This window comes from Erythrolamprus reginae, chromosome 6, assembly GCF_031021105.1.
Source record: "Erythrolamprus reginae isolate rEryReg1 chromosome 6, rEryReg1.hap1, whole genome shotgun sequence".
Classification (NCBI taxonomy): Eukaryota; Metazoa; Chordata; class Lepidosauria; order Squamata; family Dipsadidae; genus Erythrolamprus; species Erythrolamprus reginae.
The window spans coordinates 86,654,747-86,778,573 of NC_091955.1; the positions used below are offsets into that span (position 1 = coordinate 86,654,747).

At 42.0% G+C, this 123,827-nt stretch overlaps 1 protein-coding gene across 1 annotated transcript; it reads right to left on the reverse strand.

Annotated features, from left to right (window-relative positions):
• Positions 1-11,218: 11,218 nt before the first annotated feature.
• Positions 11,219-120,825, reverse strand: LMO3 (LIM domain only 3). Its single transcript, XM_070754870.1, has 4 exons — positions 120,538-120,825; positions 96,936-97,149; positions 30,398-30,523; positions 11,219-13,170 (listed from the first exon to the last, which is right to left on the reverse strand). The coding sequence occupies exons 2-4, from the start codon at positions 97,139-97,141 to the stop codon at positions 13,065-13,067; spliced, it is 438 nt and encodes a 145-aa protein (XP_070610971.1). The 5' UTR covers positions 97,142-97,149; positions 120,538-120,825; the 3' UTR covers positions 11,219-13,064.
• Between the last annotated feature and the right edge of the window lie 3,002 nt (positions 120,826-123,827).

The following is a 123,827-nucleotide window of genomic DNA, read 5'->3' on the forward strand; positions in this document are numbered from 1 at the left end:
GCTTTGCGGAATGGCATTTAACCAAGGTAGTATAGAAATTTTAGGCAGGGACTTTGGGTTCTTTTATTAGATTTTTCCTCTTGGGAGTTGAGGGAGAAAATGTCGGGTTCACAAGGAACTCTACAAAAAAAATCTGGTCTTATCAGTCATATTTCACAATCTGTGGCTTTAAATACGGCCTCAGAACATGGAGACGCATGCACCAGGGGGCAGTGTGGTGGGTTGTGCGCATTTGTGGGGGGGGCAGTGGTGCATGCACAGGGGGAGGGCATTGCTTTATGTGTGTGGGCAGGCACATGGATGCTATCACGTGTGCTCACACCCTTTTGTACCCTAAATATAAAACAATCCGAAGTGGAAAACCAGATCCACACATGAAAGTCCAATTAAAATGATTGATTGCTAAAAAGAGTATACAGTATGCAGAAATCTTCTTAGCTAGTGGTCAGCATCTGCATAGAATTAGATAAGGGTCAACAGAATTGGAGATTGGACATTGCTCATTTGTGGAAATTTATTTATTTATTTTATTTTATTGATTTATTTTGTCCAAAACATAATGTATTTATTTACTTATTTATTTGTTGATTTTTTATGCCACCCTTCTCCTTAGACTCAGTGCGGCTTACAACATGTTAGCAATAGCACTTTTTAACAGAGCCAGCCTATTGCCCCCACAATCTGGGTCCTAATTTTACCCACCTCTGAAGGATGGAAGGCTGAGTCAACCTTGAGCCAGTGATGAGATCTGAATCGCTGACCTACCGATCTACAGTCAGCTTCAGTGGCCTGCAGTACAGCACTCTACCTGCTGCGCCACCCTATAGTGAAGGTTACAGAGGATATACTCATAGAAAAATATATCAATGAAAGAATATGAGAAAAGTTATAGGAATAAAATAAATCAATGAAAGAGCAGAGGAAAAGTTATAGGAGTTGAGAGAAAGATATATAAAGAAATTTAGGAGAGACAATAGGACAGAGGATTCTAACCAGATCCTTTTGTTAACGCCATCCTTAGGTTCTGCCACTCGGAATAACACAGTGGGAAGGGACCTTGGAGGTCTTCTAGTCCAATCCTCTGCTTAAGTAGGAGACCATATTATTATTATTATTATTATTATTATTATTATTATTATTATTATTATTATTATTTATTAAACTTGTATGCCACCTGATTTTGTCCATTGCACAATGAGAGTTATATTGGGTATACATATAGTAAATATATAATGACGGTTATAGAGGATATACTCATAGTAAAATATATCTAAGAAAGAAGAGAAGAGAAGATATAGGAATAAAACATATCAATGAAATCATAGAATAAATATAGGTTAAGAAGAATGGTATAGGAGAGCAATAGGATGGGGGACGGAAGGCACTCTAGTGCACTTATGCACACCCCTTACTGACCTCTTAGGAATCTAACTAACCCTAGTTAGATTGTGCTGGATCACTGGGTATTATTTGCTTTTGTATGTGGTGCAGCTACTGCTTCTATTTTTCTTGGTTTTTAATGCATTATTTTACAATAATCCTGAAATATATTTCCAGCTATTTCTCCACCGTAGATGTCCTGTTGGGGCTTTGTTATCAAGCTTTTAGATGTCTTTCCTGACTTGCTGGAATCCTGCTGAGTCCTGTAATTGATCTAATAGCTTTAAAATGCATTTTGCACTTTACTTTTGACTTTACTAAAGAGCTAGAGTTGGCAGATCAAGTCTGCACCATCTGGGCTGCGGTGGCGGTACCCTCTGCGGAAAGAACTTACTGTAGAGATGAGCATTATTTTTAGCTTTGTTCACCATATCACAACCCCACAAGTAATACTTTTTAATTTAATATCCCAGGTTGTGACTTCAATTGAAGTTTGTCGCGGTCAAAGGAGTGGCCACCAGAGAATGTCCTTTTTTTAAAAAAATATTTTTATTTTTATTTTTAAAATTATTTTTATTTTTTTTAAAAAAAATATTTTTATTTTTTTTAAAAAATATATTTTTATTTTTTAATATATATATAATATATATATATATATATATATATATATATATATTTTAAAAAAATATTTTTATTGATTTTTATAATACCAATGAAACATGCACACGACATATGTCAAAAAGAGGGCGGTGAAAATATTTACTGACCCCTCACATCCTGGACACAAATTGTTTCAACTCCTACCCTCAAAATGTCACTACAGAGCTCTGCACACCAAGACAACTAGACACAAGAACAGTTTTTCCCCCGAATGCCATCACTCTGCTAAACAAATAATTCCCTCAACACTGTCAAACTTTTTATTAAGTCTGCGCTTCTATTTCTACTAGTTTTTTTTATCATCATTCCTATCACCCATTTCCTCCCCTTTAGGACTGTATGACTGTAACTTGTTGCTTGTATCCTAAGATTTTTTATTAATATTGATTGTTTCTTCGTTGCTTATTTGACCCCTACGACAATCATTAAATGTTGTACCTCATTGTTCTCTCGGGCTCTCTGGTAGACTCCTCCCAAAAATTCACAGGTACAAATTTCAGACACACACACATTTGAAAATTCAAAACAATGTTCTTTATAATGAAAATTCACTTAACCTAAGCCCTCTTTTGGTATAGCAAAGAGCACTGGTCTCCAAACAAACTGGTAATTTGTACAAGTCCCTTATCAGTTCTGTGATACTTAGCTTGCAGCTGTGGGGCAATTCACAGTCCTTCTTCTTTCACAAAGCGAAACACACTTTGCTCTGGTTTAGTTTCAAAGCAGGGAAAAATCAGCACACAAAAGGTCAAAGTCAGTAAAGCAGTCACGAAACACAACGATCAGATAATCCTCCACAATGGCAAAACCCACAGGCTGCTTTTTATAGCAGCCTCACTAATTACCACAGCCCCACCCAACCACAGGTGGCCTCATTTTCTTTGATAATAATCTCTCAGTTGTTGTTGCCTATGCATCGCTCTCCGCATGCGTGGCTGTATCATTAACTCTTGTTCTGAATCCAAGGAGGAGCTAGATAATTGATCTCCTTCTGAGCTGTCTGCCACACTCTCCTCCTCCCTGTCACTCATGTCTTCTTAGTGAGAGGAGCCTTCATCAGCAGATTCCACCGGGGGCAAAACAGGCATGCAGCATGTGGATGTCTCCCCCACATCCACAGTCCTTGAGGCAGGAGCAGGGCCAGAGCTAAACACAACACTCATGATTCTCGACAAATGTACATTTCCTTTTATGTACCCTGAGAGCATATGCAGCAAGACAAATTCCTTGTGTGTCCAATCACACTTGGGCAAAGAAGAATTCTATTCTATTCTGAAAAAAAAAGTTGAAATAGAACTAGTAAGCATTTAATGTTTAATTTGTAACTTTGGAGACTACCCTTCTAGTAATTTGAAACATGGAAGCCATGAAGGGGAAAGATAATTCCCTCCCCTCCTATTTTAGCCGTATAGAAAATCTCTCCTCTAAATTTAATATTTGCTTTAAAGGGGGGGGGGGGAATTGGGCACTAATCAAGTACTAATTGGGTGACATTCCACTTTTGTGCCAGTTGTGATGTCAATAACTGTTAGTTTCTTCCCCGTTGATTTGCATTTTTCCCACCAAATGTTGCACATTAATTTGTTTATAAATATCAAAAGTAATTTCTACTTTGATTGTGATACCCTTTCTTTTTAATGAGTGGAATGAAATGTCAGTTAGCTTCTGCACATAATGTGTATGATCTTCACTGGGTTTGTAACACACCCACACAAACACGCACACAGACATGGTATTGTCTCTTAGACCTAGTGGAGAACAACCTAATTAAGAGAGGAGGGAAAGCTACTCACATATCACTCCTTCGGCTTATTTGAGGACAAGCAGGTGTCCCCTTTATAGCATCCTCTCTCCATCCAGTAACATAGATGGGGGAAAAGCTACTTGCATAACTGTTTAATTAGAAATCAATAACCTGCTAAAGCCTTTGGCTTTTAGTTATCTGTAAAATGGGAATAACAGTGACAAAGATACTTTTAAAAGAAAATAAGGATAATATTGTTGAGCTCCTGAACAGAATAATAGAGTTGGAAGGGACCTTGGAGATCTTCTCGTCCAGGGATATCAAACTCGATTTCATTGAGGGCTGCAACAGGGTTGTGTTCCTTCCTTCCTTCCTCCCTCCCTCCCTCCCTCCCTCCCTCCCTCCCTCCCGTCCGTCCTCCCTCCCGTCCGTCCTTCCTTGCTTCCTCCCTCCCTCCCTCCCATCCTTCCTTCCTTCCTCCCTCCCTCCCGTCCGTCCTTCCATCCTTCCTTGCTTCCTTCCTTCCTCCCTCCCTCCCTCCTGTCCTTCCTTGCTTCCTTCCTTGCTTCCTTCCTTTCTCCCACCCTCCCTCCCGTCCGTCCTTCCTTGCTTCCTTCCTTCCTCCCTCCCTCTCTCCCGTCCTTCCTTCCTTCCTTCTTTCCTTCCTTGCTTCCTCCCTCCCGTCCTTCCTTCCTTGCTTCCTTCCTTCCTTCCTTTCTCCCTCCCTCCCACCCTCGCTTCCTTCCTTCCTTCCTCCTTCCTTCCATTCCTTTTTCCTTACCTCTTCATTCTCCTTTCTTCTCTGTTCCCTCTTTCCTTCTTTTTCTTTCTTTGCTCTCTTCCCATCTTTTCCTTTTTTTCTTTCCTCTTTCCCTTTCTCTTTTCTGTCCCTTTTTGAATGCTCAAACGCAACAGAGAAAAACATTTCTCCTTTTGTTTTGTTTTTTGTTTGTTTTTCTAGCCCTCTGCCAGTGAAAACAGAACCTGGTGGCACACAATGGCCCTCCTGAGCTTCGTTTTCACTGGCAGAGGAACCGCAGGCTGGTCCTTTGCTGTTTCCAGGGTGTTCCCACCAGTGGATTGCCATTACCACTGCTACTGGTGCACTGTGTGTGTAGCTTCAGTTCTCTTGCGTGAGTGCTACATTTTTGATTTTGCACATGTGTAGGAAGAAAAACACACTGAAAATGTGCGTGCGCGGAAGCAAAAAAAAATCAAAATCTCACACGCGTGCATCCCCTCCCCCATTCTACATGTACACGAAGCAAAAATACAAAAAATGGAAGAAAAAAGATGGCGGCGCCCATAGGACTCACACTGTAATGGCCACATGCAAATTGAGCAATCTGGCAGCTGCTACCGGTGCCCCGTCCCCTACCATACCGGTAACAATCCACTACTGGTCCCCACGGGCCAGAGTTTGACACCAATCCTCCTGTTCAAGCAGGAAATCCTATACCAGTGATGGTGAGCCTATGGCACGGGTGCCACAGGTGGCACGCGGAGCCATATCTGCTGGCACGCGAGCCATTGCTCTAGCTCAGCTCCAAAGTCCATTTTGGCAGCCAGATGATTTTTGAATCGCACAGAGGCTCTGGGATGGTGTTTTTGGCTTTCAAAGAGTCTCCGGGGAGAGGAGGGGGGCATTTTCACTTCCCCCCCCCGGCTCCAGGGAAGCCTTTGGAGCCTGGGGAGGGTGAAATACAAGCCTACTGGGCCCACCAGAAGTTGGGAAACAAGCTGTTTCTGGCCTCCAGAGGGCCTCCGGGGGGCAGGGGAAGCTGTTTTACGCCCTCTCCAGGCATTGAATTATGGGTTGGGCACTTGTGCATGTGCGATAGCCCTCATCACCTTGAGGTTCGACTACTATAACGCTCTCTACATGGGGCTACCTTTGAAAAGTGTTCGGAAACTTCAGATCGTGCAGAATGCAGCTGCGAGAGCAATCATGGGCTTCCCAAGTTATGCCCATGTTACATCAACACTCCGCAGTCTGCATTGGTTGCTGATCAATTTCCGGTCACAATTCAAAGTGTTGGTTTTGACCTATAAAGCCCTTCATGGCATCGGACCAGAATATCTCCGGGACCGCCTTCTGCTGCACGAATCCCTTCTCCGGGTCCCATCGACTAAACAATGTCATCTGGCGGGTCCCAAGGGAAGAGCCTTCTCTGTGGGGGGCCTGACCCTCTGGAACGAGCTCCCCCCTGAGATTAAAATTGCCCCCACCCTCCTTGCCTTTTGTAAACTCTTTAAAACCCACCTCTGCCGTCAGGCATGGGGAAACTGAAATAACTTCCCCAGGCCTATATTGTTTATGTATGGTGTGTTGTGTGCATGTTTTTAAATTATGGGTTTTTAGTTTAAATTATTAGATTTGTATTACATATTGTTTTGCTACTATTGTTGTGAGTCGGAGAGGGGTGGCATACAAATTTAATAAATAATAACATTAATAATAATGTGCGTGCTCTTTCAGCACCCAAGGAAAAATAATAATTTATTAGATTTGTATGCCGCCCCTCTCCGAAGACTTCTTCATCATTGGCCTATAGCTTCTGAAGGCAAGTCATTTCAATAATTAAGATTTCTCCTTAATTCTAGGTTGCTTAATTGGTTAATTTCTATCCGTTGTTTCTTGTCCTGCCTTCTGGTGCTTTGGAGAAAAGGCTGACCTCCTTGTCAGATTGTATCTAGTCATTGTTTGAGGATCTATAGGACACATGTCGTTCCCTTCTTTATGAAGCTAATCTTCCGATTGCCAATTGTAGGCATGGGTTAAAATACCGCACTGGCTATGGTGAGATGATTTTATACACACGCACACACACGCACCCCTATACAAAGAGGCAGCATAATTTATAACTGCCATCTCTACAAGCCGAGTTGTAATCAAAGTGATCCAAGGGTGACTCATTAATTAATTGTCTTTTATTATGATGTGCTATTGAGTTAATGAGCAATTTGTATCAGATGATGTTCTGAACACATTGATTACATAAAATTTCTCAGAAAGCTTCAATCCAACGGCACTGCAAAGAAAGGGAAAGATGTCTGGGATGCTTTTGCTAAGTCTTCTTTGCAAAGAATTTGTGAGATCATCATTTGGGTTGCCTCCCAGTGGGAAAACCCACAAGACAAATCTACTTTGGTTTGTAACATCCTTCACCTCCAGAAGTCCCACCTTGCTTTGAAATGGTTCTTGGGGAATGTTGTTGCCCTGATTTTTTTTTGTCCTCTTATTTCTAGGTTGCTTCTGTTGTGTCCTGTTCGCGTCCTGCACAGCTGGTCACAGATCCCGAGGATTGAGTTGTGGTAGTGGTCTGGTACCCTAGACCTGTGTACCTTGCACCCGAGACTGATAGCAAGGAGGTTGGAGAGGATGTGGTGTCAGAGGCTGAAAGCCAACCAGGGCCTCTGTATCTTCCAAGGTGCACGAGTGACTCAGGAGAAGAGGAGGAGCCTCTTCTTGATGCTAGGGTACACAGAGTTGCCAGAAGGCACGAGTGGCTAAGCAAGAGGAGGTTCCTGCATGAACAGATCTCTAGAAAAATTGGCCACGCCCTTAGGCTATTTAAGGGTGAGCCACACGACACTTCAGTTTGGAAGTCAACTTTTGTTATGTTCCAGATGTCTGCTCAGATTCCTCTCTTGAGATATTATTATTATTTCAGTGATGAATTACGATCTGGGGAGTTGGCTTCCTGCCAAGTCAGAGTGAGTCAGTTAATAAGAGCTGTGTGATCAAAGAAGATCTCTGTGAGCTTTGGTTTCTGTTTTGGATTCTAATTAGCAGTTGGCACCAGACTTATTCCTTGCTTTTTTTGCTGCATTTCTAAATCCTGCCAACTCGTTTCTTTTCATTAAACTCGCCATACCCAGTTCTTGCAGCAGTTCTTTGTATGTTTTATCCTCCCGTCCCTTCATAATCATTGTTGCTCTTTCCAGATCTTAACCTTTTTTTTTCTTGAAATGAGGTGACCAAAGCTGGATGCAATATTCCAAGTATGGCCATCAGAGCTGCCATGAAAAAGATTAGCCTTGATCAAGCCAAAGGACCCAATCAACCATCAATTCGTTATTGTGTTATTTCGTTGAATTTGCAAGCAACAATATTGAGCTGCACCCTGGAATTTTTTCTTTTTCAGTTGCTTGGTCTCCTCTAGTTTGTTTGTTTGTTTGTTTGTTTGTTTGTTTATTCATTGCATTTCATTGCATTGCATTGCATTTCATTGCATTGCATTGCATTGCATTGCATTTGTATGCCGCCTCTCTCCGTAGACTCGGGTCGGCTAACAACAATGATAAAATCAGCATCCAATCCAATACTAAAATAACTAAAAAAAAACCCTTATTATAAAAACCATACATACAAACATACCATGCATAAATTGTAGAGGCCTAGGGGGAAAAAAATCTCAGTTCCCCCATGCCTGACGGCAGAGGTGGGTTTTAAGGAGCTTACGAAAGGCGAGGAGGGTGGGGGCAATTCTAATCTCTGGGGGGAGTTGGTTCCAGAGGGTCGGGGCCGCCACAGAGAAGGCTCTTCCCCTGGATCCTGCCAAACGACATTGTTTAGTTGACGGGACCCGGAGAAGGCCAACTCTGTGGGACCTGACTGGTCGCTGGGATTCGTGCAGCAGAAGGCGGTCTCGTAGATACCTTGGTCCGGTGCCATGAAGAGCTTTATAGGTGATGACCAACACTTTGAATTGTGACCAGAAACTGATCGGCAACCAATGCAGACTGCGGAGTGTTGGTGTAACATGGTTGTCTGAATTGGTTGGCAATAAATAAATAAATAAATCCCCAAACGAGAGGAAAACAACCTATTAGGAAATGAGTTCAGGCACCCTTGTTATAATGAAAACAAGTGAGCGAGCAAGCAAGCAATATTATCTTAACAGCTTATCATCCAGAACTCGTGTGCCATCTCAAATTCAATTTAGCACGAGGCTAATAGTCATCTTTTTGTTTTCATTTCACCTGAGATCATCATCTGTGTTCTTGCACCTCTACGCATCCATCAGCTTGCTGCTGCGTGCTAAATAATGTGATCTTATTTTTTCCTCCTGAGCTTCGCATTTTTTCTGACATGCACGCATTCCACTCTACGTCTGTGAAACTCGTAGCTTTTCAACGCGTCTGTCGTGTCATAATGAGAGGAAGATTCACATAAACAGGGCTTAGGCACAAAGGTAAGATGGCATAGCTCAGTGATGGCGAACCTTTTTTGGTTTTCATGGCAAAAGGGTGCGTGTGTGCATGTGCTAGCACATGTTGTGGTTAGCTCTGGCCCAGCTTCTGCCCCAGGGAATGTGGAGGTGGATGCAGGGGAAACTTCAACATGTCACAGGCCTGTGTTATTGCCGACAGAGTCAGTTCAGAATTTAGTTTCCTCGGACGAAGAAGAAGGTGGGAGTAACTTAGAAGGGGGGGCTTGGCACACAGCCCAGGCAGTCAATCTCCCTTATCTTTCATTGATTCGGATGAAGACGTCTTGGACCCATGTGGGTTTGGCCGTTGTGAAAGAGTATCTGATCTCAGTTCTTCAGGAATTGTGTGTTGCTGTTTTCTGGACTTCGTTTGTTTGTTTTTCACGCCTTTGAAACCAAAGCAAAGTGTGTGTGTATCTCACTTCGTTGGAAGAAGAAGGGGTGTGAAGTTTCTTCACAGCTGCTAGCTAAGTACTTAATGACTGCTTAAGGGAAATGCTTACATATTAGGGAATGCAGAATGCAGCTGAGAGAGCAATCATGGGTTTCCCCAGGTATGCCCATGTTATACCAAAACTCCGCAGTCTGCATTGGTTGCCGATCAGTTTCCAGTCACAATTCAAAGTGTTGGTTATGACCTATAAAGCCCTTCATGGCATCGGACCAGGATATCTGCGAGACCGCCTTCTGCTGCATGAATCCCAGCGACCAGTTAGGTCCCACAGAGTTGGCCTTCTCCGGGTCCCGTCGATGAAACAATGTTGTTTCAGAGCCTTCTCTGTGGCAGCCCTGACCCTCTGGAATCAACTCCCCCCGGAGATTAGGATTGCCCCCACCCTCCTTGCCTTTCGCAAACTCCTTAAAACTCACCTCTGTTGTCAGGCATGGGGAAATTGATTCCCCTGGGCTGTTTCCGTTTTATGTATGGTTTGTATGAGATGTATGATTGCTTTTATATTAATGGGTTTTAAATTGTTTTAATTTTGGATTTGTATTGTTTCTGTTGTTGTGAGCCGCCGCAAGTCTTCGGAGAAGGGTGGCATCTAATAAATAAATAATAAATAAATGTTTGTGCACTATTTATTTTTAAAATGGATCACAGCATTCCACCTTCTAAAGGAAAAATAATTGTGTTTCACTATGCCTATTAATGTGGAAGGTGCAACCTAGATCAGTTCATATAACACTGTGAATGAAATGAGCTTGGCCCTCATTTGTGGGCATCAAAGCCTTTGTGTAAATGATAAACTTGGATATAGGAATTGCATAAAGAAACCATAAAATATTTTCTCTGGACTGCAGTACCAAAAGGGAATATAGTTGTTGTCTTCCCAGTACGGACAGAATGAAGCATCACTTTGTTTGGCAGACCAGAATGATGGATGAACTGGTGCCAAGCCCCCTTAATTGGAAGACTGTGCTTAGAGCAATGGATCATGAAATTGGGAAACCAGGAAGCTGCTCAACTTCTATTTGGGGGCTCCAAATGGTGGCCAGCAGGCTGGAGAAGTAGTAGTCCTAGTGTTACCATTCCAGGGAAATTGTGCAAGCACAGAAGTTGTGAATCTCCCCATTTTGGTTGGTGTTTTTCCCCCCCCCTGAATATTTTTTTTATTTTTTTTATTTATTCTTTGTCCAATATACAATACATATGGAAGAGAATAGACATTAAGTAATATATATATAATGATAGAAAGTAAAAAGAAGAGAAGTAGGTGGGAGGGAGAGAATATATATGATATAAGAGATAAGGAGAGAATATATATGATATAAGAGATAAGGAGAGAATATATATGATATATATATAGATAAATAAGGAGAGAATATATATGATATATGAGATAAGGAAAGACAATTGGACAGGGGACGATAGGCACATCAGTGCATTTATATACGCCCCTTACTGGCCTCTTAGGAACCTGGAGAGGTCAATCGTGGAGAGTCTAAGGGAGAAGTGTTGGGAGTTGACACTATTGAGTCTGGTAATGAGTTCCACGCTTCGACAACTCGATTGTTAAAGTCATATTTTTTACAGTCAAGTTTGGAGCGGTTAATATTAAGTTTGAATCTGTTGTGTGCTCTTGTGTTGTTGCGGTTGAAGCTGAAGTAGTCGTTGACCGGAAGATGTTGTGTACAATGAGAATGGCACCTTTATCAGGCAACTAGCAGTTGGCCAACAAGAAGGCGATGGGAGATGGAAAAGCACCAGTTTCAAATGTTGCCATCCAATCCTTAGATTTTATTTCTTTTCAGAAGTTCCCACCCCAACAATTTGGAATGGATAACAATAAATTAAGAAACAAACAAACGAACAAAAAGAAAATACAATATCCAGTTAAGTTTTGAGCAAACACATCTACAAAAGAACAGATGCTAAAAACCTTAGGGCTCTACGCCAGGCGTTTCATTTCTGTTTCCACAAATGGCAGGCCAAAGCAAAACAGAGGATCGTGCTTCTGAACGATGAAATAGGGTTTTTGGTCAGTGTCCGGCACGAAAGCCATGCCACCGTGGTGGGACAGACACCATGGAAGTGCCTCTGACCGGTCCAGTTGTCTTGCATTAGCATATCGCTCAAGAGTCCCCAAACTTGGCAACTTTAAGACTTGTGGATTTTAACTCCCAGAATTCTCCAGCCATTGTAGCTGGCTGGAGAATTCTAGGAGTTGAAGTCCGCAAGTCTTAAAGTAGCCAAGTCTGAAGACCTCTGACATAGATAGTAACCTCAAGAGGGCACTCGTGATCAATATTGCAAGTTGGGATTGACCGCACAATCTCTTAAATCCACCGGACAAGATGAAATTTAGGAAAGACACTGAGGGTGTTTTTCTTCTTAAATAATATGTTCCTGTACAGGAGCAGAAATCATTATGCTACATTAAAATAACTTCAGAAATATTTATATATACACATATAAAATATTTTACATGACACCCAAAGGCACTGAGTTGCATTGGGGCTCAGCTCCTCATTCCCAGTTGTATTGGGAATGGAGAATATTATATTTTCTTAGGGAGGGTGTGGAGCACAGCAGCCCCCAAAAGAATGAAAGACCTGCTCAGCGAAAGTTGAAAATTCCTGTCTGTTAAAGATTGTTGTTGGTAAGGTGACAACATAGCCATGTCCGGATAATTACGGCAAAACAGGAAATAATTTTCAATATGCAGAGTGAACAAAAAGAGCTAACATTCCTTTTCTGTTCTTTTTTTAAAGGAAAAAGCAGCAGCAGGTTTCCAATGATCTTCCAAAATATCTCAGACCGCAGCAATTTCAGCACTGTCTGTTGCTAGCATTATAATCTATATAATAATCTAGTAAAAAGTTAAGCAATTCTAAAGCCCACTGATTTAAACGGAAGAGTTAAGCCTGCACTTAAATACGTCCTATCCATTTCAATGGAAGTAGGTACTTAACATTGGCCCGATCTCATCTGTTGTTTTTAATTTGAATAGTTCAAGGGTCAATGTTGCACAGTTGTAGAGCTTCCGATATAGAGAAGACTACAGTGGGATTGGCTCTTAAAATCTCTCCCCCTCCCCTTGCTTGTTGGTTTTACTAGAAAGATATAGCTTTTTTCAAAATAGCTGGTAGATACAGAAAGCATAAATGTATCATAAAGTTTAGACACCGATTGTACTAAATGCAACAATACAAAGAAGCCAACGGGAACACAAATAGTAACACAATAAAACTGTATTACATTTGTGCTTCAAATCTTACAATATATTATGTACATTAGTCCAAAATAAGCATCTCATGCCAAAGGACACAAAAGGGGAAGGGGAAAAAAAACCCTCCCAAAACCAGCAAGCCAAAATCAAAACTGAACTTTTAGCAGTATGTACAATATTTTTGATGGACATCCAGCCGTGAACAGGTGCAATTTTTACTACAAGATAAGTGCAGTTGTCTTTTTATTCCACAGGATCATTTTATCTCCCTATCTCTATGCTTATTTAGTAGGTTCTGGTGTCATTTCTTATATACATGTTAAAAAGAGACGGAAAGAAAAAAAAGAAACGAATGATGAGCTTTCATAATTGGAGAAGTTTGGAGGGACTGAGTCAGCGGACCTGGGGTGCGTAGCCCTCTTTCATTAAACCTTCTTCATAGTCCGTCTGGCAGAGAATCATGTTGTTTTTCAGGAAAAATTTGTCTCCCACGCAAAATCTGGAAATACAAAAGGGAAAGAGAGGATTCAGTTGGCATTGGATCTTATGGTAATGCTTCAAACCAGGAGGGGAACCTTTAAGATGGCCAACCACAGATCTTGGTATTTTTCTAGGGTCTCTTATTTATTCATTCATTCATTCATTCATTCATTCATTCATTCATTCATTCATTCATTCATTCATTAGATTTGTATGCCGCCCCTTTCCGTAGACTTGGGGCAGCTCACAACATAATAAAACAATTCATAAGAAATCTAATAATTTACAATTTAAAATTTAAAGTAGTTAAGAAAACCCCATTTTTAAGCAGACATACCTACAAACATACCATACATAAATTATATAGGCCCGGGGGAGATATCTCAATTCCCCCATGCCTGACGACAAAGGTGGGTTTTGAGGAGTTCACGAAAGGCAAGGAGGGTAGAGGCAGTTCTAATCTCTGGGGGGAGCTGGTTCCAGAGAGTCGGGGCTGCCACAGAGAAGGCTCTTCCCCTGGGGCCCGCCAACCGACATTGTTTAGTTGACGGGACCCGGAGAAGGCCGACTCTGTGGGACCTAATCGGTCGCTGGGATTCGTGCAGCAGAAGACGGTCCTGGAGATATTCTGGTCCGATGCCATGAAGGGCTTTATAGGTCATAACCAACACTTTGAATTGTGACCGGAAATTGATCAGCAACCAATGCAGACTGCGGAGTGTTGGTGTAACATGGGCATTTTTGGGAAAGCCCATGACTGCTCTCTTAATCTACACCCAGCCCTTCCGCCTCGCAATGTCATCTTAGCAAGACTTAGAAAGTTGACTTTTTTTTTAAAAAAAAATAATCTTTATTGAATTTTATTGAGAATAAGACAAAAACAAAGACAAAGGGAGATCGATAGTACATAGTGATTAACATTCAAATCACTTAACATCATAGTCATATTGATATTTTTTTTAAAAGAAGGAAAGAACAGAAGAAGAAAAATATAGTAAACGATAGAAAAGGAGAGAATGAGAGCAGGTTAGAAAGAGAATAAGCAAAATAAGCAGAAGTAAAATTGCAGGAGGGGACACGCACACAAGGTGAACGTGAGAATAGAGCTGGAGTGGCGCAGCAGGTAGAGTGCTGTACTGCAGGCCAGTGAAGCTGACTGTTTATTTATTTATTTTATTTGTCATACAAATATGGTATTGTACTGTAATATGTTTAACATAATATAAGTATAAAGTAGACATAGAAAAGATAAAAAAGACATTAGGACAGGAATGGTAGGCACAAAGGTGCACTGATGCACACTAATAATTAAAAAAGTATGAAAAAATATTTAAAAATTATGCAACAATTAAAAATTATTATTAAAAAAAAGCAACAAAAGCTTTATAGGGTTTCTTCTATCCCCATTTTTTAAATCCAAAATTGGGGCTTGAAAGAGGTAAAAACCAACTTTTTTTTACAGAAACCCAAACTGTCTAACACAGAGGCATGAGTAGATGGTTTCTACAATGGGCCTTCTTCTTTTTTTCCTTCCCAAAAGAATGATCTCTTTAAATGCAGTCTGGAGAAGAGAATGGACCACCCTTCCAGACACAGCCAGAGGTCCTTCAGTCTATAGAAGAATTTAGCTAATGAATGATGCGCTTGGGGATTGGTGGTATCATAATCGGTTTGTTACAAGAGCTCCATCCATAAAAAACATCTTTGGAGGAGCTGCCTGCTGCAGTTCAATTAAATAATAATAATAATAAAAAGAATCACTCAAATGAAATCTTTTTTTTTTTGCATTGATGTAGACAAATGAAAACGTCTTTGCTTCAGCTAATTACCCACCTTGGACTAGAAAAACGTTTTTTTTAATTTGGCCTTAGATTACAATGTCCTTTCTCTCTTCTCACCCACCCCTCAAAATAATCTTCCAAACGGCAACATTTTGGCCCCAATTAAGAGCTGAAATAAATGCATGCATTGTTTACAATACACTGAACTGCAGAGTAGCTATGGGAATAGGCTGTATATGTACTTAATTGCAACAATTTAACCTTCAAATAGCTGGGTCTGGTGTAGCTGACCCGGAGAAAATACACAGAATTATACGCGTTGACCTGCCCAACCTTTGATAGCGGCTCCCTCGTATTTTATTAGTCAGTCACTCTCTAATGACGCTGGAAGCCGAAATCTAAGGGAATTGTCACCGAGTAAATTGTATACTGAAAAGGGGCCTTTAATGCTTTGTGAAGTTGTGAGGTTTTAAATGGAACAGCAGTTGGACTGATTTACATTTGTAAAGATTGGAATGCTAGACAAACAGCGAAGCCCATTTATTTTCCAACTGGGTAGCTTTGGAAATTTATCCTTATGCTTGCTAAATAGAGAGAAGGGGAGAAAATAGTGTAATAAAAAAAAAAAGTGAATTGAAAAGAATTAGCTGGGCTCCCGAAGGAAAATTGGACTGTTTTATTTGTGAACTCTCTCTCTCTCCTGCCCCCCCCCAAAAGACCCCCTCCAAACTTCAACTCACATTCCTCTCTCTTTCTTTCTTCCATCCGTGGATTTAAACGCATTCTCTATAAACATAGATTATAAAATGATCCTGAAAATGCTGGAGTTATTTATGGACAAATCAGTTTCACCAAACGGGTCCTTATTTCCCAATTTGCGCTCTCCTGCAGCATATTTTTATATTTCATTATATTTCTTATAGAACAAAGCTAAGAGGTAGCAAATCTTCTTTTATAGCTTTTTTTCCTTTGGTGTCTGGGTGGGCATTGCTTCTCCTTGGCCAGAAAACAATCCAGTTCTTTGGGCCCTTTGAGGAAACATACGTCCCACCCTTGTGTAATTAGATAAAAGTGATCTATGCAAAAACACCAAGATGCACAAACCGTCATTTAAATATAAAACATGGAAGGGAAGTGTGAAATCCCATTCTTTCTACTGATTTCATCGCTCGTGCTAGAAAAAAACAGAGAGCTTGAGTAATTCTTTCACATCGTTCATTGGATAAAAACACAACAGCATTGGTTGCCGATCGGTTTCCGGTCACAATTCAAAGTGTTGGTTATGACCTATAAAGCCATTCATGGCATCAGACCAGAATATCTTCGGGACCGCCTTCTGCCACATGAATCCCAGCGACCAGTTAGGTCCCACAGAGTTGGCCTTCTCCAGGTCCCGTCGACTAAACAATGTCGTCTGGCGGGACCCAGGGGAAGAGCCTTCTCTGTGGTGGCCCCAACTCTCTGGAAACAACTCCCCCCAGATATCAGAGTTGCCCCCACCCTCCTTGCCTTTTGCAAGCTCCTTAAAACCCACCTCTGTCGTCAGGCATGGGGGAATTGAAATTTTTCCCTTCCCCCTAGGCTTATAGAATTTATACATGGTATGCTTGTATGTATGATTAGTTCTTCGAATTGGGGTTTTTTAGATTATTTTTAATATTAGATTTGTTTACATTGTCTTTTTTATTGTTGTTAGCCGCCCCGAGTCTTCGGGGAAGGGTGGCATACAAATCTAATAAATAGATAGATAGATAGATAGATAGATAGATAGATAGATAGATAGATAGATAGATAAATAAATAAATAAATAAATAAATAAATAAAAAGGGATTCCATCTCTCCTTTGACAATCACTATGGCGGGAGATAGCACAAGATGCCATTTTTCTGTAAAATCCACTGATGAAGCCCGTTATGTACATACAAATATCAAAAATGTATCAAAAATGTAAATAAGACATATAAATAGAATATGTAAATAAGCCTAAATCGTATCCGCTGCGGATTGGGAAAATCCGCAGGTGGGAAAATTAAACGGCTGTCTAAGCCACGCCTCTTCCAAGGAACAAGTATAAAGAGGCAGCCCGCGCGGGGGGTTTTCAATTTTTTTGCTGTTATCCATTCATCTACAACCGTTGCTATCATGGTTCCGTTTGTTCTGAATAAAAATAAGGAAAAAACCACGAAGAATCTAGCCTACTACTTATACAGTGATACCTCGTCTTACGAACTTAATTGGTTCCGGGAGGAGGTTTGTAAGGTGAAAAGTTTGTAAGATGAAATAATCTTTCCCATAGGAATCAATGGAAAAGCGATTAATGCGTGCAAGCCCAAAACTCACCCCTTTTGCCAGCCAAAGCGCCCATTTTTGTGCTGCTGGGATTCCCCTGAGGCTCCCCTCCATGGGAAACCCCACCTCTGGACTTCTGTGTTTTTATGATGCTGCAATTTTGCTGAGGCTCCCCTCGCTGGGAAACCCCACCTCTGGACTTCCTTTGCCAGCAAAGCGCCCATTTTTGCACTGCTGGGATTCCCCTGCAGCATCGCAAAAACACAGAAGTCCGGAGGTGGTGTTTCCCATGGAGGGGAGCCTCAGGGAAATCCCAGCAGCGCAAAAATGGGCACTTCGCTGGAAACGGAAGTCCGGAGGCGGGGCATCCCAGTGGTGGCGGCTTGGGTTTGTAAGGTGAAAATAGTTTGGAAGAAGAGGCAAAAAAATCTTAAACCCCGGGTTTGTATCTTGAAAAGTTTGTATGACGAGGGGTTTGTAAGATGAGGTATCACTGTACTTAACACTGGCAATGAGAAACTAAAACGAACACACTCAAAATAAGCATGGAAGCCTCTTTGGTCGCGAAAGAGCCAGAATTCTTCGACTCAGAGAAGGGCAGCTGACAAACATACATGGCCAAATTTGACATATTTCTAAAGGCACCCAGTCTACAAGGAGCCGAAAACAACAGGAAAAGGGCTATTTTTCTCAACCACTGCGGATCCCATAGCTACTGTTTGATGCAAACACTAAACCATACAGTGGTACCTCTACTTAAGAACTTAATTTATTCCGTGACCAGGTTCTTAAGTAGAAAAGTTTGTAAGCAGAAGTAATTTTTCCCTTAGGAATCAATGTAAAAGCAAATAATGCGTACAAACTCATTAGGAAAGAAATAAAAGTTTGGAATTTGGGTGGGAGGAGGAGGAAGAAGAGGAGGAGGAGAGTCGCTGCCCAGAGCGAAGGGAGTGTTTCTTTTCTCTGTGCGCTGGCAGAGGTTTATTCCCTCTCCAAGTGCCCAGAGAAAGGAAAATGCTTTCTTCGCTCTGGACTGCCAAAGCCTCCTTAAGCGCCACCGAAAGGCTCCTCTGGCAGCCCAGAAAAGCTTGAGATGGCCAGGATTAAAGGGGGAATGGCAGAAAACTGACCAGGCGTTCGCGCCACTCTCAAATTTTCTGGAAGATTTCTCCAGGCTCGGGTTCTTAAGTAGAAAATGGTTCTTAAGAAGAGGCAAAAAAATCTTGAACACCCGGTTCTTATCTAGAAAAGTTCTTAAGTAGAGGCGTTCTTAAGTAGAGGTACCACTGTATTTATCCCACTTGTTAGCCGCTCTGAGTCCGTTTCAGAAGGAGCGGCATATAAATACAATAAAATAAATAAATACTGAGCCCATCAGATCCCAGGGCTGAAGTAGCAGAATCTGTACGGCAGCTCTCTCTCCCACAATTCTAATTAAATTTTCTACCCATGCAAGTTCAGAGGGGAGAATGGGAGAAACAGCTAAAAACAGCCAAGCAAGTCTTGACTGATTTATATTGAGGAGACAGCTAAGAAATCCCAGAGGAGTAGTCTAGACTGAGAAGCAAAAGGAGTACCCCAGAAGAAGTCTAGGGCAAGCCATGATCCTAATGTTGCCGGCATAATAAAGGTTCGCCTGGTGCACCAGTTGCGGCCCTCTTTGGACAGGGAGTCATTGCTCACAGTTGCTCATGCCCTCATCACCCCGAGGTTCGATAACTGCAATGCTCTCTATATGGGGCTACCTTTGAAGAGTGTTAGGAAACTTCAGATCATGCAGAACGCAGCCGCGAGAGCCATCCTGGGGCTTCCAAGATTCGCCCACGTTTCTTCAACACTCCGTGGCTTGCATTGGCTGCCGATCAGTTTCTGGTCACAATTCAAAGTGTTGGTCATGACCTTTAAAGCCCTACATGGCATTGGACCAGAGTACCTCCGGAACAGCCTGCTACCACACGAATCCCAGCGACCGATAATGTTTTTGTTTTTTTAAAAAATAATGATAGGGTTTTATATGTTTTTTAATATTAGATTTGTTCCACTACTATATTGTTTTTATTACTGTTGTGAGCCACCCCGAGTATTTGGAGAGGGACGGCATACAAATCTAATAAATAATAATAATAATAATAATAATAATAATAATAATAATAATCAGTAGAAACAGGGCCAGTGTTCCCTCTAATTTTTTTTTGGGGTGGGCGGAAAAGTATAGCGTCTGAGCGGCAGTCCCTTTGGGACTGGGTGGCACAAAAATAATAAACAAACAAACAAACAAATAAATAAAAAAACCACCCTGTTTTGCCTCAGAGAATTTCAAAATAAAATACTGTACTGTGTGTCTATAACAGTGAGCTCATAATAGGGCAACTCTATCAATATCAAAATGCCACTTAAATAGTTGAGCTAGTTTCAAATTAGATTTTGATTTTCTTTCTCTCTTCCTTACTCCCATTCTTTTTCTTTCTCTTTTCCTTCCTCTCTTTTTTCTGTTTCTCTCTCTTCCTCTCTTCCTCTCTCTCTCCTTCCCTCTCACTCTTTCCCTCTCGGCTTCTGGGCAGGTTTGGAAAACTCTGAGTTGATGATGATTTTTAAGTGAGCGATTGCTCACTGCTCAGCTTAGAGGGAACTATGAACAGGGCACAACTCATGGAAGCACAAATTTCCCCATGCTTGCAAATCTATTTCAAAATCATATCTAAAAGGGAGTGTGTGCAGTGTTCTCTTTTGACTTCATGTCCTATCAACTGGAGCAATGGAGCAATGTTAGCAATTCCGGCAACTGGAACAGTGCTAGCGCCTAATAGGAAATGCTACCGCTGTGTATGTTGAATGAGAAATTCTGGGCCGTTTATGCAGCCCTTCCCATTTTAAAACCAAAGAAGACGACGATTTGGCATTCCGATCACAATGGGCAGAAGTCACAAGCAGAAGTCTGGCGAGAGAATCATAGGCCAGAGGTCTTCAAACTTGGCAACCTGGAAGACTGGTGGACTTCAACTCCCAGAATTCTCCAGCCGTGCCTGGAGAATTCTGGGAGTTGAAGTCCACAAGTCTTAAAGTTGCCAAGTTTGGGGACCCCTGATATAGGTTCTCTAGGTCAAAGGGCAAATGAAAGGTCAAAGAAAGTGTCTTTTCAGCCATTTGAACAATGGGTTTCTAATCTTCAGAAAACTCGTTCTATGTGGAGAAGACAACATAAAGTTCCTTTTTAGTAAATCAGTTAGTAAATATTATTATTATTATTATTATTATTATTATTATTATTATTATTATTTATTTATTAGATTTGTATGCCGCCCTTCTCCGAAAACTCGGGGCGGCTCACAGGATACAATGTAAAACAAAGCGTACAATAAGTTAAAAAACCACAACTAAAAACCCAATCAATCAATCAATTCAATCACACCATGCATCACATTTATTGGTCAAGGGGTCTGGATCTAATTGCCCCAGGCCTGGCGACATAGGTAAGTCTTGAGACTCTTGCGGACGGCAAGGAGGGTGGGGGCAGTGCGAATCTCCGGGGGGAGCTGATTCCAGATGGCTGGGCCCCACACAGAGAAGGCTCTTCCCCTAAGCCCCGCCAAACAGCATTGTGTGGATGATGGGACTTGGAGAAGGCCCACTGTGGGACCTAACCGGCCGCTGGGATTTATGTGGCAGAATATAGTTGCCTAGTAAACAGTTTTTAAACTAGTTTCCTGGTCTGAATCTCATGAGAAACTTAATTTGACAGGCAAGTTGTGAAGGTTGCAGGTAAGAGAAATAAGGTGTGTGTGTGTGCAGAAATAAGGTGTGTGTCTGTAGAATAAATAAGGTGTGTGTGTGTGTGTTATTGCCATCTTATAACCCTTGTCTTAATTAGACTACCATCACCGACAAGTAAATGTGCAAGAGATGAAAAATATAGTGGAGAATATAAGGAAAATTAAGAGTACAAGGGTTAGGGAAATGAGAAGAAAAATATTACATAAGTGGTATTACACACCCGTTCAAATTGCATATTTTCAGCAGAATGTTAAAGGTATCTGTTGGCATGGGTGCCAAGATAAAGGAGTGTTTATGCACATGCTTTGGGAATGCCCACTAGTGCAGAATTTTTGGCAAAAAGTGCAAGAGGATATTAATAGGATGTTAAATATACGATGGACAATTACCAAGGAAATTGCAGTATTAGCTAAAAGCAATGTAATGGGAGAATTTAGAGAAATAAAACAAGCAGCGATAGAAAGCGCTCAGGCGGTAATAGGCTTGGGTTGGAAGGATGCGACAAAATGGACAATGCAAAATTAGTACCGGTACGTGGTGGACCATATTCAAATTGAGATTATGGATAAAAGGATGAATTCGGTTAATGAAACTGACTTGCGACAACTGATGGGACGGTGGGACAAGGTAAGATGATATATGGTGAGTAGAATCCGAGATCAAGCTACAAGAAACAAATTGGAGTCACTTTATAATATGTAAACAGATATTTTGCTCTTCAGTTAAATGGTATATTTATTTATTTATTTATTTATTTATTATTTGTTTGTTTGTTTGTTTGTTTGTTAGATTTGTATGCTGCCCCTCTCCGTAGACTCATATACAAGAAAGACTATAGACTATGTACAAGAAACACTCCCGATTTGGTGGTGGGGTGTGAATGCTTGTCTGATGGTGGGCACTACTCACAAAGCACCTGTTTTATGTTGTGTGTGTGTTCATATTTTTAAAAAATCAATAAAATATTATTATTATTTTTTAAAAAATAGACTACCATCACCTATCTAGCAGTGATGGGTTGCTCCCACTTTGGACTGGTTCTTAGAACTGATAGTGCTGGTGGTGGGAGGCTCTACTAACTGTCCAGAATGTTTTTCCTAATTTTGCTTTTCATCTGAAGTTAGTTGGGGGAAAGATCAAAAGCAACGTGAGAAAATATTATTTTACTGAAAGAGTAGTAGATCCTTGGAACAAACTCCCAGCAGACGTGGTTGGTAAATCCACAGTCACTGAATTTAAACATGCCTGGGATAAACATAGATCCATCCTAAGATAAAAATACAGGAAATAGTATAAGGGCAGACTAGATGGACCATGAGGTCTTTTTCTGCCGTCAGTCTTCTATGTTTCTACGTTTCTATCCAAGAAGTTTCTTCAGTTCTGATTGAACTGAACTGAACTCACTGAACTGAAGAAACTTCTTGGGTGAGAAGCGAAATGTCTTCAAGGAAAAAACAAAGTCCAGTTATCTTTTGAAAGAGCACCTTTGGGATTAGCCATGACCTGGATGACTGAGAATCTCCATAAACATTTTATTCTGAGGGTATTAAAGATTACCTGCCTTGCTTGACTGCTAAAGATTAGTTGTCTTCTCCCGGTAAAGAGCTTTTATCTTACAGAAGCGAGAAGACAATAACTAAGTGCTAATTGTGCATAACCAATGCTAAAGATATGCAGCCAAGGCATGGAATAAATGAAGCAAACAAGTAGGAGTACTTATTAAGCACATTTAATAAAAGACCCTGGAAGAGCCGTTGGAGGAATGACAATGGGAACGACTTTCGAATCTCAATTCAAAAAGAGGCTGCAATTACTTCTTCCTTGAGTAGATCCTCCTCCTGGTAGAGTAGGATGATTGATTGTGCCATACAGGGTTTTTTATCTTTTAAACTCTTCTAATTATTCATAATTAATTATTTTTATTGTTAGATTGAATTTTGCTCTTGTAAGCTGCCCTGAGTTTGGGAGGAGAAGGGTGGCCTATAAATCAAGAAAGAAAGGAAGGAAGGAAGGAAGGAAGGGAGGATGGAAGAAAAAAGAAGGGAAGGAAGGAAGGAAGGGAAGGAAAAAGAAAGAAAGAAGGAAGGAAAGAGGGAATGAAGGAAGGGAAGGATGAAAGAAAAAAGAAAGAAGGAAGGAAGGAAAGAAGGGAAGGAGGGAAAAAGAAAGAAAAAGAAAGAAAGAAAGAAGGAAGGAAGGAAGGAAAGAAGGAAGGAAGGAAGGAGGGGAAGGGAAGGAAGGAGGGGAAGGGAAGGAAGGAGGGGAAGGGAAGGAAGGAAAAAGAAAGAAGGAAGGAAGGAAGGGAAGGAAGGAAAAAGAAAGAAAGAAGGAAGGGAGGAAGGAAGGAAGAAAAAAAGAAAGAAAGAAAGAAAGAAAGAAAGAAAGACCAGCGGTGAAATGCTACTGGTTCAGATGTATTGGTAGCAGCAGGCACTGGTGGTTTACCAGTAGTGATGGCAACGTGAGGCTCTGCCCAGCACTATTGTCTTTTTCTCAACCTCTGCGCATGCACAAAGCATTCTGCACATGCGCAGAGGGTGAAAAAGCGTGTACAAGAGCTGAGCGAAGGTGAAAAAAGCTCACGCTTCCAAAACAACAGGAAAGGAAAGTAGATGTCACCACTGGTAATAACTGACCTTACATTGAATGCAGACTCTTTAGTTCTGCACCAAAACAAGCTTGATGTATAGGAACTGTAAACGGCCCTGTAGCTTCTAATTGCTTAGCATTATTACATTGTTTAAACAGTGGTTATTACTTGTCTGATATTTTAATTTTCTGCACAACGTGATGAGAAAGGTCAATTTAGCTTTGTTTTAGAATGTAATTGTGGAAAGCTGTAATTATGGCAGCTGCACAATTCACGCTGCATGGGGGAGGGGGGAAGTTACTACAGTTGCGGGTGGTGGTGGTGGAAGAACTTACTACAACACTATCAAAGAGAGCTTGGGCTGATTCTCCCATTGCTTTTCTGTCCCACGCTAATTGCTTCTGGTTACTGTTCCTTTTTTGCAGGCTCACAAATCAGTTCTTTTCCCCAAGCAAAGCTGCACGCCAACATGGATGTGTGCACCAGATAGACATACATGCACTCACTCTTGAAACAGAATTTAGATGTTCAGCATTGCAGTATTCATTCATTCATTCATTCATTCATTCATTCATTCATTCATTCATTCATTCATTCATTCGAGAGAGTGAGTGAGTGAGTGAGTCTAACACACAATTATACACAGAGAGGTCCCCTAAGGCACCTTCCAGGGCGTGTACCGGTCTTGGCAGAGTTGCTGGAAAAAATGTGTAGAGGCCCAAGGACAGTTCCTAATTGGTTCTGGAAGGAGGTTCGTAAGGCGAAAAGTTCGTAACACGAAATAATGTTTCCCATAGGAAACAATGTAAAAACGATTAATGCGTGCAAGGGGGGAAAAAATTGCAAAATGGTACTCTGCTGGGCGCCGCCACCCGGCTGTCACCTTTTAAAACAGCCGGGGGGCTTCTCGGCGGTCTCCCGAACCCGAACTTTTCGGGTTCGGGTTCAGGAGGCCGCCGAGAAGCGCTGCCGCCCAGCTGTCACCTTCTGAAACAGCCAGGGGGCTTCTCGGCGTTCTCCTGAACGCCAAACCCGGAAGTTCGGCAAACAGGTTCCGTAGGCTGCCGAGAAGCGCCCAGCTGTTTCAGAAGGTTACAGCCAGGCGGCGCCGGGCGGCGGAGTGCCGTTTTTGCGATCGGCAGCAGCGTTTTCGGCCGATCTGGAGGCTGAAACGGAGGTGGGGAATCCCAATAGGGAATTCCATGGGCGGAGCTTTGACGTCACGAAGATGTCCTTTCTGGAGGCCACGTTTGGTCATCTAGTGTTTGGCTTTAAAATAATTCTCAACATCCATGGTTAGGGCAGGGATCTTAGCCAGGCTATCTGAAGAATTTTGGGAATTGAAGTCTATAAGTCTTAAAGTTGTCTAGTTTGCAGACACCTGGATTAGTGAACCTGCTCCCTGAACCCTTTTCCTTTTTAAAATCTCAACTGATCAGTTCTCTTGCAAGAACAGTATTTCTGAAACTTGGAATGACTAGTTCCAAGCACACGTAAAAAGTGTGTTTCTCTTCATTGCCCTCTTTCAGGCCACCAGGTTTGTTTTCACTGCCGTAAACAAGAAGAGGTTTTATTTATGTATTTATTTATTTTGTTCAATACATAATACACATTGAAGAGAAAGATATGCAATAATATAAGTAAAGAATAGAATAGAAGAAAAGATATAAAAGTATAGGTGAATATATTAGAAAGGAAGAAAAGATAAATGAGATAAGGAGAGGCAATTGGACAGGGGACGGAAGGCACACTAGTGCACTTTTGTACGCCCCTTACTGACCTCTAAGGAACCTGGAGAGGTCAATCGTGGATAGTCTAAGGGAAAAATGTTGGGGGTTAGGGGTTGACACTACTGAGTCCGGTAATGAGTTCCAGGCTTCGACAACTCAGTTGCTGAAATCATATTTTTTTACAGTCAAGTTTGGAGCGGTTAATATTAAGTTTGAATCTGTTGCGTGCTCTTGTGTTGTTGCGGTTGAAGCTGAAGTAGTCATTGACAGGTAGAACATTGCAGCATATGATCTTGTGGGCAATACTTAGATCATGTTTTAGGCGACGTAGTTCTAAGGTTTCTAGACCTAGGATTGACAGTCTGCTTTCGTAGGGTATTTCGTAGGGTATTCTGTTTCAGGTGATCCAAAGTGGTTCCAATCTGCCACACCTCTCTAAAAACCTTATCAGATCTCTACTGTAAAGTAGACTGTGGAGAAAGCAAATTTCTTTTCGGGGTATGGAAATGTGGTGGTTCCTAGACTTTGCAGCAAGGTAAAAGAGGTCCACTCTGGCAGAATTTTAATTGCATAAATTGGATTGAATTCAAACCAATGTTTCTACTATTACTATCTTCTTTAATTTAAGCTGTGCACATATACATGTGAGGGCGGGGGAGAGAGAGAAAGAGAGAAAGCGAGAACCTCTGGTAAGGTTTAGAGCTTTATTCATTATTTTGTATCAATTTAAAATATACTTTTCATCATTAAAATCAAATCTCAAAGCAGTTGGGTGTGTGTGTGAGAGAGCTCAACATTAGACTACTGGGACTATTTCTTCCTATGGAAGGCAATTTCTCTAGGAATATGGTTGGGGAAATTAAGATATAAATATGATTATGCCTGACACTTTCACTCCCAAAGAACCTCTAGTCCCTACTCCCACCATTTTTTTTTCTTTTAAAAAGAAGAATAACTCCTTTGAGTTGATTTTGACTCTGGTGATCTCCTTGTCTTTATCCATCTAATTTTCTCAGAAAAAAAATATGGAAATTATTTGCCATTAACACATTTCAGAATAACTTTTCACCTTTCTACTCCAGAGTCCTGAGTTTTCCTGCCAGCTTCCCTTCCCAGAAGTAGTAAGGTCTACCTCTGCTTAGCTTTTAAAGATCAGTCAAGGTTGGGCAGATATTACTACCTTATGTTCTTGAAGAGCATTCCATTCTCTTATAGCACTGGGGAATAATTTGTAACACAATTTCTGTTGAGCTTTTTTATATTTAATTAGGCATGCTGGTTAACTGTACTTAGTTTTCTTCTACCATGTCAACTTTTTTCTCTACACTTTATGAGAATTATAAGGTTATGAGTAGTGTTGGGCGAACCCAACGAAGTTCAGGTTCGGCACCCGAATTTTTTTAAAAGTTCGGGTTTGGCACCCGAATCCGAACCCCAAACCTTTGCCGAACTTTTGAGTTCGGCACTCGGGGAAGCGCCAGGAAGTGTCGCCAGCCAGCTGTCACCTTCCAGAACAGTCGGGGTGCTTCCCGGTGCTCTCCTGAACTCGAACCCAAACTTTTGCCGAACTTCTGGGTTCGGTGTTCGGGAGACTGCCGAGAAGCACCCCGGCTGTTTCTCAAGGTGACAGCTGGGCAGCGGTGCTTCCCAGAACAGCTGGGGAGCTGTCGGCCGGTCGGGAGGTGCAAAAGGAGGTGGGGAATCCCACGAGGAGATTCCAGGGACAGAGCTTTGATATCACTGAGACGTCCTTCCTGGAGTCCCCGTTTCAGTTGGCCAGGAAGGATGTCTCAGTGAAGTCAAAGCTCTGCCCCTGGAATCTCCTCGTGGGATTCCCCACCTCCTTTTTCACCTCCCAACCAGCCGACAGCTCCCCGGCTGTTGTGGGAAGCGCCACCGCCCAGCTGTCACCTTCAGAAACAGCCAGGGCGCTTCTCGGCGGTCTTGCGAACACCGAACCAGGAAGTTTGGCAAAAGCTCGGGTTCGGGAGAGCGCAGGGAAGTGCCCCGGCTGTTTCGGAAAGTGACAGCTGGGCGGCGGTGCTTCCTGGCGCTCTCCCGAACCCAAACCCTTTGCCGAACTTTTGAAAAAATTCGGGTTCAGTATACCGAACCTTGCAAAGTTTGGTACAAGCCCGAACTTTGCAGGTTCGGTTCGCCCAACACTAGTTATGAGGTTGCAACATGAGCATCAAATTGCATTTTTTACATAGCCATCTTGCTAACTTCCCAGAAAATCTTGTTGCAGTCAGTGATGAGCAGGGTAAGCGATTCCACCAAGATTCGAAGGCCATGGATGCATGGTATCAAGGTAGATAGGATGTACATATGATGGCTGACTATTGTTGGAGCATCAAGCGAGAATGTCCACAGATTAAACACTCCAGAAAAAGCTATAAGCGAAAACTTTAACCTTAATATGTATAATAACCATTCAATAAAAAACCAACTATTTGTATGAACACAATTTAACTTGCAGTAACTATTACAGCCTTTGTATGAATAAAATTATTCTTTGTAAACAGTATATATGGTAAGTTTTTACTTTCCTTTCCTTTATATGCCCAATTTGTATGACTTTTGAGGGTACCCTGTAGCTTAAAAAGTTGATGTGATAAGACAAAAACTCTGGTTATTTCTGTATTTAGAGGCCAAAAGTTAGTTCAAAACAAGTCACAGATTTAAGACAACCAATCTTGTTCCTCAGTGATAATTGATAAAGGCAAAACAAATGGTTTTTTAAAAATGATTTACAGCTTCAACCACATTGCTTGATTGACTGATTACATGCCATCAAGTCATTGCTGGCTCTTAGCAACCACAAAGATTTTTTCCATGATTTAAAGCATAGCTCCACTAATATTATTATCTGAACATTACATGCTGATTTTCTAAAGAGCCATATACTAATCCCTCTCCAAGTTTCACGACGAGTAATAATCTCCTGCTATAAATTAGAGCTTAATTCTCTATTGCGGCTACTGGAGTGTCACCGTGTAAGATAATGCTTTCCATATATGTAGAATTAAGCCTTGTCTTTTTCAGCATTTCCTTTGGTCTTGCGCCCTAAGACAGCAGCTCACTTTTACCCACGAATTACATGCCATTTCTTAGACGAAACTTCCTGAACCTGGCATTCTCCAGATGTCTTAGATCCGACTGAGACTATATGAGAGTTAAAAAATCCAATATAACTGGTACTGAGAGAATGCTGTCCTAGGCAAATGTGGTTAAGTACAACCTAGACATAATTAGAGAAATGGACGAGGCTTCCCGGGAATGAAGTTTAACCGATATCTCTGCACCCTATTGGAAAGAACAAATATGTCCCCATTGTGCTGGAAGTGTAAAAAAGAAATAGGTTCATATTATCATCAATGGTGGAGCTGTAGCAAAGTCAAGACATACTGGAAAATGATAGAAAGAATAATAAAAGAAATAATAAAAGCAAGAGATAGAAAAAACTCCGGAATTTTACTTACTAGGTATAAACAAACAGAAATATAAGAAAGATATTTTACATTTAGTTATTCATATAACAACAGTGGCCAGGATAGTATATGCGCAAAATTGGAAGGGGGAAGATATTCCCAAAGAGGAGGAGGTTATTAAGAAAATATTAGATTGCGCTGAAATGGATATGAAGACAAGACGGTTAAATAACCAAGAAGAATCTGAATTTTATGTGATTTGGAATAAACTGTATACATAGATAGACAAAAAGAAGAATTAAAAATGCATATTAGTAGTATGGTGAGGATTTAATTTTTGTGTTTGTAATTTGCTTAGATATGAAGTTTATGTTTTGTTTTGTTTTGTTTTTCATAATAAGGTAATATAAAATTTCTTCTTTTCACATAAAGTAATAGGTTGACTTAACATATTAATAATGTATTCTTTTTTCTGTAATGCAATTTGACTTCTTGAACAAGCGGGGTATCTGCAACCCCAATTTTATGTTAAATGTGTGTTTGTATGTTTGTCAATTTTAAGAAAATCAATAAAGTTTATTTTTTTTTAAAAGGAAAGAACTAATTTTGTTACAGGAAACTGGAGTTGTTTTCAAGAAATCTGAATTCTTGAATGCGTCCATTGTACATTTTAGCTCAGCCTAACATTGAACTAAAAAAGAGTAAAAGACTAAAAATGCATTGACAAGTCTGTTAAGGCAGTGTTTCCCAACCTTGGCCTCTTGAAGATACCTGGACTTCAACTCCCAGAATTCCCCAGCCAGCGAATGCTGGCTGGGGAATTCTGGGAGTTGAAGTCCAGATATCTTCAAGTGGCCAAGGTTGGGAAACACTGTGTTAAGGTATTTAAATTTACTAGCTGGAGCATGGAGGTTGTGCAGTGAACCAGAATACACAGTTGTGATAGGTAGGAAGGTAGGTAGGTTGATTGATTGGTTGCTAGGTGTGCGGACTCTTGCGTGAGGCAATCTGTGCTGTGATTGGTTGCTGTGGGTGTAGAGAGGGAGTTCCCCCTTCCCCCCTGCCTTTTTTCTCCTGAACGCTCTGTTATTTATTTATTTATTTATTTATTCATTCATTCATTCATTCATTCATTCATTCATTTATTATGCCGCCCCTTTCCGTAGACTCGGGGCGGCTCTCAACAGTAATAGAAAACAATATATAATACAAATCTAATAATCAAAACTAAAAACCCATAATTTAAAAAACATGCACACAACATACCAAACATAAACAGTATAGGCCTGGGGAAGTTATCTCAGTTCCCCCATGCCTGACAGCAAAGGCAAGGAGGGTGGGGGCAGTTCTAATCTCAGGGGGGAGTTGGTTCCAGAGGGCCGGGGCTGCCATAGAGAAGGCTCTTCCCCTGGGACCCGCCAAATGACATTGTTTAGTCAACAGGACCCGGAGAAGGCCAACTCTGTGGGACCTAATCGGTCGCTGGAATTCGTGTGGCAGAAGGCGAATTTACCTTACGATGCTCCTCTTTGCCTGACTATCTTGCTTTCTATATATAGAGAGGTCAAATATATTTATTTATATCACAGTACAAGTTTATGTTTCTGGCGTCATTTGGGCACTGGCTGCACGATTCCCTGACCAAGCCTCTTACCTCTGATTACACAGCTGACACGCGAAACAGTCCAAGTGGTAGACGTTGTCCTTGGCTCTCATCACCATCTCAAACGCGGGGATAAGCTTGCTGCAGGCCGCACAGTTTCCAGTCACGCCAAATAACCTGCAAATGGTGGGGACAGAAAAAGAAACAAAGATTGGCTGAGCGAATAAACAAGGCACTCAAAAAAACCAATCAGAAAAGAGCTAGAAGGGACCTTGGAGGTCTTCTAGTCCAACCCTCTGCTCAAACAGGAAACCCTGCACCATTTCAGACAGGTGGCTGTCCATGTCAGGATTAGCAATCCTGGATGATATTTCATTGTACAGTAGGACCTCTAGATACGAGTTTAATTCATTCCAGAACTGAGCTCATATGTTGATCAACTCGCATCTTGAACGAATGCCTTTAGGCGTTGTTTTTCCCCGCCGAGATAACCAGAAGCAAGGATTCTTACGCCACTTAGTGGAAGCTCGGCTCGTATCCCGAATTTGAGCTCAGGTGTCGAACAGAAATGTAGCTCCCGTCGTGGCCCGTAACTTGGAATACTCGCATGTGGAGCAGCTCGTATCTAGAGGTACTACCGTATTACCATATAAAGTAAAAGGTAGAATGTAAGCATGGTGATGCTGAGTCATAGGGTGTGAAGTACAATCTGATTGGGCCAGAGCAATGTAAGATGCAAATCAACTTCACCAGATCTTTCTGTCTGCTTTTTTTTTTTGGCTGTTATTGTGGTGGTTGTTAGTTGGCTGGCTGGAACAGTTTGAACGTGAGTTAAATATTGAGTAGAGTAGTAATAGTGATATGAAGCAACCTGGATTGGTTTAGTATCTACTTGTAACCTGGATTGGTTGAGAGTCTACTTGTAAGTAAGCTGAATATAGCTAATGTAAAGTTCCTGTATATAGAAGACTGAAGTAGAAGATATTTTGTACTGAAGAGTAAAACTGTTTTCTACAAACGTGTCTTCATCATTTATCTGGTTCATTAATTGCCACAATATATTCTGATATCTTATCTGGTCCTCCTGCATTACTCTGCACATACAGTGGTACCTCTACCTAAGAACGCCTCTACTTACTAACTTTCCTAGATAAGAACTGGGTGTTCAATATTTTTTTGCCTCTTCTCAAGAACCAATTTCTTCTTACAAACCTGAGCCTCCGAAATTGTAACTGAAAAAGGTGGGGAAAAGTCTCTGTGGGGCCTCTCTAGGAATCTCCTGGGAGGAAACAGGGCCAGAAAAAGGTGGGGAGAAACCTCCGTGGGGCCTCTCTAGGAATCTCCTGGGAGGAAACAGGGCCGCCACCCTCCCTGTGGTTTCCCCAATCGCATGCATTATTTGCTTTTTCATTGATTCCTATGGGAAAAATTGCTTCTTCTTACAAACATTTCTGCTTATGGTCACAGAATGAATTAAGTTTGTAAGTAGAGGTACCAATGTATCTGGACAGTGATAAAACCTCCAGTGACGGAGCACCCACAACCTTTGAAGGCAAGCCGTTCCACTGGCTAATTGTTTGCAAATAATGTTTACCACTTGTCTCCAGAAGAACGGTTACTAATCTGAAGTGCATTAAAGTCTTACCACTTCAAGATGGGAGGGGGAAAAAAAAGAAAGTTAAAAAAAATAATCAACATTAGTGAGCAGTATACACACAGCAGTACACACACTTGGTTTGAAAGTGCAGCATGAAACAAGCTGACTATCTGAAGGCAGCCATGGGACCATGTTGTAAAAAAAACCATGGCCTTGGTGCTGTTTATTTATAATATGCATGCACTTGAGCATAAGAAGAAATAATACTTTGGGCCTGGTGGGGAGAAGCTAGTCTCCCAGTCATTTTTGACATCTAGTTGCTAAAAGCTTTACCATTATTAAAGAACGTTTTATGAAGAAGTCATTTAAATTGTCAGAAAGCATTAGTGGTTCATGCACCTTCCAACCCTAAGCAATGCTTATAGCTATGATTATGTTATAGAAGGAGCCTATTAAAGTAAATGAGGCAGTCAACTATATATAGACACATTAGAAATGCTGGTATATTATACGGTGGGAGCAATTTTAAAACTCTATTGAAATGCTTTAACTTGAAGCTCTGCCATGCTACTCCAAGTCACTGAAAGGAGAAGATTGGACCCAATCTTCCTAGTTATTTGTTTTTATTTATTTTTTTCAATTTTTGAACCGTCCATCTCCCTTAGATCAGAGGTCTTCAAACTTGGCAGCTTTAAGACTTGTGGACTTCGACCCCCAGAATTCTGGGAGTTGAAATCCACAAGTCTTAAAAGTTGCCGAGTTTGGGGACCCCTGCCTTAGGTGTTACTGTTCTAGGAAACCCCAATGATGTGATTCTGTCAGTGGGGCAGACAACCCCAGGCTAACACGGAGGCAATCACATGGCAAGTGTGACTGTTATCTGTTGCCAACATTGTCATTTATATAGAGTATGATGAGTGTTGGTCCTAGTACGCTGCCTTGGGGTCACCCCTGTTACGTATTCACGTCTAAATGCTAAATGCTACTAACAGGAGCAGGATTAGATAGGGCACTCCCTATTTTGACCACTTATTGTCTGATTGATAGGAACAAAGTTATCCAGTCATGTAGGGGTCCACAGATGCCATAGGATTTCAGTTTTGGAAGTAGTTTATCATGAACCACTGAGTCGAAGACTTTATAGAAGTCTATTCAAATTGCATCTATTGATTTGTCCTGATCAAGAGGTGTAGTCCATATGTTTTTGCAGTGTAGGAGTTGCCGATCAATTTCTGGTCACAATTCAAAGTGTTGGTTATGACCTATAAAGCCCTTCATGGCATTGGACGAGAATATCTCCGGGACCGCCTTCTGCCGCACGAATCCCAGCGACCGATTAGGTCCCACAGAGTGGGCCTTCTCCGGGTCCCGTCAACTAAGCAATGTCGGTTGGCGGGCCCCAGGGGAAGAGCCTTCTCTGTGGCAGCCCCGACTCTCTGGAACCAGCTCCCCCCAGAGATTAGAATTGTCTCTACCCTCCTTGCCTTTTGTAAACTCCTTTAAACCCACCTTTGTTGTCAGGCATGGGGGAACTGAGATATTTCCCCCGGGCCTATATAATTTATGTATGGTATGCTTGTATGTATGTCTGCTTAATAATGGGGTTTTTAAAATATTTTAATTTTAAATTGTAAATTATTAGATTTGTCATGAACTGTTTTATTGTGTTGTGAGCCGCCCCGAGTCTACGGAGAGGGGTGGCATACAAACCTAATAAATAAATAAATGAATGAATGAATGAATGAATAAATAAACAAACAATTAAATAAATAAATAAACAAACAAACAAACAAACAAAATAAATAAATAAATAAGTAAATAAACAGTTGCTAGTTACAGGATATATATATTTTTAAAAACAAATTGTTAGAGAGTAGGTTGTTAGTTTCTAGGTGGAGGGTAATGGATTGGTTTATGATTGATTCCATGACTTTGTATGTGATGCAGCATAGAGAGATGGGTCTGTAGTTTTCTACTAGACTAGAATCTCTTTTTTTTAAGATGGGATGACCATGGTTAGTGACCATAGGTTTGTTAAGGAACTGGTCATGAAGGATTTTTCAAAGATTATGCTTTGTGGTTCAGCTATGTCTATGGACAGCTTTTTTAGGAAGTATGCACATAGTCTGTCATGCTTGATTGATAGATAAAGTTTTAGGCTGCGTAGTGCTGCTTCAACATTGTCTTCGGTGAAGTCTATTTTGTTAAAGTGAGTATTTGTGGGACTGTACCCATGCAGTTACTAAGCCTGCTTCACTAGCAAACCTACACTGCGTATACAGGCAGTGTAATTATCATCACAGCGTTATGTGTTTCTATCAAGCATTGCGTAGTGAGTTAGCCTAGAGGGGAGGTGTCAGGTCAAACAGGCAGACAAGCCATCCGATGAAAATAAAGTAAGAAAAATGCACATTCCTTCAACATTCATCTATCTCCGAAGCAGGGAGAAGAAGGAGCAACAAATCTAGATTTAAGACAGCAACGAGAAAGCAGATTGATGGAGATACTGTTGCTTTGATGCTAGTGTCATGTAGTCTAGGGATATGTTAGATAATAAAGGGACAGAAGAAAACAGAATAACAGAGTTGGAAAGACCATGGAGGTGTTCTAGACGGACAAAACCCTATACCAGTGATGGCGAATCTATAGCATGGGTGCCACAGGTGGCATGTGGAGCCATATCTGCTGGCACGCGAACCATTGCCTTAGCTCAGCTTCAACCTGCATGAGTGTGATGGCCAGCTGATTTTTGGCTTGCACAGACCTCTGGGAAGGCGTCTTTGGCTTCCAGAGACCCTCTAGGGGATGGGGGAGGGCTTTGGAGCCTGGGGAGGACGAAACACTAGCCTACTGGGCCCACCAGAAGTTGGGAAACAGGATGTCTCCAGCCTCCAGAGGGCCTCCAAGGGGTGGGAGAAGCTGTTTTCACCCTCCCCAGGCATTGAATTATGGGTGTGGGCACTAGCACACGCATGGTTTTTAAATGATGGGGGATTTTCCTTCCTTCCTTCTTTGCTTCCTTCCTTCCTTCCTTCTTCCCTCCCTCCCTCCCTCATTCATTTCTATCTGTGCTGCCCTTCTCTACAAACTCAATGCGGCTCACAACAGAGGTAGATTATCCTTGTTATCAACTTTTTAAATATATATTTTATATATTGCGGTGACCCAACCTGATGCAGTAGTCCAAATGTGGTATTACCAAGGAATTAGAAAGCAGTGCTAAGATAACTGGGTGACTAGGAGTCTGTTAACCCTTTGCAAAATAGATGTGTGTGGGTATGCCAGCAACTTAAGTCTCAAGACACTTGAATGCATCTTTCAAAACTGTGTAATGGGTATTTCCCCCCCAAAACTAATATTATAAGAAATAAATTAAACTCCCCACACATGCAGGAAGAATAGTTATTTTGGAATGCGGCATTATAAATCTTGGGTTTGGACTTGTTTGTTATCAATGCCAATGTGAAGCTACTTAATACATCTAGATAGACTTTATTTTTTTCTGGAAAAAAGAAATGCTATTCCTTGAGCACAACCTGCTAATGCCATTTGCAAGTATGATAGAAAATAGATGAAAATGCCACATCCGCCTCTTTGCTTTTTTGCTCTTCAATATCAGGCTGACAGCAGAAAAATATAATGGCTCTCCAGGGAAATTCCAAATTAAAAACAGTTTTAAGGTAATGAATTTAAAGGTGCTACATGAGGAATCTTGGGACTGAACACAGGCAATGAATATGAAACCTGTTTTGTAAACCTGCACCAATGAGTTCTGACTCAGTAATAATTCCTTGCTACACACAATTTGAATAACATCCCAGCATATCTGCATATATCCACACACACCTGCAAACAATTTTTACTACATGCAACACACACCTAGATGTGTTGGGCTGCAACTCCTGGTATTCATGGCCAAATCCTATTGTGTTGAGAATTGCTATCCAGAATGAAGGATCAAATGCTCCATTTGGTGATGACCAAGGGATTACCTAGTCCAGCTCATAATAGTATGAAATGGGGCCTTCTTGGTGATTGCGCCATTGTTTTTATTTATTTAGTTATTTATTTTGTCCAATACACAATGAGGATTTTAGTGGGTATATATCAATATACACATAGTAAAATACATGATGAAGGTTATAGAGGAGATACTCATAGTAAAATATATCTAAGAAATAATAGAAAAGAAGATATAGGAATAGAATATATCAATGAAAGAATAGAAGAAGAGATATAGGAATAGAGGAAAGGTATAGGAGATATAGGAGAGCAATAGGACAGGGGATGGAAGGCACTCTAGTGCACTTGTACTCGCCCCTTGTTGTGAAACAGCTCCTTTGTTTTTCTGGTTATTATTATTATTTTAAAATGAACTTTTGTTATGTAAATGGTTATCAGCAGAGTGTCTATGTGCATGCATCAATTTATTTATTTTATTTATTAATCAAATTATATGGCTGCCCATCTCAGGAAAAGTAATTCGGGGGGGGGGGGGTGTACAACACAATCAATTTTCTCAAAATAGTAAAAGTGACTAAGTAAATGAGTCTTGTTCCTTTTTAACGGGTGCATGATACATGTTAAAAGGAATAGTATAAGCTTTGATTGCCCTAGTCAGATCCCCTATTTTGGTGTTGTTAGCCCCTCCTATAGGCACTCCTGTATGAAAAGCTGAGCTCTGTTACAATTCTGCCTTTCTTGGCTTTTAAAATGTGGTTTAATTCTACTCGGCTTTATTCAATGTATTTTCATTTTATGATGTTGTGATTTTACAGCTTTGGTCAGGCACAAATAGTACCATAAAATCTTTATTACAGCCAAAGGCCATTTAAAAAAAACTTTTGATAAACAATGATTAAAGACAATAGTTATAAAAAAAACCCTAATAAAATTCCCATGAGTTATCCTAAATATAAAATAAAATTAATCTATAATCTTGCAAATCTGTAGTGAGGGTATGAAGGTGATATTATTGAAAACTTGCAATGTCATCCCACTATCTGGCTATTTTATTTTTTCTGAAATAGCGTAGTAATGCCCAAAGCTTGAAAAATCGCTGATCCTTGGTTTTTATAGTGTTGTGAGTGATAATACACTAAAAAACAGGGCCTGAGTAGAAGCTTAAAATAAAAATAAAGGCAGCCAAAAATTCAGCCAATTAGTAGCAGTCCTCAATGTACAGCCACAACTGAGCCAAAATTTCTGTTAAGTGAGTTTTGCCTCATTTTACGACCATTCTTGCCTTAAATGAATGAATCTATAGTTTTTTTAGTTGATACCATGGTTGTTATGTGAATCTGGCTCCCCTGCTGACTTTGCTTGTTGGAAGGTCACCAAAGGAGATCACAAGAGCACAGGACACTGCAACCATCGTAAGTATGAGTCAGTTGCCAAACATCCAAATTTTGATCATGTGACCATGGGGATGGTCATTATGGTATAAAACAGGGGTAGGCAAAGTTGGCTCGTCTATGACTTGTGGACTTCAACTCCCAGAATTCCTGAGCCAGTCATGTCCCCATGTCATAGACTTTCCACAGCACACTATGTCCAAAAAATACCCTAACTCATGTTATGGTTACCCTCACAACTAATTTGCATAATTGTTAAATCAATCTTCCTCTTTATCTACTAACTCACGGATTGCCCAATGCAAATTTAGCCTATTCCTAACACACTGTGTACATCAAATTCATATGATACCACTAGAATATAATTGAGGGCAGAGGTGGGTTCCTACTGGTTTGGACCAGTTTGCCCGAACAGGTAGCAACCCGCTGATGATGTCACAGAACCAGCCCGTTGATGCGCCATCATTTTTTGCATTTTTAATTTTTTTAAAAAAAGTTTTTTTCCCATTTTGAGCATGCACAAAAGCCTAATGCACTGTGCATGTATTGCCATGTTTTCGGCTTTAAAAAAATTTCAGTACTGCACATACGCGCATGTCCACAAGGAGCAGCCACACAGCGTGGGAAGAAGCAAACCAACAGCGAGGTGAGTTCAAACCCACCTCTCATTGAGAGTAACTGCATTGATATCTCTTGAGAAACATCTTGTTCCTTTTAAAGAATGTTTGATTATTAATGCCTCCGAGAGACTCACACAGGATATGGGGACAAATGGCTCTGAGATAACTTTAAAAAAACAAAAAAACAAAAACGAACTAGGGTCCCACTGGATTAAATTCAACCCCTATAGCTTTGTTAGTTACAACAGGAATAAGGAAGATCTATAAGCAAAAAGAAATAGAAAGAAAATCCAGAGTTATGATGGAAAACCTGTGTAGGTACACTATAAATACAGGCAAACCTCGATTTACAAGCACAGTAGAGTCCATTGCTAAGTGAGGCAGTTGTTAAATGAGTCATGCCCCATTTTATGACCTTTTTTACCATGGTTGTTAAATGAATCACTAGAGTTCTTAGGTCTTCGGAGAGGGGCGGCATACAAATCTAAATAATAAATAAACAAACAAACAAACAAACAAACAAATAAATCATGCATTCATTAAGGGAAGTTTGTTCCCCCACTGACTTTGGATGTTAGAAACACCCAGGAGTGGGCTACCATTCCTGGCTCTATGGGAATGGGCCAGGAGTGTGCCCCCGCTTCCCTCCCTCACACACGCATGATTTCCGGGATTGCCCCCCCCCCACATGCTTACCACTGTTCGTCTCACTCGCCTCTTGCTCTTGGGGTGAACGGCAGCGTGGACGGTGGGGTAAGCAGGCGGAGAGGCAAGCAAGGTGAACAGTGGCAAGCGGGCGGTGGTGGGCGCATATATATATGTTTTTGTAGATTTTCACAGGTATATGTATGTAGATTGTTCTTGTTGTGATTCAGCCTGAGGCTGCTCAGGGACCAGCTGTGTCTCTGCTGGCTCCATGCCTGGAGGAGGAGGACAGCGAAGAGGAGGGGGCTGAACAGTCGGACAGGGGAGAGGAAAGTCAGGAATGGGACGAAGGAGAACAGCATGAGAGCCCCGGGGGGGGGGGGCTTTCCCCAGCCAGTAGCTTGGAGTCATTAGGTGATGACGCACAAGCCATCATTGACATACGACAGAGACGTTCAGATCAAAGAAAGGAGCAATTAAAGAAGTATTACCAGCACTGAATTAGGAACAGCTGGGCTTGGGTGTGGTCCTCCTTAGCAGGGTTTAAAAGGCAGGCAAGCCCTTGAAGCCATGTGGAGTGTTATCAATTGGAGTTACGGTGTCCTGCTTTGTTCTTGACGTCTATGTTCCTGGCTTGTGGCCCAGTAGTTTGGAAGACCCGTGGGAGGTGTAGGTCTGCTATCTACAGCCTCTTCTTGGCAGCAAGAATCCTGTATTGCTGCATGGACTTTTGTCTTCGTGGATATATATGAAGATACAGCGTTTTCCTGTTTGTAAGGACATTTTCTGTTACCTGTGTTTTTCTTGAATTTTATAAACTGCCTTTGCCTTTTACCGGTGTGTCTGGCTTCTCTTTTTGGGTTGGTCTTGGCTTCTGGAGTGACCCAGACAGAACAGTTCTGAGTTCGGGTTTTACCCCGTGTAATATTTTGCATGTCTATGCGACGTTTCGGTGAAATCACATTCACCACCATCAGGCTGGAGTTATAAGCTTCGTGCTGCTGTAAATATAGTTTGTTTGCAACTGTCATTTGTTCCTTATAAATAGTGGTGTGTGTGTGGAGATTTGGTTTGAATGTAGCAAATATATTGGGTGGCTATGTTTTAATGATTTGATTGGTTGGTAGAATCACATTTAGTTGAAGGGATTGACATGGTGATGATTATGATATGTTTTTTTTGTTTAGGGCTGGTTTCCAAATCTCTGATAGGCGGGACGTGTCATCTCGTTTGTTCATGCTAAGGGGGTGTTTTTCTATCTCTATGGCTTCCATGATAATTCTTTTGTATACATTTTCTGTTTTGGAAAGTAATTTAGTTTTTATATATGTGTGTGTGTGTGTGTGTGTGTGTGTTTGTGTGTGTGTGTGTACATACATACATACATACATATATACATTTCAAGCAAAAATCACACCAAGCCACAGCTTATCTTAACTTAAAAAGCAATAACAATCTAGATATATTGTCCAATAATGTTGCATCTTGCGGTTTTTAGATATTAAAATCCCCGTCCCAAAACTCTCTTTTTAAAGCCCATGCAAGATATTCTTTGTAGCTCTCTTCCAATGCAGAAGGTAACCTTAGCAAGGGGTAATTCTGAACATAGCTATTTATTTAGACGATTTCCCTACCCCACCCCTGTTATTGTTGATCTTCTACTTTTTCTTCTTGTTTTGCAGTTATTATCATATAACTCTGGAGTCCTATGTTGAAATTCTGGACTTAGTTCTTTCTATTCTGCTGTCCTCGATTTCAATTGCTTTCTTTCCCCGAGCATTTATCAGCTACCTGATTAGAATTTGTTTCCACACAAACCATTGATCATCAGCCTATTACTAGGCAAATGACAGTTAATTACCCACTACATTAACCACTGGGACCCGAGACCTGATTCTCCTGCCATCAGTCAACATGATAAATGTGGCAAGTTCAGTAATGCATGGCCAGCCCCAAGCTTCCTGCTATAGTGTGAACAACCCTCAATCTCACTTCCAGGCCCAGGAAAATCTATGGCAATCTGCATAATTACAAGCTCTAGGTTAATAACAGACAAATGATTTGTTGCATCTAAACAAAGTCCTTGGAACAGGGCTGGTCTCCTGTGGTTTTCCTAGGCTGGTTATGTGCTCTGCCATCAGTGAATTTTTGACTATAATGCGCCTTTAAAAGAAAAGAGAGGAAGGGAAACAAAAGAAAGAACGGCATCTCCAAACGCTATACCTCTCCTCAATTTGTTGCTCGCCAATTTATGGATCCTACATATGTGATTTTTAATCATTAAAGAACTCTTGGAGCAATATTATCTTAATTATTCTCTGCTGTAAGCAGGGAATTAGACTTCAGATAAAATTTTCTTCTTCCGCTGACTTTCCCTGCCTCACTGGAGGCTCCATCAGTTTTCATCTGCACCTGGACTCTGAAATCCTAATGATGAATTATTGCCCTTTTTCCTAAGAGGGCGAACCCTACAAGGGAACATTTTACCGAACTGTCAAGCTCGCAAACTGAGTGCGGAGATGCGGAAATCTGATCTAATTTACTGCAAAACGATGCACTTGTTAGACTTTCCTCCCTCGGTTTCGCTCCCAAGGATCAAGAGATCAGTCAGTAGCCAGCCAAGGCGGCCTCTTCGTGCGCTGAAGAAAAAGAATGAGTAGGGGTTGGCATCCGTTAGCTCCTCAAAGGAGGTGCGCGGTAATGAGAACTGAAACCGAGTTTGTTGATGCTGTGTAGAAAGAACAAATCAACTTACCACCAGCAATAGCTTTTCTTCTGATGTTAGTCCTAACCCATTGTTTCTCACTCCTCTGCTGGGTTCTTTAAATGTCTCCGCACCCATTGTTAGTTTAGCTTCTAGCTTTTTGATTTTGCAAATCAAAGACCCGGTTCAGAATGACAGTAACCAGTGATTGGGGATAGACGTTGCTGCATGTCGTGGGTAGGCTTTGAACAAAGTTTGGGGAGGAAGAGGCAGACTCTGCTATTGAAGACAAAACTAATAGGATGCTAGGGGCCCTGGGGAAATGAGGATATGAGCTGTTCAGACCCCATTATCATTATTCAATCAACCAGTGTTAACCAGTTTGAAAACATGGAATTCTACCACACGTCTAATTCATAGAGTACTATGAATGAGGCTCTGGATACATCTAGTCTGTACAGCTACATGCAGCACACAAAGTAAGTACAGTGGTACCTCTACCTAAGAATGCCTCTACTTAAGAACATTTCTAGATAAGAACCGGGTTGTTGCAGTATAGCATAAAATGTTAGAATAGGATTATAATTATAACTATAAATCTGGACCTCTAGCATAAGAATACTCTACTCACCCTGATTCTATAACCCAGGACAAGGAAGGGCACTAAACTCGCCTAATCTGCATTCCTGGCAATTACAATAGGGAAACAAAAGGGCTCAAATAAAACATCTCACAATAAAAAAAAGTTTTCACCACTCCGGACAGGATAGGATCAAAGGGGGGAATTTAAAGCATAATACAGCACGACAGGGTGATTAAGGAAGATTAGCAAGATAAGGAAGAAGACTTCAGAGAAATTAGGTGTGAAAAACATCTGCTCTTAGGAAGTTTCTAGGAAACTGTTTCTTGATATCTATGGGAAAGGAAGAACTCAAAAGATACATTTGAAGTTGTGTTGTTGGATGTATCATTTGACATGTATATGTAATTATACCCCATTTCCTTATGTTCCCAAATAAAAAGGAGTACATGGCTCTACACTATATCACTTCACCCAGAGAGAGACAATGTGTCCAAGCTTTCTTTCTAGGCTTCGCGAACGTGAGTGACCCCACATGGCTGGGTTGCACTTAGCCCCTTTTGAGGACGTTGCCCTCACTAGGGACTTTGACAGCATCCACACCGGGTGTTCAATATTTTTTGCCTCTTCTAAAGAACCATTTTCCACTTACAAACCTGAGCCTCCAAAACTGTAACTGGAAAAGACAGGGAGAAGCCTCTTCTCTAGGAATCTCCTGGGAGGAAACAGGGCTGGAAAAGGCAGGGAGAAGCCTCCATGCGGCCTCTCTATGAATCTCCTGGGAGGAAACAGGTCCTCCACCCTCCTTGTGGTTTCTCGAGTCTTCGGAGAGGGGCGGCATACAAATCCAAATAATAAATAAAATAAATAAATTCTCCAATCGCATGCATTATTTGCTTTTACATTGATTCCTATGGGTTCTTGCTTCTTCTTACAAACTTTTCTACTTAAGAACCTGGTCATAGAACGAATTAAGTCCGTAAGTAGAGGTACCACTCTAATGTGGGTTTTGATCACTGTTATCTATTGAACTTCAAGGTTTAATGTATAAACTTTGCCTCTGAAGATGCCACCACAGTTCAACTTGCCTCTGAAGATGCCAGTCATAGCTGCATGAAACATCATGAGATTTGTTCCCAGAGCCCTAGATCATGGTTGTTTTCTCAGGAACCCCAAGAGTTATGTACATTCGCTTGAGAAGTTTTTTCTTCCTCTGTTATATCTAGACTACACTAACTTTAGGAACTTTAGCACACAACAGCAGTTCAATATCATTTTACTCAATATCTCCTAATTACATTCTGTGCATAATAGGAGGATATTCAATATCTCCCATCAGCGGCCCCCATGGGTTCTTGAATATTAAACAAGGAAGACCCTGAAAAGTTTAAAGCCACAGATAGGATCTAGAATTCTTCCCAAATTATTCAGATCTGCCTCTCTCTCGCTCGCTGTCTCTGTCTACACCCACCCACACCCACACCCACACACCCACACCCACACACACCCACACACATACACACATGCAGGGGTGGGCTACTGCCCGGAAAGGGGGGGGAGACAACCCAATGAGGTAGCAAAAATGGAGCTCCACCCCAGAGCACCCAATTTGCACTGAAAGATGTTGAAATAAAATGCAGGGTGTCCTGCACAAGCCATGCCCACAGTCTGGTAGTAAAATTTTTGGTAGCCCTTCACTGCATACATGTATTGTGTGTGTGTGTGCATGTGCCCGTATAAATGTAAAGTGGTACCTCTACCTAAGAACACTTCTTCTTATGAACTTTTCTAGATAAGAACCGGGTATTCAAGATTTTTCTGCCTCTTCTTAAGAACCATTTTTCATTTACAAACTAGAGGTATAGCTAGAGGTATAACAAGCAGGAAGAGGGAGATTATGATCCCGGTATATAGAGTGCTGGTGAGACCACATTTGGAATACTGTGTTCAGTTCTGGAGACCTCACCTACAAAAAGATATTGACAAAATTGAACGGGTCCAAAGACGGGCTACAAGAATGGTGGAAGGTCTTAAGCATAAAACGTATCAGGAAAGACTTCATGAACTCAATCTGTATAGTCTGGAGGACAGAAGGAAAAGGGGGGACATGATCAAAACATTTAAATATATTAAAGGGTTAAATAAGGTCCAGGAGGGAAGTGTTTTTAATAGGAAAGTGAACACAAGAACAAGGGGACACAATCTGAAGTTAGTTGGGGGAAAGATCAAAAGCAACATGAGAAAATATTATTTCACTGAAAGAGTAGTAGATGCCTGGAACAAACTTCCAGCAGACGTGGTTGGTAAATCTACAAACTGAATTTAAACATGCCTGGGATAAACATATATCCATCCTAAGATAAAATACAGAAAATAGTATAAGGGCAGACTAGATGGACCATGAGGTCTTTTTCTGCCGTCAGACTTCTATATTTCTAGGTTTCTATAAGTAGAGCTACCACTGTATTGTTTTTACAAAGCATTGCATTACTTTGTATCATAGTATTTAGTAGGGGAGGGACAGTATTTGGTTGTTGCACACAAGGTTCCCTACAGGTCACAATTTTGCAGATCATAAGATGTCACTAACCACACTGCCTTGTTGAAAGCACTTGTTGCATTAACAGGTTTTTCTTGAAAGCACTGCAGTGAGCGGAATGGCAAAACTACCAAACCCCGAGGCCAAGTGACACGAATGCTGGGAACAACCGCAACGTATTTGGTGGGTTGTACAGAAATCAATGGATCAATACGGGATCCTGCCCCTAACAATTGTGCATTCTGCCACTGGAGTCCCAAGGCATCTGGTGTTACTTGTTAGTGAAGGCTGATCTAAGAGAAAGGTTGACAAGGAAAATCATTGCCACAAAATAACAACAAAAAGAGTTGAAGAAACTTCACCAAATGAAGGGTACAAGCTATGAACAATAGGGCACCCAGTAGTCTGGATATTCTAAATAAAACCCCAACAGTTTGAAACAGGGATGAAATGCTACTACTAGTTTGCCCCAGTTTGTGTATACTGGTAGTGTTGTGGTTAGCTCTGCCCCTGCTCCTGCCCCAAGGACTGTGGATGTGGGGGAGACATCCACATGCTGCAGGCCTGTTTTGCCCCCGGTGGAATCTGATGATGAAGGCTCCTCTGACCAAGAAGACATGAGTGACAGGGAGGAGGAGAGTGTGGCAGACATCTCAGAAGGAGATCAATTATCTAGCTCCTCCTTGGATTCAGAACAAGAGTTAATGATACAGCCACACATGCGGAGAGCGATGTATAGGCAACAACAACTGAGAGATTATTATCAAAGAAAATGAGGCCACCTGTGTTGGGTGGGGCTGTGGTGATTAGTGAGGCTGCTATGAATAGCAGCCTGTGGGTTTGGCCATTGTGGAGGATTATCTGATTGTTGTGTTTCGTGACTGCTTTACTGACTTTGACTTTTCGTGTGCTGATTTTTCCCCGCTTTGAAACTAAACCAGAGCAAAGTGTGAAAGAAGAACTGTGAATTGCCTCACAGCTGCAAGCTAAGTATCACAGAACTGATAAGGGACTTGTATAAATTACCAGTTTGTTTGGAGACGAGTGCTCTTTGCTATACCAAAAGAGGGCTTGGTTTAAGTGAATTTTCATTATAAAGAACATTGTTTTGAATTTTCAAACGTGTGTGTGTCTGAAATTTGTACCTCTGAATTTTTGGGAGAATTCTACCAGAGAGCCTGACAGAACAGGTAGTGGCGGCCACTGGTGGTTTGCAGAATTGATAGCAGTGGCAGAGTGAAGCTGCGCCTATCCGCATGTCATTGTTTTATTTATTTATTCATTCATTCATTCATTCATTCATTCATTCATTCATTCATTCATTCATTATTTGATTTGATTTGATTTGATTTGTATGCTGCCCCTCTCCGCAGACTCGGGGCGGCTAACAAAAATAGTGAAACAACATATAACAAATCTAATATTTAAAATAATTTAAAAAACCCTAATTTTAAAAAACCCAAACTTACACACAAACATACCATGCATAAATTGTATAGGCCTAGGGGGAAAGGAATATCTCAATTCCCCCATGCCTGACGACAGAGGTGGGTTTTAAGGAGCTTGCGAAAGGCAAGGAGGGTGGGGGCAATTCTGATCTCTGGGGGGAGTTGGTTCCAGAGGGTCAGGGCCACCACAGAGAAGGCTCTTCCCCTGGATCCCGCCAAACGACATTGTTTAGTCGACGGGACCCGGAGAAGGCCAACTCTGTGGGACCTAACTGGTCGCTGGGATTCGTGCGGCAGAAGGCGGTCCCAGAGATATTCTGGTCCGATGCCATGAAGGGCTTTATAGGTCATAACCAACACTTTGAATTGTGACCAGAAACTGATCGGCAACCAATTCAGACTGTGGAGTGTTGGTGTAAAATGGGCATATTTAGGGATTTTCTTTTTTTAAACCCTCTCCGGGTGTGCAAAGTATATTTGTGCCATGTGACCAAGGGGTTCAGAGTATATTTCTCCTGGTTTGGACTGGATCACCCGAATCGGTAGACACCCATTGATGTTAGGTATCCGATTCGGTTGGTGTTGGTTCGTGGGGGCTGCCAACTTTTGGGAGGAATTTTTGGTGAATTTTCCTCTTGTTTGGATGGCTCCTCCTCTTCCACTGCTTGAAAAAAGGCCCTTCCTCCCATCCCCGGGGTTAATACTAACCGTTATTTCTTCGCCCGAAGCACAGCTGATCAGCTCCTCAGCTGTGTTTCGGGCTGAATCCTGCTATTGAGCAGGCGCAGAAGCAAAATTGCAGGAGGGGACACGCACACGATGGGAACGTGAGAATAGAGCCAGGGTGGCGCAGAAGATAGAGTGCTGTACTGCAGGCCAGTGAAGCTGACTGTTTATTTATTTATTTGTTTTGTCATACAAATATAGTATTGTATTGTAGTATGTTTAAATAATATAATTTTTTTAATGTAATTTTATTATTAGATTTGTTCCATTGTTATACTGTTTTTATTATTGTTGTGAGCCGCCCCGAGTCTTCGGAGAGGGGCGGCATACAAATCTAATAAATTGAATTGAATTGAATATAAGTATAAAGTAGAGATAGAAAAGATAATAAAGACATTAGGACAGAAACGGTAGGCACAAAGGTGCACTTATGCACTGTAGATCTGAAGGTCAGCGGTTCAGATCTCATCACCAGCTCAAGGTTGACTCAGCCTTCCATCCTTCCGAGGTGGGTAAAATGAGGACCCAGATTGTGGGGGCAATAGGCTGGCTCTGTTAAAAAGTGCTATTGCTAACGTGTTGTAAGCTGCCCTGAGTCTAAGGAGAAGGGCGGCATAAGAATTGAATGAATGAATGAATGAATGAATGAATGAATGAATGAATCAATGAATCAATCAATCAATCAATCAATCAACCGGTGGCGAAGGTAAGTGGAACCCACCCCGATGCGGTTGCTGCGACAGTTAAAAGTGTGAAAGCCTCATAAGTCATTCCTCCCCCCCAGTGCTGTTGTAACTTTGAAATGTCACAAAACATTGTGAGTCGAGGACTACCTGTGCCTTAAGTTCAATCCATGACTTGATACCTTGCCATATTCTAAAGCTGGTAATTGCAGCCTCTCAACTTGAACAAGTGGCAGCTGGCTATAGACTTGTTCCTTTTATTTAAGCCCACGTTGCAAGAAGAAAGAGATGGGGGCTGGCGTGCATGAACAAAAATCCCAAGGAATCGTGCTTTAAAAATGAAGATATTATTTTTTTCCCCCCCAAAGTCAGCCTGGTCTTTAGAATCTCAGCCTCCCGACAATCATATAATACAGATGAAATATCTGAATTCTAGCTAACCTGCAATGCTTCGGCTATGTTTAATGCATTGTAAGACTCCAAAGTGGTTTTCTCGGGGTGATTTTTATCAACAGCTGCCTTGTGAAAAATAATGCTCTGCCTTCATCCGCTGCATCAAGCACACATGATTCGCTCTTACTTGGGATAACTCGGGCACAAATATTCGGCAGTGTTTTTCCCGTCTCTAAGAATTTTTGTCTCCAGAGTCAAGCATCCAGAGACAGATGTGTGCAAACCAATGAGGCATTGCTAGGATATGGACTATTTCTATAGATTGGTTCAGTAATAACCTCTACAAAAGGTGACCTCTCACTGTAATGGGCTATAACTCCCAAAAATTGAGAACACATGGCATAGTACTGTACTTTAAAAGTTAAAATCCCAACATGTAAGATCAATCTAAATTGGAGTAATAAAAATTATACATAATGTAGAAAAATACTGGACATCAATTTAATTTGAGTCACGTTTTTTCTTTCTCTCTCGCCCGCCCCGCGGTGACATAGTAGTAAGTTGTTATTGACTTCTCTGATATTCATTCATTCATTCATTCGATTTTTATCCCACCCTTCTCCTTAGATTCAGGGCGGCTTACAACATGTTATCAATTGCACTTTTTAACAGAGCCAGCCTATTGCCCCCACAATCCGGGTCCTCATTTTACCCACCTCGGAAGGATGGAAGGCTGAGTCAACCTTGAGCCGGTGATGAGATTTGAACCGCTGACCTACAGATCTACAGTCAGCTTCAGTGGCCTACAGTACTGCACTCTACCTGCTGTGCCACCCCGGCTTCATTTCTGACACTAATCTATAGCCCTTAAATTCACTGAGAGACTATACCAATTGAGAGTTATCTGGCTTTGCTATAAACCAGGTTAACACTGGCTAGGTACTGGACTAGATATAAAAGTATTTGATTGTAATGAAATACATCAACAATTAACATTGTTGGACACTCCAACCCACTTGACCCATTGTAAATATACAAAAGATGTACATATCTCGCTATGATGAAGGCACACATTTGCAACGAATCCCCACTACTGCTGCACAGAATCTGGCCCCCTGTGCTGTAATTATGGCCTGTTCATCTTTAAGCAGCCACTGGAGATAGGTAGTGTCTGAATGGCCAGGATACCTTGCAATTAGTGGCCCTTTGTGTATGAACCTGAGAAGGAGGAGAGAAGCAGTGAGTTGGAGGGGCGAGGAGGGGCTAGTCAGTGGTGCAATTTACCGGTTCTCCAAACTGTGCATAACCGCCGCCACTGGTTCTCCAGAACCTTTCCGAACCTGCTGAATTTACCACCTCTGAAAGGGAGGCAGGGGAAACCTTAGCCATAGGTCTATGCCAACCTTTATTTGCTATTATAAACACTGTCGCTGCTGATTCTTTCCCCTTGGTATAACAGCAAGGAGGCAGCTAACGCCTGAAATAAATTGTGCCCTGCTTTATTAAAGGTAAACAGCAGTTTCAGCAACAATACAGAACATGCTAATTGATGAATGGCTTAAGCACTCCTTAGCTAATAAAGAGTGTTCAAGAGACGGGAGGTGGGGCGAGGGGAAAGAGGAGAAAATATGTACCGTGTATAAAAATATATTTCTTGGTGCGTAGCTCTCAACATAAACATATAGGTCATTCCAGGTGAGAAACATATTCCGAAAGACAACCTTGGAAAGCATATATTTTATTCAAAGCTCATGGCTTGGTGGTGAAAGACATCGCTCAGTGGAAAAGAGATGGCAACGCCATTCCGATTCCCAGTCAACGACTACTTCAGCTTCAACCGCAACAACACAAGAGCACTCAACAGATTCAAACTTAATATTAACCGCTCCAAACTTGACTGTAAAAAATATGACCTTAACAATCGAGTTGTCGAAGCGTGGAACTCATTACCAGACTCAATAGTGTCAACTCCCAACCCCCAACACTTCTCCCTTAGACTCTCCACGATTGACCTCTCCAGGTTCCTAAGAGGGGCGTATATAAGTGCACTGATGTGCCTATCGTCCCCTGTCCAATTGTCTTCCCTTATCTTATATATCATACATATTTTCTCCTTATCTATCTATCTATCTATCTATCTATCTATCTATCTATCTATCTATCATCTATCTATCTATCTATCATCTATCTATCTATCTATCTATCTATCTATCTATCTATCTATCTATCTATCTATCTATCTATCTATCTATCATATATATTCTCTCTTTATCTCTTATATCATATATACTCTCTCCCTCCCATCTACTTCTCCTCTTTTTTACTTTCTATCTTTATATATATTACTTAATGTCTATTCTCTTCCATATGTACGTATTGTATATTGGACAAACAAACAAACAAACAAACAAACAAACAAACAAACAAACAAACAAATAAATAAATAAATAAATAAAATGTTTCCACGGGTTCCTTGGGTTTAACAATGTATCTATAGCCAAGCGATGAGATGAAATTGTGAAATCTCCAGTGACAGTCTTACAGAAGAAGCCCTGCCACGGATCTTGACAGGGAGACGGAATTAAGGAACGGAGCACTGAGCAGATCTAATGCCATGACTTCAAGGAGACGGGAGATATTTTTTTCCACCCTGGAAGAGCAGGTGGGTCAGAGGGTGTCCTGTGACATGAAGTAATTGAGAAAAGTCTTATCTATTCATCTATCTCACCTTTGTATCTTTCCCTCCTCTCGCTACCCCTACCTCTGTTAACTCAGACACAGTGTCATTAGGACTAATTGAAGGCTGCAAAGCAGAAAGCTAATTTGAATTTCAATTCGCAGGCTTTATAATTCTTTTTAAAAAAAGAGGGGGGAGGGAGAGGAGGAAGGAAAGGAAGAACAGCAGGAGGAGGAGGAACAGCAGAGGGAAGAAAAAGAAGGAAGGAACTCTAATAGAGTGGTACCTCTGCTTAAGAACTTAATTTTTTTCAGTGACCAGGTTCTTAAGTAGAAAAGTTTGTAAGTAGAAGCAATTTCTCCCATAGGAATCAATGTAAAAGCAAATAATGTGTGCAAACCCATTAGGAAAGAAATAAAAGCTTGGAATTTGGGTGGGAGGAGGAGGAGGAAGAGGAGGAGGAGGACAGTCGCTGCCCAGAGGGGAGGGAGCATTTATTTTCTCTGGGCGCTGGCAGAGGTTCATTCCCTCTCCAAGTGCCCAAAGAAAGGAAAATGCTTCGTTCGCTCTGGACTGCGAAAGCACCACTGAAAAGCTCTTCTGGCAGCCCAGAAAAGCCCGAGATGGCCAGGATTAAAGGGGGAATGGCAGGAAACTGGCCGGATCTTCATCCCACTCTCAAATTTCCTGGGTAATTTTTCCGGGCTCAGGTTCTTAAGTAGAAAATAGTTCGTAAGAACAGGCAAAAAAATCTTGAACACCCGGTTCTTATCTAGAAAAGTTCTTAAGTAGCGGCGTTCTTAAGAAGAGGTACCACTGTGTGTGTGTGTGTGTGTGTGTGTGTGTGTGTTTAAACAGAGACAGTGAGAGGGAGAGAGACAGAGATAGATCTGTTAGGGGCAGATCTGAATAATTTGGGAAGACGTCTAGGTCCTATCTGTGGCTTTAAACTTTTCAGGGTCCTACTTGTTTAATGTTCAAGAACCCATAGGGGCCGCTGATGGGAGATATTGAATATCCTCCTATTATGCACAGAATGTAATTAGGAGACATTGAGTAAAATGATATTGACTGCTGTTGTGTGCTAAAGATCCTAAAGTTAGGGTAGTCTTGATATAACAGAAAAAGAAAAAAACTTCTCAAGGGAAGGTACATAACTCTTGGGGTTCCTGAGAAAACAACCAGGGTCTAGGTCAGGGGTAGGCAAAGTTGGCTCTTCTATGACATGTGGACTTCAACTCCCAGAATTCCTGGGCTGGCATGATTGGCTCAGGAATTCTGGGAGTTGCAGTCCACAAGTCATAGAAGAGCCAACTTTGCCTACCGCTGGTCTAGACAACAAATCCCATGATGTTTCGTGTAATTATGGCTGGCATCTTCACAGGCAAGTTGAACTGTGATGGCATCTTCAGAGGCAAGGTTTACGTTCGGTTTCTTAAGTAGAAAATGGTTCTTAAGAAGAGGCAAAAAAATCTTGAACACCCGGTTCTTATCTAGAAAAGTTCTTAAGTAGAGGCGTTCTTAAGTAGAGGTACCACTGTATATTGGAAAAAGCCATAAGGATAATATAAGAGATGCTGGATCTGTAGAAATCTATGGAGGAGGAAATTTGCCTCATCACCTCGAGGTTCGATTACTGCAACGCTCTCTATATGGGGCTACCGTTGAAAAGTGTTCGAAAACTTCAGATCGTGCAGAATGCGGCCGCGAGAGCCATTGTGGGGCTTCCTAGATTCGCCCACGTTCCTGCAAAACTCCGTGGCCTGCACTGGCTGCCGATCGGTTTCTGGTCACAATTCAAAGTGTTGGTAATGACCTTTAAAGCCCTACATGGCTTTGGACCAGAATACATCCGGAACTGCCTTTTACCGCACGAATCCCAGCGGCCGATAAGGTCCCACAGAGTGGCCTTCTCCAGGTACCGTCGACCAAACAATGTCGTTTGGTGGGCCCCAGGGGAAGAGCCTTCTCTGTGGCGGCCCCGGCCCTCTGGAATCAACTCCCCCCAGAGATTAGAACGGCCCCCACCCTCCTTGTCTTTTGCAAATTACTCAAGACCCACTTTTGTCACCAGGCATGGGGGAGTTAGGATATTCCTTCCCCTAGGCCATTACAAGTTATGTATGGTATGTTTGTGTGTGTGTTTGATTTTTATAATAAGGGTTTGTAGTTGTTTTATTAAATTGGATTGTTACATGTTGTTTTTTATCATTGTTGTTAGCTGCCCCGAGTCTGCGGAGAGGGGCGGCATACAAGTCCTATAAATAATAATAATAATAATAATAATAATAATAATAATAATAATAATAAAGAAGCTCCTTATTGTGTCCAGGAACTGGGTAGATCCGCCTGTTTGTCATTCTACAAATTTGCATTAATATGTTCTGTGTTTTTTGAGACTTACCTTCTTATAAAGCCATAAAGGAATCAAAATTTTCTGGTCTGGGAGGGCAATAGCAATAGCACTTCGATTTATATACTGCTTTTACAGCCCTCTCTAGGCAGTCTACAGAGTCAGCATATTGCCCCCAAATAATCTGGATCCACATTTTACCCACCTGGGAAGGATGGAAGGCTGAATCAACCTTGAGTCGACATTGAAAAACATATTTTCCATCAACTTATAAAGCAAAAAAATATACCTTGGATTTGGGGAACACATGTTAACATTTGCAGAAAACGTCTTCTTTCCATTTTTTGTTAAGTTAAGTGAATGCTTCTCAACTGAAAGGAATACTGATTTTTTTCTGGAATACCATATAATGAAGCAACATTTTTGCATCGCTACACAGAGTATGGTTAATGTAGGCTAAGTTACACACAGATGTCATAAGGATGTCAAAGATTTTTGTCCATCCTATATTCTGACATGAAATAATCAACTTGACATTTTGATATAGCTACATTTCTGTAGCATTGCATGCTACAATAAGAGATGCTTGGCAAAATAAATCATTTTTCCCACTATTAAGTTTACTCCGTTGAGTTCTTTTGATATAATTTTCTTCCTTTTGAGGGTCTTATACTATGAGATTCCAACAACTTAGTCGATCAGTATTTTTCTCTTGAGTCTAAAGGATTAAGTGTAGAATTCTGATAACTGTTCAAAAACATATAGAATTCAAAACAAGGTCTTTATTTTTTTCCCCATTTAAGGCATAATTTCAGCTTTTGAAGAGGGAGAATAGAATGCACAGCAAGAACCCTGATATTCAATGGCCTTTTAAAATCTATTCAGAATAAATCTACGTTTCACCAAAAAGAAATATTTGTACTCAACAGCCTATTGATACCACATACTGATAGCCCCAACAACATACTTAGACTTTTATTAAAGCAACAACAGCTGCAAAGGAAGGCGTAGTTTCTACAGGATTTCTACGAATTACAGATTTATGGCTGCGTAGAAGCAAATAATTTTGTCTGCAGTATATAGATGTGCTTGAGGAACAATTGCACATACAATTTTCAACTCTACTGGGTTGAAAGCTTTTCTCCAACTTCCTGAAAATTTCTTCGCTTACGGTTTTCTGCCTCAAAGAATGCTTTAGAAAAGCCTCCCTCCATAGTTTATGAAATAACATGGACCTTCAACATGCTAGAAACCCAGTCCTCACAAACAAGCGAAGCTCCATTTGCAGGATTCAGGCTCCACACAAATCCATGCTCTCTTTGGTCTCCATAAAAACTTCTCTCCATGGAACTGACCTCTGCTATGTGAAAGTTGGGGCCGTCACTTTAGAACAATGAATGGCAAACATAGAAACATAGAAGTCTGAGGGCAGAAAAAGACCTCCTGGTCCATCTAGTCTGCCCTTATACTATTTTCTGTATTTTATCTTAGGATGGATATATGTTTATCCCAGGCATGTTTAAATTCAGTTACTGTGGATTTATCTACCACGTCTGCTGGAAGTTTGTTCCAAGGATCTACTACTCTTTCAGTTTTTCTAGATTTTTCATTAGTTAATTGGATTACGTTATGTATTTGTATATTTTATATGTTGTGAGACGCCCTGAGTCCTCGGAGAGGGCCGGCATAGAAATCCAGTAAGTAAGTAAGTAAGTAAGTAAGTAAGTAAGTAAGTAAGTAAGTAAGTAAGTAGGTAAATAAACAAACAACTAAATAAATAAATAAATGGAACATAGATATTTTTGATACAAATTAATATTGAAAGGGAGCAGGTGTGATGTTCAAGTTGGGGGCCGTCACTTTAGAACAATGATGGCAAACTGCACAGAGGCTCTGGGAAGGTGTTTTATTTATTTATTTGTTTGTTTGTTTGTTTATTTATTTATTTATTTATTTTTGTATGCCGCCCCTCTCCGAGGACTCGGGGCGGCTCACAGCATATACAAAAACAGAACAATAATATAAATCCAATTAATAGTACATTAAACACAACCATTAAATTAATTAAAAGAAAGTACAGTGATACCTCGTCTTACGAACTTAATTGGTTCCGGGACGAGGTTTGTAAGGTGAAAAGTTTGTAAGACGAAACAATGTTTCCCATAGGAATCAATGGAAAAGCGATTAATGCATGCAAGCCCAAAACTCACCCCTTTTGCCAGCCGAAGTGCCTGTTTTTGCACTGCTGGGATTCCCCTGAAGCTCCCCTCCATGGGAAATCCCACCTCCGGACTTCCATGTTTTTGTGATGCTGCAGGGGAATCCCAGCAGTGCAAAAATGGGTGCTTTGCTGGCAACAGAAGTCCGGAGGTAGGGTATGCCAGTGGCGACGGCTTGGGTTTGTAAGGTGAAAATAGTTTGGAAGAAGAGGCAAAAAAATCTTAAACCCAGGGTTTGTATCTCAAAAAGTTTGTATGACGAGGGGTTTGTAAGAAAAGGTATCACTGTAAAACCTATTAAACCAATCATTCAACACTCATATTTAAAACATTCATTGATCAGGGGGACGTTTTTGGCTTCCTGTGGGGATGGGGGAAGACGTTTTTACCCTCTCTCGGCTCCAGGGAAGCCTTTGGAGCCTGGGGAGGGTGAAACACGAGCATGACTAGATTTTAAGATTGGGAAAGAGGGACACCATTAAGGGGGCGGGGGGGGGGGGGGCTAAATAAAATCCCTAATACTATCCATCATGTCTTCAATTTCATTTCCACTATGTTTGATAGACTGTTTCCAACCAAGACGATCACAAAATTCAAGTGTTTTTTTGTTTTTTTAAAGTCCCTAAAGCAAGACAGGGCAAATTGAGCATCGTTTTTGCCTCTTGGCTTAGCTCTAAGGGACAACATTTAACCATCGTGTAAGTAAACGTCTAAAAGGTTAAACCTTTAAAGAGTGCATCTCAGTATGCCTATGCAGTAGTTAAAAAAAGTGTGTCAGGTTTAGTTTCAGGCATATAAAGCTAAAGTTCCCCAAATATCTCTTTTATAGGAGCTCTTTGCTACATGCAACGCAATTTAAAACTTCACTGCCTCCCTTGAAATGATAATCAAGTAGACAGGATTCTAACTCACAGAAGAAAACCTTTAGAGAGGAAATACTTCCTTAGATGGCTTGATGTTTGGAAGCAAAGACTGTTTTAAATACAGTGGTACCTCTACTTAAGAACTTAATTCGTTCTGTGACCAGGTTCTTAAGTAGGAAAGTTTGTAAGTAGAAGCAATTTTTCCCATAGGAATCAATGTAAATGCAAATAATGTGTGCAAACCCATTAGGAAAGAAATAAAAGTTCAGAATTTGGGTGGGAGAGGAGGAGGAAGAAGAGGAGGAGGAGAACAGTCACTGCTGAAGGAAGAAGGTGAGGGGAGGGGAATCAAAAAAATCCAAAACTTTAAGGCTTAAAAAAAGAACTCTGAGGCCGCGAGGAGGAGCACATGCCTCCCATACACCCGACGCGAGGCTGCCTCCCATACACAGCGCCAGAGAGAGAAACCCAAAGGGAATGGCAGGAAACTGGCTAGCCCTTCATGCTGCTGTCAAATTTCCTGGGAAATTTTTCCGGGCTCAGGTTCTTAACTGGAAAATAGTTTTTGAGAAGAGGCAAAAACATCTTGAACACCCGGTTCTTATCTAGAAAAGTTCATAAGTAGAGGTGTTCTTAGGTAGAGGTACCACTGTACTATCTAAAGAACATAGGCCAGTGATGGCTAACCTTTTTCTCATTGTGGACCAAAACTGCGTGCGCATGGGACAGCACACACATGTGTGCAACCCATATGGAGCCGGGATGGCGCAGCAGGTAGAGTGCTGTACTGCAGGCCACTAAAGCTGACTGCTAGATCTGCAGGTCAGCGGTTCAAATCTCATCACCAGCTCAAGGTTGACTCAGTCTGCGGAGGGGGGTGGCATACAAATCTAAATAATAATAATAACAACAATAATAATAATAATAATAATAATAATCCTTCCAAGGTGGGTAAAATGAGGACCCGGATTGTGGGGGCAATAGGCTGGCTCTGTTAAAAAGTGCTATTGCTAACATGTTGTAAGGGCGGCATAAAAATTGAATGAATGAATGAATGAATGAATGAATGAATGAATGAATGAATGAATAATGAAATGCTTCGGAGCGGCGCAGCTCTCCTGGCTTTGGGAGATGGCCGCGTGAGGCTGGAGGGGAGCTGGGCAGGAGAGCGGGAAGCTCATCCAAGGCCAGGAAGGAGGAAAGAAGAAAAAAGCAAGGAGCGCAGACGCAGCAGCAGCAGCAGGGGAAAAAAGGAGAGCCAAGCCGAGACCAGTAATCCAGGAAGTGATAGCCACCGATCGGCTGGAGCTGCGCACAATTCTTCATTTCTGCCGGTGGAACTGCACTCCACCCCGTCCTGCCTGCTGCCCACCTCTGGCTGTATCGCTCTGTATATAGATGCATATGCATTTCTCTCTCTCTCTCTCTCTCTCTCAAAAGCCTCAATCCCCCCCCCCCAAGTCTTCTATCCACTGAGTTCTTATTATGATGAGTTGCTAGTAGTACATCATGTTGATGGATTCATTCCTTAATACAAAAACATTGAGGATAACCTTAGAGTATTCCACAATGGGGGGGGGGGGAGGGAAATCATGAGACAGACTTTGAGAGCTATTACACGTAGGAACCGTAAAATCTGTAAAGAGTAATGATTCCCTACCTCTAAAATTGTACATAATGTTTCTTTTCTGAACTGGGTATTTTGGAGGGTCCAAAGTTCTGAACTCTTTCATCTGATGCCTGAACAATTTGGGTGTTAGCTTATTAATATGTTTTTGAGGATGGTGGCTTGGTTATTCTTGAATTTTTAAAACACTTCTCATATCCTGACAACTGGCGATCCTGACAAAATAATTTTTTCATGTTGCCAAGTGCACCAACCATTGCTGAAATTCAGTGCTGCATTGCGTCATGTCGTACACCTTAGATACTGTTAATAGTACGGAGAACAAAATAAAACATCCTTAAATTGAATGTGATTCAGTTTTTCGCCCATCTTCTTTATGGAATAGCTGACTAGAAACCAATATTGGAGGATTATTCTATACATGTGGTGTCCCGAGTGCTGCATAGCTAGAGGTATAACAAGCAGGAAGAGGGAGATTGTGATCCCCTTATATAGAGCACTGGTGAGACCACATTTGGAATACTGTGTTCAGTTCACCTACAAAAAGATATTGATAAACTTGAATGGGTCCAAAGACGGGCTACAAGAATGGTGGAAAGTCTTAAGCATAAAACGTATCAGGAAAGACTTAATGAACTCAATCTGTATAGTCTGGAGGACAGAAGGAAAAGGGGGGGACATGATCAAAACATTTAAATATGTTAAAGGGTTAAATAAGATTCAAGAGGGAAGTGTTTTTAATAGGAAAGTGAACACAAGAACAAGGGGACACAATCTGAAGTTAGTTGGGGGAAAGATCAAAAGCAACGTGAGAAAATATTATTTCACTGAAAGAGTAGTAGATCCTTGGAACAAACTTCCAGCAGACATGGTTGGTAAATCTACAATAACTTAATTTAAACATGCCTGGGATAAACATAGATCCATTGTAAGATAAAATACAGGAAATAGTATAAGGGCAGACTAGATGGACCATGAGGTCTTTTTCTGCCGTCAGTCTTCTATGTTTCTATGATTATCACCAAACAATATGTAAAAAAAATAACAATCCATCATATATATTAGTAATTCTCTCAATTATTGTAACATTAAGTTTCAGGATAAAAAAGCCACAGGTGCCAAGTTGACACAATACTGTTCATAATAATCAGAACTGCAGATAATCAGAACTGCAGATAATCAGAACTGCAGAAAAAACAATTGCTGCCAACCTGCCTTCCATTGAGGACCTGTATACTGCATGAGTCAAAAAGAGGGCGGTGAAAATATTTACTGACCTGTTGCATCCTGGACACAAATTCAACTCCCACCCTCAAAACGTCGCTACAGAGCACTGCACACCAAGACAACTAGACACAAGAACAGTTTTCCCCTGAACGCCATCAATCTACTAAACAAATGATTCATTCAACACTGACAAACATTTTACTAAATCTGCACTATTTGCTTCTAGTTTTTTCTCATCATTCCTATCACCCATCTCCTCCCACTTATGACTGTATGACTGTAACTTGTTGCTTGTATCCTTAAGATTTTTATTAATATTGATTGTTTCTTCATTGCTTATTTGACCCCCTATGACAATCATTAAGTGTTGTACCTCATGATTCTTGACAAATGTATCTTTTTCTTTTATGTACACTGAGATCATATGCACCAAGACAAATTCCTTGTGTGTGCAATCACACTTGGCCAATAAAGAATTCTATTCTATTCTATTAACAAAGATGCTAATTGTGTATGTATCACAATTCTTCCTCTATAGCAGTGGTTCTCGACCTTTCTAATGCCGTGACCCCTTAATACAGTTGTGGTGACCCCCAACCATAAGTCTAACACCAATTCTCCCAAAAGAGCTTTAAGTTGATTGGCAGGAAGATCAGAGGGACACCCCCACTGTAAACGCCTGATCGGTCGGATTGTAAAAATATGTTCTAAGGCGCCAGTATAGAAGCTTTATTTCCAAACATCATGGGAAATTTGTCTTTTCCCCTGGCCTCAGGCAATGCCTGGGAAATGGTTGTTCGACCTCCAAAGGGGTCCCGACCCCCAGGTTGAGAACCACTGCTCTATAGGAACACTAATAAATTTGACACACACACACACATGCTCCAAAAAGAAAATATAGCCTATTTGAATAGTTAATACAAGGTTATGCGAGCTCTCTTTTGGACATTGCTCTGGCCCAGCTCCTGCTCCAAGGAATGTGCAGGTGGATGTGGGAGAAACATCCACATGCCGCAGGCCTGTTTTGCTCCCGATGGAATCTGCCGACGAAGCCTCCTCTGACCAAGGAAGCGTGAGTGACAGGGAAGAGGGGAGTTTGGCAGACAGCCCAGGAGGAGATCAGTCATCTGTATCATCCCTGGATTCTGAACAAGAATTAATTACACATCCACGCATGCGTAGAGTGATGTATAGGAGACAACAACTGAAGGATTATTACAAGAGAAAATGAGGTCACCTGTGGTTGGGTGGGGCTGCTGTAATTAGTGCTACAGATAAAAGTGCAGCCTGGTGTTTTAGCCTCATGGCAGTTTATCTGATTCATTGTTTCGTCAAGATAGTGGTTTTTGTGCTGTCCAAGATTGTGTGTGGACTCTCTGGACTTTAGAATTGGACTCAATTTCCCAGTTACTGGGTGAGCAATTGGACTGCATTTGACCTGTGCCTTGTGTGTACCAGAAAATCCCTTTGACATTTAAAAAGGGAGCTGTTTCTGTTTTTCTGTTTATAAAAACTTTTGGGTTTTCCTTTTATCGTGTGGTGTGTGTCTTCCTGGACTAATTACCCTGTAATTACGGGCAGTTGAAACACGCCGGCAGAACAGACATGAAGAAGGAAAACACGAGAGCTCATTTTAAAAAATGCACGTGTTGCTTTTGAAAAGAAAAATATTTAATGCTGCTTTTTGTTTTCAGTAGCTCTTTGTGTTTGCAAACCTCAGAATAAAATCTGCTTGCTTGCGGGTCGTTTCTATTTTCCACCCCTCCCGAAAGGAGAGAAGAAGCATGGAGGTCCGATGATTTTAAGCAAACCTCAGCAAAAAATTCAGAAGAGACACCTCCTCGCCTAATTTCTCAGTGCTTGTTTTCAAAGAGGAAGGCCACAGCCATCTTTGCAAGATGTTCATTTAAAAAGCAAAAGTTGTTTCTCCAGTTTCACACCATTTGTGGCCAGCTTTTAAGTCCTTAATACACCTTAGCTAATTTATACGACAAATGTAGCAATCTTATTTATTCCTTTCCCTAATACAGTAATACCTCGTCTTACGAACCTAATGGGTTCCAGGGGGAGGTTCGTAAGACAAAAAGCTCGTAAGACGAAACATTGTTTCCCATAGGAAACAATGTAAAATCTATTAATCCGTGCAACGAAAAAAACCCCAGCAAAAAACCGCCGCCGCCCGGCTGTCACCTTTTGAAACAGCTGGGGGGCTTCTCAGCATCCTCCTGAACCCGAACGCCAAACCCGAACTTCCAGGTTCGGCGTTCAGGAGGACGCTGGGAAGCCCTGCCACCCGGCTGTCACCTTTTAAAACAGCCGGGGGGCTTCTCGGCGGCCTCCCGAATGCCGAACCCGGAAGTTCAGGTTTGGCGTTCGGGTTCAGGAGGACGCTGGGAAGCCCCCCGGCTGTTTCAAAAAATGACAGCCGGGTGGCGGGGTTTATTGGCAGCGGCGGCAGCGGGTTCGTAAGAAGAAAAAAGTTCATAAGAAGAGGCAAACGTTTTCTGAACCCCGGGTTTGTATCTCGGGTTGTTCGTAAGACGAGGGGTTCGTATCATGAGGTACCACTGTACTATCAAACTGAATATAGACCTCATAGCTTATAGATTGTAATTTTAGTAGTATTGACAATGCATAATTGATAGACTGGATTTTATCATGGATTTTATCTGCCATTTATCATTTTATCCTACAACTTTTGATTGTGTATTCACTAAGTGTTTTTATTTGTTTTGGTCTATGACTGTAATAATCAATTTGAAATTTGAATTTGAATTTCTCTAGGGAAAGCAAGTGTAAGAGACGAAAACCAAAAGTGTCTTTCTCACCTCCTCTTCCTCCTCCTCCTCCTCCTCCTCTTCCTACTTTCCAAGCTACACTTTGTATATCCCTTTTCTCACCCTAATGACCCACTCTCTCCTACACACACACACACACACAAACAAACACACACACACCAAACCCAGAGGGATTGTGGAACAAGGCTGTTACACCAGGCAGCCTGCTAATTGAGAAGCTGATATGGGGTAGAGGGATCCTGTTTTTTACCACATTAAGCTTTGAAATCAAGCATGACTGGATTGACGCTACCAAATCGCCGTCTGGAGGCCCGCTCCAAGCCAGGAGCAGCAGGGCTTTTCACACCTGATAGGACCTCACTCCATCTACATCAAGTTGCATTAAGAAAGGAATGGATTACAGAACCGGAGCCCCTGCCCTCTAAAAGCGTGACTTGGACAGGCTTAATTGCATCCTCTTTAGGTCCCTCCGAAGTATCAAATCCTACTCAAGCATCAGAAGGATGCCATTATCTCTTTTGCACTTTTACACCACCGTGGAGATAGACTGGCAGCTGAAAGAAAAAATGATAACCCCCCTCCTTAATAATTCTACTCTCATGACGGAGTCACGGTAATGTACTGTTTATTGCAAGGTGGAGTTGGCACAAACAGGGTCATACTTTTTCAAGGGCATGGTTGCTCCAATTCTCTCTCCCCGTCCCACCCAAAGCCACCTGCCCAGTCCTCACTATGTTGGTTCCTTTGAAAACTGCTTCACACCTTTGCAAAATGCGGACGTGTTTATGGCCACTGAGCCCCCACTTGGAAAGGGGTGATAGGATTCAAAGCAGGGGTGTCAAACTCAATTTCATTGAGGGCGTCACACCTTTGCAAAATGTAGACGTGTTTATGGCCACTGAGCCCCCACTTGGAAAGGGGTGATAGGATTCAAAGCAGGGATATCAAACTCGATTTCATTGAGGGCCGCATCAGGGTTGGGTTCGACTTGGGGGGAACAGGGTGGGGCGTGGCGAGCTTGACATCACTTGTGTTGGGGTACCTGGGGCGGCTTGGGAGCTCTGCCACTGAGAAGAAACTCCTGAACTTCATTTTTGGCTGTGCTGGCCTCCTGCAACCCTCTGCCAGCGAAAACAGCACTCGGGAGGGCCGCCTGCTCTGTTTCTGCTGGCAGAGAAACCACAGGCCGGTCCTTTGCTGTTTCCAGGGCAGTTCTTCAGGCCAGATATAAGCATTTCGTGGCTGGATCCAGGCCTTGAGTTTAACACAAAGATCCTTGTATGGAAAAGACATCCAATGTTGGTATAAATATTATGCAATCACAGTAATGGGCAGCCAAATTTTTTACTGCCACACTGTGGGTGTGGCTTATTTTGTTGGTTTGGCTTGATGGCCATGTGACTGGGTAGGAGTGGCTTGCCAACCATGTGACCAGGTGGGAGTGGCTTGAACGATCATCATCATTCAAGTGAACGGTTAAGTCCTCGACTTACAACCTCACCAGTGTTGCTCGCTGGGGTGACAATTTGCTTCACGTTTCCCACGCTCTCCTTCCTGGGTCGCCCCCTGCCACAGGCTGGGTAGCTAGGCAAACAGGTGCCGATCACCTGTTGAGAAAAGAGGGGGGAGGAAATGCCCCCCGCCCGCAACTCCTGCTGGTGCTGGTCTCCCTGCCTTTCTGAGTAATAGGAGGAGGATGGGAGGCGGGGCATAATCAGCTGGAGCTGGGCACAGAACTTCATTTCCGCCAGTGGAACTGTGTTCCACCCTGTCCTGCCTGCTGCCCACCCCTGTGCATACACCTTTTTATTGTTTAAACATTTTGTTTTCGTAGAAAAGGTGATTTCAACTTGCATACCCACCGGGAGATGTATTGATAAGCTGTAGAGTAATGGGCAAATTAGATTAAATAAAGCAATAATCAAAGCTCTTTAGTGCTAATCATATCTTCCAGCAATGTAGACATAAAGCTGGAAACATTTACATACTCTATTCTTATGCTAAGAATTGGTAAATCGCTGGATTAGATAGCCTGGTAATATTACGACAGCGTCACGTTCTAATTTTTAATCATGGCCATATCTGAAGGCAGGGAATCCTGTTCAATTGCTCAGATTCTCTGAGTGCAAAGGACTGTGGCCAATTTGAAAGAATTTACAGGAAGTCCTCAACTTACGACCACAATTGAGCCCAGAATTTCTGTGGCTAAATGAGACAGAGTTGGCCTTCTCCGGGTCCCGTTGACGAAACAATGTCATCTGGTGGGACCCAGGAGAAGAGCCTTCTCTGTGGCGGCCCCAACCCTCTGGAATCAACTCCCCCCAGAGATTAGGATTGCCCCCACCCTCCTTGCCTTTTGTAAACTCCTTAAAACCCACCTCTGTCATCAGGCATGGGGAAATTGATTCCCCTGGGCCGTTTCCGGTTTTATCTATGGTTTGTCTGAGAGGTATGATTGTTTTTTATATTAAGGGTTTTAAACTGTTTTAATTATTGGATTTGTACTGTTTTTGCTGTTGTGAGCCACCCTGAGTCTTCGGAGAGGGGCGGCATACAAATCTAATAAATAATAATAATAATAATAATAATAATAATAATAATAATAATAGATAGAAAGATAGATAGAAAAATAGAAAGATAGAAAGATAGAAAGATAGAAAGATAGAAAGATAGAAAGAAAGATAGAAAGATAGATAGAAAGATAGAAAGATAGATAGATAGATAGATAGAAAGAAAGATAGAAAGATAGATAGAAAGATAGAAAGATAGATAGATAGATAAAGGTGTGTCTTATACTCAGAAAAATACGGTAATTAAAAACCCAACCAACAAAGGCATCCTGCCAAGCCCACTCAAATTTGACTATGACTCCCCAGAGAGGAGAGAGAAAGTTGGTCCAAAAAGCCCAAGAATCTGACCTTCGCAGAGATGGCTATCCTGTTTCAGTTTGAGAAGCACATCCTCTTGCTAGATAATTGGCTGCATTGTTGAACTGCTCTTACTGTCAAAAAAGCTTTTCTAACTGTTCAGTTGAAATCCACCCTCTTGTAAATTAAGCTGAGAACAAGTCCTCAGCCTTCTTTTGCGAGATAGATCTTCAAGCGTTTGAAGAGTTTCATGATGTCGTTAAGCCTTCTCCCGCCTCACTTTTCTCACAGGGCTTGTTCTGTTGGGGTTTAATGGGCACACATTTTATTTTACGCTTGTTTTTAAATGCATTTGCCTAAACCTAAAATAATGTTTCATTATAGACATTTGATTACAGAAATGTTTATTCATTCATTTATTCGATTTCTATGCCGCCCTTCTCCTGAGACGGTTTAATAATATTCTGTGTAATATATTATGTTAAACATACTACAATACAATACTATATTTGTATGACAAATAAAATAAATAAAATAAAATAAAACATACACACGCATGCACAGCTCTTCTAAAATTATACGCATTCAGCCTCATTTACTGCGATAGGAATAAACATATCCAGAGCCGAGAAGGGAAAAAAAGAAAAAAAAAAGTCAAAAATTTTCTACCAGTTCTGCGTTCCTGACCGAACCCGTAGGAGCCCATCACTGGTTCCCCCGTTATTATTGTATATGAAACTCTATTTCCCTCCCTCCTTTCGTTTACATTCTTAGATTAATCCCCTGAGCATATTTCACAGCCTTTATCTGTATTCCCGCAACACAATAAGGATAGAAGTAGAAGCGGAGGAAGAAGGGTCGAAAAACCCAATCCTTTTACTTCCCCCTCCCGTCCTATTAGAATTTGAATTTGTATTAAAAGGAAGGCTAATTTTAGAGCTTAGACTGGGGTTTTGGTTTCTGAGATGAAAAGGGAATCAGGATCATCAGAGGCAGGCGAAGAAAGGATGAAAAGGGAGAGAGGGAAGGAAAGGAAAGAAAAGCAACGTATTTTCCAGACTGCATTTTAATTGACACTGAAACATAGAAACATAGAAGACTGACGGCAGAAAAAGACCTCATGGTCCATCTAGTCTGCCCTTATACTATTTTCTGTATTTTATCTTAGGATGGATATATGTTTATCTCCGGCATGTTTAAATTCAGTTCCTGTGGGTTTATCTACCACGCCTGCTGGAAGTTTGTTCCAAAGATCTACTACTCTTTCAGTAAAGTAATATTTTCTCATGTTGCTTTTGATTTTCCCCCCAACTAACTTCAGATTGTGTCCCCTTGTTCTTGTGTTCACTTTCCTATTAAAAACACTTCCCTCCTGTTGTGATTCCGTCTGAGGACCCTCAGGGAACGGCTGATCCTCTGCCAGCTTCCTGCTCAGAGGGGGAGGATGAGGAACAGGAGGTTCAGGCAGACGGGGAGGAGGAATCTCAGGCTGAGGGAGAGGGAGGACAGCCAGAGTCCCCCGAGAGGGAGCTCTCCCCAGCAAGCAGCCTGGATTCCTTAGATGAAAATGCACAAGCAATAATCGATCTCCGGCAGAGAAGAGCAACACAACGAAGGGGACAATTAGCCAGGTACTTTCAGCACTAAAGAGGCAACAGCTGGGTTTGGGTGTGGTGCTCTCTGGAAAGGCTGAAAAGGCAGACCCAACCTTCCTGGCTTGTGGAGTATTATCTTTGGGAGTCCTGGGACCTGGCTGTGATCTTTGGCGTCTTGGAATTCTGGTTTGTGACTTTGAATACTGAAACCTTGGGGGGAAAAGGTGTGGGTCTTATTCTCTACAGTGGTGGGTGTGCCAGCAAGAAGTCTGCTGTATTGTCTGGCCGTCAGGATTCTGCTGTGAAGTTTCATAGCCTGCCTGTTGGGAAGAACAGGTTTTTCTCTGTGTTTATTTTTCAAACTATAAAGTGCTTTTGCTTTTACCAGCGTGTCTGGCTGCTTTTTCCAGTTGGTGTTGAAGTCTGGGGGCACCCAGACAGAACACCTCCTGGACCTTATTTAACCCTTTAATATGTTTAAATGTTTTGATCATGTCCCCCCTTTTCCTTCTGTCCTCCAGACTATACAGATCGAGTTCACGAAGTCTTTCCTGATACGATTTATGCTTAAGACTGAAGAAGTTCTAATCAAAGCCCCCCCCCCCCCCCGGAGAAGCATTCAGGACAATCAGCAACCATTCAGAGGAATGGTGCAGAAGTACTCATGCCAGTTGCAGGAAAGACGTTGATAGTGGAAAGGCGGATTGTTATACAATGAACAGTACCGCATTCATAATGTTGCAAATGCAAGGGCAAAATTTAGGGAAGTTTTGGCAGCAGGCTTTGGGGTGTTAGCAAACATGCTCCTGTTAACATTTTGCTAGAAGCTAGAATCTCCCCAGGCCTACAAGAATTCCATGTTTGCAAAGCCTGAGCAAAACCCATGCTAACTTATGCTAACAGCATAAGGTGAACTGAGCATTCATGTGTGGCTCTGTGTCACAGCTGGGCTTGCCCAACCATGTGACCTTAGACCTACACAAGGAATAGTACAGTGTATCTCACTTTGCTTAAAACCCAATCCTTTTCCTTTCCCCTCCCGTCCTATTAGAATTTGAATTTGTATTAAAAGGAAGGCTAATTTTAGAGCTTAGGCTGGGGTTTTGGTTTCTGAGATGAAAAGCGAATCAGGATCATCAGAGGCAGGCGAAGAAAGGGTGAAAACGGAGGGAGGGAAGGAAAGAAAAGAAAAGTGTTTTCCAGACTGCGTTTTAATTGACACTGAAGAGGTTCTAATTAAAGTCCCCCCACCCCCCAGAAGCATTCAGGACAATCAGCTACCATTCAGAGGAATGGTGCAGAAGTACTCATGCCAATTGCAGGAAAGTGAGAAACTTCAAGACAGACATTGATAGCGGAAAGGTGGATTGTTACTAGTTCTCTAGAACAGTGTTTCCCAACCTTGGCAACTTGAAGATATCTGGACTTCAACTCCCAGAATTCCCCAGCCAGCATATCTCTATGCAACTTTTGCTCTGTACATGCGCAGTTTACACAATGTGGTAATTCACATACAATGAACAGTACCGCATTCATAACGTTGCAAATGCAGGGGCAAAATTTAGGGAAGTTTTGGCAGCAGGCTTTGGGGTGTTAGCAAACATGCTCCTGTTACATTTTGCTAGAAGCTAGAATCTCCCCGGGCCTACAAGAATTCCATGTTTGCAAAGCCTGAGCAAAACCCATGCTAACTTACGCAAACAGCATAAGGTGAACTGAGCATTCATATGTGGCTCTGTGTCACAGCTGGGCTTGCCCAACCTACACAATGTTGTGGTTAGCTCTGGCACAGCTCCTGCCCCAAGGACTGTGGATGTGGGGGAGACATCCACATGCCGCAGGCCTGTTTTGCTCCCAGTGGAATCTCCTGATGAAGGCTCCTCTGACCAAGAAGACATGAGTGACAGGGAGGAGGAGAGTGTGGCAGACAGCTCAGAAGGAGATCAATTATTTATCTCCTCCTTGGATTCAGAACAAGAGTTAATGATACAGCCACGCATGTGGAGAGCGATGCATAGGCAACAACAACTGAGAGATTATTATCAAAGAAAATGAGGCCACCTGTGGTTGGGTGGGGCTGTGGTCATTAGTGAGGCTGCTATAAATAGCAGCCTGTGGGTTTGCCCATTGTGGAGGATTATCTGATTGTTGTGTTTCGTGCCTGCCTTGCTGACTTTGACCTTTGTGTGCTGATTTTTCCCTGCTTTGAAACTAAACCAGGGCAAAGTGTGTTTCACTTTGTGAAAGAAGAAGGACTGTGAATTGCCTCACAGCTGCAAGCTAAGTATCACAGAACTGATAATGGACTTGTACAAATTACCAGTTTGTTTGGAGATGAGTGCTCTTTGCTTTACAAAAAGAGTGCTTAGTTTATTTGAATTTTTGGTATAAAGAACATTGTTTTGAATTTTCAAACGTGTGTGTGTCTGAAATTTGTATCTGTGAGTTTTCGGGAGGATTCTACCAGAGAGCTCAACAGAACACACAAGGAATAGTACAATGTATCTCACTTTGCTTAAAACCTGTTAGATTGAAACTTTCACTGCCTTAATTTGAAACTTCATCTCAGCACTGTGCAGTCGGAGTTGCTGGACATCTTAAAGACGTGGCCCTCAGATATTTCCAGGAGTTGTTACTACATTGGTAATTAAAAAAAAATCTTAGCACAGGAAAAATAAATTCATGACTGGAAATGGGAATTTTCTTTGAATGGAATGGAAAAGTTTAATTACTTTTTGAAGTGTGGTCCTTGGCATTTTTCAAAGTTTTTCGGGTATGAAATACGTCATTGCTGCTCTGTTTGCTTTGCTAAAGTGTGGACAAGTTCTGCAAAATGAACTTAGGGGCCCCAGATGGAATCTCAAGGATCATATTAGGTCTATAGGGTGGAAATTCCCCATACCTGTCTCTGCATGAATGATGAACTCGTTCAGAGTTTTTTCATTCATTCATTCATTCATTCATTCATTCATTCATTCAATCAATCTACTAATTATAAAAATGCTCTGAATAAATTACAATACTATATCTGTTGTGATTAGCTCTGGCCCTGCTCCTGCCCCAAGGACTGTGGATGTGGGGGAGACATCCACATGCTGCAGGCCTGTTTTGCCCCCGGTGGAATCTGCTGATGAAGGCTCCTCTGACCTAGAAGGCATGAGTGACAGGGAGGAGAGTGTGGCAGACAGCTCAGAAGGAGATCAATTATCTAGCTCCTCCTTGGATTCAGAACAAGAGTTAATGATACAGCCACGCATGCGGAGAGCGATGCATAGGCAGCAACAACTGAGAGATTATTATCAAAGAAAATGAGGCCACCTGTGGTTGGGTGGGGCTGTGGGAATTAGTGAGGCTGCTATAAATAGCAGCCTGTGGGTTTGGCCATTGTGGAGGATTATCTGATCATTGTGTTTCGTGACTGCTTTACTGACTTTGTCCTTTTGTGTGCTGATTTTTCCCCGCTTTGAAACTAAACCAGAGCAAAGTGTGTTTCACTTTGTGAAAGAAGAAGGACTGTTAATTGCATCACAGCTGCAAGCTAAGTATCACAGAACTGATAAGGGACTTGTACAAATTACCAGTTTGTTTGGAGACGAGTGCTCTTTGCTATACCAAAAGAGGGCTTAGTTTAAGTGAATTTTCATTATAAAGATCATTGTTTTGAATTTTGAAATGTGTGTGTGTCTGAAATTGTATCTGTGCATTTTTGGGAGGATTCTACCAGAGAACTCGACAGAACAATATCTTTATATCTACCTATGAGAGGGAAAGGAAACAAAAATTAAAGACCACGAGAAAGGAATCATATCATTGCCGACTCAACATGGTAGCGATAGTTAAACATTCTAATTAAACTGCTAAACTCTCAACCCGTTGATAGATGAGGTCCTTACAGAGGCCATTCTATCAAGAGGGAGCTCTCCCCTACTGAGATGGCAATTTGCATTAATGTGACAGATAAACAACCTGTAGTTTTTTGATGAGGTGCCATCCAATCAAACTTGACTCCTAGAGATCACATATATTTTCTCCAGGATCACCTGTCTTCCCTCTGGTCCTTCAAGTCTTCCAAACATGTACTCATTGCTAATGAAACCATCTACCTTTGATGCTGGTCCTCCACTTCTTTTTTTCCCTACCACTTTCCCCAATATTATTGATTTCTCAGGGGAGCCAGGTCTTCACATAATTTCAAGAAAATATGAAAATGGAAACTGATCATCGGTAACTTAACTGAAACTCTGGCTTGATTTAGGTAAAAGCCACGATTCACCTTTTCATAGAAACATAGAAGCCTGACGGCAGAAAAAGACCTCATGATCCATCTAGTCTGCCCTTATACTATTTTCTGTATTTTATCTTAGGATGGATATATGTTTATCCCAGGCATGTTTAAATTCAGTGACTGTGGATTTATCTACCACGTCTGCTGGAAGTTTGTTCCAAGCATCTACTACTCTTTCAGTAAAATAATATTTTCTCACGTTGCTTTTGATCTTTCCCCCAACTAACTTCAGATTGTGTCCCCTTGTTCTTGTGTTACCTAAACCTCCAACATTTCTGTTCTGCCATTAATCACTAAATCTTTCTAGTTCCATTTATCCATTTAAATCAAGGAAGGTTGTCTATGCACCTAGGATTCAGCAACACTGATCTAAAAATGAAGACCTATGTAATGCTCTGGACTATAACCCTCCTCCCCCCCAACTTTCCTTTTTATTTTAAAAGTTTTCCAGTTAACAGCAAATGCACAGACCTTTTTTTTCCCAAGGAAAACCTTGGCCTTGAATTTTTGGCCCTTTAATAGTAGCCTCTATGGTTGACTACCCTTGGTGTTAAATTTTCGTAAATTGTATTTTCTGTCAGTATACCATTTAAAGAGAGAGAGGGGGAAAGGAAGCAACAGACCCTATCATTGCAAGCATTGTTCTGTCAGAAGTACATTTTAACAGCATGACACAAGTATTTTTCACTACAGGAGACAAACAATGATATGTATTTTTTTTTTTTGCGGTAAACATTGCCTTTGGTTCATACAGGTTTGCTAGCATTCATCTGTCTAAAAAATTTCATTGGGTTGTAGACTGGCGGTGGGGGGGGGGCAACTTTGCCTCATTAATGATTGCCAAAGGCTGAACCTTTGTAAAGTACCAGCAATGCTCTGTCACATTTCTCACAAAACAAGAGTGTGATTGATTATTTTTGTGAGACAATGGGAAAATAAGAGAAGGCGGATTAGGGTCTATTTAAAATCTTGGGTGGGAGGGGGAGAAGAGAGAAGCAGAGGGAGGTATACAGTGTTCCCTCAATTTCAGCGGGGGATGCGTTCTGAGACCGCCCGCAAAAGTCGAATTTCCATGAAGTAGAGATGCGGAAGTAAATACACCATTTTTGGCTATGGACTGTATCACAAGCCATCCCTTAACACTTTAAACTCCTAAATTATCATTTCCCATTCCCTTAACAACCACTTACTCACCATTATTACTGGTACTCACCATGGAATAGTGATCCAGATATTTATAAACATAATTATTTATTAACAATAACTTTGTTGTTGTTATTTATTTACAAAAATTATTAGTTTGGTGATGACGTATGATGTCATCGGATGGAAAAAACCGTGGTATAGGAAAAAAACCACAAAGTATTTTTTAATTAATTTTTTTAAAAAAAACTATGGTATAGGCTATCCGCGAAGTTCGAACCCGTGAAAATCGAGGGAACACTGTATATAGAAAACCTTCACGTTTTCTTTTTCTTGATATAAATATACTACGTAGCCTGCAAAAAAGATTTTGTACTGCAAAGTGAGGTGTAACAACGCCGTTGGCAGAAAAGGAGAAGGGAGGGAGGAATGCATTTCATAATATCAAAAGAAACAAATAGTGTCGGGTGAACCGAACTTGCAAAGTTTGGGCTCATGCCGAACTTTTCAGTGTTCGGCATGCCAAACCCAAACCCGAACTTTTTTAAAAGTTCGGGTAAAGTTTGGGTTCGGCGTTCAGTCGAACACTGCAAAACGCTGCCACCCGAGAGGAGAGTGGGGAATCCCATCATGGGATTTCCTACCTCCTTTTGCTTGTGGCACTGCAAACAAAAGGAGGTGGGAAATCCCACAATGGGATTCCGGGGGCGGGGCTTTGACGTCTCTGTGACATCAAAGCCCCGCCCCCGGAATCCCATCATGGGATTTCCCACCTCCTTTTGCTTGCAGTGCCGCTGCGGCATCCTTTTCTGTAAAAATAAAAGAAAGCAAAAGGAGGTGGGGAGTTCTCTCCCTCCTTGTTTATTTTTACAGAAAAGGACGCCGCAGCGGTGCTGCTGCTGTTTGGGTTCGGCAAACTCGCCCAAACTTCACGGCAAAGTTCGGGTGAGTTCACCGAACCCGAACTTTGTTGGGTTCACCCAACATTAGAAACAAACAAACCCCAAACCCAAAGTTTTAGAGGATTTGAAAAACAATGCGTGGTCCGACAAGTGATAGCATGCATTTTGCAAGAATAAATCCGGTTAAGACAACCTGGTCTTGTGTGTGTTTGTGTGTGTTTGTGTGTGTTTGTGTGTGTTTGTGTGTGTGTGTATGACTCCCAATTTAGCTGAATGTGTGGCTGCAGGTATTTCAACAAAGCATCCGTCATGAGATTTTAGGAGAAAAGAATGGCGAAAGGCAGGGTGAATTATGCCATCTATTAGAGCAGTACAATATACCCTAACCAAACAATCATAGCCAACCATGTTTATGTCAATGTCTCAACGTCAAGCTGGAAAGAAGTATTGACTGGTGTAGCAACAGGGTTGAGATTTAGGCCCCGTACCATTCAATATGTTTATAAATGATGTGACCGATGATATGATTGTCAAATTTGCAGAAGACACAAAGATAAGGGGGAATCACAAACCCTTAACAGGCACTATTAAGATTCAGGAAGATCTTGACAAGGCGACACAATGGGTACAAGCCAGCAAAGATAAAATTCAACAGAGATAAATATAAAAGGTCTACTTGTCGGGTATAGGAAAATTCAAAAGGCACAAGGATAGGGCTGTGAAGGCAGTAAATGTTTTATTTCCCACACTGCAGCACACATAAATAGGATTTGGTTGTAATGTAATTTAGAACCTTTATTGATTTAATCACTTGATCATATCAACAGTATAAAACTAATGCAAATATAGAAGTAGATACGAAGTAATACAGGTAGTAAGTCATCACTCCTACAGTTAACTGCAACCTGATCTAAATATTCAGTCCTCTTTGAAATAAAGAGTATGGTTTTTCTGGTGATAGGCGGGTTTTTTCCTTGCAAAAAAAAAGTCAGGTGGTTTCTCCAGGGCGCTCCAATATTAATCTGTTTTTAAAATAATAATCTAAATAAGTAGCACTTTCTGTAGGGAAAATTTGCAGTCAAAAAAAAGATTGTGTCCAACAATCTCGGAGTCTTTGTGGATAATCAACTAAACATGAGCCAACAATGTGCAACAGCAGCTAAAGCCAACACAATCCTAAGCTGCATCAACAGGGGAATACACTCCAAGACCAGGGAAGTCTTAATACCATTCTACTACGCCCTGGTCCGACCACAACTGGAGTGCTGTATTCAGTTCTGGTCACCACAAAAGAGACATTGAAACTCTGGAGATGGTGCAAAAAAGAGCAACCAAGATGATTAAGGGATTGGAAACCAAGACTTACGAAGAGAGACTGAGGGAACTGGGCATGGATAGCCTAGAGAAAAGGAGGGCCAGAGCGGACATGATAGCAGTCTACAAGTATACAAGGGGATGTCACAGAGAGGAGGGGATCACTTTATTCTTCAGGGCACCAGAGGGCAGACGAGGAACAACGGCTGGAAGCTAACCAAGGAGAGATTCAACATGGAGATAAGGAGGAACTTCCTGACGGTCAGAGCGATCAACCAATGGAACAACCTATCAGCGGACGTTGTGAACTCCAACACTCTGGACATTTGTAAGAGAAGATTGAACTGCCACTTGACTGGTGTACTATAGGGTTCCTGCTTGGGCAGGGGGTTGAACTTGATGGCCTTCATGGTCCCTTTCAACTCTAACAATCAACCAACCAACCAACCAACCAACCAACCAACCAACCAACCAACCAACCAACAAACAAACAAACAAACAAACAAACAAACCTCTTAGCAGAATAATAGAATTGGAAGGGACCTTGGAGGTCTTCTAGTCCAATCCCCTGGCCAGGCAGGAAACCTGGTTTCAGAAAAATGATTGTCCAATCTCTTTTTAAAAACCTCCCGTGTTGGAGCATTCACAACTTCTGGAGAAGGATTAATTGTTCTCATAGACAGGAAATTTCTCCTTAGTTCTAGATTGTTGGTGCTCCATCAGTACCCAGTATTTTTTTTCAAATGGAATTTCATGTAATCTCCTGTATCTGTGTGGATTTGCATGTGAGAAGCAATGGAGTACAATTACAAAGGAGGAGATTTCAAATTGGATATTGGAAAAGGAATTCCTAACAGTAATTCCTAACATTGGAACTCTCACTTTGGAAAGTGCTGAATTCCCTCCGCTCTTCTCTAGTCGATTTTAAAGAGAGATCTATTTGATGGCCATGTACTGGAAATGAATTGGAGAAGTTATGTTAAAGGATTCCTGAATTAGTCAATTCAATTCAATATCAACTTTATTTGATTAGTCAACCGACCATATCAAAGCGAGGAAAAGGACCACATCGGTCGTCATAAAACTGTGACTGGTTAAAATACAATAAAATTGGCTAAAATAGAGGGAATTTGAATAAACGACAAGTTAAAATGCAGTATAATATGCTAAAATTGAGTAGTAAAACATGAGAATATAACTTGTGCAAAGGATTATATTAAACAAATCTAAGATACTGATATAAAATGTTCTTAAGTGAGTTCATCTCCTTTGCATGCCACCCCAATATGTTCTATCAAACGTATTCTCATCTGAACAGCCCTGACTATAAACCTAGCGGTTCTAGAAACTACATATATATTTGTACCCTGAAGAAAATATGATAATTGTTTATTACAGTCCCAGGGAGACTAGATTACCCTCAAATAGTTTTTTAACCCATATATTATATGAAAATCCTCAAATCTTTGTGTTATCTCTCACTACATTTTATGGGGCATAAAAGACAGAAGGAACATCTCAAAAGTGCTTTTTCAAAAGGCTGTCTTTGTTTTTGCTTGAATATGTTTCAATTCTCATTCAAGAAGCTTCCAAGAGAACTGAAGAAGCTTTTTGGATGAGAAGAGGAACATCTTCAAGCAAAACCAAAGAAAGCCCAGTTGGCTTTTGCAAAAAATTATCCCTTTTATTGATAATCTCCATAGACAACTGGAGGACCAAATAAAGCAGTATGAATGCTCTACTGTTACCTGCCCATCTAGGGAGAAGATATGGATTATGCTTTCCCGCATCAACTAGCACTGAAAAATCTGAAAAAATAAAAACACTGAATACTAATCAGGAATTCAATTTCTCTAAGTTGAGAGACAAACTCTGGTAACATGGTACTTGCTGACAGCTTTCTTCTTTAGACCAGCAGTCCATGAGAAAATTTTGGTGATCGGCAGAAAAATTATTTGCATTTTTTATATTGCACTAAATACTATTTATCTTTAAAAAAAAAAAAACCATATTAGTGGGCCACGAGATTTAAAATTATGAATTTAGTGGTCCCTGATGTCCAAAAGGTTGGTGGCCCCTGCTTTAAACAATAGAAGGAAAAATAAAGAACACGAGGATCAGTTCTCCTTGATTTGATATTTACAGATAAGGGAGGTCTTAGTCAAGGAAATTGAAAGGAATAGGAAAACTGAGAGAAGGTGTTTATACAAGGTTGGAATTCTGGTTTTTAAGAGAAACTGAATGTGGAAGTAGCTAGGAATGTGTTTTGAACTTCAAGAAAGTGGCTTTTGATAAATCCACAACAATAAGAAGAAGAATTCCATAACAAGAGAAGCTGATGGGTGAGACTTGCTAACAATGAAGATACTAAAAGCAGAATTGCAAACTACAGTTGTCCACTGCAGGGGAAAGTGAAAGGCAGAATAAATCACTAGAGCTGCAGAAAAAAATATATAATGCAGATCTAAAAACATAAAAGAAGAAAAAAATGGAAGGAAGGATTATTCATCAGTTTAAAGCTAAAGTAAGGTCATAAAAAACCCCTAAAGTTCAAAAAAAACCCAGGGGTTGTTGGATAACAAGAACAGTTTTTAGATTATTTCAAACCAGAGAAATGAGAAAAGAATATGGTACTTCAATATTTTATTAACATCTTCAATGAGGCAGAAGGGATGTTTATCAAATTTTCTGATGCCAACAAAATTGAAAAGGATAGTTCAGTTACTTCCTTAGGATTATTTTTCTTTTAAAAAGTCAACATGGTCCTGATTGTTTAGAGAAATGTTCTGAAAATCACCAGCAGGATATAAAAGACACAAATGGAAAGTTATTCATCTAGGAAATAAAATAAAACGCACAAGTCCTGCATGGGGACGTCGAGCTTGATAAAAAATACTTGTGCGAATGAGTTTGGCACAGTTGTTGCTTTACAATTTAAATACGAGTCGGGAGTGTGAAACAGCTATAAATCGGGCAAGAGCGATTCTAAAGGCTGCCTCCACCGAAGTCCAAATCAGGGGAAATAATTGCTCTGCTATATTCTGCATTTTCCAGTGCTTGTACAGGAATGGCTTTAGAAAAGAGTAATAAAAAGGATCAGAGAACTAGAAAATAAGTTTTAGGGAAGGCAGATTGAAGAAATGGACATGTTTAGGCTTAGGAAAAGAAGCTTGTGCATCTGTTTGCAGATATGACAGCTCTCTTCAAGGATTTTGCCACAGAAGAAAGCTTGTCCTCTATCAACGAGAAAAGAAGGTTATGGAATAATGGGTTTAAGTTATAGTGGGGGAAAACCGCCACATTGCAATTGAATAGCACACACACAAGTTCTTACAGTAAGAGCAGTTTGATGCTTAGCTCAATAATCTAAAGAAGTGTCTTCACTAGATGGTTGTTGGAGTATAGGGTCAGACGACCACTTGCTAATAGATACTTTAATTGGTTTTATTGTTAGGGAGCAATTGGCTGGGCCTGGTAGCTTAAAACAACCCTTTCCAATTCTATAGCTCCGTGTTCAGAAACAATACATCAGAAACAATTCAGCTCAAGACGTCTGGGCTTGAGAATTCACAAGGTAATCCCGTCAGTGAATTGCTAGAGGTTGATTTTTCTAGTGGTTTAACAAGTATATGTGTGTGTGCGTGAGAGAGAGAGAGAGAGGGACAGACAGAGACAGACAGAGAGAGAGAGAGACAGAGACAGAGAGAGAGAGAAACAGAGAGAGAGACAGAGAGATAGAGAGAGAGAAAAAGGAGGGAGAATATGAATGAATTCTCCACACCACCCAGCAGTCCAGTCAGGGTTGTTTCCTTATTTTTTTTCAGTTTTTGCTCTATTCGCATAACTCTTTCAGCATTTAACATCTTCACCAGTGCAATTTCGCAGCATTAGTAAATTGAGCGGTCAATAGAGATCATCTGAAGGCTCCTGGATCACCCATATCGACCGCTGAAGGCTTCTAAACTGCTCTCAAAGACATGGAGATTGCAAAATTCATTACGCAGGTGTTACAGTAACCTTGCACCTTCTCTGTTACCAAGATGCATCACTTGCGGTTTGGATTCCCTTCTGGTCTCATAACACTGGACAACACTAAAAAAATCATCAGCAAAGGTAATATGTCTGTTTTATGGAGTTTGATGTTCTGATTCAAAAAATATGCTTAGTTTTGCTCTATCACATAAAGTTTCTGATATAGACGCATTCATGTTATTACGTTATTTCTACATATTCAATACATTAATAAGATTTTTTATTAATATTGATTGTTTCTTCATTGTTTATTTGACCCCTATGACAATCATTGAGTGTTGTACCACGATTCTGGACAAATGTATCTTTTTCTTTTATGTACACTGAGAGCATATGCACCAAGACAAATTCTTTGTGTGTCCATTCACATTTGGCCAAGAAATAATTCAATTCAATTCAATTCAATTCAATTCTATTCTATTCTATTCTATTCCCTTCCCTTCCCTTCCATTCCATTCTATTTATTCTTACCATTTGCTTAATGTCGCCAGTATATTTCCTATACCTTATAATAATGATGCTGCTCCGTGGAAATTATACCTGCTACAGAAAAAACTATATACATTTTTGAAATCAGAACAAAAAAATGATTCAGAAAAGCACAAGGTCAACTGTGATGATTGCAAAAAATATTTTTTTGTAGATCTGTGTAAACAGCTCTTTATGTAAATGATAGTTTACACACTCATTTAAACGACTACCTCTTCCTGGCCTTCTTTATCCTGGGCCTGAGAGAGAAGGAGGGACTGGCTCAAAGTCACCCAGCTGACTTTATGATTGAAGTCAACAGAAGCAGAGCTTAGCAAAAATTTAGCTGTGCTCGAGACTTTCCTTCGTCACTTCCTCTCCATATTCAAAAGCAATCTAAAGACATGAGCTGATTTCTAAGATTTCTACAAATCAAGATCAACAACTCAGTAGAAGAGAAAAGGATTCTGGTACACTAAAAATAAAGCAATGTTTGGCATAGTGGTTATAAGTATTGCATGAGTCCAGTCAATTATTGCTGATCCAAACCATTTTGAAGTAGAGTGATCCCTCGTTTATCGCGGGTGTTCCGTTCCAGGACCACTCGCGATAAACAAAAATCTGCGAAATAGGATTTCCTTACACTACGACTGAATTTTAAAAACTGACCTGCTATGCAGCTGAAGGGTGCTCTTCAATTTGAACAAATTAAAACTCAGCCTCTAGCAACCGAATAGAGTTGACCCATATTGGAATCTCCTTACCAGTGCACTGGAAAACTTGGGATTTCCAATGAAACTGCAGCCCTGAACATAAACAAGCATTTTAATTACTGTTTTCTAGTAGCCACATGTTTGTGTAATAACAGATAAGAACACAGAAAATTTGCAAAATTGACTTTAGCATGGAATTTCAGCTTCTTACTGAAACTGAAAATGTTTTAAAAAACAAAACAAATTGATGACTTCTCCTAGCAAAGTAGTAAGAATCAAGGACGAGTCTTTTGTCCTTAATAAGCAGGTGAAAATCCGCTGGAAAGCAATCCATTCATCCTACTGAATGCAATTGATTGAAATCCATTACTCAGTTGCGCTTACTCAGCCTTCTTAAACAGGTTTTCCAATTCATCCTCTGCTTCTTTTTAACAATAATCTCTGCACTAATAGAGGGATAGAATCAAGATCACATAAAGCAATGATGACGAACATTCCAAGACATGTCCACATCTCGTCATCACTCCGCGGACTGCATTGGCTACCGATCTGTTTCCGGACACAATTCAAAGTGTTGGTTATGACCTATAAAGCCCTACATGGCATTTGTTCTGCTGGGCTCTCTGATAGGAGCTTCCTGAAAATTCAAGGGTACAAATTTCAGACACACACACGTTTGAAAATTCAAAACAATGTTCTTTATCACAAAATTCAAAATAAACAAAGGACTCTTTTTGTATTGCAAAGAGCACTCTTCCCACGACAACCAGGTAGTCTGTACAATTTCCCTTAAGCAGTCATTAAGTACTACTTAGCTAGCAGCTGTGAAGAAACTTCACACCCATTCTTCTTCCAACGAAGTGAGACACACACACACACATGTTGCTCTGCTTTGGTTTCAAAGGCGTGAAAAAGCAACAAAGTCCAGCAACACAAGTTTCCTGATGAACTCCGATCAGATATTCTTCTACAACGGGCAAACCCACATGCTGCTATTTATAGCAGCAGCCCTAATTACTGCAGCCCCACACAAAGACAGGTGGCCTCACTTATTTCCTGTAGTATGTTCTTACTTGGTCTCTTCTACACATAATTCTGCGCTTGCGTGGGTCCAAAATGTCATTGTCTGAATCAAGGGAAGATAAGGGAGATTGACTGCCTGGGCTGTGTGCCAAGCCCTCCTCTGCTGAGTCACTCCCACCTTCTCCTTCGTCCGAGGAAACTAAACTCTGAACTGATTCTGTCGGCAATAACACAGGCCTGTGACATGTTGAATTTTCCCTTGCATCCACCTCCCCATTCCCTAGGGTAGGAGCTGGGCCAGAGCCAACCACAACAGCATAGGACCAGACTATCTCCAAGACCACCTTCTGCTGCACAAATCCCAGCAACTGGTGAGGTGCCACAGAGTTGGTCTCCTTAGAGTCCCATTGGTCAAACATTGTTGGCTGGTGGGACCTAGGGGAAGAGCCTTCTCTGTGGGGGGCCCAGCCCTCTGGAATCGGCTCTCCCCGGAGATTCGCACTGCCCCTATCCTCCTTGCCTTCCAAAAGAGATTAAAAACTCACCTTTGCTGCACAGGCCTGGGGTTTTTAGATCTCCACCCCTGACCAATGAATGTTTTTAGTATGATTGTCGAATGAATGGTAAAAAATTTTCATGTATTATTAATTGGATTGTTTATTGGTGTTTTATGTTTTTTGTATATGCGGTGAGCCGCCCCGAGTCTTCAGAGAGGGGCGGCATACAAATCCAATTAAATCTTAAATTTTAAATCTTTTATAATGCCTTGGTTAAGATCACACTTGGGATACCGCATCCAGTTTTGGTCGCCACAGTGTAAAAAAATATGTTGAGACTCCAGAAAGAGGGCAGAGAAGAGCAGGTTGGAAATTTAAGGTACCAGGCTGGAAAGCGAAAGATTGTGAGTTCTAGTCTCTCTATAAGCATGGAAGCTGGGTGGGTGACTTTTGGCCCGTTATCCCCTCTTAGCCCAACCCACCTAACAGAGTGGTGGTTGTGGAGAACATAGGAGAAGATGTGTTGCATATGTTGGCTGCCTTGGATTATTTGTAAAAATAATAAAACCAGGATACAAATCAATAAATAAAAATACAGTGAACGTGAATAGACTATTGCTGTTGATCCTTGTTTGTTTGTTTGTTTGTTTGTTTGTTTACTTACTTACTTACTTACTTACTTACTTACTTACTTATTTATTTATTGGATTTGTATGCCGCCCCTCTCCGCAGACTCGGGGCGGCTAACAACAGTGATAAAACAACATGAACAATCCAATTAATAAAAACAACTAAAAAACCCTTATTATAAAAAACCAAACATACACACAAACATACCATGCATAACTTGTAATAGCCATGGGGGAAATGATAACTTAACTCCCCCATGCCTGGTGACAAAGGTGGGTCTTAAGTAATTTGCGAAAGACAAGGAGGGTGGGGGCCGTTCTAATCTCTGGGGGGAGTTGGTTCCAGAGGGCCACCACAGAGAAGGCTCTTCCCCTGGGGCCCACCAAATGACATTGTTTGGTCGACGGGACCCAGAGAAGGCCAACTCTGTGGGACCTTATTGGCCGCTGGGATTCGTGCAGTAGAAGGCGGTTCCGGATGTATTCTGGCCCAATGCCATGTAGGGCTTTAAAGGTCATTACCAACACTAATCCTTACTATCTTTATTATAAAAATATATCCTTTTGTAGGGTGCAAGAACCTTCATGCATGCAAAATCAAAATATCATATATTTAAATGATGGACTGCTAAGAGGGGTTTGCAAGTCAGTTAACACAACACTGTACTCACGCTTTGTGGGAACGGATGGGAGAAAACCCGCCGATCGCTTTTCTGTATCAGCATTTACATTTGCCTATTTGTGCTTCTATCCAAACTTTCCATTCAGTACTACTTCAGCCATGAAAGGACCATCTGTCTACGCAAATCCTTGCAACAGAGTCTAATTAACATTGTAAGGAGAATTAAAAAAAGAGAAAATAGATTTCTACATCTCTCCGATTCTGAATATAGTCAGTTGGGCCATCTTTTCTAGACCAGCCTTTTGTCTATTTGAAATATTTATTATGATGGCATGTAGGTGTATTAATTCAAGGCACATTAGGCGGAAAGGGATGGATGGATAAGATTGAGAGTCAAAGAAGGGAACCGTATTATTTGCCAAGATGCAAAACACTCTTGATATTTAGCATCACCGTGCTGGAGTTAAAGTCTCCAACTGCAAGATAATTTAGCTGCGTGTGTGAATGGCTTGTGCCTCGGTAAAAATGCTGCCAAAATTAAATCGGAAACGAAATGGCACTTTGTAGTCATTGGATGCTCAGCAGGGTATGCCTAGTTAAAAACCCAAAGTGAAAAGGGTGATTGACCTAAATTGCTCCTATTGGCGCAGCTGCACTTCCGCCTTTTCATCGCATTCGATGAAGCTCATTAGTTAATGCAACTGAATTGCCTAGAGTTGCCAAGCTTTCATTTAGTTTCATGCCACATGGCTAGATAGCCGCTTCAGCAGCAGGGTGGCACAGCACCCCATCATGTAAACTCCTAGGAGAACTTCTGAGCTCTCCCGCTGGGTCTTTTTTGCCACCGGGGATTATTTTTGATCTGCAGTAGGTCAAAATCTTTGCTCTCAGTCTGCTGCTTGGTCTGATGTCAACCTTAGATGAGAATATTTGTAGATCATGGTTTTTTTGTTGGGGTCCTTGGTGTTCTCTGAATCTGATTTTATTTATTTATTGATGGATTGATTGACTGATTGTACAGTGGTACCCCTATTTACGAACTTAATCCATTCCGTGATCAGGTTCTTAAGTAGAAAAGTTTGTAAGAAGCAATTTTTAATATAGGAATCAATGTAAAAGCAAATAATGCTTGCGATTGGGGAAACCACAGGGAGGGTGGAGGCCCTGTTTCCTCCCAGGAGATTCCTAGAGAGCCCCCATGGATGTTTCTCCCCACCTTTTCTGGCCCTGTTTCCTCCCAGGAAGTTCCTAGAGAGCCCCCATGGATGCTCCTCCCTGCCTTTTTTGGCCCTGTTTCCTCCAAGGAAATTCCTAGAGAGCCCCCATGGATGCATCTCCCCATCTTTTCCGCCCGTGTTTCCTCCCAGGAAATTCCTAGAGAGCCCCCATGGAGGCTTCTCCCTGCTTTTTCCGGCCCTGTTTCCTCCCAGGAGATTCCTAGAGAGCCCCCATGGAGGCTTCTCCCTGCTTTTTCCGGCCCTGTTTCCTCCCAGGAGATTCCTAGAGAGCCCCCATGGAGGCTTCTCCCTGCCTTTTCCGGCCCTGTTTCCTCCCAGGAGATTCCTAGAGAGCCCCCATGGATGCTTCTCCCTGCCTTTTCCGGCCCTGTTTCCTCCCAGGAAATTCCTAGAGAGCCCCCATGGATGCTTCTCCCTGCCTTTTCTGGCTCTGTTTCCTCCCAGGAAATTCCTAGAGAGCCCCCATGGATGCTCCTCCCTGCCTTTTCTGGCCCTGTTTCCTCCCAGGAAATTCCTAGAGAGCCCCCATGGATGCTCCCTCCCTGCCTTTTCTGGCTCTGTTTCCTCCCAGGAAATTCCTAGAGAGCCCCCATGGATGCTCCTCCCTGCCTTTTCTGGCTCTGTTTCCTCCCAGGAAATTCCTAGAGAGCCCCCATGGATGCTCCTCCCTGCCTTTTCTGGCTCTGTTTCCTCCCAGGAAATTCCTAGAGAGCCCCCATGGATGCTTCTCCCTGCCTTTTCTGGCTCTGCTTCCTCCCAGGAAATTCCTAGAGAGCCCCCATGGATGCTCCTCCCTGCCTTTTCTGGCCCTGTTTCATCCCAGGAAATTCCTAGAGAGCCCCCATGGATGCTTCTCCCTGCCTTTTCTGGCTCTGTTTCCTCCCAGGAAGTTCATAGAGAGCCCCCATGGATGCTTCTCCCTGCCTTTTCTGGCTCTGTTTCCTCCCAGGACGTTCCTAGAGAGCCCCCATGGATGCTTCTCCCTGCTTTTTCCGCCCGTTTCCTCCCAGGAAATTCCTAGAGAGCCCCCATGGATGCTTCTCCCTGCCTTTTCTGGCTCTGTTTCCTCCCAGGAAATTCCTAGAGAGCCCCCATGGATGCTCCTCGCTGCCTTTTCTGGCCCTGTTTCCTCCCAGGAAATTCCTAGAGAGCCCCCATGGATGCTCCCTCCCTGCCTTTTCTGGCTCTGTTTCCTCCCAGGAAATTCCTAGAGAGCCCCCATGGATGCTCCTCCCTGCCTTTTCTGGCTCTGTTTCCTCCCAGGAAATTCCTAGAGAGCCCCCATGGATGCTCCTCCCTGCCTTTTCTGGCCCTGTTTCCTCCCAGGAAATTCCTAGAGAGCCCCCATGGATGCTTCTCCCTGCCTTTTCTGGCTCTGTTTCCTCCCAGGAAGTTCATAGAGAGCCCCCATGGATGCTTCTCCCTGCCTTTTCTGGCTCTGTTTCCTCCCAGGAAGTTCCTAGAGAGCCCCCATGGATGCTTCTCCCTGCCTTTTCTGGCTCTGTTTCCTCCCAGGACGTTCCTAGAGAGCCCCCATGGATGCTTCTCCCTGCTTTTTCCGCCCGTTTCCTCCCAGGAAATTCCTAGAGAGCCCCCATGGATGCTCCTCCCTGCCTTTTCTGGCCCTGTTTCCTCCCAGGAAATTCCCAGAGAGCCCCCATGGAGGCTTCTCCCTGCCTTTTCTGGCTCTGTTTCCTCCCAGGAAATTCCTAGAGAGCCCCATGGATGCTCCTCCCTGCCTTTTCTGGCCCTGTTTCCCCCCAGGAAGTTCCTAGAGAGCCCCCATGGATGCTTCTCCCTGCCTTTTCTGGCTCTGTTTCCTCCCAGGACGTTCCTAGAGAGCCCCCATGGATGCTTCTCCCTGCTTTTTCCGCCCGTTTCCTCCCAGGAAATTCCTAGAGAGTCCCCATGGAGGCTCCTCCCTGCCTTTTCTGGCCCTGTTTCCTCCCAGGAAATTCCTAGAGAGCCCCCATGGATGCTTCTCCCTGCCTTTTCTGGCTCTGTTTCCTCCCAGGAAGTTCCGAGAGAGCCCCCATGGATGCTTCTCCCTGCCTTTTCTGGCTCTGTTTCCTCCCAGAAAGTTCCTAGAGAGCCCCCATGGATGCTTCTTCCTGCTTTTTCCAGCCCTGTTTCCTCCCAAGAAATTCCTAGAGTGCCCCCATGGAGGCTTCTCCCTGCCTTTTCCAGTTACAGTTTCAGAGGTTCAGGTTTGTAAGAGGAAAATGGTTCTTGAGAAGAGGCAAGAAGAGGTTCTTATCTAGAAAAGTTCGTAAGTAGAGACATTTATAGGTAGAGGTACCACTGTATTTATATGCCGCTCATTCCAAAGTGGAGTCAGAGCGGCTAACAAGTGGGATAAATACAACAATACTAAAATACAATCAAAATACATAATAAAATCAGTAAGATTTTAAATCTTAAATAAGGTCCAGGAGGGAACTGTTTTTAATAGGAAAGTGAACACAAGAACAAAGGGACACAATCTGAAGTTAGTTGGGGCAAAGATCAAAAGCAACGTGAGAAAATATTATTTTACTGAAAGAGTAGTAGGTGCTTGGAACAAACTTCCAGCAGACGTGGTTGGTAAATCCACAGTAACTGAATTTAAACATGCCTGGGATAAACATATATCCATCCTAAGATAAAATACAGAAAATAGTATAAGGGCAGACTAGATGGACCATGAGGTCTTTTTCTGCCGTCAATCTTCTATGTTTCTATGTTTCTAAGATAATAACAATAAAATAATATCCTAAAAAGAACCACACGCACAGAGCAGTCAATCTAATTCTAGATTGGAATTCTGTTGGAAAAGCCCGGTTTTAACGGCTTTCCGGAAGACCGGTAGGGAGGAGAATTTTGTTTTCTTCTAGACATTTCATTATCTGTGTCAGGGTTCCAAGTATAATACATCCATACCAAACAGAACTGCAAGACAAGCAGGTTCCTCAAATAATAGGTTTATTGGATATATCATATTGGCAGAGACTGGTGAAAACTGATTCTAAAGGTACAGCGGTTTTCCACCTAATTACTCAGTATATTTTTTTTCTACACCATAAAATAAAACAATGCATAATTACAACCTCAATAGCAATGCTTATACTTATTCATATATAAAACTTTCTAATTACTCATTCAATGGAGGCTCTTATCTCTCATTTTTAAAAAAATCTATGAGTTTTATAGGACATCATCAATTCCTGAACTTCTAAATAAAAAATATTTTTCTCCACCTTACTATAAAAGGTTATATTACATCAATGTGAGCATTGACATACCGGTAATCTCTTTTATCTAAATTTTAATACTGTTTTCCACCTAATTAAAAGTAAAAAGTTGCTTGGAAACTTCACTCCTCTTTTCAGCCATCTGTTGGAATGTCCTTGGATCTCAGGAGAAACTATTTTGTTTTGACTACAAGATCCCAGCTATCTCTATTGCCCCTCCCTATCCCTCAGCACCAGTAGCACCACTGAAGCTTTCAAGATGGCCTCAGTCAGGCCAGCTTCAGAGTTGACAACCTGTCTAGATAACATAATCAGTGCTGGAAGGGAGAGAGGGTTTAGATATATGTTAACCTGATCCTACACAGCTTCTGCTCTGGCAATCTCACACTACTCACCAGAGCCTACAAAACTTTCGCCAGACCCATCCTTGAGTACAGTTCATCTGTCTGGAACCCATACCACATCTCGGACATCAACACCCTTGAAAATGTCCAAAGTTACTTCACCAGAAGAGCCATTCACTCCTCCACTCGAAACAGAATACCCTACGGAAGCAGACTATCAATCCTAGGTCTTGAAAGCTTAGAACTATGACACCTAAAACACGATCTAAGTATTGCCCATAGAGACCATATGCTGCAACATTCTACCTGTCAATGACTACTTCAGCTTCAATCGCAACAACACAAGAGAACACAACAGATTCAAACGTAATATTAACCGCTCCAAACTTGACTGTAAAAAATATGACTTCAGCAACCGAGTTGTCGAAGCATGGAACTCATTACCTGACTCAGTAGTGTCAGCCCCTAACCCCCAACATTTTTCCCTTAGACTATCCACGATTGACCTCTCCTGGTTCCTTAGAGGTCAGTAAGGGGTGTGAATAAGTGCACCAGTGTGCCTTCTGTCCCCTGTCCAATTGTCTCTTCTTATCTCATTTATATTTTGTTCCTTTCAAATATGTTCACCTATACTTTTATATATTTTCTTCTATTCTTTTCTTTATTTATATTACTACATATCTATTCTCTTCAATGTGTATTATGTATTGGACTAAATAAATAAATAAATAAATAAATAAATAAATAAATACGTGGCTTGCCATCTTGGATGTCTCTTGATTAGGCTTTTATTGGCCTTTTATTGGCCTTTGAGAGCTCCTGTAGGAGATGGTCAGTCTGAGGCTGAGGGAGGAGTCCAACACATCATCAGTCATATGTCACTTCACACCCACAAGAGGTCTACGTCAGGCCCACCTTGAATCCTTTTGACTCTTATTTCTCATCAAGTTACTTTGACCGTTAGTAGTTCAGATTCTTGTAGAGAGCTTAAGCTTGTAATAAACCACCACGTTCATTTGAACTGCCTGGATTAATTGATTTCTCCAGTGCTTGACAATTGTTATCACAAGGTGGGCAGGGATGGTTCAGTTGGGGAGGAGGATTAAACCCTTTCAGAAATGCCTTCAGATGTGCAAGGCTTAAAAACTCAACAAATGCCCAGTTTCTTGTAAGCCGCAGTCTGGGTGCTGGTCCATGGACCGGAGGTTGGGGACCCTTGAACTAAACAGCATCCTCAGTTTAACCCTCCTATCACTTTAGCTACTTCCCTCCGCAATAAACACACACTGGGGGGGGGGGGGTGGGGGGTGAAGTAGCTTCTCATCTTTTGACTGGGTTGTCCTCCAGGAAGAAAAACACCCACAGAACTGGAGAGGTTAATTTCATGTTCGGGGGTTGAATTACAAAGCCCACTCCTTTTACTGAGAATCCTCAAACTTTCAAGTTGGTGAGGGGCAGCTACCCAAATGTAAGGCTACAATCAGCTGTATCTGATTTACCAAGAATAATGGGATTTCCAGCTCAAAATTCCCCCAATATATTAAGAAGTATTCTCATCTCAATTTATAAAGTAGACTGGGCTGAAAAATAGTAACACAGTGATTTTTTGGGTTGAGGATAGATTTTAACCTGGGTCTCCCAATACCATAACTGCCATTCCATATATATAATACAAGATGATATAATTTAACTTGACTGATATATGGATGGGGAGTATTGTGTTGGGTACCATTTTAACCCTTACTTTAAAACAAAGTTGTTCGTGATAATAGCAAATTACTTGTTTGCATCGTTTGTCTCAATGAAGAATTTGGAGCAATGCACTTACTTTTTTATTCATGCTTCCAGAACTAATATTCAAATTCAATGTAATTGTCCTTCAATTGACATACCACTTTAAATTTTAACAGGGTTTTCCAAATGTAAAAATGCACTTTAAAAAACATCTTCATTACAGAAAACAATGAACCACACGTAGGCAATTCAGCAAACTTGAACACTGTTTATAAATGTGTGATTCGGAGAGATGAACATTTCTTGTACAGACTTTTTAAATGATTTTAATGCAAAGCGAAGTGGAAACCAGCCTGAAGACATTTAAGTTGGGCAGCAGGCGAAAGGTTTGTTTCGATTTTCGTTTGTAATTGTATTCTTAGCTATTGTATACATTCCTCCTAGTAAAAGTATGAAAAGGCATTTGGAATTCAAACACCTCCTTCCTAAGATGACACCTGTGAGTTTTTTTAAAGTGCAAAAAAAAAAAAAAACCCTTCAAGATAACACCTGGCCATTAGTCAGGGATAACAGATTGTATAGAAGTGGAAATATCGTACTTTGTAAGAGGAATCACTGCCAATCTGAATGATGGGGAAAAGATCAGCCTGTTAAACAAACATCCTTCATCTTTGGGGGGGAGATGTACTAGTACAGTGGTTCATAAATTAAATATTGTGATGTCTACACACAGAAGGGAATTGTTGGTTTTCTGCAGAACACTGCCCTGCCTCCGTGTTTCCGGCACTGGGCTCTACATTTATTTCTTTTTAAGACTGTTTTAGACAGCTAAAACCCAGCCGATCCCCTGTTTTCCTTATTGCCTAATTGTTTTTCGTCTACCGCAACCCGACTCTGTCCAGAGACGTTGGGACAATCACTTGGCAGAATTTCTAGGCGTGAAATTGAGGAATCGGAGCAGTTGTGACAACCCGCATTGAGAAGCCAAGCGTCAAACTAGCTCATCTCAACCACACCAAGTGTTTCAATTCTGTCCTTCTGTGAAAAGCTGGAAAGGTAATGTTGGGATTTGCCCATAATCTCCTGCAATGCATCAGCAATCTAGGTACGACTGGTCACTTAGTCAATATTTCAAGCTGTAATGAATCACCCCAGGAATATTAATGACTCGGTTCTGAAGTTCTGACAATTGTACAACCAGACAGCATGCATGGCCATATGCAGTGACTTATGGTTGGATGAATTAGTTTTATGACAATTAAAAAACAAACAAACCCCGCCCCCATCATTTATTTCCTGCTTTCAGCAAAACAGGTCCATTGTCGACCACTGATTCAGTGAATGACTGCGGCCTTTGCTTAAGAACGGCTGCACAAAAATAAAATCAGGGCAGATGGATGAACCATTACAACTTAACAACTGTGATGCGCAGGCTCAATTATGGTCTGAGGACTACCCATACTCTACTACAGTGATGGCGAACCTATGGCACAGGTGCCACAGGTGGTATGTGGAACCATATCTGCTGGCACATGAGCCGTTGCCCTAGCTCAGCTCCAACATGCATGTGTGTGCCGGCCAGCTGATATGTGGCTCACACAGAGGCTCTGGGAGGGCGTTTTTGGCTTCCAGAGAGTCTTCGGGCTGGTGGAGAAGGGCATCTTTTCCTCCCCCGGTTCCAGGGAAGATTTTGGAGCTTGGGGAGGGCAAAACACAAGCCTACTGGGCCCACCAGAAGTTGGGAAACAGGCCATTTCCAGCCTCCAGAGGGTTTCTGGGAGCGGGGGAAGCTGTTGGCAGTTCGAATCTCACCAGGCTGAAGTTTGACACAGCCTTCCATCTTTCCAAGGTGGGGAAAATGAGGACTGTTGGGAGCAATATGCTGAACAGTACTGGGTTCCAATCTGGGGGGGGGGGACGGACAGTGTTCTGGTAGAGAAAATGGAGCTGTGCACGCAGTTCTGGACAACCGGTGGATGAGTGCAGATGTCAGTGTGAGATTTGGCTTTTGCACATGCTCAGGAAGTAAAATCTCGTGAGAGGATGCGGGGGCCCCCCCCCCGCAAGATTTCAGTCATCACATGACTTTGGGGCGTAGCAACGGACAATAAATATGAACCAATTGCCAAGCATTTGAATTTTGATCCCATGATCATCGGGACGGTCCCAAAGTCACTTTTTTTCAGCGCTGTTGTAATTTTGAATGGTCATTAAATGACCTGTTTTAAGTTGAGGACTACCTGTAGTAGAGACAGGTCCCAGGAGGACAAGGAATAGTTCTCCCACCACTCTTTATCTGACCCTGTTAATTGAAGATGCTGGGGCTTGAACCTGGGAATTTTTGTATGCAAAACATACAGTCTTACTCTGAATAACCGTCACTTTCCCCGGTGGAATTCCTAGGCAATTATTTCATTTTCTATTAATGTTTCCCATGGGTTATAGAACAATCAAGTTGCCGTGCGATCCATTTTATTTTGCTCCTTTGCTTACGAGCTCAGTACAGACAGTTGGCAGGTGAATTTTCTAAAGCTCAACTTGGTTTTCCCCCAGAAGTAATCGAAGGTGTTATGAAGAAATTGGTTGATCTTGGTTCATTTTTCTAGTCCATGTGGGTTTGGGGGGGGGGAGTGGCTGCGAGAGCAGTCATGGGCTTACCCAGGTATGCCCATGTTTCACCATCACTCCGCAGTCTGCATTGGCTGCCGATCAGTTTCCGGTCACAATTCAAAGTGTTGGTTATGACCTTTAAAGCCCTTCATGGCACTGGACCAGAATATCTCCGAGACCGCCTTCTGCCGCACGAATCCCAGCGACCGATTCGGTCCCACAGAGTGGGCCTCCTCCGGGTCCCGTCAACTAAACAATGCCGGTTGGCGGGCCCCAGGGGGAGAACCTTCTCTGTGGCGGCACCGGCCCTCTGGAACCAACTCCCCCCGGAGATCAGAACTGCCCCTACTCTTCCTGCCTTCCGTAAACTCCTCAAAACCCACCTTTGCCGTCAGGCATGGGGAAACTAAACATCTCCCCCTGGGCACGTTGAAGTTATATATGGTATGCCTGTATGTGTGTATGTTAGTATTGGGGATTTTCTTAAACTTTAATATTTTAATTAATTGGATTGTATTGGATTGTTTTCACTTGTTGTGAGCCGCCCCGAGTCTTCGGAGAGGGGCGGCATACAAATCCAAATAAATAAATAAATAAATGTTTCAGTCTCTTAATTTAACTTTGCCCAAATTACTGTATTTTTCAGAGCATTAGATGCACCAGAATATAATAGGCACTTTAGTTTTGTGGGAGGAAAATAGGGGGGGGGGATCAACCTACCAGGTCTACGGAGAGGGGCGGCATACAAATCCAATAAAAAATAATAATAATAATAATAATAATAATAATAATAATAATAATAATAATAATAATAATAATTCATCTGGCCAGCATCCTTAGTCTGTTCAGCTTCAGCACATTATTTTATCCCCTGGTTTTGGCTGAAAAAAATATTTGAAGGGAGTAGGACTGAAAACAAGCCTGCAAAGACTACTTTGGAGGCAATAAGAATTTAAAAAATACTGCAAGCCGGGAAGATCGTTAGCACCTTGTTAGGGCTGAAAAAAACTTTTTCAGAGGGAGTAGGAATGAAAAAAAGCCTGCAAAGACTTAAGACTGGAAAAAATCCCTCGGAAAGAGTAGGAAGCCAGGAAGATTGTTAGCCGGGAAGATTCATTGGGGCTGGGGGGAGAAAAGCTTGTTTTAAAATTTATATATTTCTATATACAGTGGTACCTCGAGATACGAGTTTAATTCGTTCCGGACCTGGGCTCTTAAGTCGAGCAGCTCTTATCTCGAACGACTTTTCCCCATAGGAATTAATGTAAATAATTTTAATTGGTTCCAGCCCTCAAAAAACTCACAAAGTTAGTCTAAATTATGCAGAAAGACATGTTTTTAATGAAGAAATGTACATGTACATATAAATGAATAATGAAGTTTCTTTCACTTAACTTGTAAACTTTCTTAAACTTTTAAATTTACATATGTTCAACTTCTCTGCCACCCAATCCTGTAGGACAGAGGTCCCCAACCCTTTTTGCACCAGGGACCGGCTTTAAGCGATCAAGAGAGGAATGGGTGAATGAATGGACGGAGGGTGGGAAGGAAGGAAGGAAAGAGGGAAGGGACAGGAACAGAGGAAGGAAGCAAGGAAACTTATGAAAGGGGAGAGTAAGAGAGGAATGAGTGAAGGGAGGGAGGGAGGGAAGAAGGTGGGAAGGAGAAAGAAAAGAAGAAATAGAGGAAGGGAAGGTAAAAGAGAGAAAGAAAAAGAGCAAGAAAGAAAGAAAGAAAGAAAGAAAGAAAGAAAGGGGGAAGGGACAGGAACAGAGGAAGGAAGCAAGGAAACTTATGAAAGGGGAGAGTAAGAGAGGAATGAGTGAAGGGAGGGAGGGAGGGAAGAAGGTGGGAAGGAGAAAGAAAAGAAGAAATAGAGGAAGGGAAGGTAAAAGAGAGAAAGAAAAAGAGCAAGAAAGAAAGCTGCAAGCACCCCCCCGAGCCCCCCAGGCCGGCTGCAACCTTTTAAAACACGTGCGCCGCTTCGCAGCTGTCTCCTGAAGCCGAACGCGGAAGTTAGCGTTTGGCTTCAGGAGACAGCTCCTTGGCGCTTGTATCTCGAATTTGGGCTTGTAAGTAGAACAAAAATATCTCTCCCCTCCCAGCTCTTATCTCGAGTTGCTCTTAAGTAGAGCAGCTCTTATGTCGGGGTTCCACTGTATATATCTATAGGTATATATGTGTGTCACATATTTTTGCTGAATTTGAAAATTTAGGGAGACTAGGATAGATCTATTTCGGCCTTGTTCTGGCCTCATCAGCTAGCCATACCCTCACTTGGACTTAAACTTGCAGCCTTTGTCTTGTAAGGCAGAGAATTAACCTCTAGGCTACAGTATCCAATCCCTTCAGCTCTGTACCAGGGAGGGTTACATGTTTTTTATGTCAAATGTGTGTGTGCGTTTTTCTGTCGGATCACCCTGGTATTTCTGTCGGATCACCCTGGTATATTGAAGGAGCATCACAGTTCCTTTTTGCCGCTAGGCCCAACCCTGTGCCATAAAGCTACTTCGGAGTATAAGACGCACCCAAATTTTCAGCCTCTATTAAGGAGGAAATGGTTGTGTCTCATACTCTGAAAAATACTGTAATAAGGCTCCTTTATTGTCCTCAACAAATTAAAACAGAGGACTTCAAACTCCAGCACAGCTTGTTGGAGAATTCTGGGAGTTCCTTTACTTTCCTAACCGGTTTGCAAATGTGAGCGCATGCATGTGCTTTGCTCAAGTACACAGCTAGCATGCCTGCATGCGGCTTCGAAACGAAGTGAACTTTTCACCAAAGTTCTGGACAAAAGAAGTTTGCATTGACATTTCTTCGAGAGGAAAAATTTGAGGAAACTCTCAGAGATGGAATATGGTGTGTTGAAATTTATTTAATAGCAAGGTGTCCAAGATATAAATACCTCTACCTAAGAACGCCTCTACTTAAGAACTTTTCTAAATAAGAACCGGGTGTTCAAGATTTTTTTTTGCCTCTTCTTAAGAACCATTTTCTACTTAAGAACCCGAGCCTGGAAAAAATTACCAGGAAATTGGAGAGCGGCACGAAGGCCTGGCCAGTTTCCTGCCATTCCCCCTGGGTTTCTCTCTCTGGCGCAGTCAGGGAAGGGCTACCAATTTTTTTACTACCACACTGTGAGCATGGCTGATGCAGGACGCTCTGTATTTTCTTTCAACATCTTTCAGTGCAAATTGGAGGTCCATTTTCACTACTCTACTGCATTCCACCCCATCCAGGCAGCAGCCCACCCCTGGGCACAGGGTATGGGAGGCAGCTTTGCGCCGGGTGTATGGGAGGCGTGTGTTCCTCCTCTCTGCCTCAGAGTCCCTCTTCTTCTTTTTTAAGTCTTAAAGTTTTGGATTTTTTTGATTCCTCTTACCTCGCAAGCTCCTTAAAATCCACCTCTGTCGTCAGGCATGGGGGAGTTGAAATTTTCCCTTCTCCCTAGGCTTATACAATTTATACATGGTATGCTTGGTTGTATGATTGGTTTCTTAAATTGGGGTTTTTTAGATTGCTTTTTAATATTGGATTTGTTACATTGTTTTCTTTATTGTTGTTAGCCGCCCCGAGTCTTCAGAGAGGGGCGGCATACAAATCTAATTAAGTAAGTAAGTAAGTAAGTAAGTAAGTAAATAAACAAACAAACAATCAAACCTCACCTTCTTCCTTCGGCAGCGACTATCCTCCTCCTCCTCCCACCCAAATTCCGAGCTTTTATTTCTTTCCTAATGGGTTTGCACGCATTATTTGCTTTTACATTGATTCCTATGGGAAAAATTGCTTCTACTTACAAACTTTTCTACTTAAGATCCTGGTCACGGAACAAATTAAGTTCTTAAGTAAAGGTATCACTGTATATGTATTTGTGTGACTTCTGATAGTAGGAAAAGTACAGGATTATCTCTCTAGAAATTAGCAGCTCCTCAGTTTCTCACTTTTCCCATTCAAGTGTTATGAAAAGATATTAGAAGTCTCCCCCCACGCCCAATAATACTGATTTATTTTTTAAAAAGCAGAATTTCTGTGTCCACTACCATGTATCTAGAACAGTGTTTCCCAACCTTGGCCACTTGAAGATATTTGGACTTTAACTCCCAAAATTCCCCAGCCAGCATTCGCTGGATGGGGAATTCTGGGAGTTGAAGTCCAGATATCTTCAAGTGGCCAAGGTTGGGAAACACTGATCTAGAGAGCTGTAAACACATCAACCAAATTCACTTCCTTTACTACGTTGTCTCGAAAACAGGTCCTGATGTTTTTTCCTTAAACATCCCCATCTGAATGTTGAGAGCAAACATGCTGATTATGTGTTAGCATCTCTAACTGACACGTAAAATAATGTTGATGTGAACTGTCAGCGCTCAGCAGGATCAGCTGGGTAATAGCCAGCAATATCTGAAATGTTTGCATACAACATCACGTACGTATGCATCTTCATATGAAATGTTGCACAAGCCTTACAGGAAAGAATGAAGAAGTGTTTCCCATTTGGAACTTTAAAATGTGCAAAGGGGAAGGGATCAAATGATTGCTGAAATTAAGAGGGTTTAAAAAAAAAGGTTTTGAGCATGTTGTCCTATAACAAAGTGCATTGGAGAAATTCTAAAGATAAATGGCAAGGTCTCTGCTAACCCTAATTGTCAACATCACTGCTTCAGAGATTTTACCATTGTTTCGTCTTTTGGTGAAGACAAAACAGTTCATCCATGAATCCTCCCAAGCTCTAAAAAAGACTTTTATAATCATCAGATTTTGAAAATAAGCCTGCATCCTCCCCCATGAGTTTTACTGGGTTGCCTCTACTCTTGATATTCGAAATGTTTGTTGTCATCAGATAAAGCAAGTACCTTCTGTTTACACAATTTGAACAAAGGCAATAGCTACATTTGACTGTTATTTAGGAAAATAAAACAAGCAGGTCAACTCCAAATTCTAGCAACAGTCACTGCAGAAAACTTTAAAAAAAGAAAGAGGTGGAGGGCTGGGATTTGATCCCAAGAAATACTCCTTTTTAATTTACCAAATCAAGGCTATATTGATACCAATGTACTGCGAAGCAAATCAGGAAAGGATTTTTGTTTCCTGACTGTTTTACCTGTCAATCTTCCCATCACCTGCATCCTTGGTTTGCAATGGGAATAGATTTATCATGTAGTAACTATTGGCCTAGAGAGGCGAGGAAAAGTCAGGAATCTGACAAGATTTTTAATCAATCATGCTAAAGAGAGTTGCCTACGAACGTATTCCTTCAGCTGTGGCGAAGGAGGCATTTGCCCAGGTTCATCTGGTGCAGCAGTTGCGGCCCTATCTGGACCGGGAGTCACTGCTCACAGTCACTCATGCCCTCATTACCTCGAGGTTCGACTACTGTAATGCTCTCTACGTGGGGCTACCTTTGAAAAGTGTTCGGAAACTTCAGATCGGGCAGAATGCAGCTCCGAGAGCTATAATGGGCTTCCCCAAATATGCCCATGTTACACCAATGCTCCGCAGTCTGCATTGGTTGCCAATCAGTTTCTGGTCACAATTCAAAGTGTTGGTTATGACCTATAAAGCTCTTCATGGCACTGGACCAGATTATCTCTGGGACCGCCTTCTGCCACACGAATCCCAGTGACCAGTTAGGTCACACAGAGTTGACCTTCTCCGGGTCCCATCGACTAAACAATGTTGTTTGGCGGGACCCAGGGGAAGAGCCTTCTCTGTGGCGGCCCCGGCCCTCTGGAACCAACTCCCCCCAGAGATTAGAATTACCCCCACCCTCCTCACCTTTCATAAGCTCCTTAAAACCCACCTCTGCTGTCAGGTGATATTTTTCCCCCCCTAGGCCTCTACAATTTATGCATAGTATGTTTCTATGTATGTTTTGGTTTTATAAATAAAGGTTTTTTAGTTGTTTTAGTATTGGATTGTTACATGCTGTTTACTGTTGTTAGCCGCCCCAAGTACACGGAGAGGGGCAGCATACTAATCCAATAAATAAAATAATAAATTCCACCCACTAGTGTTAATAAAGAAAAGGCAGAACGCGCTCGTATCAGCACAAAGCTACTCTAGGACATTAAAAAAAAAAATCTCCCATTCAGCGGAATAGATGTGTGAAGGCATGGACTCAAATTGGCTTCAAAGCCACATTTGCATGCTTGCCATGGTGCATCCATGTGTCAAGGTAACCGTAGCAACGGTCAAAATGGCCGACTTCCGTTGGGCTACACGGCATGTAGTGCAAGCGAAAGGAACACACAGGGATGAAAAAATGGTGCGCTGAAGAACTTCAGTCCTACCTTAGGTAGTCTCGGCGGCAGAGGATAAGGTTGGCTTTGGTGTACAAGGTGGAGCCCACTTCCCCCAAGCGGCAGTCACAACAGGCACATTTCAGGCAGTCCTCATGCCAGTACTTGTCCAGGGCCTTGAGGAGATACCTGTCCTTGATCTTACGGTTGCAGCCAGCACAACCTTTCGGTTTGGTGTCTGGCTGGACAGAGAGCATTTGTATACCTAAAAACAGAAGGACAAAGAATTTATTTGGGGATATTTTTGTATATAAAGTAATCCCTCGCTACTTCGTGGTTCATCTTTCGCGGATTCGCTACTTCACGGGTTTTCAAAGGGGGCTTAAATCCATTAAATCCATTGTGTTGAAAATTTTAAATCAATTAAAAATTCATAAAATTCTTCTACAGTAACTACTGTACTCTATTAAAGAAACTGGTAGGATACCACATGTAGTTCCAGATGAGAAACATTGTAAATTGACTGTTTAATGCAAAGGGTGGGTTTTAAAAGTCCAAATACTCATTAAATACATAAAAAATATCTTTCCTCTACTTCACAAAAATTCGTTTTTCATGGGTGGTCTTGGAACGCATCCCCCACGAAAAATGAGGGATCACTGTATATAAAGGCTTTGTTCGCCCTAGCACAAAGCCGAAAGCACTAGCTTGAAGATGATGAGTGGGACCTTATCAAAACGTTGCCAAAAATCTCTGAAACTTACACGAGAAGAAACCTGAATATGCCAATATAAAAAGTGCTATTGCTAACATGTTGCAAGCCGCCTTGAGTCTAAGGGGAAGGGCAGCATAGAAATATCGAATTTAAAAAATTATATATATGCCGCCCAATCCCATGGGACTCATCTCCACCACGCATGTGATCGAAATTTATTTATTTATTTATTTATTTATTCCTTCCTTCCTTCCTTCCTTCCTTCCTTCCTTCCTTCAATTTTTATGCCACCCTTCTCCTTAGACTCAGGACGCCTTACAATATGTTAGCAATAGCACTTTTTAACAGTGCCAGCCTATTGCCCCCACAATCCGGGTCCTCATTTTACCCACCTCGGAAGGATGGAAAGCTGAGTCAACCTTGACTCAGTGATGAGATTTGAACCGCTGACCTACAGATCTACAGTCAGCTTCAGTGGCCTGCAGTACAGCACTCTACCTGCTCCGCCACCCCTGCTCTTATGTTAAAAGCAGTTAACCATGATCACTTGAACTCTCAATAGGTCGGATCTAAAGATCTCCTCCCATTGAAAACTTCCCACGATTTTATTCAACCCAACTTTCATAGCAGTACTTGGCTTTGGTGTACAAGGTGGAGCCCACTTCCCCCAAGCGGCAGTCACAACAGGCACATTTCAGGCAGTCCTCATGCCAGTACTTGTCCAGGGCCTTGAGGAGATACCTGTCCTTGATCTTACAGTTGCAGCCAGCACAACCTTTCGGTTTGGTGTCTGGCTGGACAGAGAGCATTTGTATACCTAAAAACAGAAGGACAAAGAAGGGCTACCAAAAGTGAAGGGCTACCAAAAGTTTTACTACCACACTGTGGGCGTAGCTTATGCAGGACTCCCTGCATTTTCTTTCAATGTCTTACAGTACAAATTGGGTGCTCTGGGGTGGAGCTCCATTTTTGCTACCCCACTGCATCCCCCCCCATCCGGGCAGCAGCCCACCCCTGAGTACGGATGTATATTTGGTTATTAGCCAACTAGAAGCCAGAAGTAATTTGCTGCAACTAGGATTTGTTTCTTTCTTTAGATTCAATCAGGGACACTTGGGACATTACATGTTGATTTAAGCAAAATCAGCAATGAGCATATAAACATCAATCCAATTTTATTTATTTATTAATCAAGTTTGCATAGCTGCCCATCTCACTAGAGGCGTTTCTGGGTGGAGAACAGTTCTGATCAAAACAACCAATAAAAGCGAAAATAGAAAATTCCACTACACCAGCAAGGGCACGAACAATGTTGATTCTGACCCATATACTTGACAGAAATGACATTGACTAAAAAACCAAAAAGATCTAGATGATCCATTTCTTCCGTGAATCTCAGAATCTCTGCTCAACCACTTCCTCTGCTGCTTTCACAAAGAAAGGGGATTAAGAAGCCGGATGAAAATTATCTAGCATGGGGAGATTGATTGATTGAATGAATGATTGATTGATTGATTAGATTTGTATGCCGCCCATCTCCATAGACTCGGGGCGGCTCACAGCAACAATAAAACAATGTACGACAAATCTAATAATTTAAAAAACACTAAAAAACCCATTATTAAAAGCAAACATACCCACAAACATACCATGCATAAACTGTATAGGCCTGGGGGGGATGTCTCAATTCCCCCATGCCTGATGTCAGAGGTGGGTTTTAAGAAGTTTTCGAAAGGCAAGGAGGGTGGGGGCAGTTCTAATCTCCAGGGGGAGCTGGTTCCAGAGGGTTGGGGCCACCACAGAGAACTTACTTACTTACTTACTTACTTACTTACTTACTTACTTACTTACTTACTTACTTACTTACTTACTTACTTACTTACTTACTTGGATTTGTATGCCGCCCCTCTCCGAGTTCTTGGGGCAGCTCACAGCATATATACAAAAAAACCCCAATAATATAAATCCAATTAATGCTACATTTACATGAATTTACAATCATGTAAATTCAATTAAAAAGAAAAACTTACCAACCAATCATTCAACAATCATACTTAAAACATTCATTGGTCAGGGGGAAGATCTAAAAGTCCCAAGCCAGGTGGCAAAGATGAGTTTTTAAGCTCTTTCGGAAGGCAAGGAGGGAGGGGGCAGTGAGAATCTCTGGGGGTAGCTGATTCCAGAGGGTCGGGGCTCCCACAGAGAAGGCTCTTCCCCTAAGTCCCGCCAGTAGTGATGGGCGAACCCAATGAAATTCAAGTTTGGTGGATTCAGGCGGACTTTACAAAAAATTCAGGTGGCGTCACAGAACCCTGAACCCGAACCAAACCCCGAACACTCCATGACGTCGAAATTGTGGGATTTCCTAGTTCCTTTTGCTTGCAGCACAGCAAGCAAAAGGAGGTGGGGAATGCCACGATGGGATTCCCCACTCTCTTCCCGTGCGACGGTGAACCCCGAACTTCGGCACGGATTTAAAAAAAAAAGTGGGGTCAGGTCCCGCATACTGAACATTGCAAAATTCAGTACGGACCCGAATTGTGCGAGTTCGGTTCACCCAACACTACCCGCCAGCTGACATTGTTTGGTCAACGGGACCCTAAGGTGGCTAACTCGGTGGGACCTCACCGGTCGCTAGGATTCGTGCGGCAGAAGGCGGTCTTGGAGATAATCTGGTCTTGAGAAGGACCAGATTATTACAATTCCTCTCTATGTAAAGGAACAACCCCTTAGTTAACAGTACCCACTAACACAGCACCCTCTTGGCTGGTTTCATAAGCCAGGAGGGTCATGGATCTAAAGAGCAGTGAATCCATAATCAATAGTCCTGAGGATCCTGTCCACTTCCTTACGTCCAAAAGGCTCAAACCAGGCAAGAATCCTCCCCAAATACCCCCTTTGGATTGTGACAATATCAGTGTCCAATTGAGAATAAATCCCAGCAACTTTATTCCTTAACATGCCCCTATAGGTAGTACCAGGGGTGGGATGCAGGTAGGATGGTGCGAAGTCATGACTGGCATTGAAGCCATAAACCTCTGAACTACCCCAGAGCCCATTTCTGGGGAAAGCAGGTTAAAGCCATGGTTCTCAACCTTTCTAATGCCGTGACACCTTAATACAGTTCCTCATATTGTGGTGATCCCCAACGATAAGTCTAGCGCCAATTCTCCCAACAGAGCTTTAATGCCTGATTGGTCGGATTGCAAAAATGTCTTTCAAGGTGCCAGAATAGAAGTTTTAGTTCTTAATACCATGGGAAATTTGTCTTTTCCCATGGTCTTAGGCGACCCCTGTGAAATGGTCGTTCGACCCCCAAAAGGGTCCTGACCAGGGGTGGGCTGCTGCCCGGATGGGGGAAACAGTGGGGTAGCAAAAATGGAGCTCCACCCCAGAGCACCCAATTTGCACTGAAAGATGTTGAAAGAAAATGCAGTGTGGTAGTAAAAAAATTTGGTAGCCCTTCACTGGTCCTGACCCTCATGTTCTACGGAGTCTACGGAGTGGGGCGGCATACAAATCTAATAAATAAATGAACGAACGAACAAATGAATGAATGAATGAATAAACAAATATGTTGAGAACCACTGGGTTAAAGTAACCCATAATTATAAATATTGGGCACTACATTGCCAAACTGAGAATAGTATCAAGGATCGAACAAAGAATTTGTTTGATTCTTAACAAGACAATTTTCTATGAGCTGGGCCAGGTCATTCTCAGATCCTAAAGAGGTTGAATGCATTCTCAAATGTATAACTTACTAAAGAGAAGTAATGAAGAAGAGGATGAGGAGAGATTAAGACAGAAGGACTAGTTCTATTTCTTATATCAAATGAATAGAGATTTAGCTGCAGATGTAGAAAGGAAATATAACCAATTGTTCTTGCTTTGAAATAATCAAAAGATAGTTTTATTGAATGTGCAAGCCACATGGAGACATATTGACTTAACTCACCAATTATACTAATAATGTGGTTTATCTGGTTTGGGCTTAAGGTTTGGGGCAAGCCCAGTCACAGTTGATGGCTTAGCTCATGATATGAATTTATCCAATTGTGATTAATTCAATAAACCGCAACTAAGTAAACAACGGCTTAACCCAACACGTGACTTGAATGCCAATTCTGCAAACCTGCGTGAGACAGAATTGTGGCATCCCCAGGTTTAAAATAAACAAAACAAAACCCAAGTGGTGAAATTTATTGGGCTGCTGCTCATCAGAACTACTTGAAATAATAAGGGGGGACATGATCGAAACATTTAAACATGTTAAAGGGTTAAATAAGGTTCAGGAGGGAAGTGTTTTTAATAGGACAGTGAACACAAGAACAAGGGGACCCAATCTGAAGTTAGTTGGGGGAAAGATCAAAAGCAACGTGAGAAAATATTATTTGACTGAAAGAGTAGTAGATCCTTGGAACAAACTTCCAGCAGACGTGGTTGGTAAATCCACAGTAACTGAATTTAAACATGCCTGGGATAAACATAGATCCATCCTAAGATAAAAATACAGGAAATAGTATAAGGGCAGACTAGATGGACCATGAGGTCTTTTTCTGCCATCTGTCTTCTGTGTTTCTATGTTTCTAATGATCAGGCCCAACCAAAGCTATAGAGCACCTGTTCATACATGCAACAAAACTATCCACAGATGTGGATGATGGTTAGCTGATGGTTGAAAGCAGCTTCCATATTGTTATTAGGCAAAACTTCACATCTATATCACAGTAGAAACAATTTACAGAGTTGTTGTGGATGGCACAATGCTTAAATGGGAGTATAGCACCGGGGGTAGCAAACTCAATGCCCGGGGGGGGGGGCAGATCCAGTCCCCAGGGTGCTGATCTGGCCTGCAGGCCACCCTAGAAAGAGCGAGGGGGCGGCCCGTGGTCCCTCTGAGAGCAAAAATGGGCTCCATGCAGGCTTCCTGGGTTCCATTTTCACTGGCAGAAGGTTGCAGGAGGCTGTCGCAGCTGGAGATGGAGCTTGGCAGCCTGTTTTTGCTCGCAGAGCACTCAGGCTGCAACAGGCGCCCCCAACATGAGTGACCTCGAGCAGGTCACGCCCACCACAACCGCTCGAGGTCAAACACAACCCTGATGCGGCCCTCAATGAAATCCAGTCTGACACCCTTGGTGTGGCATCATGTCACATCTTTTCTATATGCCAATAAAGATTTGGAATTAATTAATTAACTTATTTATCGAATCCCAGCGACCGATTAGGTCCCACAGAGTTGGCCTTCTCCGGGTCCCATCGACTAAACAATGTCGTCTGGAGGGCCTTCTCTGTGGCGGCCCTGACCCTCTGGAAACAGCTTCCCCCTGAGATTAGAATTGCCCCCACCCTCCTTGCCTTTCGTAAACTCCTTAAAACCCACCTCTGCCTATATTGTTTATGTATGGTGTGTTGTGTGCATGTTTTTAAATTATAGGTTTTTAGTTTAAATTATTAGATTTGTATTACATATTGTTTTGCCACTATTGTTGTGAGCCGCCCCGAGTCTAAGGAGAGGTGCGGCATACAAATTTAATAAATAATAAAAATAATAATAATTTATTTCTTTGTTTATTTCTTTGTTTGTTTATTTGACTTTTTATGCCGCCCTTCTCCTTAGACTCAGGGCGGCTAACAACATGTTAGCAATAGCACTGTTTAACAGAGCCAGCATATTGCCCCCACAATCCGGGTCCTCATTTTACCCACCTCGGAAGGATGGAAGGCTGAGTCAACCTTGAGCCGGTCATGAGATTTGAACCGCTGACCTGCAGATCTACAATCATCTTTAGTGGCCTGCAGTACAGCACTCTACCTGCTGCGCCACCTCGGCTGTAGAATTATGCACATTTAACACTAGAATTAATAATAATCAATAATAATAATAATTTATTAGATTTGTATGCCGCCCCTCTCTGAAGACTCGGGGCGGCTCACAACAATGATAAAAACAATATTATAGTAGCACAAATCTAATATTAAAAGAAATAACTAAAACCCTATCATATTAAAACCAAACAACACATACATACCAAACATAAATTATAAGGAGCCTGGGGAAAAGATGTCTCAAATCCCCCATGCCTGGCGGTATAGGTGGGTCTTGAATAGTTTACAAAAGACAAGAAGGGTGGGAGCAGTTCTAATCTCCGGGGGCAGTTGATTCCAGAAGGCCGGGGCCGCCACAGAGAAGGCTCTTCCCCTGGGGCCCGCCAGACGACATTGTTTAGCCGACAGGACCCGGAGAAGGCCAACTCTGGGACCTTATCGGTCGCTGAGATTCGTGCGGTAGCAGGCGGTTCCGGAGGTACTCTGGTCCAATGCCATGTAGGGCTTTAAAGGTCATAACCAACACACACTATACATATTCTAGTGTTACCATAGTGAAAAGTATTTTTTATAAAAAGCCAGTCCATATTTCCAAAAGATTGTATTTTCCATGTTTCCACAAAGCTTTGACTGACAGGATGACAAAAGGAAAGAAGATCTTTTTTAATGTGGCCCTTGCCTTCCGGAACATCATTCTTCCCAAAGCAAGTTTGGCTCCACCCCTTCTGAAAGATCCTTAAAACTTGGCCTGAGGTTCCCATGGAATCTACGCATTAAATGGCTGCATTGTGTATAAGCCCAGAATGAACTAACCCAGTTGTTGTTCTTAAGAGTTTTCAACTGTTTTCAACTGTATTTTAATATTTCTATTTTAATGTTGTTGCTTGTTTCGCTCGGTGTTTTAACTATATATCCTGCCCAGAGTCACAATTGTGAGATGGGAGGCAATATAAATTTAATGAATCAATAAAATAAATTTAACAAATCGATAAAATAAATATTTTAAGTATCAGCAAGAGAGAGAGAAAGAAGCGAAAACAGGATATGAGCAAGTGTCATTTATATACCCAGCTTCCTTCAGCTGAAAATGCAGATATTATTAATTTAGCAGAAAATAAAGTGGGTTTTTCCTTAAACCCACTTTTATTATTTTTAATACATCATTGATGTTGCTGCAAAACGCATCGGTTATGTTCCAGGTTTTCTAAGAGCAAAATTAGATGGCAAGTATTCCTGGGGAAAAAAAATGCAAATCCATATTTAATTCATGTGAGGCTGGCTGGTTTTGAATTATTGTAAGAGGAAAGCTTGCTAGATTGGGCCGTAGATTGTGGCGAGGGGAGCGTTTGCCCAGGTTCGCCTGGTGCACCAGTTGCGACCCTATCTGGACCGGGACTCACTGCTCACAGTCACTCATGCCCTCATCACCTCGAGGTTTGACTACTGTAATGCTCTCTACATGGGGCTACCTTTGAAAAGTGTTCGGAAACTTCAGATCGTGCAGAATGCAGCTGCGAGAGCAATCATGGGCTTCCCTAAGTATGCCCATGTTACACCAACACTCCGCAGTCTGCATTGGTTGCCGATCAATTTCCGGTCACAATTCAAAGTGTTGGTTATGACCTTTAAAGCCCTTCATGGCACTGGACCAGAATATCTCCGAGACCGCCTGCTGCCGCACGAATCCCAGCGACCAATTAGGTCCCACAGAGTGGGCCTTCTCCAGGTCCTGTCAACTAAACAATGTCGGTTGGCGGGCCCCAGGGGAAGAGCCTTCTCTGTGGCGGCCCCGACCCTCTGGAACCAACTCCCCCCGGAGATTAGAACTGCACCTACTCTCCTTGCCTTAGGTAAGCTACTTAAGACCCACCTGTGTCGTCAGGCATGGGGGAACTGAGACATCTCCCCCGGGCATATACAATTTATGAATGGTATGTGTGTATGTATGTGTGTTTAGAAAATGGGGTTTTTAAATGTTTTTAGTAGAAATTTAGATTTGTTGTAAATTGTTTTTTTCACTTTGTTGTGAGCCGCCCCGAGTCTGCGGAGTGGGACGGCATACAAATCTAAATAGATAGATAGATAGATAGATAGATAGATAGATAGATAGATAGATAGATAGATAGATAAGCAAACGGGGGTTTTATATACTGATTGTAGTGTCAGCCAGAATCATTGTCTCCTTTCTTCACGGGAGGGGTTTGGAGGGGGGAAAAAATACATGAGGTTTGCCAAAGGTCAGAATGGCATCTGTCAGAATAAAGGGGGAGGAACACATTTCAATTACAAGACTTGGAGAAAATAAATGCCTTCCCGCCCACTACTGAAGTCAAGCCATGTACCGTTTTCCCCAACTGTTTGCAAATAAATAAATAAAAAGAACAAAAAGGCTGAAACTGCAGCAGCAGCCAGATGGAAGAATCTACCAATTTTTATTTCTGTGGTTTGCAAATCTAGCATAACTTTTGTGTAAAGTTCAGACTAAGATCTGTATTTGGGAGGCGGAATATTTCTTCAAATTAGCATAATAAACTGGTTCAGCAAGCAAAATTATTTTTGTCCATTATTGTCATGAATACATGGGTACACCTGTGCGCATCACGTAAAACCGGATGTATAAATTTTGAAATTAAGGTTTCATTCTTATATACAGTGCAAGAAGATGAAATTATATACATTCAGTCTACTGTCTCTCCCTTTCCTAATTGTAGTATGTAAAACATTAAGAGTTAGAGTAAAGCAAATAAAGGCGAGTATAAGTGCACTAGAGTGCCTTCCGTCCCCTGTCCTATTGCTCTCCTATATCTCCTATACCTTTCTTCTATTCCTATATCTCTTCTTCTATTCTTTCATTGATACATTCTATTACTATACCTTCTTTTCTATTATTTCTTAGATATATTTTACTATGAGTATCTCCTCTATAACCTTCATCATGTATTTTACTATGTGTATATAGATATATACCCACTAAAACCCTCATTGTGTATTGGACTAACTAACTAACTAACTAAATAAATAAATAATAAAAATATTATGAGCAAGTTGTAACGATGGCATCAAAATTAAAAACTGAATTATTCTGGAAGAGTTTTATGCCATCCCAGCAGCAAGCAATATATACTGTAAATGTATACTCTATGTTGTTGGTTTTTAGGCATTTAGTAGCATAGGGATATTATTTAATTTGTTAATGGAAAGACTAGATTACTGAAAATATAAATACAACAAAGAAGTTATTATTTTAAAAGTGTGGGGGGGGGTTGTTTCAGGAATTTTTAAATAAATGCTTTATATAAATTTTGTTAAATGTTCATTTCAATGCAAAAGAACTCAAAATCTAGTTTGCAGTTGCAATTGCTACTGTAAGTCAAAGAAGTGTTCTACATCACGTTTATAAATAAGCAGACATGTATTGTAGATAGGAAGAAGATTGGATCAAGTAGTTTAACATCAGGTCAAAGCGTTGTAGCTTTTATATCAAGTTGGCATATCAGCAGCAGAGAGAATTGCCAGATAATAATTGGAAGATGCTGTCCAGACGAACAGTTCAAGATCTGATTCCTGTAAATTAACATGTGCTCGTTCATATCCCATATTTATTCTATCATAGAATCCCTAGAGAAGTAGCACAGAGAATACAAACATAAGTCCAACTAAAACAATGAAAACAAGAGTAAGGTCAGCTTTACTAAATCATTAGCAGCACAACATTTTGTCTTCTGAAGACAGAAAAAAAAAATTATGTTCACACCCTCACAGCTAGTGATGGGCTCCTATGGGTACGGTTATGTGTGCAGTACCGATAGCAAAATTTTGGTCAGGTACACAGTACCAGTAGCAAAATTTTGATTTTTTTTTTCTTTTCCCTTCTGGGCTCTGGGTGTGTTTTTCCTATCGCAGTAAAGGAGGTTGAATGTGTATAATTTTAGAAGAGCTGTGCGTGCGTGTGTGTACATACACTTTATATAGTAGATAATTACGGGTGGGCTACTGCCCGGATTGGGGGGGGGAACACAGTGGGGTAGCGAAAATGGAGCTCCACCCCAGAGCACCCAATTTGCATTGAAAGATGTTGAAACAAAATGCATAAGCCACGCGCACAGCGTGGTAGTAGAAACTTTGGTAGTCCATCACTACTCACAGCTCCTATTTCAGGTAACACCGGAACAGATAGCATATCGTCAGATCCAATTGAATCTACTCATTTTAAAAAGTCCACGATCTGAATGTCTACAGCGGTGTTTCCCAACCTTGGCAACTTGAAGATATCTGAACTTCAACTCCCAGAATTCCCCAGCCAGCATTCGCTGGCTGGGGAATTCTGGGAGTTGAAGTCCAAATACCTTCAAGTTGCCAAGGTTGGGAAACACTGGTCTACAGCAGTATTCCCTAATTTAGTAAACTGCACACAAATCGGGATTACAACTACCAGCATTCTAGTCAAATAAAAATCAGATAGAAATCTAATGAAAAAAATTATTGAGCAAAACTAATTTCAAGTGCAGCCTCCTTAGCTCTTTGTGACTTGGACATAAGAGAATATTTGTAGCTCAGGGTTGAACTGTTCTTGGTGCTCTCTGAGCTTGGTGATCCTCTTGCAGACGTTTCATTACCAAACTAGGTTACATCATCAGTGTTGAAAGTGAAGGAGGTTTGATTTATTTTTAAATACTAGTGGCATGCCCTATCAGAATTGGCTGGCCAGTATTGGACTGATCTTTGTGACTTTGTGGATCCATCCATGTAATTCGCCTAACAACTATGTGCTTTCTTCCAGGATATTTTTTTTAAACTCCCCAGGGCTTGGTTTCCTAGACTAGAAAGTCATTTGAATGCTGCCAACTGCTGAGTCACGGCTACTTACCTAAGGAAGAAACTCTTTACATGTACAATTCAAGAATCTGCTAAGTTAGTTGCTCTAAAGCAGGGGTGTCAAAACTCAAGGCCCGCAAGCCACATCCAGTCTTCAAGGCATTTAGATCGAGCCCATTGGGCTGCCCTGGAAACAGCAAAGGTCCAGCCCACAGTGCATCTGCCAGTGGAAACGGAGCTTGGGTGGGCTGTCAGTAGCCCTTCTAAGTAGTGATGGGCGAACCCCAACGGTGTTCGGGTTCAGCAAGTTCGGATGAACTTTTAGCAAAATTCGGCCGAACCCGAACCGAACCCGAACGGGGAATCCCACCAAGAGATTCCGGGGCTGGAGCTTTGACATCACGTATTCCGGCAGGTTGCTAAGGACGCCAAGGTGATCACTTCCTGGATTCCATGGTGATCACCTTTGCATTCTTAGCAACCTGCCGGTGACGTCAAAGCTCCGAATGCCGAACGCGACCCCAAACTTTGTCCAAAGTTTCAAAAAATTTCACGTTCATTTTCGGCATACTGAACACAGCAAAATTCGGTACAGACCCGAATTGTGTGGGTTCAGTTCACCCATCACTCCTCCCAAGCTCTGTTTTCGCTGGCAGTGGGTTGCAGGAGGCCATTGCAGCCAAAAACGGAGCTTGAGAGCCCATTTTCACTGGCAGAGCATTCAGGCCACAACAGACAACCTTAACATGCATGATGTTGAGTTGGCCATGTTTACCTTGGCATTGGCCACCCGGCCCACCAAAGTCAAATAATCAAATACAATAGAATTTAAAAAAGAGGTGCTATTGCTAACATGTTGGAAGCTAAGGAGAAAGACAGCATTTAAAAAATTGAACAAATAAATAAATCCTGTTGGGGGCCCCAATGAAATTGAGTTTGACACCCCTACTCTAAAGCATTGTATAATACTGTATATCGTAACCCAAAACATTTCTGAATGTTTCTTAAAGCTAACATCTTGGGGTGGTAGTTGCTCTGTCTTGTACTTAGTAGACAAGGAGAAGAATTCAGTTTCTTTTCTTTGGTTTTTCACATAAGAAATGATCAAAATGCTACTTTCCCTCCTTCCTTCTCTCTTCTCCCCTCCTCTCTTTCCTCTTCCTCTCTCAGGGAATAAGAGAAGGAGAGAGGGAGGGGAAGTAGGTTTAGAAAGGGGAAGGGAAGAAAGAAGAATGAAGAAAGGGCCGTATGAGATAGAAAGGGAGGATGGTAAAAAAGCAACCTTGAACTAATAAAGTAATAAGATAAATACAGTATAAGATACCTTTGTAAAGATTTTGTAAAGGAATGAAAATGAGAAATGAGATGATGAGTATTTGAAAATGTATGGGAAGAAAAATAAAAAACTTCATATATAAAGGTAGAATGCTTGGCTGCTTATCTAGAGGTATAACAAGCAGGAAGAGGGAGATTGTGATCCCGCTGTATAGAGCGCTGGTGAGACCACATTTGGAATACAGTACTGTGTTCAGTTCTGGAGACCTCACCTACAAAAAGATATTGATCAAATTGAATGGGTCCAAAGACAGGCTACAAAAATGGTGGAAGATCTTAAGCATAAAACGTATCAGGAAAGACTTCATGAACTCAATCTGTATAGTCTGGAGGACAGAAGGAAAAGGGGGGACATGATCGAAAAATTTAAATATGTTAAAGGGTTAAATAAAGTTCAGGAGAGAATTTTTTTTAACAGGAAAATGAACACAAGAATAAGGGGGCACAATCTGAGGGTAGTTGGGGGAAAGATCAGAAGCAACGTGAGAAAATATTATTTGACTGAAAGAGTAGTAGACGCTTGGAACAAACATCCAGCAGCAGACGTGGTTGGAAAATCCACAGTAACTGAATTTAAACATGCCTGGGATAAACATAGATCCATCCTAAGATAAAATACAGGAAATAGTATAAGGGCAGACTAGATGGACCCTGAGGTCTTTTTCTGCCGTCAATCTTCTATGTTTCTATATATATATAAAAGAAATTATCAAAATGGAACATGCATTCAAAAACCTTATGGGAAGAATTCAGGTTTTCAGTTTTTTAAAAAGATCCCTATACATTCAGACAGGGGTCGTTTCTAAAAGTCTGGAGTTGAACACAGTATGTATTTATGGTCTCACGCTTTGCCTAATTCGTGGCTGCTTTTCCGACCAACTTCTTGTTTCTAATATCAACTAAAAGGAAAGTAAAACTGATGTTCTCCATGTCAGGGATAACTGTACCGATAAAGGAGAATATTTGTAGCTCGGGGTGGAAATGAGAGGTCTTTGGTGCTCTCTGAGCTTGGTTGCTTTCTTGCAGATATTTCATTATCCAAACTAGGTAACGTCAACAGTGCATGATGATATTATCTACTTTGGGGTAATGTAACATTTGCAACAAAACAACCAAGCACCGAGGGAATAGCTGCGTATTGAATTAGGAACAAGACTTTCCCAGAGTTCATTTTTGCTAACAAGTCTGCAAAAAGTGCAAATATCTTGATCAACAGAACATATTTATAATGGTTAAACTCTGAATGCAGGGGGAAAAAAAACCCAAAATGGGAAATACATCCACAGTTTGACTGGTGGCTATCATCAGCCTTGACACCTGCATTTTAAATATCTCTGCCCACTCATCCCAGGGGAATCATATCCTAATCAGGAGCCCGCACATGTTTGTGCATTTATTATGGTCTGACTTCACACTGATGGAAAATATCAGTGTAATAATTGTCTGACATTTAAGAGAGAGACCTTGTCTTTTCTTACATAAAATCAGATGAGTTGGTATTCAAAACAGCTTTTTGAGAAAGGATGCCAAGACCATGATCTATTCCTTCCTTGGAAATATGCCATTGTCTTTGTTTGCTTGCTTTTAATAACAACAACAGTTAAAACTTTAAAAAAAATGCACAAAGAACAAATCAAACCCAACATATATTCAGATTTCCAACCAGAATTAAAAGACGTAAAACCAGGCTATATTAAAAGCAAGCCTATACCAGTTAGCTGTGCCCTTTTAAACTATATTTTCATTGCTGTAGTTAGGATTTTTTGGAAAGGGAGGTGGGTTACTTTTGTTTCTTAAACCAATTTTGGAAGAGCACTTCACAGGAAATAGATTATAAAAATTACAAAGACAACTCTAAGCATAGGTAGCATGTGAAAGAATTTAGACCTTAGAGCAAAGTACAAAGATGTTCCTAGGGGTCTTTGCTAGGGAGTAAAAAGCAAGCAATATCGTGGCTACAGCCACATGTAAAAAAAAAAATGGTGGGACTATATTGAATCAAATAGGTTGTATGTCACTATATCCTTTTCCATTTTTGTCCTGATACCACATCCTTTTTTCCTCCTGACTCTACCTAAGGGCTTGTGGGAATTTAGAACCTTAAAATGTCCTCGGGATATATGGAGGACATGAGGATGTAACTTTTTAGTGTTGCTAGTTGTTGTGGTGGGCTCTGGCCCAGCTCCTGCCCCAAGGAATGTGGAGGTGGATGTGGGGGAAACATCCACATGCCACAGGTCTGTTTGGCTCCCAATAGAATCTCCTGACGAAGGCTCCTCTGATGAAGGAAGCATGAGTAGCAGGGAAGTGGGGAGTTTGGCAGACAGCCCAGGAGGAGATCAATCATCCTTATCATCCCTGGATTCTGAACAAGACAGATCCATGCATACGTAGAGTGATGTATAGGAGAGAACAACTGAAGGATTATTACAGGAGATAAGTGAGGCCACCTGTGGTTGGATGGGGCTGCTGTAATTAGTGCTACAGATAAAAAGAACAGCGTGCTGGTTTAGCCTTGTGGAAGTTTATCTGATTCACAGTTTCATCAACATCGTGGTTTTTGCTGTTTCCCTGTGTGTAGACTTTCTGGACTTTGGAATTGGACTCGATAGCAGAGTCTGTGGAGAGCTTCTTGAAGTAAGTAAAAAGGAAGGATAGAATGAATAAGAATAGAATGCTAGGGACAATAATGGCAGGGCTTGGAACAAACTTCCAGCAGCAGACGCGGTTGGTAAATCCACAGTAAATGAATTTAAACATGCCTGGGATAAACATATATACATCCCAAGATAAAATACAGGAAATAGTGTAAGGGCAGACTAGATGGACCATGAGGTCTTTTTCTGCCATCAGTCTTCTATGTTTCTATGTTACCAGCAGTCCTTAAACAGGACAATTGGGATTAGAATTTCCACTGCTTAGCAAGGCAGTTGTTCAGTGAATCATGCTCATTGTTACCTTTTTTTGGCCATGGTTGTTAAGCAAATCATTGCAGCTGTTAAGTGAATCATGCCGTCATTAAGCAAATCTGGCTTCTCCCATTGACTTTGCTTATAGGAAGTTGGCTGGGAAGGTAAAAAATGGAAAATCCTGGGACTCTACAGCCACTGGTTGCCAAGCACCTGTATTTTGACCACATAACTACTGAGGATGCTACAATAGCTATTGGAGCAAGGCTGGTTGTAAGTCACTTTGTTGTAACTTTGAACAGTCGCTGAATGAACGGTTGTAAGTAGAAGACTACCTACATTTACATTGGGCAATTACAGTATATGCTCTTTTGCATATAAATTATGCTATACATATGTTGAAAGGGCAAACGAGCCAGTTCAGGATATTTTGATCTTAATTCCTATACTACGGTATGTGTATGTATGTATGTATGTATGTATGTATGTATGTATGTATGTATGTGTGTATGTATGTATGCATGCATTTATGCATGTATGTATGCATATATGTATACTATTTGTGGCCATCTTTTAAGTGCTTAATACACCTTAGCTAATTTATATGACAAATGTGGCAAACTTGTTTATTCCTTTCACTAATAGTATCAAACTGAAAATAGACCTCACAGTTTATGGATTGTAATTTTAGTAGTACTGACAATGCATAATTGATAGACTGGATTTTATCATGGATTTTATCTGTTAGTTATCATTTTATCCTACAACTTTTGATTGTGTATTCACTAAGTGTTTTTATTTGTTTTGGTCTATGACTGTAATAATAAATTTGAATACTATGGATAGGGCAGGGAAGGATGGCCTAGCTGCCTTCTCTAAGCTTTAAAATTCTAGGGTTTTGTATCTGTACCAACAAACCAACGCAAACAAAAACTCAATGAGCCCATCTTAATTAGCAAATTTTAAGTCTTCCAAAAAGGTTCCGCTTTTAAATAATCTTTTCCTTAGGAGTAAAACTGTGGCTTTGACACCAGTACTGTCACAGCTCAACAGCTGGCCAAGTTTTGAAATGAGAAATAGTCTTAGATTTGCTTGACTTAAGGTGGAGTTTTCTAGATTAATAGAACTCTGAGGACTGACAGAGCCTTCCTCGTAGCCTGCACTCTTAATTTCAGACTTCGTAGTGTAGGAAATGTGTCAGGTCAAAGACCAGCTTATATCAAAAGCTGGCAGTCTTGGACAATGGGTAAATCATTTCACAGTAACACTCAACCAACAGAACAGAAAATAGATCTGAAGAAGCTCCCTGGATGAGAAGCGAAACGTTTTCATGGGGGTGGGAGGATCACAAAAAAAAGCCAGTTGCTTTTGGGAAAAAGCATCTTTGGGATAACCATGACCTAGACAAATTATAGAACCATTTTTTAAAATTGTTGACTGAAGATCTCAGAGTTGGTTACATTTTGACAGCCAACTAAGCTAAAGGCAAATCTACATTTGGCATGATGTATCAGTAACCACTTTTCTATTAATACGTAATTTTTAGATAAGCCTTCCCCAAACCTGGCACTTTGGTTTCCACTGCAACTCTAACAAACCCAGAAGAGAGAAAACATAGGAAGTTAGCTTCAGCATAGCCAGAAACATGAAAATTTGGATTAGATGCTGATTCGGTGAAGCGTAAACATACCGACTTCATATCCCTTCCTTAAGACACCTAAATACTAGGATCTTTCAAACCATGTAATTGGAATGGTGGCTTTTTAAGCAGAGGTTTAACTAAGTGGGAGCAATAATTTGAGCTAGAGTGCAGGATGTCTTCAATTCTGGGTGTAAAAATTCTAGAGATATAGGACCATGGACAATGGCCGTAAGGCCTAAAAAATTATCACCTGCACTCTCTAATATAGCTATTTTCCTCACTTTTCAAATAGAATAGAATAGAATAGAATAGAATAGAATAGAATTCCTTATTGCCCAAGTACGATTGGACACACAAGGAATTTGTCTTTGGTGCATATGCTCTCAGTGTACATAAAAGAAAAAGATACATTTGTCAAGAATCATGAGGTGCAACACTTAATGATTGTCATAGGGGGTCAAATAAGCAATAAGGAAACAATCAATATTAATAAAAAAATTTAAAGATACAAGCAACAAGTTCTAGTCATACAGTCATAAGTGGGAGGAAATGGACGATAGGAATGATGAGAAAAAACTAGTAGTAATAGTAGTGCAGACTTAGTAAATAGTTTTGACAGTGTTGACGGAATTATTTGTTTAGTAGGGTGGTGGCGTTTGGGAAAAAAAATGTTCTTGTGCCTAGTTGTATTGGTGTGCAATACAATAATAACATGATTTGGCGTAACTGGGGGAAAAAAATCACGCCTTTCATTCAGCAATAAAGACATCAGTTTGCAGAAGATTCCTCGCACACAGAACCCGCACACCAGCCAAGCCTTCAGAAATTCCCTTTTAGGTTTAAACAGCTCATCAAGGAACAGCAAAATGCTGCAATTAATTGGAAGGTTATCCCTCTGGCACCAGTGGGACTCACTTCGGGCCAAGCAAACACAGGACTAGATTACAAAACTTGCACATGAAGCAAAAGCCCAAAGAAGGTAGGAGAAGCAGGGCCACCTGATTTTTTTTACAATGGATACATGTTTATCCCAGGCATGTTTAAATTCAGTTACTGTGGATTGACCAACCACATCTGCTGGAAGTTTGTTCCAAGGATCTACTACTCTTTCAGTGAAATAATATTTTCTCACGTTGCTTTTGATCTTTCCCCCAACTAACTTCAGATTGTGTCCCCTTGTTCCTGTGTTCACTTTCCTATTAAAAACACTTCCCTCCTGAACCTTATTTAACCCTTTGACATATTTAAATGTTTCGATCATGTTCCCCCTTTCCCTTGTGTCCTCCAGACTATACAGATTGAGTTCATGAAGTCTTTCCTGATACGTTTTATGCTTAAGACCCTCCACCATTCTTGTAGCCCGTCTTTGGACCCGTTCAATTTTGTCAATATCTTTTTGTAGGTGAGGTCTCCAGAACTGAACACAGTATTCCAAATTTTTGCGGGGACCCGCCCCTCCCTCACCCCAATTGCAAGATTGAAGGTTGCAGAAATAAAGATCTTTCCCCAAAACTAAAATCCCTCCCCCCTCCCATGACTGACAGATCAAGTTGTTGAAGCAATGCTTGGCAAACACAAAAAGTAATTGCCAAGTTCCCTTCGCTACAGATAATTATTCAGGGAGGGAGCGCAAAAGGAGCTTGGGGGGGGGGAGAGAAGGAGAGAAAGAGGCCCACTCTGAGGAAAAGCCATTTTCCTCAACAGACAGCTTCTTAAATTCTCCCTCACACACACACACACACACACCACAACTCAAACACCTCAGAAGTCATCAAAATTGGCGTGTAAATTGCTGGTAGAAAATGTCCCATGGCTCCAGAGGGCCCCTGCGCCTTTGCCCTTGTTTGACAGTTTTAAGGAAAATCATAATTAAGGAGACAAATAATAGTCGGAGCAGCAGGGCTGAGGGAGGAGAAAAGAAAGGCCATTTTATTTTTTTAAGAACTCTGGTGAGCTTTTAATTGCCTGGTTCGGAATTGCCTTGTGTGGGTTCCCCCAATGCTCCATTGCTTCCATTATGTTCAATGCTATTCAGCCCTCGCCCTCCCCAAAACAAAGTAACGTCCAGCCTGTTTGCGCCACAGTAAATTGTCATCCATTTCCATTGGAGTTTTGTGTCTACTTTGCATTAATTGCTCCCTCCGCCAAAAAAGGCACCCCCCCATATATTTATTATTACTATTGTTATTATTATTATTGTTGGCATCCTTCTCCTGCTTAATCCCTACCTCCCCATTAACTTTCCCTTAACACACGCCAGAAACCTGGGTGGGATTCAATTCACTCAATTCAATTAAGGAAGAAGAAGGAAAGAACTATCCCGGGAACAAGGGAGAGGAGAAAAAAATGAGTTATTGATGAAAAGAGGAAAGAAGGAGGCAAAAAAAAGGAGGCAACCCTACAAAATTGGCTTGGCTAGTTTTTTTAAAATCTGGTAACCGCTAAGCAGGGTAGAAAGTTCTCTTCCTTTCATATATCCTCTCCTCTAAGTTCACTTTTACCCTTATGTATATTACCACATGTCTATTTTTCTTCCTACAGTATTTGTGTATTGGACAAATGAATAAAATAATAATAATAGTGTCCCCCTGTCATCCTAGCACTATTTTGGAAGCCTCTTTTTAAGTTGGCAGCCTGAAATGTTCCCCTTTCTTTCCCCAAAAGCTTCCACACAGCCTAAAGTTTCCGGAATATAAACATTTATTTTCCAAACACCAAGAAGGTCTCAAGAAGAAACCCCCCCTTTCCCCCCCCTTTAAGAGAGCGTGGCCCTTCGCACTGTTTAAACAAACAGCCCCACCAATTCCACGCCTCCCTCTCCAAAAAAAAACCACAAAATACAAGAGAGACAGAGCCCTACTAGAGAAGGGAGGCGGGAAAAAAAGCTAATTTTATTCTCTCTCTTCCCCCCCACCCCAACCACCCCTTCCTTCCAATGCAGCTGTAAGACTCCAAGAGATACTGACATTTCCCCACTCTTATCAGTTTAATTACAGTTACCATGGCAGCAAAGTACTAGCGGTTGGCAAAGGCCAACCAGAGATTTGCAAGAGTGAACTCAATTTTGATGCGGTTCACATGAAAATAAATAAATAAATAAAGACGCACCCCCGCACACACCCCCCCCCCAAAAAAATTCTCCCGCTTTAAAAATTAAAGAAAGAAGGGGAAAAGAAAAGAAGAGAAAAAAGGACATGCCGGAGAGAAAACACACTTTTAACAAACAAAGAACGACCCTCCTCATCTCCCCCCCCCCTTTGGTGTGACTCCCTCTCTCTGTGTATCTGTGTAGTTCAGATTAAAGCCGGCAGCGTTAATTTCTTTTTCCTCTCCACCCCACCTCCGCCAAAGGATGGCTCCGGGTTGGCTTTGTTACCATCCGTGTTAATATCTGCCATCCAGAAAGGAAAGGAGTTGGGGGGCAGTGGTACAAGAACGAGGGGGTGTCTGTAGTAACGCCTTTCGGTGGTTGTATCAACTGGGGGGGGGGAGAGACAAGACTGGAGGAGAAATAATTTAAAAAGCCTTTTTTTAAGCATCTCGGGGAGTTGCTAAAGTAGGGATCTTTGGGGGGAGTCGTGGAGGGAACCCCTCCGACCTCCCCAAATCCCCCCCCTTACACCCGGTGTGCAGGCTGAAACGGACACGCGGCTCAACGCTCGCTGGGAAAGAAAAGAGAGAAAGAGACACACGTGGAAAGGAGGAGGGGGGATGAGAAGAGAGGGAAAGGCAACCTTACCAAAACTTTTCTCCTTTCCCGGCATGGAAGAAGTTCTAAGAAAGAGCGTGAAAAGCAAGAGAAAGCGCCCAGGGCCGGACACTAACTACTCGCTGCGTGCGTGCGTCCGTTCCCTCCTCTTCTGACTTTGGGATCAAGTGGAAGAGAGTCGCGCGGGAGGACGGCCCCACCACCCCAACGGCGGCCGCTTTGAGAAACGGCGGAAGAGGGGGGGGAGGTTAGGAGTTGTTGGAAAGGGACACACACACACAAACACACACGCAACCCACAAAAGCCGCTTGCCAGCCCGCGATGGAATATAGAGAGGGAGTAATATAGAATCGAGTGAGCGGCTTGGCAGACTCGGCGCTGAATTTTCCCTGGAAACCTTCCCCCCCTCCCAATATATATTAAAGTATATACAGATTAACCCCCATATATATTCCAGTGTTTCCCAACCTTGGCGACTTGAAGATATCTGGACTTCAACTCCCAGAATTCCCCAGCCAGCATTCGCTGGCTGGGGAATTCTGGGAGTTGAAGTCCAAATATCTTCAAGTTGCCAAGGTTGGGAAACATTGTCTTAAATTACACTGCTAAACTACACTAAACTAAACTGCTCAAAAAAAGAGGGGGGGGGGAACACTTAAACAACACAATATAACTCCAAGTACATCAAACTTCTGTGAAATCAAACTGCCCCCTTAGGAAGCAACCCTGATGGACAACTCATTTCCCATGCTGTTGGGCACATTCAACTTTGTACAGAACAAAGTATTATTCAATGAGAATACTCCATTCAATCAGATGTAGGATGTGTTATTCAACTGTTCCCTTTATTTTTTGAGCAGTATACAAACACACACACACACACACACACACACACACACAGACCCAGATAAGTAGATAGATAGATAGATAGATAGATAGATGATAGATAGATAGATAGATAGATAGATGATAGATGGATAGATAGATAGATAGATAGATAGATAGATAGATAGATAGATAGATAGATAGATGATGGATGGATAGATTAGATAGATAGATGTAGATAGATAGATGATAGATAGATAGATAGATAGATAGATAGATAGATAGATAGATAGATAGATAGATAGATAGATAGATAGGGGTATCTCCTATATTAACACCCACCCACCCCCAATATATATATCCTCTATTAACCCACCCTCCACCTAAGGAGGAGATTAATATATATATTAATCTCGTCCTTTGATTAAGCCGTCCCACGCAGCGCCGGCTCAAATACTTCCCGGACCGCGTGGATTTCTCGCTGATTTTGAGGCTGGCTGGGTGCGTAGGAAGAGCTCGCGACCCCCACCTCAAATTCCCTACAAAGGCTTCCCGGATTCCACCTCCTCGTTCCGCAGAGCGGAAAAATTACATTAACAACACCCCCCCCCCCATAACGCCTAAAGGCTTAAAAGCATCTCTCTCTCCCCCCCCCCCTTCCCCATTGATCCACGCCTGGTTATAAATGCAACGCTCTGAAATAGGGGTGGATTTGGGGAGGGGGGGGGAGAGTAAGGGAAGAAGAGAAAAGAGACGACAAAGAGTCGGTGGGTTTTGCGAAGGCTGTGAAAGGAGGCAATGAAGTCCGGGCTGCTCACCCTCGCGTTTGGGGAGAGAAAGGGCGAGCCCCAGGCCGACTCTTTATTGCTTTCATTGTCTTTTTAAGTTTTCTCGCCGCGCTCGGCTTTCTCTCCAGGCCCCTCCGATCGCTTGGCTCTTTCCCCTCCTGCAAAGCCCCGATTCCCTCGCCGGTCCTCTCTTTATTCCCTCGTCGTCGTGAAAAAAAAAAGATAATGAAAGGCACGCGTGATTTAAAAGGCAGAACAGTCTCTCTCTCTCTCTCTCTCTCTCTCTCTCTCTCTCTCTCTCTCTCTCTTACACACACACACACACTCACCCCTTCTTTTTCCATCTCGGCTTCTCCAAAGCCTAAAGTTCCAACGCGTAAAGAAAACAAGCGCGAGACAGAGAGAGCGAGAGAGAGAGAGAGAAGGAGACAGGGAGAGAAAAGATGGGTTTACAAAAAAAGGGGGGGGGAGGAATAGAGCACGATCCAGAATTTGTGACTCAGGGTGCCGGTTAAGGGCGACTCTTCTCTCCCCGCTCCCCTTCCAAGCAAACAGCTAGAATAAAACGCCGACTTTCTCTCTTTCCTCTTCGCAATCCCCCCCTCCCCGCCACTCTCGGACCTCAACTTACCTCCGATCCGTTTGCAAAGGTGCATTCGAGCCCACGCGCATCCCCCTCCCCCCCAAAAGCTGCTTTGTAGCAGTGGCCGTTTTGGAATCGTCGCAAAAAGGTCAAAAAAATGTAATAATAATAATAAAAGCAGCGTTGCTTATTGGGAGGAGGAAGGCATTAAGGCAAAGCTTGCAAAAGGCAGGCGGGGGCGGGCGGATTCAGACAACGCGGGGAAACTGAGTTTTTTTTTAAGGAGGGGAAACAGATTTCCAACCACCCGCCAAGTCCGTTTGGATCGCCCGCGGCGGAGCTACAGGTGTCCCCCCCCCCCGCGTTAAAAGGACCTGACTACTCCTCCTAGCCCGGGATGGTGTCCGTAGGGCGCTTTGCACCCTCCGAACATACAAACACAGGCCACTTCCACCCGCCTCACAGTGCTGGGCTTTGCACACAAAAAAAGCAAAGCAACTTACCTAAAGCAGCTTGCTTGGAGCCGAGCTGGAGGAAGTCAGGCGCTCTCTCAGTTGCTGCACGCAATCCCTCAAGCAGCCAGACATAATACAGCGGAGGGGAGAAGGTCGCTTTGGTTAGGCGGCGGCGGAGGAGGAGGAGAAGGAGAAGAAGAGAAGCGGTGGGTCCTTTGCCCAAAGCCGGAATGGGGGGATGCTACGTCTCGTGGCCGGCTTCGGGCTATTTACCCGCGACTCTCTCTGTGTGTGTCCCCCTCCCTCCTCCTGACATATACACACGCACGCGCGCATGCAATCAGAGAGAGAGAGAGAGAGAAAGAAAGAGAGAGAGACGCCTCCTTTCCATCCTCCCTCCCTCCCTCCTCTCATCCTCCACCCCCCCCCCCCACGCCCGCCCGCCTCTTTCTGCAGCTCGGAAAGTGCAAAGCAGCCGCGAGACAGATTGAGTTTTTGTCGCTAATTTCCCAGGGTGAACGTTTACCAGCCTGCGACTTCCAAGTCAGCAAAAAGAGGGGGGGGGGGGGAGGAGCAGCTGCAACACGCGCCCGCTAGAGGCGAGCCGAAAGGCGCCTCCGCCACTTTTTTTGTGTGTGTGGCCGGGCGAGCTGATGGGGTTTTTTGGGAGATAGGGGGACGAGAACCGGTTGTACAGCGGGGTGGAGGGGTCTCTTGGAGAAGCCTCTCCTCCTCTCAAGACTCGCCTTGCCTCCCATCCCCATCCCCACCCCGAGCCGAACGACCCCTATTTGCAAAAGCCTCCCCCCCTTCGTTTCCCCGGTTGAGAGGATGGAGTTGGATTATGGAGCTTGGAGTCTTTCCCCTGTAAACATTGGGGGTTTTCCTCTCCCTTGTCAATCGCCGATTTGGGCGACTGGAAAGCGGTAGGGTTGTTGTTGTTTTTCCTATGAGAAGAGAGCCCGGAAAACTTTGGAAACTTTGAGACCGTACGCGGCTCAGATTTTTCGCACCTCTTTGATAGCAAGGGCATTTAGACTTCTATGTTTCACAGTGTTTTACAGCCCTCTCTAAGTGGGTTTACAAAGTCAGCATATTGCCCCCAACAATCGGGGTCCTCTCATTTGACCGACCTTGGAAGGATGGAGGGCTGAGTCAACCTTGAGTCAGTGGTGAGATTCGATGTGACAAACTGCTGGCAGACGGTGATGGGCAGAAGCAGCTTGCAGGTACTTCACTCTAACCACTGCGCCACCGAGGCTTTCGCTGTCCTGAGCGAAAGGGGTTGCAGCGGTGAGTTCCGTAGGCTCCACCACCGCCCCAAGACCCGTGACCCCTGGATTCTGGGGCTCCAGGGATGTTGGGATGTGCTCTCTGTCCCTAAACTCTCCTGGGTACCAGAGGGACAGGGATGGCCTTCCAAAGAAGCTGTTTCGGGGCGCTGGTCGGGGTTCCTGCCCTTGCCCAAACGTGACCCCCAGTTCTTTTGAAAATCTCTCTCTCTCTCTCTCTCTCTCTCTCTCTCTCTGTCTCTCTCTCTCTCTCTGTCTCTCTGTCTCTCTCTCTGTCTCTCTCTCTGTGTGTTTCTCTCTCTCTGTCTCTCTCTCTCTCAATGTCTCTCACTGTCTCTGCTTCTGTCTGTCTCTCCCTTTGTCTCTCTCTCTCTCTCTCTCTGTCTCTCTCTGTCTCTCTGTCTCTCTCTCTCAATGTCTCTCACTGTCTCTGCTTCTGTCTCTCTCTCTCTCTCTCTCTCTCTCTCTCTGTGTGTGTCTCTCTCTGTGTCTCTCTCTGTCTCTGTCTCTCTCTCAAAGGAAAGTCAACGGATTTCTCTCCAAGAGCCAGACTGTTCTTTCAGTGCACCTTGGGATGATGGTAAATACCCGTTGGTCAACAACGAATCTACTTACTGTGCAAATAAACCCCCTCCCTTCCCCTCCCATCTTCCATTTCTAAGTCAATCTGGGGAGCGAGAGAAAAGGGGGGAGGAAACCGATTAAAATTGGTGAATGCCCTTTGCGGACTTCAAAGGGATTCTCTCTTGTCTGCTGCTTGGAACTTCGCACTAAGCTACAGCCCGCAACTCTCCCCCCCTTTCCCCCCTATTTTCCTTTAAAGGTGCCAGTTTAGCTTTTCCCCCTCCCTTAATTTTTTATTTTAAATCTCTTATTGGAAAAGGCGCTTTCAAGGCGGCCACTCCTGTAAATCTCAAGCTTTAGAAGAAGATCTAACATCCCACCTCGCCTCCCCCGCCCCCCAACCCCTTGATAATCCAGCAGTTCTGACCCCTAACAGCATTTATTTATCTAATTTATTTATTTAATCAGATTTCTATACCTCCCTTCCCCTGGGACTTTAGGGCATCTCACGGTAAACAAGTACACAATATAAAGAAATCTAATATTAAAAATACAGTACATTAAAATCTCAATACTAAGAGAAATAAATATCTAAACATAAATTTGTCATGTATGCCAAGTGTATCCCTGGTTATTGAAACAGATGTCCATGTGCCGCCTCTATGTTGGTTGGTGCAGGCAGGGCTCCCTTGAGTACCATTTGTTGGGGGTCAAGGGAAAGGGGGGGTCTTGCCTTCTCTTTCTGCTCAAGATCCCCATGGACAATTGCTGGGCCACTGTGTGACACAGAATGCTGGACTCGATGGGCTTTGGCCTGAGTCAGCATTGCTCTTCTTATGTTCTTATGTCTTTTATAAACTATACTCTAAAACCCCTAAGTATTTAAAAACCAATCATTCCCATTCATTCCATCATTCTTCACTCATGGGCCAAGAATGGATGTTGAAGTTTCAGTGGCCTCAATCCTGATGGCAGAGATGTACGTATCTTCAATGCCTTACAGAAGGCCAGGAGGGTGGGGGCCATATGAATATCTGGGGGGAGTTGATTCCAGAGGGTTGGGGCTGCCACAGAGAAGGCTCTTCCCCCAGGCCCTGCCAGATGGCAATGCCTGGTTAATGGGACCTGGAGAAGGCCAACTCTGTGGGACCTAACTGGCTGGTGGGATATATGAGGCAGAAGCTCTTCCCGGAGGTAATCTGGTCCATTAATAATAGCAATAGCATTTAGACTTATATACTACTTTGCAGTGCTTTTACAGCCTTCTCTAGTCGGTTTACAGAATCAGCCTATTGCCCCCAACAATCTGGGTCCTCATTTTACCCACCTCGGAAGGATGGAAGGCTGAGTCGAGGTGAGATTTGAACTGGTAAAACTACAGCTGGCAAAAGTAGCCTGATGAAAGTAAACTGATTTAGAATAGAATAGAATTCTTTATTGGCCAAGTGTGATTGGACACACAAGGAATTTATCTTTGGTGCA

What these genes read in the sequence shown, in the direction of transcription:
- LMO3 (XM_070754870.1), bottom strand. Translation starts at nt 97,141, where the DNA reads ATGCTCTCTGTCCAGCCAGACACCAAACCGAAAGGTTGTGCTGGCTGC. An exon ending in TGCCGCCGAGACTACCTAAG is followed by an intron (nt 30,524 to 96,935) that starts GTAGGACTGAAG and finishes CACCATTTGCAG; the next exon opens with GTTATTTGGCGTGACTGGAA. An exon ending in TGTCAGCTGTGTAATCAGAG is followed by an intron (nt 13,171 to 30,397) that starts GTAAGAGGCTTG and finishes TTGTATTTCCAG; the next exon opens with ATTTTGCGTGGGAGACAAAT.